This window comes from Myotis nattereri (genome assembly GCF_964212035.1).
Source record: "Myotis nattereri genome assembly, chromosome: 13".
NCBI classification, from domain to species: Eukaryota; Metazoa; Chordata; class Mammalia; order Chiroptera; family Vespertilionidae; genus Myotis; species Myotis nattereri.
Genome location: NC_138088.1, coordinates 12,345,793 through 12,469,972, shown reverse-complemented (window position 1 = coordinate 12,469,972; position 124,180 = coordinate 12,345,793). Strand labels below are relative to the sequence as shown.

The 124,180-nt window shown below is 54.3% G+C and overlaps 2 protein-coding genes across 2 annotated transcripts; one reads left to right on the top strand and one right to left on the bottom strand.

The window, feature by feature from the left end:
• The first annotated feature begins 25,228 nt into the window (after positions 1-25,228).
• Positions 25,229-32,177, top strand: PPIF (peptidylprolyl isomerase F). Its single transcript, XM_081104589.1, has 6 exons — positions 25,229-25,511; positions 26,963-26,993; positions 27,443-27,531; positions 29,116-29,212; positions 29,929-30,004; positions 31,189-32,177. The coding sequence occupies exons 1-6, from the start codon at positions 25,320-25,322 to the stop codon at positions 31,322-31,324; spliced, it is 621 nt and encodes a 206-aa protein (XP_080960715.1). The 5' UTR covers positions 25,229-25,319; the 3' UTR covers positions 31,325-32,177.
• A 16,945-nt stretch (positions 32,178-49,122) lies between these two features.
• On the bottom strand, positions 49,123-108,890 carry ZCCHC24 (zinc finger CCHC-type containing 24; the record flags this gene model as incomplete). Its single annotated transcript, XM_081105303.1, has 4 exons — positions 49,123-51,760; positions 58,205-58,369; positions 97,165-97,365; positions 108,648-108,890. The coding sequence occupies 4 exons, from the start codon at positions 108,888-108,890 to the stop codon at positions 51,647-51,649; spliced, it is 723 nt and encodes a 240-aa protein (XP_080961429.1). The 3' UTR covers positions 49,123-51,646.
• Between the last annotated feature and the right edge of the window lie 15,290 nt (positions 108,891-124,180).

Here is a 124,180-nt window from a genome sequence, read left to right as displayed (position 1 = left end):
CCCTTGGCAAGTATCTGTTGCCAAGTGGAGGGTTCAGTGTAAGCAGCTGACAGAAGGAAGTACCTCTGTTCACAGCTGAGGCAACAGTGGAAGTGGGACAAGACACAGATGACCTGAGCCTGCACTGCAGCTGCGCTCCCCGTGGCCCTGAAACCCTGTGGTCAGAGGGAATCCTTCCAACAGTAGAGATGTGGGCAGTGGCTCTGGCCACCTACTTGGCATGGAGGGAGAAGTGACCCGAGAAAAGCATATACACATACTCACGAGCAGTGGCAAACGGCTTCGCTGGTTGGTTGGAGGCCTGGAAAGAGTAAGATTAGACTGTCAGGGACAGGAGGACTCGGAAGGAGGCGTGTGGGTAGATTAGCCCTGGAATGCCACACTGGACTTCTGGGAGGTCCTGCCCACCCTCCCGTCCTTCCCTGGAGACTGCCACCTGCCTCTGCTGAAGGGTGGTCATGTTTGGCCCACATGGCCAAACTCCCCTTGCCCTCAGCCAACTAGACCAGGAGGGGCACATGCCCAAAGGCTTAGCTGACCAGTGACCAGTCATATTATATTTCTCGCTCAAGAATTTGGCCTGAGCCCTAGCTGGTTTGGCTCATTGGATAGAGTGTTGGCCTGCAGACTGAAGGGTCCCAGGTTCTATTCCAGTCAAGGGCACATGCCCAGGTAGTGGGCTCGATCCCCAGTAGGGGGTGTGCAGGAGGCAGCCAATCAATGATTCTCATCATTGATGGTTTCTCTCTCTCTTCCCTCTTCCTTCCTCTCTGAAATCAATATATATATATATATATATATATATATCACACACACACACACACACACATCTATATATATATATAAAGCCAGCGACTATAATGCCATCACAACCTAATGCCATCACAACCGGAACGACCAGAAACCAGAACACCACAGCCCCTTGCCCAGGCCGGCCCTGCCCTGAGTGGGGACCCCCACCCCAATTGGTGGCATGGTGGGCCTGAAAACCACCTGCGGTCCCTCACCCAGGCTGGCCCTGCCCCCAGCCGGGACCTCCACCCCAATTGGGGGCGTGGCCGGCCTGCAAACCACCTGCAGCTCCTCACCCAAGTCTGCCCTGCCTGCCAGTGGGGACCCCCCACCCAGATCCAGGGCCCCCATCAGGGCAGGCCAGCCAGTCCCCACCCATGCACCAGGCCTCTATTCCTATATAATAAAAGGGTAATATGCAAATTGACCCTAAAGGCAAAACGACCAGAACAACTGCTGGACCAATCACTATGGGGCACACCGACCACCTCTTGGTCCCTTTCCCCATCCAGCAGGCTCCGATTGCCTGATGGCAAATGGGGAACCAGGGGTGGGTGGCGGGGATGCGGGCAGAGCCAGGCCAATGCCCCTGCCCTGCCAGTTGCCCCACACGCAGAAGGTAACCCATGGTGGGGGGGGGGGGCAGTGAGTGGGCAGAAACAGCCGACCTCTCAGTCCCTTCCCCCGGCTGTCAGGCACCGATCACCCGATGGTGAAAGGGGAACTGGGGGTGGGGGGCACTGGGGGCGGGGCCAGCTGTGGGCAGCCAGGGAAGATGGCCCTGATTGCAGGCCAGGCCTAGGGACCATACCCACGCACAAAATTTGTGCACTGGGCCTCTAGTGTTTATATAAAGAATTTGGCCGGAGGTGCAAAGACTGGACCAGAAGCCTAGCTGCCTTTCTGAACTCTTCCTGAGCTATTGTTAGCCTCCACATTTGCCTGGGACCCAGCCCCTCCCCTCCAGACTACATGTCTATTTGTTCTTTCTTATAAGTTTTCTGATATCAAAAGTCAAGTCTTCTTAATGAGGTATTACCTCACACCTGTCAGAATGGCTGCCATCAACAAATCAACAAATGACCAGTGCTGGCGAGGATGTGGAGAAAAGGGAACCCTTGTACACTCCTGCTGGGAATGCAGGCTGGTGCAGCCATTATAGAAAACAGTATGGCGTTTCCTCAAAACTGTTAAATATGGAACTGCCATTTGACCCAGTGATCCACCTTCTAGGAATATATCCTAAGGAACCTGAAACACCAATCAGAAAGAATGTATGCACCCCTATGGTCATAGCAGCACAATTTACAATAGCTAAGATCTGGAAACAGCCCAAGTGCCCATCAGTGGATGAGTGGATTAAAAGGCTGAGTACATTTATACCATGGAAAGCTATGCAGCAGTAAAGAAGAAGACTCTCTTACCCTTTGAGACAGCATGGAGGGACCTGGAGAGCATCATGCTAGCGAAGTAAGTCAGTCAGGGAAAGACAAGTATCACATGATCTCCCTCATATATGGAATCTAATTAACAAAATTAGATGGATGGAGTAGATCCACAGACATGGAAGCATAGAACAGAGAGCAGAATCTTGGAGGATGGGCGGGGGAGGGTAGGTGGGTGGGAGGTAATCAACCAAGAACCTTGTATGCATATATTCATAACCCATGAACCCAGTCAGTGGGGTGGTGAGGGCTTGGGGTGGGGGTGGGGGGCAGGTGGGGGCAGTTGGGGACATATATCATACTTTCAACCATAAAGGTTTTTTTAAAAAGTCAAGTCTTCTGACTCATCACTGACCTTAAGGTGACATCTTGCTTTGAACTAGAAAAATGCCTGTTACAATGGAAATACATGCCAAATAAAGATAAGGCCCCTGCTTCAGGGGGCTCGAGAGCCTCCGAGGTCCCACCAGTGGCCCTCTCTCTCCATTGCTACTGCTCACTGTCCAGGGCCCAGTGTCCTTCCCGAGGCAGGAGAGGCCACCCCAGCCAGAGCGCTGCTCATGAGCTAACACGGACCCGCAGTTCCTGCCTTGGCAGCTCCCCAGACTCCGTCTTTGGGTCGCTTTTGTCATCTGGCACTGGAGGTGGCTCCTGGCTCCTGGGGTAGATACTTGATGTCCTGCCTGCCCTGTGCCTCTCCCTTCTCATGGGCACAGTACCACCTTCTTTTTGGGAATTACTCTGCTCCTCTTTCTGCCCCTCTCTGATATGTGAGCTGGGCTATGCTGCTGCAATAGATGAACTCTGGACTATCAGTGTCTTAATACAATGCACCTGTCAAGCTCAGAGTGGGTGTTCCCAGTTGGACACCGTCTGTGTGATCACTTACGAACCCCGCTTCTTCTCATCTTGGAGCTCTGCCCTCCTCTAGGTCCTAGCGTTCTCTGTATTAGGTTGGTAGATGGGGAAAGACAAAGGGAGTATGTTCATGGGTCAGGCCCACGTTCTATTGACTGAAGCCCGATCACATGGCTACACCTAAGTGCAAAGCTAACAGGGAAGCGCCCTGACAGGTGTGGCTCCGTTGGTTGAGCGTTGTCCCATGCACTAAAAGGTCACGTGTTCCATTCACGGTCAGGGCACATGCCGGGGTTGCAGGCTCCATCCCGGTAAGGGGGTGTGTAGGAGGCCATTGAAACATCGATGTTTCATTCTCTCTCCTCCTCCTTTCCTCTTTCTCTAAAAAATCAATAAAAGCGTTTTTTAAAAAATAAAGTTAACAGGGAAGGGGTTCAGAGAGGAGGGAAATGTAGTCTAGAAGAGAGATCCCTAGGGAAGGGTTCTGATCAGTCCAGGTGGGTCTGAGCCTGCTTCCTGGACGAGTCACTGTGGACTGGAAGGGAAGGCTGAATCAGTCCTCATGGATCTGATCAATACTGAGCCAGTTAACTTTTCTGCGTGACAAAGAGCTGTTTATTAATAACGGCTTAAAATGACTATTTTGTTTTTGCCCGCAGTCTGTGGGTTGAGTGAGCAGTTCTGCTGATCTGAGTCAGGCTTATCCGATCTCAGTTGGCTCGCCATGTGTCTGCAGTCAGTGAGCAGGTTGGTTTAGGATGGCCTTGCTCATGTGTTTGGTAGTTGGCCCGTAGTCAACTGGGGTGATGGAGATGGAGAAATCTTTTCCTCTGGCCATGAAGCTGTGGGGATGTGAGCTTGGAGGTAGTTGGTTGCTATGTCTCAGACCACATGGAGAAGGAGACCATGAATCTCTCTTCTAGACTACATTTCCCTCCTCTCTGAACCCCTTCCCTGTTAACTTTATTTTTTAAAAAACTCTTTTATTGATTGTTTTAGAGAGAGAGGAAAGGAGGAGGAGGAGAGAGAGAATGAAACATTGATGTTTCAGTGGCCTCCTACACACCCCCTTTCTGGGATGGAGCCTGCAACCCCGGCATGTGCCCTGACCGTGAATGGAACACGTGACCTTTTAGTGCATGGGACAACGCTCAACCAATGGAGCCACACCTGTCAGGGCGCTTCCCTGTTAGCTTTGCACTTAGGTGTAGCCACGTGGTCGGGCTTCAGTCAATAGAACTGGGCCTGACCCATGAACATACTCCCTTTGTCCTTCCCCATCTACCAACCTAATACAGAGAACGCTAGGACCTAGAGGAGGGCAGAGCTCCAAGATGAGAAGAAGCGGGGTTCGTAAGTGATCACACAGACGGTGTCCAACTGGGAACACCCACTCTGAGCTTGACAGGTGCATTGTATTAAGACACTGATAGTCCAGAGTTCATCTATTGCAGCAGCATAGCCCAGCTCACATATCAGAGAGGGGCAGAAAGAGGAGCAGAGTAATTCCCAAAAAGAAGGTGGTACTGTGCCCATGAGAAGGGAGAGGCACAGGGCAGGCAGGACATCAGGGCCATAGGTGTCCCATTGCCCGTCAGACTAGCCTGGGTTTCTTCAAATGGTGGTGGCAGGTTCTGAGAGATTAAAAAAAAATGCACAAGGTTTTGTAAAGCTCAGAATTGATACAATATCATGTTTACCTCATTCCATTTGTCAAAACAAGTCACAAGGCCAGCCCAGATTCCAGACCTGCAAAAATAGACCTCACCTCTTGAATTGGAGACGTTTGACGCCGCATTGCACAGAGATACGGAGGGAGGGAATTGCAGGGTAGACAGCTGCAGTCTACCACAGCCAGTTTCTGCCACATGGGTCCATGGAAGCTGACACAATCCTACTTCTCAGTCAACAGTGACTAGTTAGGGGCCAGCCCAGAGCCCATCTGGACCAATCAGAATCTTTCCCTAGGGTTTTTCATTCTGGTGCTAGGATGGAAACTCTTCCTCTGGCCATGAAGCCGTGGGGATGTGAGCTTGGAGGTAGTTGGTTGCCATGTCTCAGACCACATGGAGAAGGAGGCCGACAGTGAGAGACCATGAGACTGCCATGCAAAGAGTATCACAGAAGAGTGACTGAGAGAAAGAGGCAAGTAGCACAGACACCCTCGTCCTAGTATTTCCCAGTCACATCATGGCTCCCTCAGTTATGTGAGCCAGTGATTCTTCTCGCTAAACAAATTTGAGTGGGTCTCTGCCAGGCGCTGTTCTAGCCACTGGAGAAACAATCTGACAGATGCTGCTCCTTCATTTTTGGTTGGCTTAAGCCCACAAGCGCTGCACTGATGGGGGCAGGACACATTCATGAAAGAGCCCTGAGAGAGATATAACTTGGGTGGGGCTAGTGTCAGCTATCCCCTCTCCCACTTGTGCCATCCTCCACCCAAGAAGAAGGGTGAATTTCCTGGAGTCCACCGAAGAGGGAACTTGGGGCTTTGTAGACTCCAGGGTCCAAATGGGTAGAGTCTCTGGGCCTGGAACCACAGCAACCATCCCAGGGCTGAGGATCATGAGGTCCAGCACCCTGGGCTTTTTTTTTTTTAGTTTCTAAACCCAGAGTGCATGCTCAGAAAATGTCATGCTGGCTGCACAAGGTGACATGACCAGTGTGTATGTCAGCCAGGGCGCTTTGGGTGCCAGCAACAGAAACCAGCTCTGACTACTGGAAAGAAAAAAGCATTTGTTGATAGGATGTGAGTGAGTTGAGAGGTTGAGAGGAAAGAGTAGAAAATGAGCTTATAGCATATAGGAGCACTGCTCCAGCCTGGCTTGGGAGCAGAAACAGACATTTTATCAGGCACAGCTGTAGGGGAAAAAAAGAGAATGAATTCTTTTTCCTGCCCTGATATCACAGTCTTCTATTGAGCACCTGATTGGCCAAGCTGACGTCACAGACAAAACTGTCCTCCACCTCACCCCACACCCACACAGACCTCTGAGGAAGAGTCGGGGGGAAGGTACCTTAGGGCCCCTTTGGTTTACATCAGGGGCCTGCAAATGACAAGTCCAGGACCAAATCCAACCAGGTTCCTATTTTTAAGGCCTGTAACCTGAGAATAGTCTTCAGATTTTTAAGTGATAACATTTTAAATTATGTAAGTCCCTACATCATAGCCTCAATTTTGCCCCTTGGCCCACAAAACCTAAAAGTATTTATTTATTTTAATATATTTTCATTGATTTCAGAGAGGAAGGGAGAGGGAGACAGAGATAAAAACATCAGTGATGAGGGAGAATCATAGATCAGCTGCCTTTTGCATGCCCCACACTGAGGGGTTGAGCCTGCAACCTGGGCATGTGCCTTGACTGGGAATTGACCCGTGACCTCCAGATTCATAGGTCAATGCTCAACCACTGTGCCATGCCAGCCAGACCTAAAAGTATTTATTACCTGGCCCTTTCAGAAAAAGTTTGCAGACCCCTGGCTCAGGCATCTGGATACATTGATCAACAAAGACAGATGTAGAGGGAGAAAGACTTCTTCCGAAGGAAGTCTCCAAAGTGTTGTTAGGAAGAGGGAGAATTGTGGGAGGCCAGACATGACAAAGATCTACATGTATGTGTGTGTGTCTGTCTGTCTTTCTGTCTGTCTGTCTTCAAATGGAGATGTCCCCCCACCAGCTCTGTGGACTAGGAAGAAACCCAGGAATTAAAGGGACATGATTTGGACAGGCTGCCCTTCATTGCCATTGTTAACAGGGCAGAATGGGAGCTCTCTAAACATCAAGTAATCAAGGTTATTGTCAGGAAAAAGGTCAAGTTTATGTTAGATGCACAACAAGGATGTTCCTTACAGATCTGGGAGCCTTCAGCCACCATGTGTGAAGTCTATCAATCTGAAGCCTCCACATGGGAAGGCCACGTGGAAAGACCGCATAGAGAGTGAGAGCGGCCCTGGAGCCCCAGCTGCTCCAGCCCCATCTGCCTGAGTCTTTCAGCCGAAGTACTAACCCTAAACCTGGGAGGAAAGAAGCCTTCGAGATGACCCCACCCAGCTGCCATCTGGCTAAGCCAGGAGACTGCATAGCTGGGTCCAGTCAACCCCAGATCTGTGAGCAGAATCAGCGATTGTTATTGATTGAAACTGCTGTTTTGGGCAGGTGTGTCATGCACCACAGGTCACCAAGCCACCCGAGGGAAGGAATCATCTTGCCATGCAGGATGTGCCGTGTCTGTCGCCATCTGAGAAGAACACAAGCTCAGGGATGGAGGTATAGGGTAGTCCTCGCCATCTTCCCCACACCTCACCCCCAGGACCAATACAGATTGGACCTCTGGGCTCTATAATGGGCGGGGAGTCAGAAGGGCCCGGGGTTCACTGTGGCTTTGGGGTAAGACAGGATGTCCCGGGAGAAGGAGAAAGAGCATGAGAGGATGACGGAAGGATTGTGGAAAGATGGAGAAAGTGGTGGGAGGTGTCTGCTGGCAGCTTTTCAGAGGCCTGGGGAGGGTCCCCCCAGGCAGGCAATCCCATCAGTCCCCAGGGGCCTGATGCCAGGCAACCAAAGAGAAACAGGCTGGAGAGGTCGAGAACGCAGGTCACAGGGAGATCTCAGATACCTCACACCACCTCCCAAAGGCCCAGCCCCGCCCCTGCTGCTGCCAGAACAGACCAGAAGGAACACGTACAACCAGGAGCCAAGTGTCTGTGGGGCCCTGGAGATGTAACTGCAAATGGAGCTTTGAGCAACTGTCACCACCTGAGCATTAATCATACCTTCAAGTTGATCCAGGAAGCTGCTTGCAGGTGCCTCTGCAGCTTCCCTGGCAAACTGCACACCCTGGGAGAGGAAGCCCCGGGGGGGAATGCACGCTCAGGTTTGTGCTCACCTGAGCCAGGCCGAGGGTGAGGAAGGAGGCTCAGGAGACACTGCTGCTCCCTGACACCCCTGCCAGGTGCTGCCCCAGCCTGGGTGACCCACAGCGCCAGCCCCTGGGCCATGGTCCCTCCCAGTTCTGGAATCACTTCCTCGTGTGGGGACACCAATTCTGAGCCTTCAGAGCTGGCCAGGCCATAAGGAACCTGGCCAGGGCAGAGAGAGAGAGAAGCCAGCTGAGTGACCTCATACCTCTCAGGGCCTCAGTTTCCCCATCTGGGCAGTGGGCAGCCTTCCGTCTCATCTCCTCTTCACAGCTCCTCACCTGCTGAAGGGAAGGTGAGCAGGCAGACGAGCCCAGGGCTGTGGAGGGTTCTACAGGCTGTGGAGGGATGTGGAGGTAGAGTAGGCATCATCCTTGGTCCCATGCCCAGGAGGGCTAGTCCTAGGTCTGCACCCCATGGAGCCCCGACCTCATGGGGGAGGCACACCCACCATAAATTTGTAGAAGTTTAAAGGGGTTAGTATTGAAGCAGAGCATAGAGAGCCTGGCAGGGCCAGGCAGGGACAGGGGCTTCACTCTCATTATGTGCTCAGTTAGATTTGTTCACACAGCCACAGAGGTGCCACAGGGGCCATGCTGTGTGTGGGGTTTGTTTTTGTTGTTTTTGATGCTGTATCTTCAGTTACTGGAATAGAGCCTTGTGTAATAAATGCTTAATAATGACTTGAACGAAGGAGGAAGGAAGGAGGAAGGGAAGGAGGGAGGGAGGAAGGAAGGGAGGGAGGGAGGGGAGATGGGAGGGAGGGAGGAAAGAAAGAAGGGAGGGAGACAGGGTAACAGAAGGCTGTCAAGTAAACCAGACCACAAAGAATGAGTCAGAATGTGGTAGAACAACAATTGGGAAGAGACACAGTACGCGCGCACACTCAGAGGCACGGCAGGAGACAGCACATCTGGAAAGGGCAGAATTTCCGCTGTGCCAGCAGAAGAGGGAGATGACGTGGATGAATCTGGGTCTGGGAATCTGGGTCTTTACGCTGAGGACTTCGAGGAGCTATGGGGCGTCACTGGTTAATTAAACATGCGGGGTGGGGGAGGGGCGGGGGCGTGTTAAACAGCTTTATGGAGATGCAACTCACAGGCCATGCAGTTCACCCACTTAGTGTATTCACAGAGTTGTGAGTCACCACAGTCAGTTTTAGAGCATGTGATTCCCTCAAAAAGAAATCCAGTGACCATTAACTATCACTTAACCTGCCCAGCCCGTCAGCCCTGGGTAGGCACTGATATACCTTCTGTCCCTATAAACTTGTCTGTGCTGGACATTTTATAGAAATGGAGTTATACAATACATGGTCATTTGTTACTGTCCTCTTTTACTTAGCACACTGTGTTTAAGGTTCATCTCTGTTGTACCATGTCTTGATACTTATTTTTTCTGTTGTTGATGAATAATATCCCCTTGTATGGTTTTACTGCATTTTGTTTATCCATTCATCAGTTGATGGGCATGAGTTATTTAGATGTGTGTGTTCTTAATCCTCACCTGAGGATATGTTTTTATTGATTTCTAGAAAGAGACAGAGAGAGAGAGAGAGATCTGTCAGTTGCCTCCCGTATGCGCCCTGACCAGGCATCAAACCCAAAACCTAGGTATGTGCCCTGACCAGGAATCAAACCCACAACCTTTTGGTGTAAGGGATGACACTCTAACCAACTGAGCCACCCAACCAGGACTAGATGTGTTTTTTAAAAAGATCCTTTCATGGCTAAAATAAACAAAACTGACAATATCAAATGTTGGCATGGATGTGGAGCAACCGGAACTCTCATACATTCCTGGTGGGAGTTTGTAATGGTACAACCACTTTGGGAAAGTTTGGCAATTTCTTAAAAATCTAACATATATCTATTACATATGCTAGCAAGACAAATAAAATTTGTGTAAAATATATTCACACAAACACTGGTAGTATGTTTTGTAATAGTAAAAACTGGAAACAGCCTACCTGTCCATCAGGAGGAGAATAAACAAATTGAGTTAAGTTTATAACATGGAATCTTAATCGATAAATCACAAAATATGGATGAGAGTGAATAACATGTTGGTGGAAGAAACCAGACATAATGTATTATTGCTGTGAAATCCCGTTTAGTGTAATTAAGACCCTACAGAACTCATGTAGGGATAGAAGACAGAACAGAGATGATTTTTGTGCAGAGTGGGTGAGTGGAAGGGGCTACAAGGGAACTTTTCTGGGTCATGGGAATATTCTGGACCTTGACAGGGATGTACATTTGTCAAAACTCTTCAAACTCTACTCTTAAGATCTGTGCATTTTATTGAGTATAAATTATAATTGGAAGTCGGAGGGGGAACGGCGCCTGGAAGCACTGAGGAAGTTGGACTGAGGGGCCTCCTGCAATCTAGGCGAGGGGCTGTGGCCTGAACCAAGGGCAGGGGCCACAGAATGGGGAGGGAGCTTGGGTGAGGGATGCTCAGGAGGTGGCAGGTCAGGATGGAGAGGGCACTCCTCATTGGCAGGAATGGGGCAGTGGGGAGAAGGAGGAGGCAAGTGTGATGCATGGGCTCCTTTCTCAGCACCTGTCATGGGTCAGCTCTCAGCCTGCTTCCGCTCCATCCTATGAGCTTCCTGCCAAGGCTGTTCCACTTCCGGTTGTGGGAGTGCCCTGTCCTGACTGAGGGCTTCGCCAGCTGTCACCTGTGTCAGCTTCTTGTGATGTCCCCGATTCCTGGAAGAAGGAGCACAGATGACCAGCTCTGTGAGGTAAGCAGGCCATAGCCCTCAGGCTTTCCGGATGTGCTTGCTGCACTGTGAGGAGGAGGGTGTGGCAAGCCACCTCAGCTCACGGGGGTTTGGGCGTCCAGAGAACCAGCAGAACCTCCCATGAGAAGCACCTGGGAAGTGTAGCCCAACCTCCCATGTCACAGAGGAAGGACAGGAGGGTAGCGAAGGCCCTTTTCCTTTCACCTCCTCCCATGCACCTCTGATTTTAGCTGGGTGGGCAGCTGCCGATACAGCGGCCAAGACAGAGCCTTTTCTCTGGATACCAGTGGGCAGGGAGCTCATGAGGAGTGTGCCTGCCCCTCCAAGAAGAGCTCAGTAGGGCCAGGAGGCACTGATAAGCCAGCTCCCTCTGTGTGCCTCCGCAGGTGAGGTATGCAGTGGCCTGGGGCCGAGCTGGCAGGAAAGCCACAGTTGTATGTCGCCTGTTGGCATCCACCCCACTCTGGACTTCTCTCAGGAGCGTTCTCTCCTCTGACCCAGCCCCTCACCTCAGCACGGACTCAGCCTCTTCTCAAACAATTCCTCTTAGATGTTTTGTCCCAAGAACTGTGCCTCTTCGAGAGTGCTGGGGAGAAAAAATACTCCTCTAGCCTTCAAGGTTCTTCTGGCTGGTGGAGTGGTCTACTTGCCATGGGACAGGTTAATCGCATGTATCTCCTGTGTTCACGGGAAAGACCCAGGAAAACTAAGCAATCGCCAAAATGGCTGAGCCATCCTGGTAAATGCCACCTTCAGCCAAAGCAAGAGATGTGTGCCGGGGCGGCGAGCAGTTACAGGAAGTTACAAGGCTAGGATGTTAGGCAGACTTCAGTCCATGCCCTCTCCATGGCTAGAAGGCAGGCCCGGGTGCAGTGAGGGAAACCCCTTACAGGCAGAGATGTCCCTTACAAAGTAAACGTCCTTTACAAAGGGTAACGTCTGCTTGTTTTCAGCGCTTCTCCCGTATATGCTGTTTCTTAAAATTAATGAGCCTAAAACAACCCATGTCCCAAAGGGGCGTACTTTGGGGTGACAAACTCTGCCCCTTGTCAAGAGCCATGGCAGTGCTTCCCTTGGGCTCCTCCCTTCACCCCACTTCCATGCTGGGGTAAAGGAATTCTTCCAGAATAAACTAAACTTGGGTGTAGTTTTTAAATGCTTTCTTGAGGTATACCATCTATACTAATAAAAGCATGATATGCTAATTAGACCAGCCGTCTTTCCGGATGACCTTCCGGACGAAGCTGGGGCTGCAGCTGTGGGATCCAGGCAGCCGCTGCGGCTGCGATGGAGGGATCGAGGCAGCCGCCACGGCTGCGAAGGCCTACTCTTGCACGAATGTCATGCATCGGGCCTCTGGTAAACATATAAGGACCATACACATCTTCAAGGCAGAGGCTAATGAATTTTACCCATGTCCACTACTCAGATCAGGATACAGAGTATTTCTAGAACTCCGGAAGGCTCCTTGTGTCCCCTTCTTACCAACCCCACCCCCAGATATAATCACTAGTCTGACTTCTCTCATCAGATTAGTTTTATCTCCTCTTGCACTTCCTATAGATGGAACCATGCAGCACACGCCCTGACTTTGTTTGATATAATGCCTGTGAGATTCACCCAAGTTGTGTCAGCAGTTTGTTCTTTCTTCATGGCTGAGTGGAATTCCATTGTGTGGATGTACCACAGTGTCTGTGTCTATTTCACTATTAATGGGCACTGGGTTGCCTTCAGTTTGGGGTTCTATGGACAGCCATATAACTTATTGATGCAGACAGACATGTTCATTTCTCTGGGTCACAAGTAAGCATATTTTTATCTCTACTGGGTAACTGATAAACAGTTTTGAAAGTACTTGTACCAATTTACACTCCTACTCACAACATATGAAAGCTACAGCTACTCCGCGTCCTCACCAGCCATGCTATTGGCTGTATAACGGTATCTCACTGGGGCTTTACTTGGCTTTTCCCGGGTGACTAACGATGCTGGGTTAGTCATATGCCATGGGTCTTTGGATACCTGCCCCCTTTTTGTGAAATGCCTGTTCAAGTCTTTTGACCACGGATTACCGAGCTGTTTGCCTTTCTGTGTTACTTAGAGGCGTTCTTTACATGTACTGGGTATGAACTTTTGTCAGATGTGTGTACTGTGATATCTTCTCCTCGTTTGTAGCTTCTTCTTTATTTCATTTTCATAATGGTGTCTTTTGATGAACAGAAACTACTATGTTTGTGAAGTCTAAGTTATCCATTTTTTCTGTTATGTTTAGTGCCTTGTGCATGCTTTGTAAGAAATGTTTGAGAAGCAAGGTTTTGTGTGGGTAAGCGACATGCCGACTTCCACTCTGGCCGTTTTCCAGGGCAGAGTTCCGCCAGTTATTTACCTGCCAGTCCTGTCTGCAAGGCCAGCTGTTCATCAGACTGCTCACCCACCTATCCATCCACCCACCCACTCACCCCATTCATCCTCTGCCACCACAATCATTCATCCATCTACCCATGGCTCTACCAGTACCTATTGCCCTCACCATGAGCTGAGTGAGGACAGGTAGTAAGAAACTGAGATGGTGGCAAAATTCCTGAAGCAAACATGACCCCCAAGGAGCTTAGGACTGGCGGGAAAATACAACATACACAAAATCCTCAACAGATTTCTATCTATCCTCACGCTGTCCTAAAACCTGCAGCTTTCATTCATTACTCTCTGAAACTTCCATTCATCTGTCCTGGTGCTGTGACCCTCCCAGGTCATCTCATTGCCACAAGTCTGAGTTGCAAATAGCAAAGGTGATTCTCACCTCCCTCATTTTAGGTACTTGGCCTTTATTGATGAAGCCTGAGATGGTGAGCAGCCCTGGCCCAACATTGGCTTAAATTCTGCTTGTAACCAGCCTGTACTCAGAGAAGTATTTTCCAGTGGAGGGGGAGGGGGAGGGAGGAAGGGTGCCCCCAGGGCTCATTGCCATCAGTAACGTCTGAAGGTTAGGCCTGTGGGACCAGCAGATGGCCCAATCTTGAAACAGAGAGGTAGGCAGTGGGCCTGAGCAGGAGTTTCAACAGTCCGGTAACTAGAGCTGGGGGTGGGGGTGGAGACACAAGCTGCCGCGCAGAAGGGTGGTCTCCTTCCAGGCTAAAGGGGGGGATGCTAGCTCTCTGTTGCTGGTTTGGGGTCAAGCTGGGATCTAAGACTTGAGGTGAGGCCTGGGGCTAGCAGAAGGGAAGGTACTGAGCCTGCACCCCTTCGGAGGGCCCTCATCTAGCCTCCAGCCACTGACTTGACGAACATACCTCAGATCCCAGGCTGAGCCTCTGCCTGTCCCTCCCCTGACCTCTTCCCCGGGACACTGGCTCAGAACCAACACAAGCCAACGGAGAGCCCATTGGCTGGGCTCACCTCCTCTCTGTGATCTGACCGCCGAGCCCCTGGCGGGCCTGGCTGCCACCTGCCTGCACAGCGCCTGCCCTCCCGAGGACACTGGCCCTTTGTTGGAAGACGGCTTGTGGGGACAGCCCCGAGGAGGGGCTCCCCTGAGCAGGCCAGGCTGGCGCCAGGCGGGACCAGAGGCCTCTGCAAACAAGGCCTCCTACTCAGAGGCCTCCAGGGTGGGGGCGGGCCGGGCACTGAGCAGCAGTCCCACCGCAGCGCCCGCTCCCCACCTCCCTGCCCGAGTTTCGCCCCTCACACGGTGACCCTGCCCGCTCTGGACCAGGGCACCACATCTCCTCCTGCCGGGGTGGCTGGACCTGCCTCTCTGATCCCTCCACAGGCAGAGACAGCCCCAGAGCCGCCCCTCTGCTGGTTCTTCTCCCAGAGCTTAGGGGTGACAGAGACCCCTGACCCGAAGCCAGCCCCTTAGGGCCCCGTGGCTGTGCCGACTGAGAGGCGGTTCTGGGCTGAGAACATTCCCACCCCTTCCGTGGCAGACACAGTGTAAGTGCTCTGCCTGCAGCATCTCGTGAGAGCCCAGCATAGCCTTCGGAGCGGGGAGGACAAGTGCAACGTAAAGTGGCCCCCAAGGCCGCCCAGGTAGTCAGCAGGCCCAGGTGTGAGCCCAACTGTTGACTCAGAGCCCGTGTCCCCGTGTGGCCGGTGCAGCGGTGGAGGGTGACAGGTGGGAGGTAGAGGCCTTGATGGTCAACTCAGGAATCTGCTCCTCATCCCGAAGGAGGCGGGAATTGCCAGTGGGTGTCACAGGGGAGGGGTGTGCATTTTACAATCGTCCAGATGCAGTTTGGGCAGAGGGACCAGAGAGGAGCAGGCTTAATAATCCAGGTGGCAGCATGGGGGCACCTCATGCTCTCCGTTCAGGAAAGAATCTGTGTTTGGGGGGGAGTGAGCCTGGAGGCCACCTCCTCTGACAGCCCCTGTGACTGCGTGCAGTGGGGATGGGAAGGCCTGGCCATATCAGCCCAGAGGGGCTGCTGGTTGGGCGCTCCCGCTGAGGGGGCCCAGGCCGGGGCAGATCTGCGTGGAAGTCTGGACTGTCCCTGCCCTGCTTCCCTCCTGTCTCTCACAGGTACACCTTCCCCAGGAAACCCTGGTCTCAGCCTCTGCTTCCTGAGCACCCTGGGACCACAGCAGCGGTGGAAGGGAGGGCAGGGGTGGGCAGGACGGAACTGCATCGCAGTGCTTCTGCTTACCGAGGCACAACCAGGGACCCCATCAGCCTGTGGGAGCCCCGGTTTCCTCATCCGAACATGGAGTTAATTATCTCGGGAGCTAACAATCTCTCTCTTGTTATAGGGATTCAATGGCTGAATGAAGGTGAAGCCCTCAGCACTGTGCTTAGGTTAAGTAATGCGCACAGCTATTAGGATTTAGCATTTGATCTGCTTGGAGTGAGTAATTTGCTTTACTGTAAGCTCTGAAAGCAGGGACCAGGCTAATCTCACTCTCCAGCAAATCTAGCGCGAAGCCTGACACAGAGTGGGTGGTCCACAGAGGTGTGTTAGCGAATGGGTGAATAGGAGCCAGTTAGATGAGACAGGTCAAGGATGGGAAAAATCAAAGGTGACAGCCAGTTTGCAGCTGGGGTGCCTGGGCGGACGATGGTGCTGGTATTTGACATCTGGGAGGAGGAGGAGGGGAGGGGCGAGAGGGGTGATGGTCCTCACTGGACCATGGTCTGAAAATCCTGTAGACCCACCAGGGAGGTGCCCATGAGGGCTCCTGTCAGCCCCTCAGGGTCGACCACATCCCCCGACAGGCATTCGGGTGACCTCTAGCTGCATAACTAACCACCCAAACTAGTGGTGTGCAACAATAGCAATCATCTATCAGAATCATCGCTGTGATTCTCAGGGCCGTCTCAGCTAGACGGTTCTTACTCGAGGTTCTGAGGTGGTTGCATGTGGGGCCGGAGTGAGCCCTCTCAGAGGCTTCCTCACGCACCGGCCTGGCAGTCTGGACCTCACAGGGCTGTTAGCTGAAGCGCTTCCCTGTGGCCTCTCCATGTGACCTGGGCTCCCTCACAACATGGCAGCTGGGCATCGCCAGCAAGAGTCAGGGGAACCTGACTGATGTGTCACCTCCTGCACCAAAAGGTGGCCGGTTTGATTCCTGGTCAAGGCACATGCCTGGGTTGGGAGCTTGATCCCCAGTGGGGAGCATGCAGAAAGCAGCCGATAGATGTTTCTCCCTCTCCCTTCCCTTTCCTCTCTCTAAAATTAATGAAAACATATTTTTAAAAAAGAGTCAGTGGAAGCCATGTTGCCTTTGTGGCCTAGCTGGGGAAGACACGTCTTCCTTCTGCCACATGCACTTGGTTAGAAGTGAGTCGCTGAGGCCAGCCCAGATTCAAAAGGAGAGGAGCGAGACTCCGTCTCTTGATGTTTGGAATGGCCATGTTTTAAAAACCACCACAGCCCAAATCACTGGCAGCTCAACCCATAGACTCCAGGATGAGTCTTGTTTCTAAGGAGGGCATTTTGGAAGCTCAAGTGACACTTGGCCTGGCCAAAGAGCTTAGCATCTGTGTCAGGTAGCTGAGTCGCAATAGTGGCTGCTTAATAAAGAAGAGTGAATGCAAGACTAAAGGAGAGAAGGAGGGAGAGTGACCCAGGGCTTACACGGCCGGAGACCCAGCCTGCTGACCTTGCACTCAGCTCTCACATCCAGACCATGCCAGGCGTGAGAGCTGAGTTGGGACTGGGACCAGCTTGGACCAGTAAGAAACCTGTCATCAGAGAAGGACAACTCTGGATTCATTTGGGCACCTGTAAAGTCCCCCAGCCTTATGTGTCCTAACTCCATGACCTAACTGTGCTGGGCCATTGTGGCTGCTCGGCTGGAGACCGGCCTCACTTTCCCTGGAATTTGGCCCTGGCCCCAGGCTTGGGATCCTGAACACCCATCACCTGCCACTGGAGATTCCAACAAGTCTTCTACCAGACCCTACCACAGGTCGGTCAGGACCTCCACCCCTGCAGGCCTTCTCAGAGGCCAGCGGATGGTTTAGACCAGGGGTGGGCAAACTTTTTGACTCGAGGGCCACAATGGGTTCTTAAACTGGACCGGAGGGCCGGAACAAAAGCATGGATGGAGTGTTTGTGTGAACTAATATAAATTCAAAGTAAACATCATTACATAAAAGGGTACGGTCTTTTTTTTTTTTTTAGTTTTATTCATTTCAAATGGGCTGGATCCGGCCCGCAGGCCGTAGTTTGCCCACGGCTGGTTTAGACTCTCACATATCTGCCCATCCAGGGATGTTCAGCCTCGCTGGATTTCCTCCATCGCAGCTCCATCCGAAGGCTGGTCCCTGACAACCCCTCATGTGCCTGGGAGAGTTGGGAGTTCTAAGTTTAAGAAGTTGAAAAGTTGAGAAATTGAGAGGAAGAGTTCGGAAGTCCTGCGAATGGGTGAGAGCACAGACAGAGAAGAGACAGGGCAAAAGCTAGAGCCCTTGGAAATCCACACCAAAGGGTAGAGGACTGAGAAGACAGTGAGAAGGGGTGGTTGGAGAGCTCCGTAATAAGCTGGGCAGCCCAGCATACAAGGGAGCAGCTCCGGAGAGGCCGTCTGGAAGTGGGCCAGTGGCTGCAAGGATGGCGTGAGGAGCATGTCAAGGAGAAAAGTGAGGGTGGGGAGGGTGAAAGCCAGAGGGCAGTGAGCTCAGGGATGATGAGTGGAGGTGAGGATGTGGAGGAGGTGTGTGCTAATAACGCAATTGCCATCTTAGAACCCTGCAGCCTGGAAACCTTGAACTTTCAAAGGCAAAGCCCCCAGAAAGTTTCACCAGTTGGTAAGATCATAGCCCAGAACTCTCTGTTGATCCCTCTAAGTCTGATGCCCTGGGTTCTCCAGGCAGAGAGGTGCGAGGGCTCCAAGCCCTGGGAGGCCCCTTCATGTGCCCCTCATCACTCAGTGGGGCCCTGGATGCTCTGAGAGCTTCCAGACTAGAATAGAAGTCTTTGATTTGTGCGGGTGAGCGCCCACATGTGCCATGCACAACAGGGGCAGAGAAGCAAAGGAAACATGGAACCTATTCCTGAGGCAATCACCCAATAACAGTCCTGGAAACAGGATGTTATAACTACTCTGCATTGAGTGTGTAGTGTGCCAAGCAAAGTGCCTTCAGATGACATCTCATAACAGCTCCTGAGGTTAGAAGCAGAGTCTACACGCATGCCACATCTGGGTCTACGTGTATAAAACGAGTCTATGAACTGGGTCCCCAACTGGAATCCACATGTGACTTGCCCACTTCTGGGGCTGTCTGGTGAACTGGCAGCCCTGGCCTACCGAAGGGCTCCTTGCAGGAGACTGGGGGACCACTTGGCTGCAGACTGGGACCAGCTTGGCCCAGTAAGAAACCTGTCATCAGAGAGAAGGACATCTCTGGATTCATTCTGGCACCTGTAAAGTCCCCTAGTCCTGCCTCTACCCGGCTCATGGCTGAGTTTTGGGAGGCAGCAAGTACAAAGGGAATGAGAGGAAACAGCTATTTCACTAAAACCTTTGTAAGACATTGAGGCCCAAGTTACCCTGCCGTAGGGCTGTTATGGGTTGAATTGTATCCCCTCAGAATTCGTCCGTTGGCATCAACCCCCAGTCCCTCAGGAGGTGGCTTTATTTTGAAATATGGTCATTGACATTGTAATTCATTGAAATGAGGTCATTGGGGTGGACCTTAGTCCAATATGACCAGTGTCCTTATAAAGGGGGAATTTGGACACAGAGATAGACAGGCGCAGAGGGAAGACAGCGCAGAGACTCAGAGAGAAGCCAGCCAGGTATCAGCGCCCCGATCTGCTCCTTCCCTCACGGCCTCAGGTGGAAGCGACCCTACGACACCCGGGCTCTTCTGGCCTCGGAGCTGTGGGACACATTTCTGTTGTCAAAGCCCCTCAGTGTGTGGCACTTATGGCAGCTCCAGCCAATGCATGCAGGACCCCAAACGAGTGAGAAGGAGGGCTTTCTGCCTGTCGATGGGCCACCTGTCAGAGCAGGACAGCCCTCCGCAGGAGTAGACGGGCTTGGGGGTCATTGAGACCTCCCGGGGGGCTGGGGCAGGAGAGCGCTTATTTTAATTGGAATAAAAGACAAACAATGATAGGCAATATCGACGGGAAGGTAGGCACTGTTGATCAGAAAGGGGTTTGTCCTAATGGACAAGGGAGAGGTGTCAATGCTGGGAAGTAGAGGTTAAGAGGGTGAAGCCAGTAGGATATTACATAGGTCTACAGCACAAACATCAGCAAAGGGAAAAGACTGCAGAACAGCAGGCCGTTTGCCTCCGGGCAACGCAGGTGGAGAGCCCAGGCTCAGGCGAGGCCTGAAGCAGCACTGAGTCCTGGCAAAGGCTCAGCCCCACTCCTGGGCACCTGGCAGTGGGAGCCTCTCCTCAGGGTAAGGATGCCAGTCGGTTCTGGTAAACAGAGGAGGGGAGGGGGCATCTCAAGGGCTCCCTGGGGCTGTGCTTGACCTCTTGGGTCCTGCCCACCAGACCCCTTTCCTGTTGACTCGGGGCAGGAACTGTGCAGATAAATTCAGTATTTATGTATTGCTGACTGCCCTGGTGGTGCCATCCCTGCAGGGCTGGGAGCCAATGGCAGGTTCTCTAGGGCAAGGAAGCCCAGCCAGGGGGACCGTGCAGACTTAGTCAGCAGACCTGGGTTCAAATCCAGCTGAGCCACCTGGTGTCGTGGAGCCCTGGGCAAGTCACAGGTTCCCCTGAGCTCCAGAGCTGTTGTCCGTCACATGGGGTCCCCAGCCTCTGCCTCAGAGTTGTCACAGGACTAGCGGGGATTGCAGATCTAAGTCACCACGCATGTGTCAGGCGAGCGGGAAACACGGCTGCATGGAGGGGGTGTGTCTGGCCCAATCCGCCTCAGGAGGCCCAGCTCAGAGCCCATCAGCTCCTGCAGAAACACACAGCCAAGGGGAACTGGGAAGAATTCAGTTTCCACTCCGCACGGGAGTGACCCTGGGCAAGTCGCTTACCCTCTCTGGGCCTCCCTTCCCTCATCTGTAAGGCAGGGTCCTCCTGAGGGCGCGGGCCATGTACACAAAGTGCTTAGTGCAGGGCTGGCACGGAGTCATAACCTGAGATGCTGTCCCCCCCAGAGGCCACCGAGCTGCCACGGCCACCCCAGCTCAGGCTCCCGGGCTGAGCACTTCCTCCCGCTCCTCTCTCTCGGGCTCCCTGCATTCACCTTCGGAGGAACCAGACAGGCGTCCCTGTGTCTCAGGGCCGGTTTTCCCTGACTGCCCTGGAGGCCTTTGCCACAAGCGCAGGTGACACAGCCAGTTGGGGGGCAGGCAGGGGAGGCTGCATGTGCAGCAGTGTGCAGGGGTGGCCTTTGAAGGGCCTGGCTGAGGGCAGGGTGTGCATGTCTTACGTATCTAGTGCTTCGGAGCAAGTGACCCCAACACTGAGGGGCTTTAAATGACAAAAATTTATCACCTCACAGCTCGCAGGGCCCAGGTGTCAGATGTGGCTTAGCTGGTGCCTCTGGCTCAAGGTCTCTCTGCCCTGGCCGGTGTTGCTCGGTGGTTAGAGTGTCGGCCCATACACCAAAGGGTTAGGGGTTTGATTCCTGATCAAGGGCATGTACTTGGGTTGCAGGTTCAATCCCTAGCCAAGGTCAGGGCATAGGCAGGAGGCAACCAATCGATGTGTCTCTCTCACATAGATGTTTCTCTCTCTCTCTCTCTCTCTCTCTCTCTCTCTCTCTCTCTCTCTCCCTCTCTCTTCTACCCTCCCTCCCTTCTATTCTCTAAAAATAGAAAAAACATGCTTGGGTGAGGATTAACAACAACAACAAAAGAAGTTGCAGTCAAGCTGTGGCCTGGGCGGCAATCACCCAAGGCTCCTGTGGACCTGCAGGCCCCACTTCCAAGCTCGTGCACATGCCCTGGGCAGGCTGCAGAAGAGCCACATCCAAACCGCTCACAGGGCGGTGGCTGGACTTGGTGCCTCACCATGGGGCCTCCATCGGTTGCCTGGAGTCACTGTATGGCAGCCAGTGAGGAAAGAGAGAGAGAGAGAGAGAGAGAGAGAGAGAGAGAGAGAGAGAGAGAGACCCAAGGCAGGGCCAGTCTCTGTAGCCTGCTCTTGGCAGTGGCACCATCACTTTTTCAGCAGTCTGTTCGTGAGGAGGGATTAGGACAGGGTGGAGGACCTACGTCATCAGTCCAGCCTATACCCGAGGCGAGGGACTGCACCAGGCCATGCCCATCAGGGCAGCATCGGGGGCATCTTGGAGACCGCCTGTCTCACAGCGGGGAGTAGGAAAATGGTGCCATCATAACTTTGTTTATAGAGTGGAAAGAGCCCAAACCCAGTGTCCCCAGCTCTAATGCTGATGTCGTGTGTAGCCAGGACTGCTGGTCACCTACCTGGTTAGAGCCCCAGCCTCCTCCTCTGTCAGAGGAGATAACAGGAGGGGGTGAGTCCTGCCCTGCTTTGCCCTGCTGCTGCCTCACCCAGGGGCCCACTCTGGGAGTTTCCCCAGACCTTCCCCTTTGGGGACTCTGGTCATTGTGCCCACCACCACCCCAGGCCTTGGGGGAAATCCCTCCTGCCTGCCTCTCTCTGCCTCCCCCTGTGCTCTATTCAGAGCATGCTCTGGCCCAGCCCCATGTGGTTCCTGGAAGCCAGCAGAGAGAGGCAGATGCATTCACATTGACTTTGTGAAGGCTGGGGTGCCATGGGGGACTCCCCAGAGAGTGCAGCGATCCAATGGCCTGTTAGCATCCTCTGGCTGGATTTCTGCATTCTCACCAAGAACCCTTCTTCTGGGATCCTTGTCAACTGCCCATGACAGATATTCTCCTGGACCCCCACACTCCCCAAATGGAACCAAGAAAGATGAAGTCCAAGGCTCCTTCCACCTAAGGCACACAGTCCCAGTGACTGACACTGGCAATGACATTAATGAAAACCCCATCTTGTGCCCACCCCCAACCCCTCGTGGAAGGATCTCCAGGACACCGGAACGTCACAGCCCATGACAACCACAACATCTGCTCCTGCCGAGCACACGGGCACCTGGGAGAGGCTTGCTCAGCGACACGGATCATCACGCGGCACTGTAACTGCCCTTCCCTGCCTTTGTCCTTCTGTATCCCCAGGGCGAAGCTCAGCCTGGCGCACAGTAGGTGCTCTGAAAACATGTCTGCTGAGTGAATCTTGCAAGAGTGGAGAGGAATGTGACCGTAGTCCCAGTACTTCTGGTCAAGTGACCGTGGGCAAGGCCCCGTCCCTCAGAGCTCTGGTTCTCTCCTGTGCACAGTGCAGATCAGAGCTTGCAAACTACTGGCCCAGAGGCCCCACCCAAGTTGTAGATATGTTGTTTCTGGTTCATTCCGTGTTTAAGTTCATGTGAAATTAGTTCCCAACGTTTAAACATTGGCTCTGTGAGGCCTAAAGACTGGTGTTACAGGACCCATGGGTGACAAAAGCCCTGGATTGACACCCTGGCTAAGAAGTCACTTGGGCTGAGTAATGGAGAAACTGCTGTTTCCGAGGATGACACAGAGGCTATGAATAGCCTCAGAGCCAGGTGAGTGCTGATACCTGCCTGTCCACTTGTGCCACAGTCCCAAGGGCTGGGCACTTTTCAGTTGATGGCTCAGCCCACGGACTGTGCCTCTTCCTGATGCCACTGAAGACAATCAGGAAGAGATGGCCACACCGCTGAGCCTGTGGGGGAGGGAAGCTTTCCTCTTTGGAAGAAGGTAATGATGATGCTTGGTTTTCTAAAGATGGTGGAAGGAGTAACATGAGTGAAGGAAGCTGGTACTTGGTCCAGGTCCTGGGGACCGGGGTGGGGGGTGGGGGCAATTGCACCATCAGTGGATCACCCGTTCGAGCTATCCAACAACTTCAGACTGTGCTGGGTTGCATATCTGGCGCTTCGGCCAGGCGGGGTGCACTGTGCTCTCTGTTCCTAAAACATAGATAGGAAGGTAGTCACTGTACTGATGCTGTACTGTGTCGGGAACAAATTGTGTAAACAAGCCTTTGTAACTAACTTTGCGGTTTTTGCAAATAAAAACGCTGTAACTCCTGTAGTCAGCACTGCAGTTCAGCCTCTGCTTCGGCAGGGTGCTGTAACTGTAGTCGCTGGCCAGCTTAATAAAGGCTCCTAAATCTTGATCTGAGTCCCTGGTGGTCGTCTCCACGGGTCGCCCCATTACAAGACCTCAGCCTGGCCTCCAGGGCCCCTGTGTTTCCCCCCACCTCACCTCTTTCAAAGCCTTTCAGCTCATGGTCAATGTCACAGCTTTTGCTTGAAAGTGCCCTGATCTCCCCCAGCTCTGGGCTGGTTTTGGCTCATTCCCCCTCCTCTCCACATCTTTGTGTCTCTGCCCCTCAAATGTGATCCCCCAAGCAGATACCTCCCCAGTTCCTGTCTTCCACAGTCCCTTGGCTAACTCCTCAGTCCCGTGTCTTCCACAATCCCCTGGCTAACTCCTCAGTTTCTGTCTTGCTGTGTTGCCTATTCAAGGCTTGTCTCCCTTGCCTTTCTCACCCTGTCCCAATAACCAGCTCCTCAATGACAAGTGAGAAGGCCTTCACATGCCTGACCTTGGAGTCAGACAGATTCCAAGTGAATGAGGGCAGCTCTTCCCGAGGAGGGCTGCTCATGCTTCAGTGGGTGAGGATAAACTGAGGCCCTCCAGGAGCAGGCTTGAGGGACAAGCGGTACCACTAGGGCTGGGTGACCTGAGGGCCTGAAACTGATGAGTGGGGTGATTCCTCTCTTTCTCTTTCAAATTGACAGTGTGCACTGATACGGGGTAACCTGGGAGATGGGCCGGGGCACCCAGGTGGGGCAGGGAGTCAGTGGGCTCCCCCTTCAGGTCACAATTGTGAGAAAGGGGGAGGCATTTCCCAGGAAAGAGTGAGGCCCCGTCCTGAGCTGACCTGGAGAGCCGCTGGGGCTCTGAGTGACCGAGTCCTCCTAGACTAGGAATACCGACAAGGGGATTGTGAGCCTCCATGAAAGGCCCAAACTAGCATTCTCATGAGGCTAGGACACTCCGCTCTGACCTTCTGACGTAGCTCGGGTCGGCATTTTGCGGCCCACCCCTTCCCAGGAGTTGGTTCAGTCTGGCAGGAAAGCCCAGAGCTGGTCTCAGCTCAAGTCCACCTGGCTCCAAGTCTAGCTGCCACCTTCTTCTCTGGCCCCTCAGACCTCTGAGCCCCTGCAACAGAGACCCATTGCTGTCTGAGCCCCAAACCCTAAGCAAACACTGTTTAGACTCTGCCCATCACTGGTGGCTTAGTACTTAACAGGTAACAGACTCCTCTTTCTCTTTCTCTCTCTTCTCTCTTCTCTCTCTCTCTCTCTCTCTCTCTCTCTCTCTCTCGTCATTTTATCCTCCGAACAGATCGGGAAAAGGCAGAGTAAGGATTATCCTCACACCCTTATTCTTACTCTTCAGAGAGGAACCTGAGGCCCAGAGAGGTCTGGGAGGACTGGCACAGGCTGGTGGCGGGGACTCCAGGGTTCTCCCACCCCTGGACACTGCTTTCCTCTCCCTGGGCCTCAGTTGCCCATCTGGAGGGCACAGATGCTCTCCTAGGACCCCTGCCTGTTAACCCCTTGCTGTGGGCCTCTCATGCCTCGCGGGCCTCTGTGGAGGGGAGGGCGGGAAAGGGTAGCCCTATATACAAATGTAGGCATTCGTTACAGTCAAATAAAAACATATAGATGCTCATATTTTGGAGCTAACCACGTTTTAACATTTGTTCCCTTTTTGAAGTTAATCTATTGGGACCCTCACAAAATGGAACTGGTCCCCTTTTTGCGAGGTCGTACCTGTCCTCAGGTCTCTGGCCCTGGTGAAGTTCAAAGGACATCAGGCTCTGCCGCCTCACCAGTCGGCTGCGTTACCCACCGAGGCCGGCAGGGGTCGCCCGCGGACAGGCCCGGAGGGGGCGTGGCGGGGGCGGGGCCACGAGCCTGCCGGGCCAATAAAGGCGGCGCGCGGCGGCGTGGACTTCACTCGTCCGGGTGCGCGTGACCTTCGCGGCCGTTTCCTCCGCTTGCACCGGAGATCTCCCGTCCCGACCCGACCCGACCCCACCGACCCGCGTCGCTATGCTGGCGCTGCGCTGCGGCTCCCGCCTGCTCGGCCTGCGCCCTGTCGCGCGCTCCTCGCCGCTGCGCCTCCCCGCGGCCCGCACCTGTAGCGGCGGCGGCGCCCGCGACCCCTCCGCTGCCGCCGGGAACCCGCTCGTGTACCTGGACGTGGGCGCCGACGGGCAGCCGCTCGGCCGAGTGGTGCTGGAGGTGAGCCGCGGCCGGACCGCGCCGCACTGCGGTGGGGCGTCCTCGGGAGGGCCCTGGGCCCTGGGCCCCAGGCCGGCGCTGTGCCCGGCGCTCTGGGTGCCCTTGCCTCCCACTCCCGGGCTCCGGCCTCCGTTTCCCCATCTCTAGGAAGGGGCGTCGGACGGGTCTCCACCCTCCCCTCGGAACTTCGGAGAAGTGGAGGCGGGGGAAGGGTATGTGTGGGCGGGAGAGCTCAAGGTCAGGTCGTGGATGGTCAGGGCCCGGCCCACTAGCCCGCCCGGGTGAGGGGAGGGGTTCCCAGGCCGCTCGGTGTCGGAACCGAGACCAGAACCGCGAGGTGGGTACCAGGGGGTCCGGATCCTGATGGCGCGGTGGGCCGGCCTGGGCGCGCACGTGGCGGCCTTTGCTCCCGGCGAGCGGGGTCCGGCCCCGCCCCCACCCCCACCCGGCCCGCCTTCGGGCTCCCTGGCCATCGGGCACCCCTGTGATCGGGCTTCTTGGACATGGGGCTCCCCGTCTTCGGGCTCCCCCGCCAGGCTCTGGGGAAGAAGGGAGGTGGTTAGGACACCGCCCCCCCGCGGAGTGCGGGGCTGGGCAGGCGGCGGGCTCCCGCCACCAGGCAGACCCCCGGATGCCCAGTGGGCTGTGTGCCCGGAGCCCAGTTCCAACCCCAGCCACCCTTCCAGTCAGTTCCTGCTCCTGACTCTGTGGGCCGTTTTTTTTAAAAAACGAAAGCAAGAAGCAAAGAGTCCTGAAGGTAACGGCGGGAAGGTAGCAGAAGCGCGCTGTGACCTTCAAGCGTGGCCCAATTTTGAGCAAAGGGGGCTCAGTTAGGCCTCAGCTTGTCTGCTGGAACATGGAGATCGGCATTCCTGCTGTGACCTTCAAGCGTGGCCCAATTTTGAGCAAAGGGGGCTCAGTTAGGCCTCAGCTTGTCTGCTGGAACATGGAGATCGGCATTCCTGCTCCATGTATTTTCATGGTTTGGCGCCAGGGTGGTGTTGGAAGCTGGGAGACAGGGACCAGCGTGGCCGGGGCTCCGGCCTCTCCTATCCCCACCCCTCTTGCCTCTCTGAGCCTCGGTTTCCCATCTGCGCATTGGGAAGTGGACTGGCTCCCCCCACCCCACCCCCACCCCCGGCCCTGAGGCTGGTGCTTTGGGCCCAGCTGTATGGTCTCTCTTCCCGGGGAAGCAAGCCAGGGCGGCCCTGTGATCTCTCCTGACACCTTAGGAAACCGAGGCGGCCTCCTCCCAGCCTTGGATTCAGGAAGCAGCTGGCAAAAATGATAGTTGCTTAGGCTGCCTCCTACACAGCGGGAGTAACAGGAATGGAATGGCCCAGGGTGATTTCTCGGTCTCCCGGCCTCTGTGGAGGTTGGGTGGTGAGGAGGTTCCTTCCTTCATCGGCCTCCGGCCTAACCATCTTCTCATCCCTACTCTCTCCCTGCAGCTGAAGGCAGATGTTGTCCCAAAGACAGCAGGTAAGAGAGGGGAAGGCCAGGTGGGTGGGCTGGCAGGAGGGGTCTGGGCAAGCAGACCCAGGATCAGATGGGAGTTCCATGTGGGGCTCAGTGTTGGCCCTGCCCACCTGTCTGGTAGCAGCCTCAGTATCAATAGAGGCCACATGTAAATTTCCCCGGGACAGCTTCCTCCCTCGTGGTGTCCAGTGTGACCGGCTGGTGGCTCACAGCCTTGAACTCCCTACCCCGCTGGCCTGGTGCTGGAACAGCGAGGATTGTTTGCTCTGCCACTGAGGTCAGAGAAGGAGATGACATGTCCCAGGTCACAGCCAGAGCAGACTTGGGGCGGGCTAGGGTCTTCCAGGCCCTGCTCGCCTGGGGGGCTCGAGGGGATGCTGGGTGGAAGGAAGTACCACCCTTGGGGCTGAGTTGAGGCCTGGCCTGCTGACCTGCTCTCCCTTGCACCCTAGAGAACTTCCGGGCCCTGTGTACCGGGGAGAAGGGCTTTGGCTACAAAGGCTCCACGTTTCACAGAGTGATTCCGTCCTTCATGTGCCAGGTACTGTGGCCTCGCTGCTCAGGGGCCTCTGTAAGGGGACAGTGGGGGCCACTTCACAGTGGTGTTCTGAGGGGTGATGGGTGAGCATGTGCCTGGTGCTTGGAAAGTTCCCAATGGAGGGCAACTGTAATTACTCTCCTGGCCTCTCACCCTGGGAGGCTGGAACCTGTCTGCGCTGCCACAGCCCTTCCTGCCCCAGAAGTTAAGCAATGGGGCAAGTGGCAGGGTGGCCCTGCCCAGCTGCGTTGGGAAAGTTGAGCCTGTGGAGGGAGCGCTGGCATTGGGTATGGACGTGCGTGGAGGTGGATCTTAAGGCTTAGAGGACTAGTGTACAAAGTCTGAGGGTGCCCCTGTGTGTCACGGAGCCCGTGGCGTGGGAGAAGAGGAAGAGGAGGAGGAGGAGGGAGAGCACGAACAGGAACGTGCAGGTCTGGGCTTGGAGCTTCCATTTCCAGAGAAGAGCATCTCTCGGTTGGGTGAATGTGTTGTTTAGTCATGTGTCCTGCCCGTTTGTCAGAGGTATTAGCCCATTTGTCAGAGGCGTTAGAATTGCTGAGTCAGGTTTGAGGGTAGCTGTCGACAGCAAGAACTTCTAGGGGTCAGGACCTGTGCTTCCTTGGGGATTGTCCTCTGTTGGGTCAGACCCTTCTAGGGCAGGGGGCTGGGCCCTGAGCCAGCAAACCCAGAGGTAGGGTAATCCTATGGTAGCGAGTGGCAGTGGGTTGGAGCTGGGCTTGCTGATGTGGTAAATGCCACAGGAGGGGCAGAGAGGCTGTGGCGTGGGACAGGCTTGGCCAGGCCCTGTAGCTTTCTGCGTCAGAGGCTCCCAGGAGCTGCGGTGGGTGTCCCGAGCCGGACTAGCGTCTTCCTCTGAACAGCGGCAGACAAGGCGGGGACTTGCAAAGCTGGAGGCTCTCGGAGGCCTGAGGAGGCCCCACCGCAGGGCCCAGGCCAAGGTTTAGAATCATCCCTCCTTGGGGACACCTTATTGGCATTTGTGGGTGCTGCAGGTGGGCTGCCCAGGTTACCCCTGTGACCTGAGAAGATCCCTTTTCGGGAAAATGGCAGCAAGTCCTGAGGAGGGGACCCATCCCTGCAAAGGCAGAGGGGAGCCAGGGGAAGACTGGGGCAGGGAGGGGCTCAGCATGGGGACCGACTCTGTGCCAGCTGCTGCTCCCCACATTCCAGACCTGGGATCAGGCCCCTGGACACCTCCCTGTTTATCCTCTAAGAGTTGTGGGTAGCAAAGTCTGGGTCAGTAAGAATCCTGTCCTCGGTTGTTAAATCCTTGGAGGGTCATTTAAAAACTTTCTCAGACAAAAAGTGAGTCCTTCGGAGACCAGGATAGTTATTGTCAAAAAATATTGAAGCTTATTTTACTTTGCTTATTTTCCTTATTATTTTATTAGCCCCTATATAATTGGATGTGTTTTGACCCCTTTGCCTAAAGGCTTCAGCGGGGTGGGCCTGGTGGGGGGGTGGTTTCTGGCGGGGGGTGGTGGCTGGTGAGCGAGGGGCTCCCCCGCGCTGCAGCAGTGTCTCCCTGCCGTCTGGCAGCCACTCAGAAGGTGCTCTGTGCTACAGGCTGGCGACTTCACCAACCACAACGGCACAGGGGGGAAGTCCATCTACGGCAGCCGCTTTCCCGATGAGAACTTCACACTGAAGCACGTGGGGCCAGGTGAGTGGGGGCCGTGTTCCCTGGTCCGAGTGCCCACGCTTTGACCCCGCCTCTGGCTGCCGGGCAGGCCTGGAGGCTGCAGTGTGAGCCCTGACAGCTCTGTCCCATCATGCGCCTTCTTCCTTCAGTGCTCAGTTTGTTGGGCTTGCCTAGAGCAGTGATGGCGAACCTATGACACGCGTGTCAGAGGTGACACGCGAACTCATTTTTTGGTTGATTTTTCTTTGTTAAATGGCATTTAAATATATAAAATAAATATCAAAAATATAAATCTTTGTTTTACTATGGTTGCAAATATAAAAAAAATTTCTATATGTGACACGGCACCAGAGTTAAGTTAGGGTTTTTCAAAATGCTGACATGCCGAGCTCAAAAGGTTCGCCATCACTGGCCTAGAGCTTTTTCCTTCTGAGCTCTCCATTTAAAAACCAACTAGCCTTTGGGAACCTGGTAAGGGGGAGAGCCTTCTAGCCAAACCTCGGCATTGTGTCGGCTTTAAGGCCCACGGTGCAGGGTGAGAAGCCCAGAGTCGGTGGGTCCTGCCCTGGCTCTAGCTGGAGCTTCCCAGCCCTCTCCTTCCTCTGGAGGGCGGCCCGGAGCTGCTCGTCCTCGGGGCCTGGGCCTCTTCTGACTCAAGTGTCCTTGGTGTCGTTTGAGCCATCCGCTCTTTTGAGCGACACCCCAGGTGAGGTGGCTCACCCCTGCCTGTTTCTCAGGTGTCCTGTCCATGGCAAACGCAGGCCCCAACACCAACGGCTCCCAGTTCTTCATTTGCACCATCAAGACAGACTGGTGAGTTCCCGCTCCCGACTCCAAGCGTGGGGGGCAGCCTTGCAGCTGGAGGAGGGGTTGTGCACTTTGGGAGGAAGGTAGTTTGGGGCTGGACTGTCAGCTCTGGGCCAGCAGCCCTCCTGGGGCTGTGCCTCTGTATGAGAGAAAGAGGAAGTTCCTGAGAGGATTGAGGGAGAATATGGGTAGTTCTTGCAACTCTTGCTGTCAGCTGGGATTTTCTCAGTGTGTTTTGCACACACATACAGAGTACATTTGGGAAGTGCTGCGGAACATATCAGACCTCGTGGCCGTCCTAGAAGCCGTGTCCTGTTTGCCTGGTGCGAGCTGTTGTTTCCCAGGCTTATCTGGACCGTGGCGTGCACTTGGGAACCGCTGTAGTAGGCTTGTGGGTGTCAACCCGTTTTCATCAGGCATGAGCAGAGGCCTGCAGGCAGCCCAGCCCCTTTCCCACATGCCCATGGGTTTTAGGGACGTCTTCCCAGCAAGGGATGTGTTTCTCTGCCAGAGACCCTTGTGTCCCAGCCCTGGGGCACCTGGGGTGGAGGGGACCACAGCAGGCCAGGGGTAAGACTTACTAAAGCCCATTCCTCAGGACTCTGGGGAGACCTGGGTGAGGGTAGATACTAGTTGTCTCCAGCCTCCAAGCCAGAAGGGCCGGTTGTCGGGCTGGGCAGGCAGTTGCTCGCTCCGCCTGCTCTTCACTCGGAACCCTCCCAGGGCCCTGCAGTTCTGCCCGTGGCTGACTGGCCGGGGCCCTGCTGGTGCTGGACGAAGCTGCATTTAGATTCTCGGAACTCTGTCAGGTTGAGGACTGCTCAGGACTCATTCTCACACACTTGCTATCTGGGCTCTCACCTCATGACTTAAAACAGTTCCATTTACACAGACCTTCTATTCCTTTCGAGTGGTTCACTATCCTGGGCAGAGCAAGGATAACGCCCTTTTCCTGGGCGAGGTTACCAGGCCCGGGCACACAGCGGAGCCCTGGGGGAGGCATCCTTCGCTGTACTCGAGCTCAGCAAGGCTTGATGGATAGCGGGAGCGCTGGGGGGCGGCTCCCACTTCTCGGTGTGCGTCCTTTCAGAAGGGCTGTTCTGGTAGCTAGTGCCATGGGCAGCGACCGTGATGTTGGCTGACATTGCACTCCTCTTGCTTCTGTCCACCTGGCTCACCTGTCCTCACAGGTTGGATGGCAAACATGTTGTGTTTGGCCACGTCAAAGAGGGCATGGATGTTGTGAAGAAAATAGAATCCTATGGCTCCAGGAGCGGGAAGACGTCCAAGAAGATTGTCATCACAGACTGCGGCCAGTTGAGCTAACCCCTGTGGCCAGGGTGCTACGCCCGCAGCAGCTGCACCTGGGAGCCGACTCACCAGGTGGCTGCCTCGGGCTCCCGGTGGAGGTGCCCCGCAGAGTTGCCTGTGCTTGCTCCATCGCCAGGTGCTTGAGGGAGGCATCTCGGACGTCAGAGCTCCCCGGGCCCCCCAGGCTGCTTCCTCAGTGCCCGCCCTTCTTCAGGACCCTGTCTGGGCCCCCGTTGTGGACATCATGTCACTGCTCCTCGTCAGGCATCGGTTGTGGCTGTCTAGCCCGAGTGCACATGTGCCTTGGACATTGGGGGGTGGTGATGGGTTCTGATTTCTGCCTTTTCCTTGATCAAGGGGGAAAGTCAGATGCTGCAAAAAAAGGCTGTGAATGTCTGTAATGATATCTTCCTAGTAGGAATAATTTAGTTAACAAGACGACCTGGAGATGAAGCTGTGACTGACGACTCCATGCTGTGCGGTGGCCCCGGCCACAGACCTCCCGTGCGTGGCCTCTGGACGCAGCCAGGGCTTCCTGAAGGATCTCACGGCCCAGGCCTGGCCCCGCCCCTGGGAGTCCGGCGTCTTGCTGCTGTTTCTGAGGAGAGTCTGTGGGGCAGAAGCAGATGAACCTGGGAACCAGGCCATTGCGAGCTGAGCCGAGTCGATGTGAATCCCTGGGTGGAAATTGGAAACGGCCCATGAGTACCGTGGGCTCCGGGAGAAAGTGAATGTGTGTTTCCTGGCGGGCTTTGGTTTTTCTGTATTTAATAATTTAATCAGTAATTTGAATCTACTGATGATGTGTAGACTTCAGAGACATGTATTTGTGTTCTCCTTAAATGTGAAAATAAACCCTATTTTCTATAAAGACTGGTGTGTGTGACCGCCTTTACTGAGTTATCCTGTGTCTGCTGCTGTGCTGAGGGCGTTTCCATGGACTGTCAGTCACCCCAGCCACCATGAGGGTGTACTGCCCTCCTGTTTTACAGGTGAGGGAATGGGCTCAGACATCAGCACCTACAGCCTTTCCAGGAGCACTGCTTCCACCCAGCATGCCAGCTGCCCTTGGTGACAAACTCAGTTTTGCTCAGCTCACAGGGGAACAGTAGCGCTCACCTCACCGGGTGAGGGTCTGATGGATGCATGCAGAGCATGGCACAGTGCCTGGCACATCTTAGCAAGCACTTGGAGAGGCAAGGATGGTACTTCCGTGTGTCAGGATTTTAGAGGAGAAGGGTCCATCATCTAAGGTTAGGCATGAACTTCACTATCCGAGATGTGCCGTTTATATTGGGAATAGTTTCTAGGTGTTTCTGAATCCACAGAGAAGGCAGACTAGGGCAGGGGTGGGCAAACTTTTTGACTCGAGGGCCACAATGGGTTCTTAAACTGGACCGGAGGGCCGGAACAAAAGCATGGATGGAGTGTTTGTGTGAACTAATATAAATTCAAAGTAAACATCATTACATTAAAGGGTACGGTCTTTTTTTCAATAGTTTTATTCATTTCAAACGTGCCGGATCCGGCACGCGGGCCGTAGTTTGCCCACGGCTGGACTAGGGTGTAAGAGGAAGACTAAGAGCGTCCCTCATCAGCCAGCTATGGCACAGGCCACACCATGGAATAATCACATTGTATTCACAGTCGGAATGGAATTGTTTCACACTGGGGTTCCCGGGTCAGATTATGTGTGGCCACGTGTCCTTATAATCATCTTGAGGTCAGGGCTGGATTGAGTCACTGGGAGGAGGGAGCTGTGAGTCGGGTTTCGTGGCGTCACAGGTTGACATGGTCACTGGAGTTGTGGCTGGATTGGGTCATGTGGTGTCATGGAGAGTTTCCATGAAGTCAGAGCTCAGCTGCATGGGTTGGGAGCTCAGCCTACCCAGCAGTTTTTAAACAATGAGAGCCTTAAGGGTCTCAAAGTAGAACAGCGGGGAGAGAAGAGGAAGGGCTCCTGAACCCCATTTTCAACCAGGTTCCTCCAAATTTTTTCTTATTGGGGCTCTGCAAGGAATTTCATTTGAATAATGGAAATTTGAGCTGAATAATAGTAATTGGCAATTGCTCACCCAGTCCTACATTTTACAGATGGGTAAACTGAGGACACGAGTCATGATTGCCCAAGGGGAGCCTGGGAATCCCCAGGCAGAGCAGGGGCTGGGAGGCCAGGTTCGGTCAGGGGCTTTTCAGAATGCACAGGCCTCTGTCCTCAGGTCACACACATCCGAGGTCACAGCTTCAGTCCCTGCAGTTTCCCTTGACCCCCAGGGACTAGGGAGGCAGAGGTGCTGTTGACAAGTCTGAGGAGTGCCCGCCCCTTGAGGTGGGACCTGCTGGCCCGTGGCGATTTCTGAGGTGGTCTCGGTGTGTGGTGTGTCCATCCAGAGGCTCTGAGGTATGGGGACAGGGCCAGTGTGCAGGGATTTCCTCAAACAGTTTCCTGAAAATGGGGCCATTTACAGTAGCTCCCTTCCCAGCACCCTGCACAGGAGCCAGAGCCTGGTCTTATATGAGCAGAAGCCTAAGTGATAACACAGGCAAGACACTGACTTATTGCTGGCGTGAGTCCCTTAGGCATGAAGGGGCAGTGAGTCATGCACGTGCTATCAGAAATGAATCACGTGGTGCCGTGTAAACACGTGTGTAAATATCTGGAATCACATTTTTCTCACTTCACAATGACTTCATTGAGGCATCGTTTGCATACAGTAAACTTTTTAAGTGTATAGTCAATGACTTTTGAGGAATTCATACACGAAGGAACCATCACTCAAATTAAAGGACATTTCCATTCTCCAGAAAGTAACCTTCCTGGCCCTCCAAGGCAGCTACTGAACTAGAGATTGATTTTGCCTGTCTTAGGACTTTTTTATCACTGGAATCATACAAACTTTACTTTTCGTGTCTAACTTCCTCGTGTAGCAGGGGTGAGAACACGGAGAATTTCAGAGCCCCTGGGCTCTGTGGGATGCTGGGCTGGGATGAGCAATGTCCACCGATGTTTCTCGGGCTGGTAAGCCCTAAGCAAAGCTCCCAGAATCGCAGGGGCTGGTGGAGAATGCAGATTCCCCGGCCGCCCCGACACCTGCTGAATACAGGTTTCTAGGGTGGCATCTAGGAATCTGAATTTTAAAATAATAATTCTGCTAAAGCAGGAATATGTGCGTGTAGGCCAGAGAGGCAAGATTGAAAGGGAGGTCATGGCTTGCCGCTCAAGTCCTTGTTTACTTCTGGGCACATACTTGCTGGATGCTCTGCGGGTCTGAGTGAGACCCTCCACTTATAAAGATGCCTCACCTGAGGAGTCACCACACTCGGGTGGAGGCAGCTGTGCTCTCCATAGACCAAGGGCAGCTGCCGCTGCCTCCCCGTGGCCGCCGGTGAGGGAGGAGAGTCCCACGGTGGCGCCTCAGCTGCTCCTTTGCCATCACGGAGGAGGGACTGGCTTGGGTGGGCCCATGATGGAGGGAACTTCTCAGTGAGTGAGAAACGGGCACCAGAAGTCAGATCCATGTTCCAAGTCCACTGGAACGGGGTAGGTAGAGAAAGTCTGGGTTCCACGCTGCACCCCAGATCCGCCTCAGCTTTTAGAATCACGATGCTAGTGTTATTATTTACTGTTACATTGTAATGGTTAACCTGGCTGGCCACGGGGTGCCCAGACACCTAGGCGGGTATTATTCTGGTTGTGTGTGAGGGTGTTTCTGGGGGAGATTAAAATCTGCAGAAAGCAGGCTGCCCTCCCTAATGTGGCGGGACTTCACCCAGGCAGTTGGCCGTGAGGAGGAAAAAGGGAACTCCTCCTGCTGAGCTGGGACAGGAGCAGCTTTCTCGTCTTTGGACTCGCACTGAAGCATCAGGTCTTCCTGGGTCCTGGGCCTGCTGACTTTTGGACCTGAAGTTACTCCACGGGCCCTCCTGGTTCTCAGTCCTCTGGACGTGGACGGAACTTAACCACTGGTCCTGGCTCTCAACTTACCGACTGCAGGTCCTGGGACTTCTCCCCATAATTGCATGAGCCAATTTCTTACAGTAATTCATTCATTCATTCTCTCTCTCTCTCTCTCTCTCTCTCTCTCTCTCTCTCTCTCTCCCCTATTGGTTCTATTTCTCTGAAGAACCTTGGCTGATACACATATACTCATCTCGCCTACTCATAAACCAAAATGCACTTGTAAAAATTCAGATGTTACATAAATAAGTAATATAGACAATTAAATGACCTACAGTCCTACCATATTAGTAATTGGTATGGGTATCTGCATTTGCTTAGGAGGTAGAAAGCTGCAAAAACCATCATTCCTACCCCAACAAGAAGAGAAGGCTGAATAAGTTACAAAGTCATAACTTTTTGAGTTCATCAGAAAGGCAACCAGGTGACCTGAGTTCCAAGGAGGAACAAAGCCCTGGAGGGAGAGACAGGACACGAGGAAGATGTGGCCACGGGACAAGCGGGTAAGATGAAGTCAGGTGGAATTTTAATGAATTGCTATGGGCTGGTTTGTCTGTCTGAAATAGCTGGGGCTCCCCACGGGTTCACTCGCTGGCCAGGTCTCCCGCGGCCCACGCAATGCTCAGGAGAAAGGCTGGGCATGGGAGGGCCCAGGAGGGCCTGCCTTGGAGCGCAGGCTGTGGCGGTTTCAGCTCTTGGAGCAAAACATGAGCCTTGCTCACTCCCCAGGTTCTCCTCTCCTATGAAGCAAAATCCCTAATCCCCTGGAGAGCACAGTAGTCCCCTCACCCCTGAAAGAAGCAGAAGCTCACCAGGGCTGGGCACACGGTGGAATAAAGATCATAACCCTTGGGGAGGGGCGCGGGAACATCCAGGGCCCAAGAGCCTATACTGATACCAACCAGAGATCAGCTGCCACTGGGCAAAGGGCAAACGCCCACTGAGGACATGTCTCAGGCTGAGGCTGGACCAGGGCCGCACCCCAGCCTGTCCTACTGCTCGGGGGGAAGGAAAGGCACAGAGTGATGCCTTCTGTGCTGCAGAAAGCTGCAAGTGGAGGCCAAACACTGAGAAAAGCCCTTCAGCACCCCAGTCCCACCCCAAGCGCCAGCAGCAGTTGCCCACACTATAGGCATTTGCACCTGTGGGACTCCGAAGGTAAGGACACCAGCACCAAAACTCAAGCCCAGCTCAACTCCTGACAATCAACTCAATGCCCCACAGGAAAGACCTGAAGCAAGTAACAGCACACCCACTTTCCAGTGTGCATACTATATCGCTGTCTCTTCTATTGCACAGCAATGTTTAATATTCAATGAAAAAGACAAAGTCACAAAAGAGAAAGGGAAGAAATAGTCAATAAGTAAGGCAATCAACATAATCAGACTCAGATATAACCCTGCCAGCTAGGGACATTAAAATAACTATGATTAATATGTTAAAGGATCTAGTGGGGAAGGTGGGCAACATGTATGAACAGATGGAGATTCATTTTAGCCAAGAAAAATGATAAGAAAGAGTCAAATGGAGATGCTACAAAAAAGGGTACCAAAAATAAAGAATTCCTGGATGAACTCAACAGTAAAACTCAGCACTGCTGAGGGCTATGTCAGTGATTGGCCAACAGATTATAGATGTAACACCAAAGAGCAGTCAAGAAAAGAAAAATTAGATAAATTGGAATTCACCAACATCAAAATTTAAAATGTCTGTGCTTCAGAGGACACCATAAAGAAAGTGGAAAACACCACACACGATGGGAGAAGATAATTGCTGTGGTGGGATGTAAGGTAGCCCAGCCTGGCAGTTCCTCAAATGATTAGACATAAAGTTAACACGACCCAGCAATTCCACTCCTGGGTATATACCCAAGAGAAATGAAAGCATGTCCACATGGAAACTTGTACACAAATGTTTATTGTAGCGTTCTTGATAATGGCCACAAAATGGAAACAACCCAAATGTTCATGGTGAAAAGGTGAACCCACAAAATGTGGCATAGCCATCCAGTGGAATATTATCCTATATAATAAAAGGCTAATATGCAAATTGACCAAACAGCAGAACAACTGGTCGCTATGACGTGTACTGACCACCCGGGGGCAGATGCTCAATGCAGAAGCTGCCCCCTAGTGGTCAGTGCACTCCCACAGGGGGAGCGCCACTCAGTCAGAAGCCCTGAGCTGGGCTCATGGCTGGCAAGCGTAGCAGCGGTGGTGGTGGTGGTGGGAGCCTCTCCCGCCTCTGCAGCAGCGCCTCCCCTAGGGCTGACGGGGAGATAAGTGGGTGACAGCTAAAGTGTATGTATGATGTGAGTTTTCTTCAATGGGATGATAAAAATGTTCTAAAAATCAACTGTTCTGATGGTTGTAGATACCTGTGAATATACTGAAATCCATTGAATCTTAACACTTTAAATGGGTGAGTTGTATGACATGTGAACTATATTTTAATAAATCTGCTTAAAAATCTGTATTAGTAGTCTCACTTTTTTTTTTGGTACATGTAAGCTCTTTCCTTGGAGTCCCCTGCTGTTTCTGTGGGAAATGCTGAGATTTGACCTCGTTTTGGAAGTTGTGGTGGTGGGTCTTGGGCATCACCTTTGAAAGCATCTGTCCCAGGTGAAGTCAGCAGAGTGTCTTTAAGCAAAAAGCCTATTCTCAGACGCAGAAGGGAAGCTGCTCTGGCAGGGGAGGGACAGAGTGCCTTGAGGGTTCAAGTTGCTTCCTTGGGATCCAACGAGATGTCCCCATCACAGATTTCAGGATCCCACTCTTTCCCATCAATGCCCTTGCACAAGACGAATTTATTGTGACTGTGACGTCAGGTGATACTGTAATTAATCCACCTACACAATTAAATTTCTGTCTGATTTTAAGCGATATAGTGAGAGAATCTTTTAGAGTTGTAATGGGAGCTTTGTGGTCACACCACAATTTAAAGGACATGAGTTTGTCATTTTCTTTTGGTAAATAATCAAGCATGCTCAGAATGATTCATTCCACGCCACAGTCCTTACGGTCATCACTACTGACATTAACAGCCAAGTGCTGCAGCCACCTGGCCTCCCACGGCCAATGCTTCTCTCATCACTTAATCACAGGTGATAGCATGATAAATTGTGGTGTCACTGCATGCCTTACGTGACCAGAATTCCATTTCTCGTTATCAGGTAATTCAGCCTTGCCTTCAAGTCCAAGAGCACAGCCAAACAAACCTCTAAATCCCATCTTTGTGGGGTCATCTCCAGTGTCAATTCTTTATTGAATGGGTCCAAACAGGATCCTGGAACAACACAGTAATTTCATCAGGAGAAGCTCAATATAAAAAAATTATTAACCATAGCATGTGTTTACCTTCTGAGGGAAAAAAGAGAATGCTGAAGAGTAAAGTGTCTCTCCAGTGCCCTCTACTGGTAAAGCTTAATATAATTTCAGGTGGCAATTACATTGTCACAAACGGGGCAGTGGAGGATGATTTACAACTAGAGAAATGGACTCATAAGGTACATTAAGCATTGCTTTCTTATCCAACCTGATGATCTCTGCCATTCAATTAAATATTTAGACCATTTATACTTAACTTGATTGTCAATATAGTTAGACTTAAATTGGCCACCTAGCCATTATTTTCTCTTTGTCCCATCTGCTTTTTGTTCCATTTTTTTTACTTCCTTTTGGAATGTGCTTTTCCCCCTAAATGATTCTATTTTATCTTTATTATTGACTTAGTAAATTTAATTCTTCATTTTATATTACTAGTGGTTTCTCTGGGGTTTACAATATGTGGTTTAACTTATTACAGATTACCTGCAAATGATACTATACCACTTTACATCTAGTATAAGAATTGGTGGGTCAAATGGCAATTCAATATATAATGTTCTGAGGAAACTTCAAACTGTTTTTCAAAGTAGCTACAAATATCTACATTCCCACCAGCAATGCTTGAGGGTTTCAGTTTCTCCGCAACTTCACTAACACTTGTCATCATCTGTCTTTTTCATCCTAGTCACTCTAGCAGATACGAATGGTGTCTCGTTGCAGTTTTGATTTGCATCCCCCAGTGACTAACGCTCTTGAGCACATTCTCCCGTGCTTATGAGCCATTTGCGTATCTTCTTAGAAGAAAAGTCTATTCAGATCCTTTGCCTGTTTTAAATTGGGTTGTCTTTATTGTTGAGTTGTAAGAGCTCTTTCTATGTTCTAGATACAATGCCTTATCAAAGATGATTTGCAAGTATTTTTTCCATTGTGTGAATTAACTTTTTACTTTCTTAATGGCATCCTTGAAGCATAAAACTTGTACATATGAATGAAGTCCAATTTATCTATTGCTTTCAAAACGACCATAGGCTTGAATATTCCTCCTCTCTGTTTCAAAAAATAAAATAGAACCAGTTTCTCTGTGGAGAGCTTTGGAGCTCTTGTTTTGTGGATTGTTCCCCTTCCAGTGCAAAATCTCCGAGCCGCTCCTCTGGAAGCCGGGCAGGTGGCAGCCCCTGACGCTCGGGGCTCGCTTCTCCTGGTGTGGACCCTGTGCCCCGGAGTGAGCTGGACCAGGGAAGATTAGGGCCCCCATATTCCCTGGGGTACAGCCTCCATCGTGCGGGTGAGGGCTGGGTGAGGAAGGAGCCCTCGTCCTCTCAGCCACACTCCTGCAGAATGTAGCTTCTTTGACGTGAAGGTGGAGGAGACTGGACATTCTTCTGGCCTACCACTCCTCCTCAGAGCGGAGGTGAGGGAAAGCCTCATCTTCTTGGCAGCCCCATCCGCTAAGAAGCTTCCACCAGGCTGAGCTGGAAGTGGGGGAGAGGGAGTTGCTATGTGCCAAGGCCACAGGCTCTTGTTGCTCTTAGGTTTAGTGAATTTTCCTGAATAACTGTTTTTTTCATTTGTTCTACACTCTTATGAAATTTTCTAGAGACTTTAAACGGTTTGGCTTTTTAAAATAGTTTTTACCAACTCTGCTTACTTCACAGGGGAGTAGATACATGGAGCTCTTCACACTGCCTCCCACAGGGGGAACTTCACCTTTTATTTGCATCTTTGTATTTAAAGTTGGTGTCTTGTAGACAGTATATGATTGGATCTTGTTTTTTTTTTTTTTTTTTATTCTAGTAGTCTTTGCCTTTTAATTGGTATGTTTAGACCACTTATACTTAATGTAATTATTGATATGGTTGTGTTTGTATTTACCATCTTGATATTTCTTTTCTATTCATCCCATAGTTATTTATTTCCTTTTTCCTCTTCTTTTGGCTCCTTTTGGACTGAGATTTTAATTATTCCATTTACCTTCTCTGTTGGATTATTAGCTATCACTCTTTTTGTTGCTTTAGGTTTATAGTTTACATCTTAAACTTAACACAGACTACCTTCAAGTGACACAGCACCACTTTACATACAGTGTAAGGACTTCACCACAATAGACTTTCATTTCTCCCTTACATGGCCTTTGCTCTGCTGTTGTCATACTATTGACATGCTATAAACATATATTGTGATTTTAAACAGTCACTTATCTTTTGAATACATTTAAATAATAATGTTAAAAAGTCTCTTGTTTTTACCCACATTGTAACCATTTTCCAATGTCTTCATTCGTTTGTGAAGATGCAGATATCTATCTGGTATAATTTTTTTCTGGCCAAAAGACTTCCTTTATATTTCTCATAATACATGTCTTCTGATGATGAATTATCTTGTCTTTGAATATCTGAAAAGTCTTTACTTTGCCTTCATATTTGAAAAATATTTTTGCTGAGTTAGAATTCTAGACTGACAGTTTCTCCTTCCAGTTATGTTGCTCCACTGTCTTCTGGCTTGGATTTCTTTGTTTCCTGGTGAGCAATGTGCTACCATTTTAATATTTGTTCTTTTTATGTAATGTCTCCTTTTCCCCAATCTCCTTATCACTGATTTTAAGCAACTTGATTATAGTGTGATATGAAGTGGTTTTCTTTCTTTACTTCTTGTATTTGGGTTGGTTGAATTTACAGGTTTATCGTTTTCAGGAACTTTTATCAATTATTTCTTTGAATATCTTCCTCTTGTATTTTACTCTTCCCTGCCCTTTGGAGGCTCCTCTTACTGGTATTTATACTAATCAGACGAGTTGTCTCACAGCTCATTGATGCCCTGTTCTTTTAGGGGCTCTTTTCAGTCTTTTTATATTTGCATGTTTCATTTTGAATAGTTTCTAAAATGATGTTCAATTTCATTAATCTTTTCTTCTTTTCATTTGCTGTTAATGCCACCCAGTGTATTTTTTATATCAGAAATTTTTTTTACCACTAAAGGTCTGATATCGGCCTTTAAAAAGATAATTTCCATGTTTCTTTTTGCCCTACTCATGCTTCCCTCATTCTCTTGAACATATGGAATTCAGTTATAATAACTGGTTTTATATCCTTGTCTACCTGTCATCTGTGTTGTGTCTGTTTTAAATAATTTTTCCTCCTCGTTATGGCTTATACACTTCTGCTTCTCTAGATACCTAGCTTATTGGATGTCAGACATTTCAACTTAAGTACTGAATATGTTTGTATTCCTCTAAATACTCATAAGCTTTATCTGGAATGCAGTAAGTTCTTTGGAAACAGTTCAGTTCTTTTGAGCCTGGTTAGAAGAGATCGGAGCTCGTTAGTCAAGGACTGAGTTTGCCCACCACCAAGGTCAGATCATTCTAAGTATTCTCCCTGTTTATTATTGGGTTTTGCAGTCTGGCTGATGGGAACTCAAACTATTCCTGGCCCCTGTGAGCTCTGGGGACTTAGTTCTGCTTGTTCCTTTTTGAGGTCTTTCAGCAGCTGAAGGTAATTTCCTCACACACGCGCTCATCAGTCTCTAGCTGGAGTTGAGAGAGTCACGTGCACAAGCCTGGAGCCCTCTCTCTGCAGCTTCCTCCTCTCCAGGGCATTCTCTATTCTTGCTTCAGCTCTCTTCTTCCCAGTGCTCTGGTCTGAAAGTTCTACCCATCCCTTGCCATCCCAAATCCCCAACCCTGTCTCGGCAATGCCTGGCTCCGGCTCCCCTTCCCTGCACGGCGACCTGGAAACTTGGGCCAGGCAGTGCGCTGGGCACCTGTAGGGCTCACCTCATTTGCTTTCCTTTCTGGAGAACTCCTGCTCTGCACTGTCTGGCCCACTGTCTGAAAACCATTTCTTCATATATTTTGTCTTTTTATTTAGTTGTTTAGAGCAGCAGGGTAAATCCTGCTTTTACCCTATCTTGGCCAGAAGAAGTCATCTGCTGTATTGTCTGGAGTGCTTACAAGGAGAATACATCCTCTAATGCTTGAGTAACATACAATGTCAGCACAGGGCTGGGGGAGCCAGATATGGGCGCCCACATTCCCCTCCTGGAGAAAGCAGCCAGCCAGCGGCCCCGGGTGCACCAGAAGAGGACTGTGGGTCAGACCTCAGTCTCCTCTCCGAGCCAGCCTCACTCCTGAGGGGCAGCAGGCCTCAGGTCTGAGCAGGCAGCATCCTAGACTGTTTCTCTGTCAAAGTGCTCAGTGGCCTTAGGCCTCAAATAGGTTTTGGGCTCACAGGCCCCCTCACTGCACCAGCCCCCAAAACTGTATGGGTGACCGCAGAGCAGCCTGTAGGCCCTGCCAACCCAATGGGAACCAGCTCAGAGGGATTGCCAGGGTGAAGGTTCTACGTGGAGCCCAATGCCCTAGTGTGCGGATGGGGAAACAGGCCTGGGGTGAGGGATCAGGATGTGATCAGAGACAGTGGCCTGAGACCTATCAAGTCAGACCTTGGCTTTCCTGACTCCAGGTCCTCCTACTGCACCAAACAAAAAGGTAATTAGAAAGAGGACTGACTTTCGAAAACGACATGCCTCAAGAGGGCATCGATAAGTACGTCCCTCAGCAGAGGCACGCGATCAGCTGTTGGACACAGAGGCAGACCTCTGTGCTAACAGGCACAGGTGGCGAAGAGAGCAGGCTACAGAGCAGCAGGCCCAGTGTGATCCTGTTAACGTGTGTGTGTGCGTGTGCATTACACACACACATTTATACAAACAAAAGACCATGGGAGGACCTTGCCAGACGCTGGACATCGTGATCCCGGGGGCAGTTGGGCTACTAGGAGTTTTCAAATCCTGCTTCCTGTTTCCCTGCGCTGTTGCCACTTCACATTGTGCGTGCATCTTTTTACAGTTGAGTAGAAGATCCAGATATTACAACATGACACTCTTACCCAAGATAGGTATATGAGGCCTGGGTAGCCCTGCGCTGGAAGATCAGCACTCGCCTGGGATTTTGGGAGAGAAAAATAATTCTCTTTTGTCCACCTTACAGGCCTGCAGCCTACAGGAAAGTTGCAGTTCTCAGCTTCAGCCACCAGGGGGAAGCAGGGGATCAGGCGATCCCGCAGGAGGAAAGCCGGGAATGTCTGAGCTGGCCAGGATGTGGGGGGAGCGGGGCCACACTGTTTGAAGCCGGCTCCCCTGTGGGGCAGGGCTGGGGTCAGGTTCCAGGGAGAGGAGGCCCAGTTACATGCCAGGGCAGGGTCCTTTGCCTCAGCACAGAGGGAAACGGAGACAGAAGCCAGAAATGAACTAACAGAGTGTGGGTGCCTGAGGAAGGAAGGGGAATGGCCCACAGGCCAGGGGCTGTCAGAGAAGGACACAGGCTCCTGGGGGAGCAGGGAGCCCTCACTCCTGCCACCTGGTTCCTGGGGGTGACAGGCAGGAGGCAGAGCAGAGGGGAAATTGAGGGCCATTTTCAGGGCAGCACAGGCCCAGGTAACAGTCACCGTCTCTGTGGCGGGTGCAGTGGCCAACACGGTCTTGAGCACGCCACACGGAACAAAGGTGCAAGCACTTTGCCTCACCCCGTCAGTCCTGACGCTGACCCTCTGCAGGTGGCAGGCAGCATCATGCCCGTTTCCCAAGGCAGGGAGTCGGGGCCGAGAGGGGAGGCGACTGGCTTAGGGGGACGGTCCGATGGGGAGGCAAGTGCCACAGTCCCGGACACACGAGGCAGGACTTGGACCCCAAATGGCCCCACGGGCTGCAGGGCCGCCCCAACCTCAAGGGGTGACCAGAGGTGGAAGTGTGGGATGTTGAGAAGGTGTAGGGAGGGTGCTGCTCGGCTCTCAGCATGGGGTGTGTGGGGTGGGGAGAAAGCCCCTCTGCTTCCTGGACTAAGAGGGAGGAGGTGGGAGGGCGGCTGACCTGAGTCCAGGTGCTGGAGGCTGTGGCCAGTCGAGGAGGACAAGAATGAGCGAGCGTCCAGGAGAGAAGGTGCAGGTGCCAGGCCTGGTCGCCCCGGAGGCAGTGGAGGCAGGAGCAACTGGGGTTGGGGGCTGTGTTGGGGGCTGTGTTGATTCTGGCTTCCACACAGGCCTGCAGAGCCACCACGGGGCTTGGACTAGTTGGTGTTGGGCTCTGAGCGACAGCAGAGGCTGGCCGGCCAGGCCGGGCAGGTGTGAGGGCCCAGGGCAGAGTGGAGGGCTGGGGGCAGGCACGGTAGGTGTGTGTGAGTGTGGGGCAGGGGCGGGGCCAGCATCATAGGCGGGGCCTCTATCATCTCTGATAAACGGGGGGGTTTGGAGGGGCCTTTGTCCCAGGACAGGCTGCTCCTGGCTCTGGCCAGAGCCCTGGGGAACAGCCAGAGAGAGGCCTGACTCCAGAGGCGGCGAGCCTCCCCCAGCTGGTGGCCCCTTGGCCTCAGCTCCTCCAGTCCCTTCTCCCCCTCTCCGGCCGGGGAGCTGGGTCAGGGCATCTGGGCGGAGGGGCTGGTGCCACGCGCTGGGCTGGCCCCAGAAGCGCCATAACGTTTGCCCAAGGCCTGCACAGGCTCCTGGGAACCACTGGGCGTCTCGTCAGGATCAGGAACAGCTCGGAGCTGGGAGATGGGGTGCAACAGGGGACCCCAGCTGTCAGTCTTCCGTATCAGGCCTCTCCCTGGCCTCAGTCTCTCCACCTGTCACGTTGGCATATTGTTCCCTGCCCTGGCTCCTGCCAGGACTGTTAGGAGGGCACAGGAGAGACTTGGGCCTGGGATGGGACCAAGCACAGAGCCGGAGGGCCACCCGGGCCCAGCCTGGGGCGTGAGGAACTGCAGGGTGGGTGGGAAGGGAAGCAGCCACACGGAACATCTGGGTGCAGGCGCTGCCTGTGGTCACTGTAGCCGCAGGAGCGTCCCGATGGCCCGATGTCAGAGAGGGACACAGGCTCATCACATGTCAGGAAGGGGTGGTGGCGGGAGCCTGGCCTGGGGCACGGGAGGGGCCCTGCTCCTGCTGCTCTGGCGCTGAGGAGCGGGGGTGGGTGAGCGCTGCGCCCTCTCCCGCAGGCCTGGGCCTGGCATGGTCGCCCTCCTCTGTGTCGGGAGCAGGCGCCAGGGGCTCCTTATACCAAGGCCTTTATGGGTTGGAGCGGCCTGTCCCTCCAGAGCACCTCAGCCCCGGGCTTCATTCCTCACCTCCCCTCGGCACCCCTGGGAGCAGGAGCTGCCTGGGCCCCGCCCAGGTCCGCCTCAGACTGCACTGAGTGGGAACTGGGGTTCAGATCCGGGCTCGGTCCCTGCCTGCGGGGTGCCCTCCTCGCCCTTTCTCACTGGGGCCTCGACTTCATTCCGACAGAAATATGGGGTGGGTGTCAGTTTCGAAGGAAGGCGGGTGTGGGCCCATCGCTGGGCCGTCCTCCCTGGGTCCCCTGACACCCCTTTCGGGGGCGGACTCTGCTCTCTCCCAGCCCTCAGCGCTGGCAGCCTCTGGACATGGACATTAAGTCCGACCGGAAACCCTTCCTGTCCAGGGGAATGGCTGGTTTCCACGGCTCTGGGAGGTGTCGAAATGCAGGCTGTGTTTGCCTTGGGTTTGGTTTTTTTTCCACGGAAAACAAAACAAGCACAGGGGCCCCTGCACACTGGCACGCAAGGGCAGGTGAGCGAGCGTGAACCTGGGGCCTCAGCCCAGCACACAGTGGGCACTCGGCAAACCTGGCACACAGTGGGTGCTCAGTGGGCCCAGGGGTCCCGGGTGGGAGGCCCACTCCCCCTCTAACTTCCTGTGTGATCTCTGGCAAGGCTTCTTCTGCCTGAGCCACAAGCAGTGGGAGCAGGAGATCCACTGCCTCTGGCTCCCGGGTGCCAAGCGTGCACCGCGCCTCGTGCTCCCTGGGCCATCTTGTCTGCACCCTCACCCCGCGGAAGCTGGGGCTCGGAGGCGAGGACCTGCCACCTCACACAGCCGGGGCAGGTCTTGGGGACAGGGTGCACTGAGACAGACCCTGCTCTGTCCTCAGCCTGTCCCTGGAGGGCAGCCCCTTCCTGGCCCCTGGCAGTGTCTGCGGAGCAGCAGGGCAGGTGATTATCCTCTCCGCCTCCCACTGTGTGTGGGCTGAGTCCCCTCACCGCTCACGGCCTGGCCAGCTGACGCCACCTGCCTCCAGACCTGGCCCAGCGCCTTGCACACGCCTGAGGGGAGGCCGCAGAGGCGTGTCCTCCCTTTGTGCCCATAAGCAGGAAAGGGCTGGTGGCTTCCAGACTCGCTGTGCACCCCAAGGGAGACAAGGGGTCCTGCTCCGGAGTGTGTGTGGGGGGGTCTCTGTTCCTGCCCCTGCCGCCTCCCCCATCCCAAGGCCTCCCATCTTGTTTCTCTGCGCCATCTCAGAGGCTGAACTCAGGAACTGGACCGCAGACATGGTGTGATCTGTACACTACGTAAATATTTAGCAAACTAGTTGCCAAAATTAAAATGGACAATTTCACACAAGAACCTGCATTTCCAGCCTCACTCCCCCCACCACACACTCTGGGCAGTACACTTGCGGCACCACTGGCTGGAGCCCAAGGTGCGATGCCCCCCAGTGAGGCTGCCCTGCCCACCTGCCTCCACACGATGTCGATGTCACCGTCACCCCCACGGGACCACGAGGAACCACAGCAAAGCCCGGTGCTCCTCAGCCGTGCCCGTCGGACTGACCGGGGCTTTAAGAACCCGAGGACATGTCCAGGCTGGTATCACAGGGTCTCCGGTGAGAACAAGGCCCTGTAGGTGCTTCTGTGAGCAGCAAGGCTGGGGATGCGCAGTGTCTGGTCCTGGGCAGGAGACTCCGGATGCAGGTCGCTTTGCGTGGCTCCTGAGCCGCTGAGCGTGGCTTCCTGTCTGTGGCCCCAGCAAAGCCCACCAAGTGACAGCCCAGCCCCTCTGGGACTTGCTCAAAAGGACCCTCGTTCCTTTGCCTGACTCCCCAGGAGGCCAGGGACACAGCGCTTTGCGGACTGGGATGCCCAGCGTCAGAGGCCCCAACCCCAGCTTTGGCGCGAGGGCCAGTGTGAGCAGGGGCGCAGGGCCCAGGGCACCCGCCAGCTCTGCTCCCGGGAAGATTCGCTCCTATATATGGTCACCGGGAGTCCCATCGCCCAGCTAACGTGTGACCTAATGTGCCGACAATCTCGCCCGACAGGGGAGGGCTCTCACCCAGAGAGAGTGTCCCCATGGGGCAGAGGGGCTGGGAGGAGGCACAGCAGTGGGTGGAGGCAGGGCACGGAGGGTGGACCCAGGCCCGCAAGTCCCTCCCTCCCCCTCGGCCCAGAATCTGCGAAAGCGCCCAGCTCCCCACTGACGTCTGTGTAAACAAGGAAAGCCAGGAGCCGCTCCGGCCTTTAAAGTCCTTTAATGCCGCAGGAAAAGTCTATGTTTCTATGGGCGAGCCGCATACAGTCTCCAGGAATAAGGCACACAACGGAATGCCATCCCGAGGGCGACCCTCGGAGAGTCAGGAGCCTTGCCGTGCTCTCCGAGCTGGGCCCACGGGCCATTTGTCTCTTTAGCTGGACACACACGCATTAATGGATACAGACACGGACAGGTCACCCCACGGGAGTGAGGAGGTGAGCGGCGAGGCCGCTGCCACCAGCCCCGGGGCACCTCCCGCACGGCAGGGTTAGTTGTTGGGCTGGGCTACAATGTAGTGATGTGGGTTAAATACTCACGTAGAATAGGCTCAAGTCTATGAGACGCTGGAGGGCAAGTGAGGGCTCTGGTTGACAAATCCAAGTTCTACGAGCCTGGGGCTCCGAGGCATGGCTCAGACGGCCACCCAGAGGGGTGTGAAGACTGCCTCCCTTCCTCTCGCCCGCCCTCCGGGGCCCTGCTGGCCGGGCCTTCCCCAGGCCAAGGCCACAGGGGGCTAGTTAGTCACATGCCCCTTCCTCCCCTAGCCCACCTCCTTGCCCCCTACTAAACTAGTCACCATAATAACGAGAGAGTAATAAGAAGGTGCAAGGGAGCGGATTACAATGCTGTTTGTTACCCTCAGCCGAGGAGGCTCAAAGGGGTCACCACCCCCCTTTCACTACATACCTAAGAACAGCTTCCCTTAAAAAGGCAATACTTTCCAGATACACATATGTATAAATACAGGACAGACACATATCACTGAGTCCAAGCACTGGGGTAATATGCTGGCTACTTAATACTGATATTTTCATCCAAGGAAAACAACACAGATAGCAACAATATGGCTTAAAGAATTGCAAAGGTGTTTTTTTTCCTCGTCAGAATTATGTACCAACTTCATAAAATATTCTATGGAGACAATATTTCCTTCTTAATGTAGTTCAGCTGCATACTTTTTACAGACCAAAGTATAGTAAAAAAAAAAAAAAAAAAAAAAAAATCAAACGAAAAAAACCCCAGGAGAGAAAAGTTCTCACCATAAATATTTTCTCGCACCTCAACAAGAAGGTTTGCAAAATACTTCCAGACATTTTGTTTTATTCTATTGCCCTCCCGAAAGCTCTGAAGTTTTGAAAATGCCTCTTTTTGTTTGTTTTTGTTTTATGTCAAAAATCAAACAATTATTTTTTTCTTTTCTTTTCTTTTTTTAAAAAGGCCTTCAAATATATACAGACAAAAATCACCGTGAGGATTTTTCAGGAGAAGGTAACAAATTCAGTGTTGTGAGGATAATTGGTAACTATGCAGAAATTTTAACATCTATGATTTTTTTCAAAATACACAAATAGTATTTTTTCTTTTAAAAAAGGAATTCTGTGTCAAGTATAACTCAAAATAAATACAAATTCACAAGTAGAACTACTGAATACTTCAAATGGGGTAAACACTGTTCTCTCCCAGCTACGTCACTAGACCTACTAACTGCAAGCGATTGTCCCTTTTGAACGTCCTAAACCACACACTTGCTCGTCCCCTGGGCTCCCAGGCCTCTGAGTACTTCATTCCCACAGCAGCCAGCCTGGGATCAGAGGCTTTTGCTGACCAAGTTCTGCCAGAACCATGGGGGGGGGGGCGCGTGCAGAGGGCCCAGCCCCCCGTGGCCAGCTGGGCACAGATGGCAGGGGCAATGGCTGCCAGCTGGACAAGCCCAGGGGGAAGGTCACTTTGGGGTGATAGCCCATCTCCTGTGGCCTGGGGAAGGCCCTGGCCTCCGGCAGCCTGGAGTCCCGGCTCTTTTAGGGTACGGGCTCCCCCACCTCTGCAGCAGACTTGGTGGGTCCCACTGTGGGGCCAGGTCCCTGGGAGAGTTGGGGCCGAGTGCTGGCAGCGGACAAGCACACTGCCCACCGCTGGGAGCATTACCTGTGGCTGCGCACGAGGATGACTGGCAGTGACAGCCTCTCCTCGGGCACAGTGCCTCCTGCCAGGGCGACTCCGCTCACCCGGGCCCGGTGGGGACAGCCGGAAACAGCTGGGCAGGGACTCCACCGTGGCATTCCCAGTGGGTGGGAGGGTGGCCACAGCCAGCGGCCAGGCATGGCTGCTGTGGGTAGGAGGGAGGCAGCTTTGGGGCTCAGGTTGGAGCAAATACCCCCCTTTCATGTACTCAGAGGCCACGACCCCCTGAAATCTACTCTGCAGCCCCCCTGGCTTCAAACACACTCACTCCATCTTCTCCACTTGCTCCCTGGACTCCTGGTTCACTTGACTGTAACTCCTCAGCTGTACAGACATTCTCATTTGAAACAAAGGCACTGGACCCCGGCTGGGTGTCCCTGAGCCTGGGCCGCGGTAAACACTGGATTTCAGGCCCATTTCGTGGGCTGACGTTTTCCCACAGAGGCATCATGTTGGGGCAAAATCAAGTGAGTCGGTCCTGCCAACCAGCTTTCTCCCTGTCCCTGGGAGAAAGGAAGGACGCAGGACAATAGCAACAGGCTCCTCCCTGAAGAGGGTGGTCCTCCCGCTGCCGGACAGTGTCTCCCTGCTCCCCCGGGGGGCCGGGTTCTGCAGCGTGGCCTGGGGCTGCCCCGTGCGAGGTGGAGGGGGACCCTTCTCCTTCACTTTTGCAGGGGTGGGGACCACAGGCAGGGGTGGGGACCACAGGCAGGGATGGGACTGGCACCCTTGGCTTGACTGCAGTGATGGACTGATGGGGGGGGGGGTGAGTGCGGGACCTGGTGACACTCTCCAAATTCAGTCCTGTGCCCAGAAGGCGCCCCCCACCCCCGCTTACTAGGGTCACTCACTGACCTCATGGGGAAACGGACGCCCGGAGACTCGAAGTCCTCCCCAGGTTCCACACTTTGTCAGCGGCAGGGCCAGCACTTGAACAGAGGTCTCCAGCCTGCCAGGCCCGTGCCCTTCCGGCCACAGTGGCTGCCGCATGGCCCTACCACCTCCATCGGGGATGGGCGGGGGTGGGAGGTGAAGAAGGAAGGGAATGGGCTGGCCAATCCAAGCACATGGGGAACGTGTGTGGTGGGGGAGGTGATGCCTGGTGTGCCCCAGGCCACACCTGGGGACTCTGTCCGACATTCACTGCCGCCCCGTCCCTGACCTCTGGGTCTTTGGGGAGGGGGGTGCAGAACCCGGGTGTAATACCAGTGACGTCAGAGGCAGTCAGGTTTGGGGCTCAAAGTGGGCGAGGGGCAGAGAGGCTCACTCCCAGCAGCCGTTAGACCAGGCCTCAGCTGGCCATGACTGCTGACCTGAACGGGACAGAAACGGGGCTCTGTGAGGGTGCTGTGCGCACGGGGCAGCCTGGAAGGCCCTGGGGAGGAGAAGGCGCGGCTGGTCTTGGGGAGACAACCCCCACAGGCTTTGGGATTCACAGTAAATTTAGTGCACTTGTGGCCAATGCAAGGCTGCTCACCAAAGAGGACAGAGGAGGAGAGCCTGCAGGGGACCCCGAGGGCTTTGTGGGTCCTGTGCATCCACCCCTGCTCGCCCCCAGTCCCCCCACAGACTCAGCCCACCTGGAGAGCCCCAGAGACCCCGCCTTCTGAGGGCAGCTATGTCAGTAACACTGTTTGTCAACACACATGAGACAAGAACCTAAGACCCCCTGCCCAGCCCCGCATGCCTGTGAGGACACCCCCCCACACACGGGGACACGCAGCAACACGGACGAACACGGCGGTCTTCTCTGGCTGGCGGAGGCGGCGGGCGGTCATTGCACTCGGCGGCAGTAGTAGCCCAGCACCTTGCACTTCTCGCACAGGTGCTGGGGGTGCTCCTTGCTCTGGTCGGACACGTCCAGGCCGTCCGGCTTCTCCAGGGGCCTCTGCAGAGAGGAAGCGGGAAGAGGGCTCAAGGCGGGGAGACCCAGGGGCAGCAAGAGACAGAGAGTGAAGCCGGAGAGAGAGAGGGCGAGAGAGGGCGAGACAGGAGGAGCGAGACATACACAGAGCGAGCCCAGAGGGAGTGTGCTGTGGCCACAGAGGTTGCTTCCCTAGGCACCAGGGCCCTTCCTGCCTCTTGCTGCCCCCAGAGGCACAGGCTGGGGCCTTGGGCTGGGCCAGGGCTGGGGGAGAGGGTCCTATACCCAGAGCCCGGGTCTGGACACCCTTTGCATTCCCCAGTACCCTCTGTACCCTCTGAGCAGCCACCGCCAGAAGCTCACAAAAACCTGGGATAGAGGCAAGACAGGTGCACAGACATTATGCAGATAAGGGAACCGAGGCCCCGAGCCAGGGAGACCCCAGCCCACACCTCCGGCCTCCCTGCACCCAGCGCTTCCTCCCCGGATGCTGTCATTCCCGTGCCTCCATGTGTGGCCTCGGGACTCAAGCAGAGTTTAACCTGGACACGGCCGCAACTCTTCAGGTCTGAGGGAATGAGCCCTCAGCTCTGTGAGGGGTCGGCAGCCGGTGCTCTGGATCCCCCACTTCCCAGGGCCAGGCACGCCAGCTGCCATGTCTGTTGAGGGTCTACATGAGCGGAATCTCCTGGTTTCCTAACAGGGAAACTGAGGGCCAGAGCAGGGAGCTGACCTGTCAGGCCTATAATGCTGCTCACTCACTGTGCGACCTCAGGGAGCCTCACTTTCCATGTCTGTAAAGTGGGCCATCGTCACACCTCATTTGCAGGGCACCGGGAGGATTCGGAGGTCTTGGTGTTTGTAAACCGAGCAGCGTAGGCACCTTTCTGTTACCAGGGGCACGTCCCTGCTCCCTCTCCCCGCCCTCCTCCCAGGCCTCACAGCCAGACAAGCCTGGTCTCCTTGGAAGGTTTATGGTTGCTACTAGGTGCGTTCCCGAGCAGTTCCTTGGCACAGCCCTGACCCAGAGCCCTGCCTGCAGAAGGGTCCCCTGCAGGGATCTGGGGGGAAGCTGGCCAGGGCGGGGAGTCTTAGGGCCATTGACCATGACCCAGGATGGTCCTGGGAGGACAGTGAAGGTGAGCGCTGCCCCTGGCTAGACCGCAAGCCACTCAAAGGTAAAATATTGCCTTTTCTGCCCAATGATGCAGCGCCTGGCCCCGAGGTGGCACTCAGAGCAGTCGGGGATGGAGAGGCAGAGGGCTCTGGGAGATGCGCGTAGGGACCGTGGGTGGGCAGGATTAGGATCCAGGGGCAGGAAGCCCATCCCTGTGCTTCCAGACCTGAAGCCACACAGGACGGACTGGACCGCCAGGGGCTTACAGACGACCGGCTTTCCTGGCCAGGGAAGAGTTTGTCCCCAGGGCACCTGGGCTGGAGCACAAGCTCTGCTGCCTGCGAGCCGAGCGACCTTGAGCAGGCCACCTGACCTCCCTCCGACCCTCCATTCCCCATCTGTAAAAGGGGATGTTACAACAGGTTTCTCATGAGATGCTGCTCCAACTCAGTGAAGACCAGGAATAGAAAGAGATGGCGCATAGACGCTATTCGTGCTGCTGCCGCCGATGATGATGGTGATTAATGGAAGGGGGACAGCTGGTAGAGTCAATACAAGTTGAAGCCAGGATTCCAAGCTGAAAGGCCCAGGCAGGTCCCATCCCCTGTGCAGCCCCCTCCCCCGCCCCCCCCCCCCCCCACACACACATCTCCACAAACACCTACTCCATCTCCATGGCCTGCAAGCCCCGAGGGCTGGGAGTTCCCTGCAGCCCGCTGAGCTCACTGCCTGAGCTGTAAGAAGGGCTTCCCGATCTTGCACTGACACCCAGGTCCCTGTACCCCCATCCTAGTGATCCCGGACACACAGGGGTCACACAGAAGTCTCCCATCTCCTGAGCAAACCCAGCCTGGTTCCACTCCCTGCCCCCCTCTTCATGCTGGCCAGGGCCCCTTCCCTGAATGGGTCTTCCAGGTGGGGCCAGAGAGGCAGAGGAAGCAGGCCGACACCCCCTTGCTCCCATGGTCTACACTTTGCAAAGTGCTGCCACATAAATCATGGCACCTGACCTCACCCTTCCTGTGAGGGGCAGATCACCACCTGCCTCACAGGTGAGGACACTGAGGACCAGGACATCACGAGTCTCACCCAGGGGCCCACAGCTTCACCTCTTCACCAAGGGCTGGTGGCCAAGATCTTTCTCCTCTAGAACCTCAACTTGCCCTTCTGTAACTGGGGGTGGGGAGGGGGGGGGAGGTTAGTAACATCGGCTGTATGTGTGATGGAGACAGCACTAAATGAGATCACTTTATAACCATCAAGAGCTCTGCAAGACTTGTTGCTGTGTGACCTTTAGCAAGTCACTTAACCTCTCTGTGCCTCAATTTTCTCCTCTGTAAAACTGGGCTAATAAGAGGGCCCACTTGATAGGGTTGTTGGGAAGAATAAAAAGCTAATATATGCAAAATTGTTAAGACAGTGCCTGGTACATGAAAAGCAAAGTGCTGGCCAGTACTAATATCATATGTTATTCCCATTAGTGCTATATAGGGCTGGGGGCAGGCTGGGAGCAGGGGAGCAGCTGAGTCCCGAACCACCCCTGCAACACCCTCTCCGCCCCCCTTGCTGTGATCCTATCAGTGCCCTGCCCGCCTCTGCTGTCCCCCTCCCATGGGTCCTGGCTCAGCCCCGTGTGGGTGAAGGAGCAGGGAAGCTGTCAAGACGGCTCCCCTCCACCCTCCACCCTCCTCAGAGGGAAACAAGCAGCAGCTGGGACTAATCGCTCAGGGCCAACCCCACCCCTGCAGTGAGGCAAAGCCCCAAGTGTTTTCCTCTGTGGGGGGCAGGGCGGGAAGGGGGCTCAGCTGGAGCCTGACAGAAAGCAGATGTGGCAGGGGAGGGAGGAGCGGGGAGGAGGAGGGCTCTCAGGAGATGGCTGCCCCAGAGGTCAGAGCTCAGGGGGCAGGAGGAATAAAGCAGCCCCTCTCCACCACCCCACGGCTGGGACCCTCCCTTTTCAGCTCTTCAAAAGCTCCTGACACCACCCCGCACCCTCTGCCGGGTCTGCAGCCTCCCTAAGGGAGGAGACCCCCGTGGCAGGAGACGGGGGGCCTGGTGGTGACGGGAGCCAGGTCCTGGGCCCCTTGGTGCTCCGGTTCCGGTCCTGCCTGGGCCCCAGTCTCCCTGCGCACAGCGAGGGCTCCACAGACAAGGCTGATGACTGGGGAGGGCCTGGGGACGGGAAGCAGGCCACATGCTCTTGGAAGAGCCTTGCAGGTGGGGCCAGGACTCTGATCCTGGGCACGGAGAGGGGGAAGGGGTCAGGGAGGCTGTGCTCACTGAGCTTGGCAGGAGAGAAACGAGGAAGCGGATGAGGCACTGCCGGCCTGAGGAAGGTGGTGCCAGCCAGGATGGGCCTGGCATGGAGGGAGGGCTGCTGGGCAGTGGAGGGGCAGGGCCTAGGAGGCTGGAGCCACTGCAAGAAGTGGGTCCCACCTGCCTGGGGGCATCGGTCATGCCTCTGCTTAGGTCACAGAGGGTGTGAAAGTCACAAAAACGAGCCTCCCAGACCCCCAGCACAGACCCCGGCCCCTGCCCACCTGCGCCCCTGCAGGAACTGGCGCATTCTGGCTCCCTGGCCCGCCAGCAACGTGACCTGTCCTCCCGGTTCTCCTCATCCCCACCCGGCTACTCATCTGCCCCCTGCAGCCCCGAACTTTCTCCCTCTTTTCTACTAACCTTGGGTGAGTCACGTGCACCCCTTGCCTCATGTTGCTCCTCTGTAGTTTGGGGAAATAAGAGAGCTGACCTCAGGGGGTGGCTGAGGACGAACGTATAAAGCACTTGGAGGAGTGCCCGCCACCGCTCGCTGCGGTCACACTCTTCCCAGTGCTGCCTCCCGTCACTGAAACCCACCTCCTCCCTCCTCCCTCCTTACCGGGACCATGGCGCTCTGGTCCAGCACGTGGGCCCAGCTCACGGGAGGCCGAGCTGGGGCACAAACTGGGCCTGTGTGCTTCAGGGCAGGGCTCCCGACGGCTCCATAGACAAGGGCAAGTTCAGCTCTGGGCCCCACTTCCACCTGGGGACCCCATGTGGCTTCGCGGGACTGTGCCTTCCCTGCTTGTCAAATCGGGATGAACGAACCCGGGGAGGGCGTGCGGGGGCTTGGCACACAGTACCGGGGTGACCACACCCGCGATTCTGATGCCAATGGCTAACCCTGTCTGACCTGTTCGCTTGGAGAGGAAGCTCCTGGGATGCCTAGCACCCTCGACCTTCACCTTCTTTCAGCGCCTGCACAGACCTGGCGAGAGCCCACGAGTCTGCCCCCCACCACCACCTCCCCCCACCCCAAACAGCACGCCATGCCCAGGGCTGGGAGCGTGGAGCCCAGCCAGGCGAGCCTCTGACCATCAGAATGGTGCGTGTGTTTGTGGCCTGGGCCCAGGCCTTGTCAGGAGTCACCAGGAGAGCTCAGGACCGGACGGTCTCCTCCAGACTGCCCACCCCACCCCAGCCCCTGACATGCTCCCAAACCCTGTGTGCCCTGTGCCCTGTGCCCGCCCTCCCCCTCGGTCACCGGGGCCTCTCCCGCAGCGCCCTTAGGATGTGGGCCTGCCCCTCGGCCACGGCCAGTTTCCAGTCTGTCCGCCTGCGTGTGACTGTGGGTGATGGGACCATGAAAACCTTTGGGGGTGGGGGATGGTGAGCCTGCAAACAGGAAATGGAGGCCAGCACGAGGGTCAGACAATCACAGAGCATTTGGACCACGAGCACCCTCTCCTCCTTCTTCTAGTAGGACAGGGGCCAAGTTCTCCGCTGGCCTCCAACGGCCAGCAGCCCCCCCTCCAGACTCTGCTCCCCCCAGCTCCTCCCACGCGCTGTGCCAGCCCTGTCCCCTACTTGCACATGCTGTCCCCTCACCAGCAGTGCCTGTCCCCTCCGCCACCCCCACCCAGCCCCCTGAGTCCATGACCCTCCACTCCCCATCCCAGCTCACCACCGCCTCAGGGGGGCCTCCCCAAGTGCCCCCAGTGCCCGCCTCCGCACCCCTCTGCCTCCCTGTCCCTCAGGCCCCTCCGCCTCCTGCTGCCGCCACTTCCCTTGGTGACGCGGCTGACACAGGGAGACTCGCCAGCCCGGCTCCTCAGTGCCCCACTGCCTCACAGTGACCTCCCCTGCCACCCCCTGGGCGGCCCCCGCAGCAACTCCTCCCTGTCCAGCTCCCTGGCTCCCTGGCCGCCCCCAGTCCGGGCCCCTCTTCTCCATCAGGGCCCCTTGTGCCTTCCTGCCTCCGTCTGACACCCAGGATCATGCATCCCCCCATTTGTCTAAATATGCTCAACTCATCAACCTTCTCCCCCCCCGACACACTCTCCCCCACTCCACCCCTGCAAACCCCTCGTTCACCCGCCCCCCAGCCAGGCTGCTCACCTGGCTGACAACCACTCACCCACTCAGGTGCCCAAACCCGAAGTGCGATTGTTCTGGGTCCCCGCCCCGCCCGCGCCTTCCATATCCAATCCGGTGACACTTGTGTAGAGTCCAGACGGAGCCACCCCCTCATCCAGACCTCGGCCAGCTCACATGGGACTTCCCAATGGTTTCCCATGTTCAATCTCTCAGCGCCCTCCCCACCCCGAAACTACACAACCAGAGTAACCGTCTCAAAGGGGAGCAGAGCCTTGCTGCTCAGGAGTCCCCTCTCGTGACCCCCAAGGCTCTGGTGGCCGCCATTCCGTGCCCCAGCCCTTCCTCTCACTCCGCTCTCCTGCTCCCCCACTGAGCTCTGGGCCTGGAGCACCCCAAGTCCTGTGGCCTCAGGGCATTTGCGCCTGCTACACCCCCTTTCTAGGATGGCTGCTCCCTGCTTGCTAAAGCTCTGGCTTCCTTTGCTCCCTCAGGTCCCGGAGTAAACGGCCCCTCCTCCTGGCAGCTGCAGTGAGTGGGTCCTCCCTGGACCAGCTGCCCTTCCCCCCAGAGCAGGCCTCTGGGTGCCTTGGCCACTAGCCCTGAGCATAGCGCCGGCGCCCTGCAGCTGCCCCGCATACATGACTGGGCTGGAGGAATAAACGTACAACGTGCATGTTTCCTGTGCATCCTGCTGCCCTCCCACCCCTGTCTCACAGCAGCATCCAGGTTCCTAACGTCCCAAATGCACCCGGGCTGCGGTCTCAGGGCCTCGCGCATTGCCCCTTATCCTCCTCCCCTCCCCCCTTCCCCGGGCAGCGGCGCTCTCTCACCCCATCTCAGATGAGACAGGAAAGAAAGCCAACTTGGAGAGATCTGGTCTCATCCTTGCCCTAAGAAGGCCTAATGAGAGACAAAGTCACCCTCCCTCAGCCCTTCAGAGCCCCGAGCCCCCTGCTTCCCGCCCCGCCCCCCCCCCACCCGCCCCGCCCGCTCACCTGCTTGTGCGGGTACACGTTGATGTGGCACTTGATGCACTCCTGCCCCATGTTGGCCCAGGAGTTCCCGCTCATCCACTTTCTCTTGCACTTGGGACACTTGTACTCACCGAAGCAGCGCTTCTTGCCCTGGTATGGGGTCAGACCCTCGCCTTTGGGGCGTGCCTGGAGGACAGGAAGCAAACACAGGGGGATGGGGTCCACCAGGCCAAAATGCTGCCCCCTGGGGTCCCCCTCTTCAGCTCTTATTCACTGTGTCCCCATGTGCAAGCACTCTGCCCCCCATCCAGAGAACACCAGGGTCACCCCAGAGCACACACGGGAATCCAAGGCTGGGGGCAGAGGACAGAGGACAGAGGAGGTGGTGGGCGGGGGGCACATCTTTTTCAGTTAAGGGAGCGAAGCCCTTGGTGGTGCTAGGAGTCACTTCTTTAGCTCAGCTGTCACAGAGACACGGGTGAACCTGCACACAGGTGCTCGTTGGCCCACAGTGTGTGGTTTAATGGTTGCTGACGAGGCAACACGGGCACCGCAGCTTCGTACACATGCAGTGCCTCACCCCTGCTCCCCGCCACCCTCTCCCCGACCTGGAGGCACACCACCCCAAAGACACACTCCGCATTTACAAACATCTGCAACATATGTGCACACACGCTTTCTTCCCCTCGCTCGCTTAGAGACGTTATACTGGCTCTGCCTCTTTCTTTTTTTTACTGAATAATGTATCTTGGACATATTGTTGTAAGATATACACAGGATGTCCCCAAAAAGGTATGCACACTTAACAGCTGATAGCTCAATTGATTTTTCTTTCTTTTCAGATTTAACCCATTGGAACTAATAATTATTCAAAGTGTGTATACCTTTTTGGGGACACCCTATATCTAATCAAGTACCCTTTCCCCACATGAGGACAAACAGAGCTACTGTTTTCTAACGGTTGCCCAGTATTCGCACACTTGCAGTTCCAGTACAGTCACAGAACATCTGGGCGGTTTCCACTCTTCCGCTATGACAAACAATGCTCCAGTGAATAATGTGCATGTGTGTGCGTGTGCGTGTGCGTGTGTGTACAAAGAGAGAGAACATTTGCGGAATAAATTCCTAGAAATAGAAGTGGACGTGCACTTTTAAGTTTTAAAGGTAACGACAAATTATCACTGCCTTCCCTGCGTGTCCCGACTTCACCTCCTCGCCAACAGTCTTCATCGTTGCTGACATGAGAGGCAACCTTCTCAGAGCAGCTTTGACCCGTATGTCTCCTATGAGGAGCAAGAGAGACGTTCCCCATGCATTTAAGAACCATCTGCAAACTTTTAGTTCGAATCCTCTGTAAATCTTTTTCCCTGCTTCGGTTTGGTATTTTCCTTGGTGATCCGTAACTGCACTTTATATATTAAGGAAACTAGCTTTTTCCTACATGGCATTTTTAAAAATAGCTTTATTGAGACATGATTCTACATTTTACCTATTTAAGGTGTACAAGTCAATGTTTTGTGGTATAGTCACAGTTACACAACCATCACTACAATCTAATTTTAGAACATTTTTTCACCCCCAAAGGAAACCCTGCACCCATTAACAGTCACACCCCATCCTACCCCCACCTCCTCACCACTCAGGCCTAGGCAACCCCTCCTCTACTCTCTGACTCTAAAGAGTTCCCTATTCTAAATATTTCATGTAAGTGGGATCATGCAATAATGGTTCTTTGGGGGCTGACTTCTTTTACTTAGTGTAATGATCTTAAGGCCCATCCATACTGTGGCATGTGTCAGTACTTCATTCATTTTGTTACTGAAAAGCAGTCCATTGTATGGGCATGCCATGTTTTATGTGCACTCACTCATCAGATGATAGACACTGAGTTGCTTCCTGTCCTCGGCTGTTGTGAGCAATGTTGCTGTGAACACTCATGTACAAGCTGCTTAGTGCTTTATAAAGTCGAATTCGTTGCCCCAATATTTAAAAATGAGAGACTGCACACAGAAATATGACCACACTGGTCCAGAATGCTTATGGCGTCTAGCAGCTGAAGTTGCGAAGGGGCCACCCCATCAGCCCGACGCCACCTGCACTGTGGCACCTCCGTGGTACGTGCCGGCTCGGAGTCTGAGACGGGCTTCCACACAGGCCCTGCACTGTGACCACACACCTGTCCCCTGTCCCTCCTGGACCGGCCTGAGCAGCACCCCTAGGAGCTCCTTAGAAATGCAAAACCGCAGGCCCCACCTCAGGTCTACAGGCTCAGAATCTGCATTTCAACACGAGGCCCAGGGGGTTCCCATGCCATAGAGTTTAAGAAGCACTGAGCTATGAGACGATCTGTTTCCATAGTAACGCTTGCCTGGGTAACTGCCTGTTTATGTGGTTTGCACCAGGTTAAGAGCACAGACTCCAGATCCAGCTCCTGCTCCTGAGCAGGTTCCTTCACAAGGACACGGACAGGAGCTACCCCCGCAGTGCGCTCTCAGGACTGCATGAGCTAACACACGTAAAGCACTGAGAACTGCAGGCCACTCGACCTCTGAGCGCCTCGGCGTCCTCGTGTGGAAAGCCAGGCGACGATGGGCCTGCCCGGGGCTGTTGGAAGAATGGCTGCTTTCGTGCACATGAACGTCTTGCTCGGTGGCTGGGCACTGCAAGTCCCTTCGGCGATGTAGTGTGATTCTCTCCTGGGCCTACCCAGGGAGAGGGAGCAGGCTCCGTCCAGGAGAAGGGAGGCTAGGGCTGAGACCAACGGGTGTGAAACGTAAGAGGAAAGTTCCCAGGGTGGGGGGAGGCCCGGGGAGAGGTGGGCTTGCTACCCCTGGGCTGTGGGGAAGCGAAAAAGGAGCAGCATTAGGTGCCTTCCCCTCTGGAATTCTCAGGCAGGGACCCAGACTGAGGAGGCTGCCGAGGGGAAGGCGAAGAGAACAGACATTTACGAAGCACTGTGTGTGCTGGCTTTGCGCTCAGGGGTCTGTATCCTGCAGGCCCCCATTCACCTCTCCTCATTACCCTGTGGGACAGGGATATCACCACCCCATTTACCAGATGGCAAAACTGAGGCCCGGGGAAGGAACAGGACTTGCCAAAGAGTTTCCAGTGTGAGAAGCAGGAGGTGAGGCCCGGTCTTGGCTCACCTTTCCCAAGCGTGTCCCCATTATAAAGCTGGGGCCTGTGCTCAGGAGGAGAAATCCGCCAGGCCCGGGCCCCCAGCTCAGCCGGCCAGCGGCTCTGCCCTCCTGCAGGTCAGAGGAGAGACGCGGCCTGGCGAGCAGGGGTGATGCCTCCTGGAAGGGCTCAGTCCCAATGTGGTTTATGCCTACAGATGAGGGTAGGGCCAAAGGGAGCAGGACTTTTTGACAGAACAAAGGCTTCTCTACCCCCCCCCCCCCCCCAACACGATCCCTCGGCCTCTTCTCATAAACTTCGCATGAAACAGCCGGTTATGCTGACGGCTCTGCAGGGGCCGCCACCGCCTGAGCCGGGAAGGGTGCCAGGTCCAACCAGGCTCTCCTGACCCGGGCCCCTGCCACGTCCCCTCCGGGGAATCAGATCTGCCAGGAGCCTGGGCAAAGCTCTCTGGGGCTCAGAAACCACCGCGTCAGGCACAGACAGGCCCTCTGGAGACCAGAGAATCAAGGGTCTTGCTCAAGGACACACAGAAGACCGGGGACTGAGCTGGGACGAGGAACTGGGTCCCCCTGACCTCCGAAGCTGGGGTGGAATTGCCGTGGGGGCAGCGTGGGAAGTGGGTGGTGGCGGCCGGCGTGGGAGTAGGAGGAGGCCCTGTGCCAGGAGCAGTGAAAGCGGGGCTGGGTGGGGGTGGGAGAGCCGTCCCGGCGGCCAGCGTCGTGGGAAGAGACGAAGATGATGCTGACACTATTTGGGCGCTTCTTCGGTTTTCTTCCCACCAACTCATGAGATTTCTGGCCGTTGGCCATAAGATGGTGCACTCCCTGTCCCTGGGGATAGGTAAGCAGAAGCTGGGTGAACAGCTAGCTACCAGGAAAGTTGCCAAGGGGACTTATGACCTGGTCAGGCAGTTGGGCCGAGTAACTCTGAGGGCATCTCCAGCTCTGCAGTCCTTCCGCCTCTTGTGAAGTGCCCCCGGGCAGGTGTGAGAGGGGCACGCGCAGACGCTGCTGGGCTGAGGGCTGAACAGGTATGTTTCCTACTGTATTTCCATCGTGCAACTTAGCAGTAAGCCTTCAAACGTGAAAAAAAAAAAGAAAAAGTGCATTCCTTCCCCTCAGCAAATCCAGGCCTGAGCGACCATCCTAACCGTGACCAGAGCTCTGGACCGGAGCCCTGTCCTGGGATGTTCATCATTGTTTATGACAGTGAACAACTGGAACAAGCCAAGCATCCAACACGATGTCACACCCATTGGATGAGTGACAACAGAGCCACTAAAATATTTATGAGGATTTTTTAAGGGTTTGGGGAAATGCTTATAAAGAAGGCAGGATAAATGATCACATATCGACTGCTTTCAGGGCGAAACTGTAAAAGGAAAACGAGGCAAGAGAAGAGCTGGCGGGAAACCAGCCTCCAGGAGTCAGCGCGCTCTACTCTGTCTCCAACGCGTAGGTGCACCTTCGTAGGTATGTCTACCTTTGACAAAGATATTTCACCAGCGGACTCCCTGGCCTGCAGGCTCTGCCTGCCCACAAGGGGGCGTCCTGCACTTTCCCAACAGAGATGGTGGCTCTTTCCCGCTTTGCCCCTGCAGGTGTGGACACTGGGGCCTGGATTCAGGGCACTGGTGACCTCTGGCTGCTGGTTCTGTTGGACTCTGCTCGGGTCCAAAGAGCTGCCTTCCTGCCATTCATGGAGTGGACTTCCTATTCCTGGATTTGAGGACAGCCAGAGAAGTATCCACACCTGTCACAGGACACAAGAGCTCAGCTGGTCACTCTGCCCATTAGTGTCCCTGCCCCGCTTTCCAAAGTCCCACCAGGAGTGAGCCAGCCTTTAGGGCGAAGCAAATTAGAGGGAGTCCCTTTTGCGGGGCAATGACTCAGCCGTGGCAGCGTGAGGCCGAGCATCCCAGGGACCTGGGCTCAGGAGGTGGCAGCACCGCGGGGTTGCTGAAGACTTGCGGCTACGCCCTGCACAGCACGACCCCAGGCTGGTTCCACCCCAGGACACACAGGGTCTGCTCTCAGGGTACCGTCCCGGCTGTGGGCCCAGCGCAGGGCCCGTCCCAGCCCTGCCGCACCCCCTCCACCTGCTCAGGAGAGCAGGCTGTGCCTGGCCAAGCTCTGGGACAGACGAATAGCCACACAAGTTAGGTGTCTAGTCAGGGCCAGACCTTCTTTGAGTCACTTTATGAGCCCAATAGGATTAGTCCCAGGTTTGGGATGAGAACCCCGAGGCGTGAAGAGCTTAAGGAACTTGCCCAAGGCTACACCATCAGCAAGTGGCAGAGTCTGGATCTGAACCCTGGCCGTCTGGCTCAAGCCCACTCTCTCAAGTGCCCTGCAACATGCCAGGAGGGCCCCGCCCAGCCAGGATGGTGAGGAACAGGGAAGGGCTGACACTGTAGCAGATCCTGGCACACTGGGTGGCCTGGGAGGCAGCCTTCCCCTCTCTGGGCCTCAGTTTCCCCACCTCCAGCATGAAGGTGGCCCTGACCGCTGGTCAAGGTCACTTTCCTCCTGCGGTCCAGAGGTCAAATGGTGCTCAGCAGCCCCACGGCCGCTCCCGCTCTGCCATGGGGCTCTAGGCCGGCCCCACAGTGCGTCCAGCTGAGAGGCACTGGCTGGAGCCAGAGGAGCGGGGAGGAAATCAGGAACAGATGGGCTCCCGCTGGCTCGCTGTCCGCCCGTCTGCCGGCTCTCCTGCAGCTGGGCCACTGAGGTGGTCCTGGCCGAGAGGAGAGGCAGGAAGAGCCGGGTCTCAGGACTGCGCGACGCCCTTCCCGCAGCTGAGGACACCAGGCTGAGAGGCAGGGGGTCTGGCCCACAGGCCCAGGACTCTGCGCATCCTGTTGGCCCTTCCTGGACAGGCCCAAGGGTTCTGGGGACCCTTTCTGGAGGCTAGGGCGCCGCCATGGGGAGGACTGTGCTCTTCTCTCTTTTGAGGGGTAATCGATCCTTTTAAGCCCCGCCTCTCGGCCCACAGGCGCCGCTCTGCCCTCCGGTGTGAATCCTGGAGCCTGGGCCAGTGGGAGGAAGCGGGCTGTGGCCACAGGCCCCGATTTGGGCCAGGCTGCCTCAGACCCGGCTGAGAGCCTCCTTTCCTTCCTTTGCCAAGTGAGGGGCTGCTCTGGAGGAGCTGGGACACTGCCCTCTAGTGAGCAGTTACTCTGTGCCCTCCGCTTCCCGACCCCCTCCACCCGACAGGAGAAGGCACTGAGTCCCCGAGAAGCCACGCATCGCAGGCAGGGCCCCCAGCCGCGCAGCCAAGACCGGAGGCCTCGCCGCTGACTCCAAAGCGACACTTTGCACCGCGCGCACGGCCTCTCACGAAAGGCTGTGAGAAAATTAGAGAGCAAGCCTGTTCCAGGAACACGACCCACCTCTGACCTCCGACCCGGGCCACCCCCTCCATCAGTTCTTCCTTCAGCTAACGTTCAGTGAGCACCCGCTCTGCACAAGGCTTGTGGACCCTTCCAGGAACATGGACGGAAGCCAGACAGATGAGGAATCCTCTCAGACTCCGGCCCTTCCAAAGGGGCCGGCCCGCTGACCAACGGTGGCCCTGCCAGGTGCCAACACCGCCGGCCACACGTCCAGACCCAAGTCACTTGCACCCCCAGGAACACCTTTGGACCCACAGCCTTAGGCTGCCCTTCACCCAGCCCCCCTGCGTGCAGGCCTGCGGCCGCGAGGGGCCCATAAAGTGATCGCTCATCGATGCAACAGCCCCACGCGATGAGCACCCTTCACCCTGATGGCCGGTGAGGAACGGGCTCGGGATGGGGCAGGGACTGGTCTGAAGTCACCATCAGTAAGCAGCAGGGCCAGGTTCTGAGCTCAGGTCTGTTCTGTGCCAAAAGCCCACGCTTTTCCTGCCCACGTGCTCTGTGAGTGACGCTGTTTTAGGGACACTCAGGAGACTCCTACACTCCAGTGTCCGCAGACGTGGCCTCGGGAGGCGGCGGGAGGCTGGGTCCAGCAGCTGCAGCCTCCGCGGAGGCCCCAGAGGAAGCGGGATCAGAGGACAGGTGGGCTGGGCCGCGAGGCCTGCCGGCTGCCGGGAGGGGGGAGGACGCTGCGAGCCCCCTCCCCGCCCCCCCACCCGGCTTTCTCGAGCCTCAAGGGCCCCCTTGTCTGAGCACAGGCATCCTCGCCGCCTGCCCCAGACCCCCTCCCCTCTTCGGGTTCCTGCCGCAGCCCAGCATGGGCCCAGAAGGCCCAGCCTCCTCGGCACTCCTCCCACTGGGTTCCCAGGCCAAAGCCACCGCAGAAATGCCATCCTGACTCCACAACACTGGGGTTTGTCAGAGCGCAGGGAACAATGGGAGCTTTCACAGTGCCAGGAAAAGGGCTCAGGAAACCCTGGGGAGGGGGCACGGAGCGGGCGTGGAGGGAGGGAAGGGCCAGCGAGAGAGGAGAAACCAAGGGGAGACAGGCAGGGAAGAGAGGCAGCGGCCAGCAGGAGCCAGGGGCAGGGGGTGGGTGGCGTGAGAGCCGAGGGCATGAGCAGGACAGGGCAGAGTGGGAAGACGGGGCCACTGCTGTGAAGGGCGAGGTGAGAGAAGGCGGGAATGAACGGAAGGGACAGAGGAAACGGCACAGGGTGAGACAGCGGCCCTTCCAGGACCCAGAGGGGTCCGAGGCCCCAGCACCCCCACATGCCTCGGGGTGCATGGCCCCGAGGAAGCCCGGCCCAGAAGTGAGAAAAGAAAGCCCTCTCTCCAAACCCTGCCCCGGGCCAGGCGAGTTGAAGTTCTCTCGGGCAAAACATTGTGGAGAGCTCAGACTTTTTAATCACATGATCCGCCACTCCCTGAGTTATCTGTTTCCTGCTTCTGGCTTTCCTCCACTAGCAAACCGCACAGAGCAGAGCTGGGGCGGGAGGGGAAGAGGGGCCGTCCACAGGGGTGGAAAACATCCGAATCCTGGTGACTGCCGAAGCCTGGGCCTCCCTCCCCTCGTGCGACTGCAGAGCCCCTGCGGCCAGGGGTGGGGTGAGCCCTGCAACCACCAGCGGTGGGCAGAAAGCTGGGTGCTGCTCGAACTCAACACCACTGTTGTCCCGAGTGGTTTCCAGGTCCCTGTCTGCGGGCCGTTCGCTCAGTTAGCCCTCTCCGCTGCCTGTGGCCCCTGCCCTGCTACAGCCACGACCCCGTTCGGCCAGGCGGAGCCCCCCGGGGACTTCAGTGGCCATTTCGGGCTTGAGGGCCCTTGCCATCCACAGGGCGGAGGCAAACACTCGAGGCTTTGGGGCCCCTTCCCCTCTGGCCCAGCTGATCTTCTACGGTTGCTGCTACTCCCTCCTACAAAACTCATACGCAAACAACAACAGTCAGTTCCTGCAAAAGATGCGTCCCACCCCCATCCCTTTCCCTCACATTTGCTGCTCCCTGCACCGCACACACTTCTCCGCCTGGCGCATGCCCGTGTAGCAGTCAAGGCCCAGCTCAAAGGGCACCCCTCCGGCCCCCCACAGCTCAGACAGGCTTGGCTCTCCTCCGGCTGCTCACCCCACCTTCCGAGTCCCAGCCTCGTGTGCTGGCGAGAACTCTCCTGCCGCCTCCCCAGAGGAGGTCTTGGCTCCCCGAGCTCCCAGGGGACCCTGTGGTCTGCACCACTCACTTTGCTTCGGTCATGTCCTGCCCTGACCCGGCCTCCGCATGCCAGGGATTTCATCCCAAACAGAAAGACTTCCACGAACTGCCGTTTCTGCCGTCTGGTTTCCCACTGGCCTCTGAGCGTGCTGCGGCCACACGAGGCCCGCCGTGTCTCCAGCTCCCTCGGAGCACCCTAGGGCCTCAGCACACGGGGAGCTGGAGGGGACACAGGTGTGGCAGTGTCCAGGATGGGTGAAGAGTGTGGGCCAGGGCCAGGGTCACCCACGCAGGAGGTGGTGGTGCTGGTCCTCAGCCTGGCTCCAGCCACGGCCAGGACGCCCTCCGGGGCTGTGCTGACCACTCTGGTGGGCCACCTCGGGCAGGGTTTTCACAGACCGGCTGGTCCCTGGCTCTGCACCTGAGGCCGCCCCTGGCGAGGCCTGGGCAGAGGTGACCTGGCTAGATGAGGCCCGACCAGCCCAGTCCAACGAGGGGGCGGGACCGGGGACAGGAAGGTGATGGGTTAAGAGGAAGAAAGGCTACAACCTGGAGTGCGGCTTTGGGTGTGAGGGCCACAGCCCCGGGAAAAGGGGACAGGGAACGCGGCTCAAAATAGCGATGGGGGCAGGGTGTGGAGTGGCTGAGTGCCAGGAGAGAAATCTGAGCTGCCCTGGCCAGGGAAACGCTGAAGTCAGCGGTTTGGGGCCACTCTGGCAGGAGCCGTGGGGGCTGGGAGGCTGCAGGCCTGACTCCAGCTCGGGCTCCGTGCTCCCATCAGTCCCTCCTTTCCCGGGTCCCACTCTCCTCCTCTGGCCACTGAGGGAGAGGGAGAAGCAAGCTGTCTGTCTGGGAGAACTTTCAGCAGGTGCGCGTTGGAGACCACGACAGCCACAGCAGCGCCGTGCACCTGCCTTGTAGGTGGCTTCCTTGTGACCCCATTTCCAGAGGAGGGAACAGAGGCCCAGAGAGGTTAAGTCACCTGTCCAAGGTCACAAAGCAAGTAAGTGGCAGGGTTTGAACCCCGGGCTTCATGGCTGTTGTCTGATACCTTCATTGCGGAGTGAGGTCCAGAAGGCTGTGGACTGCTTTCAGGGTCACCTGAGGCAGCTGTCGTGGGGCAGGGGTTAAGAGATTCCCGGGGGCCAGCCAGGCATCTGCCAGCTTCCACCGTCGCTGGTATTGGAAATCAGCCGGAGGAGAGCGTGTGTGTGTGTGTGTGTGTGTGTGTGTGTGTGTGAGCATGCAGGTGTATTTGAGCATGTGTATGCCTCTCGTGGTCACGGCAGGGCGCCGTGGTCTTCCCCTTGGGTCCCTCAGTGTAAGAGCTGCTCTGATGTCACTTTCCAGGGGATCCCGGGGGGGAAGCAACCCTGACATTTCCCACGCCCACAGCCCAGGCTGCCGCTGGCCTTGCTTCTTCACCCTGGAAGTGTCTGCAGAACTGTCCCTCCCCCGGGCCCCAAGGGCAAGGTGCCTGCATGGCTCTGCAGGAGGCAGGGTGGGGGCGCCGTGCTGGGTGCCCCAGATGCTCCGTTCCTCTCCCTGGGCTCCGGGCCCCTCAGCTGTGAAGCCCACACAGCTGCTGCCACGTGCAGCATCACGTCCACCCGGCAATTCCATTCCCACCATAACTCCTACCGAGGGGCACGCCGGGCACAGAGAGGGAGGAGCACGCCGGGCACAGAGAGGGAGGGGCACACCGGGCACAGAGAGGGAGGGGCACGCCGGGCACAGAGAGGCAGGGCACGCCGGGCACAGAGAGGGAGGGGCACGCCGGGCACAGAGAGGGAGGGGCACGCCGGGCACAGAGAGGGAGGGGCACGCCGGGCACAGAGAGGGAGGGGCACGCCGGGCACAGAGAGGGAGGGGCACGCCGGGCACAGAGAGGGAGGGGCACGCCGGGCATAGAGAGGCAGGGGCACGCCGGGCACAGAGAGGCAGGGGCACGCCGGGCACAGAGAGGGAGGGGCACGCCGGGCACAGAGAGGGAGGGGCACGCCGGGCACAGAGAGGCAGGGGCACACCGGGCACAGAAGAGGGAGGGGCACGCCGGGCACAGAGAGGGAGGAGCACGCCGGGCACAGAGAGGGAGGGGCACGCCGGGCACAGAGAGGGAGGGGCACGCCGGGCACAGAGAGGGAGGGGCACGCCGGGCACAGGGAGGGAGGGGCACACCGGGCACAGAGAGGGAGGGGCACGCCGGGCACAGAGAGGCAGGGGCACACCGGGCACAGAAGAGGGAGGGGCACGCCGGGCACAGAGAGGGAGGGGCACGCCGGGCACAGAGAGGCAGGGGCACACCGGGCACAGAGAGGCAGGGGCACACCGGGCACAGAAGAGGGAGGGGCACGCCGGGCACAGAGAGGGAGGGGCACGCCGGGCACAGAGAGGCAGGGCACGCCGGGCACAGAGAGGGAGGGGCACGCCGGGCACAGAGAGGGAGGGGCACGCCGGGCACAGAGAGGGAGGGGCACGCCGGGCACAGAGAGGGAGGGGCACGCCGGGCACAGAGAGGGAGGGGCACGCCGGGCACAGAGAGGCAGGGGCACACCGGGCACAGAAGAGGGAGGGGCACGCCGGGCACAGAGAGGGAGGAGCACGCCGGGCACAGAGAGGGAGGGGCACGCCGGGCACAGAGAGGGAGGGGCACGCCGGGCACAGAGAGGGAGGGGCACGCCGGGCACAGGGAGGGAGGGGCACACCGGGCACAGAGAGGGAGGGGCACGCCGGGCACAGAGAGGCAGGGGCACACCGGGCACAGAAGAGGGAGGGGCACGCCGGGCACAGAGAGGGAGGAGCACGCCGGGCACAGAGAGGGAGGGGCACGCCGGGCACAGAGAGGGAGGGGCACGCCGGGCACAGAGAGGGAGGGGCACGCCGGGCACAGGGAGGGAGGGGCACACCGGGCACAGGGAGGGAGGGGCACGCCGGGCACAGAGAGGGAGGGGCACGCCGGGCACAGGGAGGGAGGGGCACACCGGGCACAGAGAGGGAGGGGCACGCCGGGCACAGAGAGGGAGGGGCACGCCGGGCACAGAGAGGCAGGGCACGCCGGGCACAGAGAGGGAGGGGCACGCCGGGCACAGAGAGGCCAGGAGGTCTGCCTGAGGTTGCACAGCCAGAAACTAGCAGATGTGGGATCCAGACCCAGGCCTGGCCGACTCCCACAGCACCACATGCCGTCCACATGGTCCGCAGCTGTGCCCTTTTGAGGTGCCCTCGCCATTGTCTGTGGGCAGCCTCATGTGACCATAACCTTGCTGGTGCCCTGGGAATGGAGAAAGTGTGTGTGACCAGTACAGGGGAGGGCATAGCTGGTGGTGCTCACTCTCACACCCACCTCCGCACGTGCTAACGTGCTAGTCCACCACCTGGCAGACCTCTCTCCCCAGGTGGAAGCCGTACCTTCCAGAAAGTTCTCCTTGACTGCTCCTGTCTGCGGGGGCCCCTCTGGTCTCTGCCCCCCGGGGGGCTCCCTCTCTGTGCCACCGGCCCTCAGCAGCCCCAGGACCCATGGCGCCGCAGCTGAGGGAAGGCGGTGTGCGTGCACCCATTACCGGTGCACACAGCCCTCAGCCAGGGTTCGAGGCGGCTCCTTTAACATGCGGCGCTGCGGCCTGAGCCCGGCCGACGGGGACCTCCGCGGGGCGCGTGTCCCGAGAGCTCTGGTATGGGGGCTGGGCTGGCCGGCCTGGGTGCTAACCGTCTCGTGTACTCGGCACAGTGACCCTACCACACACAGTGCTAAGAACACCAGTCCATTTTCCTTACCAGAAAAGTAAGGCTCCTTTCCAAGCCACACAGATGCCAAGTCTGCATTCCATGTTTCTGACTCCAGATGCCCAGGCTCCTCGTTCCAGAGCCCAGGCTGGTTCTCGCCCTTGAGCAGGCATCCGAGGCACAGGGGCTCCCTGTCACGCAGCCTGCTGGGCCCTGGCCCAGACTCTCTAACCCCCAGGTCTGGGTGGGCCTGAGAATCTGCATCCTATCAAGTTCCTGCGTGAGGCTGACTCTGCTGGTCCCACTCCGGGAAACACTGCTCTAGATGATTCTGCGAAAGCAGGAGTGCCGACCAGGGACCATCTTCCCCACGCTGCCCACAGGCTCACTCTACCCCGGGAAGCAGAGGCACAGAGGAGCAGGGGCCTGTCCACGCCATAGCTTAGGGTCCGGCCAGGAATGGAGCCTGGGCGCCTCACTGCAGAGTGGCTGATGCGGGACAGGGAGGCGGCTGCGCTCGCTCGGGTGGGGCGGCGGTGGAGGTGGTGGCAGGGTGCTGGGGGCGGGCCAGCCCGGCTCTCCTGGACCAGCCCCAAACCTGTGACTCCTCGGCATCTGGAAACTATCACGGGGAACAATGAAGGGAGTGGGGAGCCTGGCTGCTCGGGCTCGAGCCTTGTCTGTGTGGGACAGCAAAGGACCCGAGGCCTGCAGGCACCCCCTGCCCCCACCGTCACCGCCACTGTTTGCCTTGGCCTGGACACACAGGTCCCCAGGGCCAGCTGTCAGGAAAAGCCAGCCCCTGCGCTGCAGTGGGGGCTGCTGGCCAGGCTGGATGCCCAGGAGCCTGGCCAGCAGTCAGGAGGTCCCAGCCGGCTCAGCTTCCTGCTCAGCCTGCAGGACTCCGAGCTGATTATTGTGCCTCCCTGGGCCTTGGTTTCCCCAAAGGAAGCTCAGGTACCACCCGCCTGGCTGGCTGCTCACCACGTGCCAGCGTGGATCTGGCCACCTTGGTGCCGGGGCCTATGATGCCACTGTCCCCTGTGGAGCAGGAGAGGGGCTGAGGAATAGTCACCGTGTGCACTTGCCCTGCCCGCCACCCGGTCCTCCGCTCGTGCCCTCAGCACCCATGAATCGAGTGCCCACTATCCACAGGCCCTGGAGCAGGTGGAGCAGGGTCATTAACAAGAACTTACAGTTGGGAGGAAAAAAACAAACAAGTATTTCATTCAAATAGAGTTGTGATGAGGCTATGGCGGAACAGACACAATGGGAATCCGTTCTTCAGAGAGAGGGCAGCCACACTGCAGGTTCTGCCCCAGCCTCTGACGTTGCACAGCTTAAACTGCTTCGAGGTGTGCGTCTTTAACTGCCCCCTGCCCCAGCCCCAACACTGCGGCCTGGGACGAGTCCTCTCCCTGCCTGGATCTCAGATTCCCCAGGTGTCAACTCGGGTGGGGGTGGGGGGAGTCAAACCAGGAAAGGCAAATACTTCTTCCTGGGTGTCCCTGCCAACTACTTGCTACCAGAACACTGTGTAGAGAAGGATTCTGCAGCTGTATCCTAGCTCAATAGGCCAGAATGGTGTGATTTTGGTGATGTCCACTTCCCCATGCCCATGAGCGGGAGCAACATGACCTGTGTTAGCATTCCTGCCGAGGTGATTCCTGAAGAGCCACCTGGTGCACATGCTCCCCAAGTAGACAGCACGCAGGCTGGAGACACGGAGTTCGAGCCTGGAGTGAACCCTGACCTGTCGTGAGGAAGGGGCCATGGTTTCTCCCGTCTTGTCACAGATGCTAGTCTTGCCCTGCCTGTGTCACGTGGCTGCTGTGTGCCAACACGTGATCTGGCTGCAGAAGCACTTTAGACCATGTAGGACTCCTCTCTGATCCCCGGGCCCAGATGGGTCTGGCACAGAGCACGGAGCCCCTGGGGAGGAGGTGAAGGACAAAGTGACCGTTTTAGACGTGACTATCACCTAAAATGAGTGGCCAGAGGAGAAAGTCGGGAAGAGCTGGGGTGGCCTGGGGAGGGGGCAGGCAGCAGCCTGGTGACTTCCTGGGCAAGCATGCCAGCCCATGTCCCTGGTCCTCAGTGTGGCTATTGTCCCTGCTGGCCCAGAGAGCGGGCTCAATGGGGCCTCTGTCCCTCCTCGGGCAAGCCAGTCCAGCTCGGTGGCGTCCCACCCAGGCAGCTGGGAAGCGAGGGCCGACACTTCCTGTCCCCACTGCGAGTGTTTGAGTGTTCGGAGAGGCAGGGGGAGGGCAGGGGGGCTCTTAAGACAAGCACCCATCTGTGTCCCCAGAGGAGGGCTGCCCAGCTGGGGGATGCGGCGGGAGAGGGGCAGCAGAGCTGAGGCCGGGCTCACCCCTGGGCTCAGCCCCTCTCCTCTAACCCGTCTCCTCTGAGCTGGTGCTGTCAGGAGGCTAGCTGGCCCTCTGGCTCTTCCTCCCAGGCCAAGCACGCCCTTGCCTCCCCGAGGGCCTTTGCTCTTGCTGTTCCCTGTGCCAGGAATGCGTTTCCCCGGATCTCCACATCATCTGTTCCCTGCTTCAAGCCTCTATTCACATTGCACCTCCTCGAAGAGGCCTGCCCGGCAACCCTGTCTGAGCATGACCTAACACCACAGCATCTGTTCTTACGTCTGTGCTCTCTGTCACCCCACAGCAGGTGACCTGAATTCTCCCCTTCTCTTTCATGGTCCTAGAACAGTACCTGGCACATTGCAGGTGCTCAATAAATACATGCTGAGTGAGCAGACAAAGGGACACACATTGATCTACATGCCCCCCCCACCCCCATCCTTCAGCCCGAGGTTCACACAGCAGGTGGCTGATTACCAGGGCTCTAGGGGAGGGGACACCAGCATCACAGCCCGTGCAGGGCAGGACAGAGCTCGGACCGCCTGGATCCAAGTCCAGTGCTAGCCGACAGTCTGAAGCAGAGGCAGAGAGGAAGGAAGGGTGGCCCACTTCCAGACAACTCTTCCCATCCCTTCTGGAGCCACTTGCTCAGCCAGGGACCTGGCCATGCTGCCAGAGGGCTGCCAGGACACAGGAGAGGGCTGGTCAACCTGACACCTATCATCAGGGGCACATCTTCCTCCCAGGGGTGACACCAGGGCAGTACTCGGTACAGGGGCCCTAGGCAGGCCCCTAGAAGCCCCCCACCCCCAGTCCCTGGAACCCATCTGTGGGTGCCCCTTACTGGTCCCTGACCATCTCTCGCATCCTTGCCTTGCTCCCAGCAGCCCCGAGGCCAGAACAGCAGGAGTGGAAGGAACCACCCGGGCGACCTGGGCTTGTGGAAGCCCCGGAGCAAAGCTTCCTCACTCTGCCCACAAAGGGGCATTGAGCCTGCGCACTGAGCTGGGCCTGGGCGGGCACATGGCCGCAGACAGGCACCGGCTGGCAAGGCCCACAGGAACGACGCGCACAGCTGGTGTTCACGGGCACACACTTTGAGATGACCTGCCAGCTCTATTTTAAGTCAAACGACAGGGAAAGAAGAGGTCGAGGAGGCAGCAGCGGCTCCCTACGCCTGTCCCGGGACCTAAAGGAGGTGGGTTGGCTGAGCTTCCTGTCCCCCTCGGGGCTCCCTGGGCTTGGCGGCAGTGTGCAGTGGCACAGGCCTCTCTGAGTGCGGGCACCACCATATCGGGGAGGGGTGTGCATATGGCTGGGCAGAACCCCCCACAACACACCCACCTCCACAGCCTCAGTAGGTTGGGGGTAGGTGAGGGCTGGTCAGCCACAGGCAGCTCTGGATTTATGGAAATGATTCAAGATAAATGCATGAGCCCCGCTGAGGGTCATCCTGTACACCAAAGGCTGCAGGCTGAGCTCCTGGACAGGGCACACATCTAGGTTCCGGGTTCAATCCCTGGTTGGGGCGTGTTCGATAGGCAACCGATCGATGTTCACATTGATGTTTCTCTCTCTTTCACCTGTCACCACCCTCTCCGCACACCCCCTCCCCCCCCCACAGTGAGGATTAAAAAATAATCACTGTGTGAAAAATTAGGAGACTCATGCTGAAGGAAGGAAAAATGCAATCATACTTGTCTCTTCTGGAGAATGTCTTTCTAGTCCCTTGCTGCATGAGGAGGTAGGTGCCTGCTGTCCATTTCGTGACCTGCATCTTCTCCGCCAGCCGAGAGCAAAGGGAAAGAGAGCTGTGGCTACGCACCTCTGGGACCTGGGTTCGAATCCTGACTCTGCCATTACTGGCAGCAAGAGTGTGGGGTGGTTCCCCACCCCAAGTGGGGATAACATTATCTACTGGGCGGGGAACTGAGGAGATGTAATGAGCTTATGAATGCAAAGTGCTCCGCACATGGCTGTCACTAATATAAACACACCTCAACCCTCACTGTCACTGGATGGATACTTAACCCGAAATCTCAGATGTCCAAGGCCTTTACACTTTCTTCCCTATCTTGCTAACCCTCTGAAAACGCAAGTCTGAAATCCAAAATGTCACCCTCAGCAAATATAAATAAGTCCACTCTGTCTCCTTGTCAGAGCTGGGCTGAGTGCGAGGCGCTGGGGCGGAGGAGGCCGCCTCTGCCCCGCCCAGCTGGTCAGGTTTGCTGTAGAGGAGCTCACTTAACCCTCACAGTCACGGTCACGACCCGCCGGTCCCAGCATGGGAAGGCCCAGCGAGGAGAGGGACTTTCTCAAGGTCTCACAGTGAGTACGTGGGGGGCTCACCCCACGCCTGTCTGCCCCAGCCCCCCTCTGCCTCCTGGCCTCCGAGCCTGATGTGCAGGGGTGCAGGAAATGGCCAGGGGAGGTTGCACGGGGCAGGGAGAGCCAGGCCTGGGGAGATCCACCGGCTCCGGTCATCCTGAGCCACAGGGCTGGTCCCTGTCACCTCCGAGAGACCCAAGAATCAACGAGGTCTTGCAGAAGGTCAGCGAGGCCTGGGAAGGACGGACGGAGTCACCCTGAGGTAGCTGGACCCTTAGCTGGGAGTCCTGGGTTCGAGCACAGGCTCTCTCAGGCAAGTCACTGCCTCCCCTGGGCCCCACTCTTCCCATCTGGAATCGGGGTGTGTGTGTTTAGGGAGCTGCTTTGGGTGCAACAGACTCATGTCTGAGCCAAAACTGACACTGGGGGAACCGACGGCTCTGCTGTGAGACGGGCCAATGAACGGAAAGAATAAGAGATGCTGCTCCGCGAAGCCGCGGCCCTCCTGCGGCCCGGCAAACAGGGCCCACACTTGCTCCACCTTCCGCTCCACCTCCCACTCCTCTGTCCACAGCGACAGAGCCAGAGCCTGAGCAGAGAGCGCCCTGCGGGGTCTCCGCTCTCCCCTTCCCCGCTCTGTCCCCCAAGAGGCCGTCCAGGCCAAGCAGGGGAGGGGCACACGTCCAGGCTCACACAATCGCCACCTTGTCTCGGGGAGGCAAAGGCCAGGCTGCAGGCCGTGGCGACCAGCTGGCCGGATGGAGCGGCAGGTCACAGAGCAGCCGCATTTGGAATGTTTTAAAACATTAGACCATAGTAGCTTAGAGTCTTAGAATCTCTAAAATCCATAATAACAACAGACGCGGAGACGCTTCTTCTCAAAGAACTGCAGCAGCTGTTTCAGGAGGTTCCGAGGCACACGGCTTCGACACGGAACCGCAGACTTGAAAAATGCAGAACCACCAACATCAGAATTGCCCAGTGTGGGGAGCCCAGTTTTTCAGAATAATACAACTTTGTCATCACACGGTCGAAGACACCTGGGAGTGAACATCAGATAGTGTCACAATTGGGACCCCCTGGAACATGGATTTGGGAATCTCACGGAACCGGCAGTCTAGCATTCCTGGGGCCTCAGAAGGACCTGCAGTCCCGATACCCGCACCCCGCCCCACTCCCCACCCCCGCCAGCCACACACACACCTGCCTGAGCACCACAGCACTTCAGACCTGGGCAAAGGTATGTCCGAATCACCAGCAGAGCTAAGCAAATGCCCGTAGCCAGGCCCACATTAGATCTACTGAATCAGAATTCCTAGCACCAAGCTCAAAAAAGCTCCCTAGGTCCGTGGTCGGCAAACTGCTGCTCGCGAGCCACATGTGGCTCTTTGGCCCCTTGAGTGTGGCTCTTCCTAAGCCTTAGGAGTATCCTAATTAAGTTAATAACAATGTACTTACCTATATAGTTTAAGTTTAAAAAATTTGGCTCTCAAAAGAAACTCCAATCGTTGTACTGTTGATATTTGGCTCTGTTGACTAATGAGTTTGCCAACCACTGCCCTAGGTGATTCTAATGTGAAGCCCCAGGTAAGAATCACTGATCTGGTAACCTCTCTTCCCTATTAAAAATGGGGAAACAGAGAATGCATGTAACCAGCCCAAGGACACACAGCCCCTAGACCAGCGGGTCTCAACCTGTGGGTCGCGACCCCTTTGCGGGTCGAACGACCCTTTCACAGGGGTCGCCTAAGACCATCAGAAAACACATATATAATTACATATTGTTTTTGTGATTAATCACTATGCTTTAATTATGTTCAATTTATAACAATGAAAATACATCCTGCATAACAGGAGCAAAATTACAGTTATGAAGTAGCAACAAAAATAATTTCATGTTTGGGGGTCACCACAACATGAGGGACTGTATTAAAGGGTCGCGGCAATAAGAAGGTTGAGAACCACTGCTCTAGACCAAGGTCAGACCCCTCAGACCTCTCTCTGTACCCGTTTCCTCTGCCTGGCCCCCTCTGGCCCCAGGGGTCCTGTCCCCAACTCGTGGCACCTGCCTCCGAGCCCCCCCACCCCACCCCCGCTCCAGGGCTGCTCCTGTGTCTTGGGCACCAAGTGGGCCAGGACGGTGAGAGTCCTGGAGGCCGCTCGGCTCCCAAAACCAGCCCCTCCCTCCTCCCACCCACACGCTCAAAGCGCTTCAGGTTGTTCCAAAGCCGGGGCTGCAGGGCCTCGAGGGAGGCCTGGGCCATAAGCCGGCTGTCACTAGCTTCTGTGTGGCCTTAGACAAGTCACTCAGCCTCTCTGGGTCCAAACTGCTCAAGGCAGAGGCTGGACAGAGAGCCCCTGGGGAATCCCTTCAGCTCTGTCTCCCGACCTCACACCACATGGCCACACACTCAAGGCCACGGGGGCCTCGGCATCCTCTGGCTTGTTTCTGACCAATCAGGAGGTTCCTTCTTACATCCAACTTGAAACCACCCGGCTACAGTTTCCGCCCTTTGCCTCCTGCTAAAGATGGAGACTATCTGGGCACACATGCCCTTTCCTTGCTCTGAGGAAATCCCGCCTTCTGCCCCTGGCTGAGCGGCCCTCTCCCTGCCCTGGTGCAGGTCTGGCTGGCCTGCTGACTCCCCACAAATGGGGGTGGGCCCTCAGGGGCTGCTGGAGTGAGAGGCTGTCAGAGCCAAGCCTGACCCCAGTTTTAATCGATGTGCTCACAGCTCCTGAGCAGCTAGGAGGGCAGGGGTCCTGCTGGCCGGTGCGTTTCCTCAGGCCAAGAACCCGTGGGCTGTGGAGAGAGGAATGGAGAAGCCTTGGGATGGAGAAGCAGAGCCCAGACAGTCCTTAGACCAGTGCTTCCCAGATTTTACCGTGGCCACGTGTCCTGGGCGCTTGTGAAAGTGCTGATTCTGGCTCAGCAGCTCTGGGGCGGGGCCCTCAGTTCTGCATTCTGATAAGCGCCTGCTGAAGCAGCTGCTGGCCCTCGGACCACACTGTGCGAGGCAAGCCTAGATGTTCACAAATAACCATCTATTCTTCCCCAGGAGCCCTACTCTTGTTCAGCTTGGCTTGCAGGTCATTTCCAGCTCTGTCAGGTCATGAGATCCACATGGCCGTGCCGAGGGGCAGACAGGCTGCATGCTGCTGGGCCCATTGCACAGAAGGGGAAACAGGTGTAGCAAAGGCAAACGGCTTGTTCAGGGTCACCCACCTGGCTATGCTCCCTCCTCCAGACTCCTCCTCTGTGACGGGTTACAGGGGTGGGCAAACTTTTTGGCTCGAGGGCCACAATGGGTTCTTAAACTGGACCGGAGGGCCGGAACAAAAGCATGGATGGAGTGTTTGTGTGAACTAATATAAATTCAAGGTAAACATCATTACATAAAAGGGTACGGTCTTTTTTTTTCTCTAGTTTTATTCATTTCAAACGGGCCGGATCCGGCTCGCGGGCCATAGTTTGCCCACGGCTGGGTTAGAATCATAGGCCTGCAATGCCTTACCTCAGCCAGCGATTCCCTGTCCTGCTGCCCCACTCTGCAGGCCTGGAGGTAGCAGCCAGCTCCTCTGCCCGGAGGCCTCCCAGGGGTCTCCAGGGAACCTTCCCTGAACTGTGCTGGCTGCTGCTCTGGCTCCCAGTGAGCTGAGTGGGTGAACGGAGAGTTAGGAATCGGCTGGGTTCACTGGGCCTAAATCCCAGCTGTGCCCTTGGCTCCTATGTGACCCTGGGGGAATTCCTGGATGTCTCTGAGAATGTCTCTGGCCCCCAGCACATGGAGGGTACTCAGCCCACGTCAGCTCCCTGCCCTCCTTTCCTTCCCCATATCTCAATTGAGTCTTGTTCATTTTCCCTTCCTTATTTACATATTTATGACAGCATGGCCTCTGAAGCAAGACTGCCTGGAATGATATCTGAGCTGTGTGACCCTCGGCAAGTCACTTACCCTCTCTGCCTCAGCTTCCTCCTCTGTGCAATGGGGATAATAAGAGGAGTAGCTGAGTCAATATGTGTACAGTGCTCAGAGCAGCGCCTGGGACACGGCCAACGCTCCCTAAGCAAGAGCTACTACATCGTTAGTACCTTCTCCATACGACGGCCGGGCTCTGCGGCAGGTGCCCTGGCAGACACTGGGGCTACAGTATCGAAGCAGCAGCCCTGGCTCACGTTCGCTGGGCACTCAACATGTGCCAGGCACTGTGCTGGTGGCTGTGTGGACTCCCTGGCCCCACCCCACCCCGCCCCCAGATCATAGTCAAAAGAGAAAACCAAGTACTAAGCTGGGCCCTGGGTGGGGTCAGACAGGCTTGGCCTGATATTAACCAGCTGTGAGACAATAGGCAAGTTACTTACCCTCTCTGTGCTACTTCGTTACAAAATAAAAGTAACAAGAAAGGAAGGGAGGAGAGAGCGACAGAGAGAGAACAGGCTAGACTGAGAATCCAATGAAACCGTGAGGTGCGTGTGAGGGAGGTCTCACTTCTCCAGCCTCCCCACCCCACCTCACCCCACCCCACCTCACCCCACCCTACCCTACAGGAGCCCTTCGCTGTACCTGCAGCCTGATTTCTCCGCAGCCTCAACCTTGGGATGGGGGCAGGGGCTGAGGAAAAGGAAGCCTGGCTCTTTAAGGTCGGTGGTGCCAAGTCCTCCAACCCAGAGGCTGGGCCACCTCCAGCCCCAGACCAAGCCACAGGCTGCAGAAGGGACTCAGCGCAGGCTCCACCCCCATCCGGGGAGGGGGCACCAGATGCTGTCAGTGATTTGCCATCATAGGTGTGCCTATGACCCCCTGGCAGGCAGGGCAGGGCCTTGGCAGCCCCCTGGCTCACACCCACCCCAGAGGCCCCTAAACCCTCACTTGCTCCCCTCCAGTCATGTCAGCAAACACCGAGCACCTGCTGAATGCAGGGCCTGAGCTTGGCAGCTCACCGGGCAGAGGGGCACACAGTGCAACTGTGCTGTTTTCAAAGCACGTTTGCTTGTCCCACTACCTCTGGGTCTCACAGGGGCCCTGACGGAGGGGCCTCATCGGTGACCCCACTTCACACACCAGGGGGGGTGGGCCTCAAGGGCAGGGTCGACTTGGCCCAGGCTGAGCAGCTACTGAGGAGCAGGCCTTGGACAAGAGCTCGGGTCCTCTGACCCCGGAGCCCATGTGCCCCCTGCCTGCCAAGCGGACACAGACCCTGCCTGGGATGGGCCCTCGGGAAGCAGGAGACACGGCTGTGCCAGGGTCAGCCCCAGGCGAGGCCGGGCTCAGCAAGACAGTGGGGGAGCACGAGGACACCCCACGGGAGGGGAGTGTTCGGGACGGGCGTGGAGATGTGCCTGAATACTGGCGAGGGCACAGCGCGGCAAAGTCCTGGGCGTGTGGAGGCTCAGCAGAGCTCAATTGGCAAACAGCTGGACCCCTTCCTGGCGTCCAGGCTGGGGCCACACTGCAGGACCACGGCCGGGCAGAGTGGAGCTCACACAACGAGGGGGCAGCCCCTGTCCTCCAGGGACCAGATGGGGAGGCAGGAGAGGTGAGAGGCCTGAGAACCAGGCCCTGGGTGGAGGTGCTGGCCATGCACAGCGGGGTTCAGAGAGGAGAGCCCGTGGGCCTGGCGTCGCTGGGGACGGTGTCCCGAAGATGAGGGTGGGGGTTCAAGCTGGGCTCTGAAGGAGGAGGTAAGGAGGGAGAAGGTTAGGGAAGGGCATGCAGGCTGCACAACAGCATGAGCTCTGGCACAGAGGCCGGGGAGCCCCAGGTGTGCGTGTACATGTGCGTGTGCGTGTGTGCAGGCAGGTGCGGTGCGCACCTGTGTGGGGTGAGCTGCCTGGCCGGGAGGGGCAGGGCAATGAGGCTCAATGCCCTGGCATCCAGGCTGATGCTTACCTCCCTCACACCAACCCCGCAAAGCCAAGCTCCTGATCCTCACTTTACAAACGAGGGCAGATGGGCTGGCGGCCCAGCAACCTGCCAGGTATACCAGCAAGAGAGCTGCCACTGAGTGCTGTTGGCCACCAAGCTCTGAGTCCGCTGCTTTGCCCACACATTTCCCAGGAACACCCACACGGTGGTAAGCCCCTTTCACAGATGCCGAGGTGAAACTGTGAGCGCACAGTGGGGACACAGTGGGACAGGGCACAGTGAGGTCTGAGGCCACCTCAGGAGACTCGGCTGCCTGCACGCTGAGGTTGAGGGGAGCAGAAAACGACCCAGTCAGAATCTTCCATTGCCCTGAACTACTCAAGAGGAAAGCAAGCCGTGTGAGAGGCTCGGGTCAAGAGTGTGGCCTACAGCAGGCCATGGCAGGGGTTAATGAGTGGGTGAGTGAGTGAGTGAGTGAGTGAAGGGGGTCCTTCTGGTGTTCAGAGGAAGGAGAGCAATCCTTTTGAGCTTGAGGACAGGTGAAATCAGAGAAGGCTGCCAGGAGAAGGTGACACCAGGCAGCTATTCAGCCCAAGGATGCAACTGCTCCCCTCCAGGTCTCCATCCACTAAGCCTTGCAGGTGATTCAAGGACCAGGATGGTTCCTAGTTCCCAGGCTCTGCCAACATCCCTGTCCCTTGGGGCTCAGGGGCAGAGGAATGAGAAGGTGAGGCCAATCAATATGGCAATATCCTGGGGGCTCCGATAAGTATGGGAACACGGGCTCTCCGAGTCACCATCTGTGGTCCATTTAAAAGGAGAGCTGACTGGCCAGCATGGCTCAGTGGTTTAGCGTTGACCCATGAACCATGAGGTTACGCTTTGATTCCCGGTCAGGGCACATGCCCAGGTTTCGGGGCTCAATCCCCAGTAGGGGGTGTGCAGGCGGCAGCTGATCTATGATTCCCTCTCATCATTGATGTTTCCATTTCTCTTTCCCTCCCCTTTCCTCTCCCTGAAAATCAATAAAAACATTTTTTTTTTAAAGAAAAAAAAAAAAAAGGAGAACTGGCAGCTGAGGATGTGAAAGTGGCCCTGTGGGACTCTTCCCTGCTGGTCTGGAGCAGCAGGAAGGACGGACAAGTGACTGCCTGGGAGACCCACGCCCTGTGCCCCGCCTCGCCATCCCCCCTGCAGCTGCTCTCACTCGTCTGTGCCAGGGAGAGCACTTGGCAGGGTCATCCCCCTGCCTGGCCGGAGCGGAGCTGACAGGCCACAGGTGGCACTGGGCACCTTCCAGCCATGCCCCACCACCCCTCCTCCTGGAGCACCCACCCTGTGCCAAGCAGAGCCTCCAGGACCCAGTCCCTCCCTCCTCGCCCTTCAAGCCAACCTGGGTGAACCAAAGTCGCCAGAGCCTGCCCTGCCCCCACCCCAAGGCTCCTGAGAAAGCAGGGCCTTGTTGCATGGTCTCCCTGCAGCCCATGCCCAAGGCAGCCCCCTCTGTGGGATGAGGGTGCGATGGAGGACCAGGGCCCCCTCTGATTCCCCTCCACAGCCCTGAAGCACCTCTGGACCGTCGCGAACCATCTGAGGCGTAATGATAATGACAGTCATTCACACAGTCACAACAGGACACTCGGTACCTAGCGGGTGCCCGGCTCTCTGCAAAGCACTTTATGTGAAATAACTCTGCCCTGTCTGGTGCGGCTCAGTTGGTTGGAGCATCACCCTGTACACTAAAAATGGCTGTGGGTTCGAGTCCCAGTCAGGACATAACCAGGTTGCAGGTTCCATCCCCCATCAGAGCACAAGCAGGAGACAACGGATTGCTGTTTCCCACATCGATGTCTCTCCCCCCCCCCCCTTCCTCTCTCTCTAATAGCAGTAAGCAGGTCCTCAGATGATCATTTTAAAAGATGATGAGGTATCTTTTAAAGGTATCATGATCTTCATCTTACGGAGGAGAAAACTGAGACCTAAAGACATTGACTTTTCCCAAAGGCCCCCGCTAGTTCGAGGCAGAGTGGGGGGCTGGCTCCAGGCGGTGCGCACGACCCCACATCGCAAGGAGAGGGCCGCGGAAAGGCCAACGCCAGCAGTCAGCGCACCAGCCCCAGCAACACCCAGCCAGGCAGGCATTCCCTGGGCACTCGCGACATTCCAGGTTCTGTGCCAAGCGCTGGCGCGTCAGCCGCAGCCGGGGACCCTTGGCCAGCGAGCCAGCCCCAGGCTCCCGAGGGGCTGCTGCAAAGATGCCTGCGATGCACACAGGCCCGGACCCAGCTCTTCCTCAATGGCAGCGACCATGACGCTGTGTCCTCTCTCCCTCCCTCCTTCTCCCCGGTATTCCTTCCTTCCTTCCTTCCTTCCCCACCTCCTTCCTGTCCTCGCTCTATTGATCTTTCATAACATGCAGTCCTGGCCCTGTGCTGTAGGAAACCTGTTTCCCCAGCGGCACATGGATGGGTCTGAACCAATCAGCGCCCTGGCCCCCGGTTCTGCAGGGGAAATCCCAACACCCTCATCCCCCTCGGCCTGTCACCTCCCCAGGACGATGAGGCCCAGGCCTGCAGTGAGGTCAGCACCTGGATGCGAAATTGGAAACCCAGGCAGGGGTCAGACACGGGCTGATGGCCTAGGCCAGTGATGGCGAGCCTATGACACGCGTGTCAGAGGTGACACGCGAACTCATTTTTTTGGTTGATTTTTCTTTGTTAAATGGCATTTAAATATGTAAAATAAATATCAAAAATATAAGTCTTTGCTTTACTATGGTTGCAAAGATCAAAAAATTTCTCTATGTGACACGGCACCAGAGTTAAGTTAGGGTTTTTCAAAATGCTGACACGCCGAGCTCAAAAGGTTCGCCATCACTGGCCTAGGCCCTCCCAGCCTCCTGGGGACACCCACAGGGACCAGGCTACCCTGACCTGGGTCCAGAGCGCTACAGAGACGGGTCAGGCAACAGAGTCTGGACCAGTCTCTGCCTCCCCCTTGCCTCCCGTCCCTCCCCCCAGCAAGACCCTGAAACGATTTACATCCCTCCTCTAAGGTTTCAGCTGTTCTAGGATTCGGTTCTTTCCCCGTTCTATTTTTCTTCTTCTTTTGCGATCTCCAAGAAACCCGAGCCGCCAGATGGGTGGGGGTGACGATTGTTTTCTGTCTGACATCTGGATCCCATTAGCAGCGCTGGGCATGCTGACTCAGGACCGCAGCTCCCTGAGCCCAGCCCTCCCCAGGCCCCTCACAGCGCCCATCCTCAGCTGATGTGGGAGCACAGGTGACAACACCCTCAGCCACCCCTCAAAGCAGTAACCGGCCCCCTAAGGATGCCTTGCGAGTGATGGAGGCTGAGGTTAGAGAATTTCTGTTTTCAGCTCAGTGGACAGTTGCCAGGCCGGGTGTGGCTGGGCCTGACCACCATGAAGGGTGGACAGAGGGATTAGAGAATGGATGCCAGGACCTGGAGGTACTGCCCCCATCTGCACCCCAGTCTCCATTCCTACAGACGTGCCATTGGGCAGGAAGCCCTGCACTGACCCTAAATTGCACATACATTTTGGAGGTGAGGAAAGGTGGCCCAGAGAGGTTAAATGGCTTGGTCGAGGTTGCACAGCAGGTAAATACCAGAGCTGGAACCTGAACTCTGGTCATTGGGTTATAAAATTGAAGCCATTTCCTTTGACCTCAACAAGCTGTCCCCTCCCTAAGATCAGGGTGCTTATGTGGGCATATGGACCCTGACCCTGTCTGACCTTCAGATGGCAGGTGAGAGCTGGAGTTTCCACACCCTATCCCCAGAGAGGCCCACGGTGGCCCCCCATCTAAAGCAGCCATGGAGATTCTTCAAGGCCACAGTGTGACTCCTGTGGGCCAGTTCCTCCGTAAAAAAGTTGTTAAAAATGATATTTCATTACTGCATTGGTATAAAGACAAGCATTATCCAGGCTGGATCCATGATTAGTTTATTTATTCTTTTCTTCCGGCTTTAAAATAAGGAAACGCTAAAGCATTTCTGTGGGCCCGTAACATAGCCTGCCTGCTGTTTGTCCGCCAGAGCCTGGTGCCCTGCAGAGTGAGGCTCCTACCTGCTCTCTCCTCATCTTCTTAACCTCTGCTTGTGGTCTAACTTCACCGACCAGAGGGTGAGCTCCATGAGCGGGACCTGTCCTGGGCCGTTCCTTGTGGCGCCCTCACATGTTGGCCCATAACAGGTGTTCAGTAAATACTTCTGAATTAACAGAGCAGCGGTTCTCAACCTGTGGGTCGCGACCCCTTTGGGGGTCAAACGACCCTTTCACAGGGGTCGCCTAAGACCATCAGAAAACACATATATAATGACATATTGTTTTTGTGATTAATCACTATGCTTTAATTATGTTCAATTTATAACAATGAAAACACATCCTGCATATCAGGATATTTACATTACAATTCATAACAGTAGCAACATTACAGTGATGAAGTAGCAACGAAAATAATTTTATGGTTGGGGGTCACCACAACATGAGGAACTGTATGAAAGGGTCGTGGCATTAGGAAGGTTGAGAACCACTGGAATAGAGGAAGGAGAGCCTATCTTTTCAGGCGGGTATATGTGAATCCCAGTTAGTAGCACCCCACTTGCCCAGGTGGTCGCCTCAGAAAGCTGGCAGCCCTCCTGACCCCTTAGCCCTCTGCCCCTCCCCCTCATGGTCACCTGCCCCACAGATACTACAATCTCATCGTGTCCAGAATTTGTCCCTCACCTCCAATTTTTGCTCAGTCCTGCCCTGTATCTGGCTTTATCCTCTATCGATGTTCCTGGACTGGTTTTGTCTGGAGAATTGCCTCCTCCAACCCAGCCTCTAACCTGCCACCAGTGTGATCTTCTTCCCTCCCTCCCTCCCTCCCTCCCTCCCTTCCTCCCTTCCTTCCTTCCTCCCTCCCTCCCTCCCTCCCTTCCTCCCTTCCTCGCTTCCTTCCTTCCTTTGAGATATTTCAACCTACCAGTCTGGGATGTCACTTCAAACCCTTGGGTGGCTTTTCCCTTCCCTCCAGATAAAGTCCAAGTGTGTGAGCCTGGCACACAGGCCTTCACCACAGCAGTGGCCACACCTCCTGCTCCTCCCCTCAGGCATCCAGAGGGCCAGCTGTCACCAAGGCCTGCAATTCTCCTGTTATACACATCATGGCTTGGAAGGCGTCCCCCCGCCCCCCCCCCCCCCGCCCACCCCCGCCCCAAGCCCAGATTCCTCCCCTCGGAGGTCTCCCCGAAGCTCAGGCAGAACTAGTTTCTCACTGCAAACCTCAAATGTAGCCCTGATCACCCTGAAAGGCCAACAGTGTCTCTGTCTGTCCCACTGAGGACAGGGGTAGGGCCTTACCTAGCCTAGGCCTGGCACACAGTAGGTGCTCAGGCAGGGCTGGGGAATGTAGTGAGTCCTGGGCCTGGCTCTGTCCTAAATAGACTGTCCTGGGCACAGATGTGGAACTGTGCCAAGTCCTCACCACAAACCCACATACGTATGTAGGCAAGTGCAGCGGGCTGAGCACTTACTGTTGCTTGTGTCTTCATGGTCTTGCCACATGGGTGTCAGAGGCCAGCATGAGATGCCCAGGCAGACAGGCCCAACAGATAGCAACCAGGGCTCTCCTACAGCCACCTGGGATCTCTGTAGCCTCTACAGCGGGCAGCCCCAAACCAGCCCTGGCCTCCTTGACTGCCCTGGGGCAGTAGACACCCTGGAGCTGGGCCAGTGGTGGAATCGACTGAACACATCGATATGGCCAGACCAGGCCTAGTATGACTTCTGTCCATGTTGTCCTTGTCCCTCTTTATTTCCGGTAATCCATCTTTTTTTTAAACCCTGACTTTCTGAGAATGATAACGAAGAGCCAAGTTTGGATGCAAAGGTAGATAGTAGAACCTATTTTGAAAAGCACGGGCTCTGGAAGTGGGAAGACCCCAAGTTCCAATTCCACATTAGCTGTGTGACTTTAGGCAAGTCACTTAACCTCTCTGGGCCTCAGTTTTATCATCTGGTAATCAATAGATAGAGTTTTTAAATAATTAAATGAGCTAATGCATATTACTCATTAAACTTAATGCTTAGAAACTATTATTATTATTGTTAATGTTATTATTACCCTTGAACTAGAGGCCTGGCACACTGTCTGTGGACAGCAGTAGAGGCAGGCTTTTCAAGAACTGAATGGTAGACATTCTTGGCTCCCTAGACTTCTTGAGCCAGTCCTGACATTGGCTGGAGACGGACCCTGGCCCACGCAAGTCTCACCCCACCACAGGGGCTGCCCTTCAGTGAATTGGAAACTGGTCTCTAGCACCTTCCATCTCTGCTTTGGATTCTCCCAGTCTTCCTACAGACCCAATCCCCCGAGAATACCCCCAGGATCTATGAGAAACCCCATTGGTCTGATGAGCTGAGCTCCGGATACTTCTATCCTACCCTTAAGGTTGGAAAAGAACAGGTTTCCAGCCCCTGGTTCCTGGTTGTGCCACCGGGGCACTGGCAGTGAGCGTTTTAGCAGCACTTTCACTGCTGCCTTCCTCGGAGCCCTGCACGAACAGCTTCAGGAGCTAGGCAGGGCTGGTTCGGGCTTCTGCACATCCCACTCCCAATTAGTCCATTTAAAAGTGTAAAGGCATTTAGATCATTTAAAAATCATTCCACAGGAGAGGAGAAAAGAGCAGGAAAAATATTCAAAGAAATAATGTCTGAAAACTTTCCAATCTGATGAAAAACTTTAATCAACAAACACATCTAAGCAGCTCCAGAGGCACCAAGTAGGAGAAATGTGAGGAGAGCCACAAATGAACACACCAGAGTAAAACTGCTGAAAGCTAAAACAAGGAGGATATCTTGAAAGCATCAAGAGAAAAATAACACACCATTTACAATGGAATGCCAATAATATTAACAACTGACTTCTCATAAGAAACAATGGAGGTCAAAGGGCAGTAAGATAACACAGTCAATGTACTCAAAGGAAAATAAAACAAGTCAGCCAAGAATTCTATACCCAGCAAAGCTATCTTTAAAATGAAAGTGAGATAAAGACATTCCCAAATAAACAAAAACAGAGATCTCATTGCTAGCATAGCAATCTTTCAAGAAATGCTAAAGGAAATTCTTCAGACTGAAGGCAGTAATGTAAATACACATGGAAAAAAAACAAAGAGCACTGATTAGGGGATTGTGTAATGTAAAAGACAGTGTAAATAAGTATTTCCTTTTGCTTCTTCTTTAGTGGTTCTCAACCTTCCTAATGCCACGACCCTTTAATACAATTCCTCATGTTGTGGTGACCCCCAACCATAAAATTATTTTCGTTGCTACTTCATAACTGTAATTTTGCTACTGTTATGAATCGTAATGTAAATATCTGATATGCTATATGTGTTTCCCAATGGTCATGACCCACAGGTTGAGAACCGCTGTAGCTGATGTAAAAAGCAATTGTAGCCTGGCCAACATGGCTCAGGGGTTGAGCATGGACTTATGAACCAGGAGGTCAACAGTTCAATTCCTGGTCAAGGCACATACCCAGTTGCAGGCTCAATTCCCAGTGTAGGGCATGCAGGAGGCAACCGATCAGTGATTATCTCTCATCATTGATATGTCTATCTCTCTCTCCCTCCCCTTCCTCTCTGAAATCAATAAAAATATATTAAAAAGAAAAAACACAATTGTATAAAACAATATAGCTCTGGCCAGTATGGTTCAGAGGATAGAGTCAGCCAGTGCACTGGGTTCAATTCCTGGTCAAGTGCACATACCTGGGTTGCAGATTTGATCTCTACCCCAGTCAGTCAAAGCACATGGGGAGGCAACCAATCAATGTGTTTCTCTCACACTGATGTTTCTCTCTCACCCCTCATCCCTTCTCTCCTTTCTACTCTCTCTAAAAATCAATGGAAAAAATATCCTTGGCTGAAGATTAACAAAAAAATAAAACAATATGTATATAATTATACTATTTGTCCTATAATTATAGAAATGTAATATATTTGCCAACAATAGCACAAAGGACGCAGGTAAGCACAAACCTGTCTTGGGCTAAGAAATAAACTCAAAATGGATAGAAGACTTAAATGTAAGATGGGAAACCATGAAAATTTTAGAAGAATCCAAAAGCAGCAAAATATCAGACATATCTTGTAGCAATATCTTTACCAATACATCTCCTAGGACAATGGAAACTAAGGAGAAAATAAACAAATGGGACTATATCAAAATAAAAAGCTTCTGCACAGCAAAAGAAACCATCAACAAAACAACAAGAGAGCCCACTGCATGGGAGAACATATTTGCTAATGTTATCCCCGATATGGGTTTAATCTCCAAAATTTAGAGGGAACTCATACAACTTAACAAAAGGAAGATAAACAATCCAATTAAAAAATGGGCAAAGGATCTACATAAACACTTTTCAAAAGAGGACATACAGAAAGCCAAGAGACCTATGAAAACATGCTCAAAGTTACTAATCATCCGAGAGATGCAAATCAAAACAACAATGAGGTACCATCTCACACCTGTCAGAATGGCTATCATCAACAAATCAACAAACGACAAGTGCTGGCGAGGATGCAGAGAAAAAGGAACACTCATGCACTGCTGGTGGGAATGCAGACTGGTGCAGCCACCGTGGAAACAGTATGGAGTTTCCTCAAGAAATTAAAAATGGAACTCCCATTTGACCCAGTGATCCCACTTCTAGGAATATATCTCAAGAAATCAGAAACACCCATCAGAAAAATTATACGCACCCCTATGTTCATAGCAGCACAATTTACAATAGCTAAGATTGGAAACAGCCTAAGTGCCCATCAGCAGATGAGTGGATTAAAAAACTGTGGTACATCTATACAATGGAATACTACACTGCCGTAAAAAACAAAGAACTCTTACCATTTGCAACAGCATGGATGGACCTGGAGAGCATTATGCTAAGCGAAATAAGCCAGTTGGAGAAAGATAAATATCACATGATCTCACTCATTTGTGGAATATAATGAACAACATAAACTGATGAACAAAAATAGATCCAGAGACATAGAAGCATCAAACAGACTGGCCAACCTCAGAGGGAAGGCAGGTGAGGGTGGGGAGAGGTGTAAAAGATCAACCAAAGGACTTGTATGCGTGCATATGAGCATAATCAATGAACACAGACAGTAGGGGGGTGAGGGCATGTGCTGGGGGGTGGGTGTGGCCGGGGAGAGGTCAATGGGGAGAAAAGAAGACTTATGTAATACTTTCAACAATAAAGAATTTAAATGTAAAAGAAGAAAATGACTCCAGGTGGTAACTTGAATCTACAACAACAAATGAAGAGAACCAGAAATAGGAAATGAGAAGGCTAATCTGACAAAAGCTCTAGCATATATATATATATGTGTGTGTGTGTGTGTGTGTGTGTGTGTGTGTGTGTGTATGTGTGTGTGTATTTGCTCTCTCATATATATATTTGCTTTCCTTTCTTCTTTCAGCCTTTAAAACACATAAAATTATATAAAGTAATAGTTATAACAAGTATTGTTGAATTTATAACATATATAGATGTAATATGTACAACTATAATATCACCACCAAGAAGGAAAAGAGACTAGAGCTATATAAGAGTGGCAGTCCTATATCTCCTTGGCGTTAAATCGGTATACATCTGAAGCAGACTCTGGTAAGTTAAGATATATAAGATAAGCCCTGGAGCAACCACTAAGGAAATAGCTTTAAAAATAGTAAAAAATTTTCATTAAAGAAATTAAAATGTTACATTAAAAATATCATTTAATGGCCGAAACCGGTTTGGCTCAGTGGATAGAGCGTCGGCCTGCGGACTGAAAGGTCCCAGGTTCGATTCCGGTCAAGGGCATGTACCTGGGTTGCGGGCACATCCCCAGTGGGAGATGTGCAGGAGGCAGCTGATCGATGTTTCTCTCTCATCGATGTTTCTAGCTCTCTGTCTCTCTCCCTTCCTCTCTGTAAAAAATCAATAAAATATATTTAAAAAAATATATCATTGAATGCAAAAGGAAGGAGTAAAGGAAGAATAGAAGACAAGATAAAACATGAGTAGTTTGGAAAACAGAAAGTAACATGGAGCCAAATCCAACTATATCAATAATAGCGTATCTCAAAAGAGCATTAACAATAGCATTATCAACAATGTGAATGGATTAAAAAAGCCAAACAAAAGGCAGAGACTGTCAGATTGGATAAAAAGTAAACCAAGATCTAACTGTAGGTTATCTATAGGAGACACACTCTAGGGTCAAAGATTTGAACAGATTGAAAGTTATAAAAATAAAAGAAAAGATCAATCATGTAAACGGCAACCATAAAAATAGCTGGCTACACTAATATCAAACAAAATAGGTTTTAAAACAGGAAATGTTATTAGAGATAAAGAGGGCATTTTTAATGATAAAAAGGATGAATTAGGGAAATGCAATTATAAACATAGATGTACCTAATAACAGAGCAACAAAATACATGCAGCAAAAACTAGCAGAATTGAGGAAAAAATAGGCAATTAAACAATAATAGAGATTTCAGTACCCCTACTTACTATAATGACAGAGAAGTAGGCAGAATTTCAAGGATTCAGGAGACGTGAACAACACTATAAACCAAACAGACCTAGCAGACATCCGTAGAGGATCCCACCCAACAACGCAGGCTACATTCTTCTCAAGTGCACACGAACCGTTCTCTAAGGTGGCCACACGCTAGGCTACGGAATAATCCACAATCAAGTCAGAAGCATCGGAATAACATAAAGTATGTTCTGTGACCACATTAGAATAAAATTAGAAATCATTTTGAAAAGATAACTGGGAAACTCATAAATATGTGGATTTTAAACAACACACTTCTAAATCACCAGTGCATCAAAAAAGGAAAAGCAATATCAGAAAATACCCTGGGATAGGTTAAAATGAAGACAGGACATTCCAAAACCTATGGGACACAGCTCAGAGGAAAATGTGTAGTTGTAAACCTCAATGTCGTTGGTAGGATTATGTGACTTTAAGTGAAACACGAATAACGAAACCGATTTCATCATGGGCTAATTGATATGAACAGGAGTGAACTTTCGACAGCATCTCATCGATGTTACAATGAAGGCACACCGAATGATGATGGGCTGTACATATGAGAAGGAAGGAAGAATGTAAAGTCAGTAATCCAACCTTCCACTTCAAGAAACTAGAAAAAGAAGAGAAAATAAACTCAAAGCAAGCTGAAGGAAGGAAATACGATTAGAGTGAAGACTTAAAAGCAAGGACTCAGCCCTAACCGGTTTGGCTCAGTGGATAGAGCATCGGCCTGTGGACTCAAGGGTCCCAGGTTCGATTCCGGTCAAGGGCATGTACCTTGGTTGCAGGCACATCCCCAGTGGGGAGTTTGCAGGAGGCAGCTGATCTATGGTTCTCTCTCATCGATGTTTCTAACTCTCTATCCCTCTCCCTTCCTCTCTGTAAAAAAAAAAAAAAAATCAATAAAATATATATTTTAAAAAAAAGCAAAAACTCAGAAGAATATTTGTACACCCATGTTCATTACAACATTATTCACAATAGCCAAAAGGTGGAAGCATGCCAGTTGTTCATTGAAGAATAAATGGATAAACAGAATGTGGTAATCACACACACAGGAATATTATCGCCCTGGCCGGATGGCTCAGTCGGTTGGAGCGTAGTCCCATGCACCAAAGGTTGTGGTTCAATCCCTGATCAGGCTGTGTACGGGAGGCAACCCATTGATGTTTCTCTCTCACACATAAATGTCTGTCTGTCTCTCTCTCTCTCTCTCTTTCTCTCTCCTCTCTCCTTTCCCTCTCCCTCTCCCTTTCTCTCTAAAATCAATAAAAACTTATCCTCGGGTAAGGATATAAAAATAAAGGAAGGAAGGAAATCTTGTCACATACTATATCTTGAATGAACCTTCTGGACATTATAAGTGAAGTAAGTCAGTTACAAAAGAACAAATACCGTACGATTCCACTTATAAGAGGTTCCTAGAGTATTCAAGTTCACAGAGACAGAAAGTAAAATGGTGCAGGGGCTAGGGGAGAGAAAGAGAGGGAGTTATTGTTTAATGGGGACAGTTTTGCAAGATGAAAAGAGGTCTGTAGTTGGGTGGTGTTGATGGTGGTACAACAATGTGAGTGTACTTAATGCCACTGAACTATACACTTAAAAATGGTTAAAATGGTAAATTTTATTTATATGTATTTTGCCATAATTTTTAAAAGAATAAACTGGAAAGCAATGAAATAGAAAATAGAAAAATAATAAAGGAAAGTAACTAAACCCAATGTTGGTTCTTTGAAAAGTTCAATGAAATTGACAAAACTTTACCTAGCTTGACCAAGGGAAAAAAAGAGAAAAGACTCAAATTACCAGAATCAGAGATGAAAGAGGGGGGCATTAATACCAAGCTTACAGAGATAAGAAGAATTATAATAGAATAGTATGAACAACTGTACGTGTAGTTTGTGTCCTAGAAAGGCATACACATACTACAGAAACTGACTCCAGAAGAAATAGAAAATCTGAGTAGACCTGTAACAAGAGAAGAGATTGAACTAGTAATTTAAAAAACCTACTCACAAAAGAAAGCCCAAGCTCTGATGCTTTCATAGATGAATGTCACCAAACAATTAAGAAAAAAATAATATTAATTCTTACAAAATCTTCCAGAAAAGAGAATGGAACACTTCCCAAATCAGGAACTGATGAATGAAACTTGAAAACAATATGCTAAGTGAAAGAATCTAGGCACAAAAACCACATAGTATATGATTCTATTCATATGCAATGTCAAGAACTGGCAAATCTATACAGCCAGAAAGTAGATTAATGGTTTCCTAGGGGCTGGGGAACAGAGGGTGGCAGCTAAAGAGTGTGAGGTATCTTTTTGAGGTGACGAAAGTGTTCTATAACTGAATCGTACACTTTAAATGGGTAAATTATATGGTAAGTAAATTATATCTCATTAGTTATTACCAAAATAAGCATTCCACTTTTAAATATTACATATTCTGAGATATTTATAATATTTTGCTTGAGCAAAGATTTCCAGGCTTTATAAAAGCCTTCTTCACACATCCCTCCATTCAGGAAGGTTTGCCCTCTGTACCTGCTATGTGTGATCTCTTGGGGGTCAGACAGCGAGGGGTACAGAGCTGAATCCAGCCCAGCACTGCCCCTGAGCTTGTGGTCAGGTGAGGAGTGGGGAGCACCCAACCACCTTCCAGCCTGCCAGACCACCTAGTACCTTGCCAGGGGGGCGCAGAGACCCACAGCAGAAAAATAGTGCTAGCCAACGCTTACTAAGTGCCCACTGTGTGCCAGGCACTGTGCCAAGCACTTTCCACGCATTGTTTCACTGGACCCTCGCCATCCTATAAGTTAGTGTCCTCATTAGCTTCACTTTATGATGATGAAATTGACATTTTGAGTCTTTGCCCTCTACCTCTTGTGAAGGGTGGAGGGAGGTCGTTGGGCCTATAGGAGTCCCAGATAGAAGCAGGTTTGTGATGGGGCCAGAAGAGAGAAACTGAGGCTCCACAGGCCATGGGTGTCTCACCTGGTGGCCTGGGTGCTCAGGGGGCAAGGAGCACAGAGGTCCCAGGACTGGGTGCCCATATTCCCCGCCCTCTCCTCAGCACCTCACCTCCCTGGGGCTCCGTTTCTTCAGCTGTAAAATGGGGCTATTACTCCTAATTCTGCCAGAGTGTTAAGAGCCCTGCACAAGGTAAGTGAACACACTGTGCAATCCACATAAAGGAAGAACCAGGTTAGCCCTGCGCTGGCAAGAGAGGCGCTGAGGGCAGGGACCCCCTGCCCACATTGAGAAGAGCTCTGGCCCTGTCTGGAGAGGGCAGTGCGATCACACACACACACACACACACACACACGCACACGCACACGCAAACGCATGCACACGCCCTTGTCCCAGCCCCCCACCTCTGGCTCATCACCCATTGCCTTGGGATAACGGTCCTGTTGTGGGAGGATCTGCCGCTCTTCTCCCATCAACCTGCCAGCCCCACTCAAGCCCTCCTTCTCCTGGAAGCCTTCCCAGGCTGTGCCCAGTGTGAGCACACCTCCTTGGCCCCAGCGTCTGACTCTCATCACCTGGGGGGAGGGGATAAATTCCTGGATCCGCTAGATCCGTGGTCGGCAAACTGCGGCTCGCGAGCCGAGTGTGGCTCTTCCTAAGCCTTAGGAGTACCCTAATTAAGTTCATAACAATGTACCTACCTATATAGTTTAAGTTTAAAAAATTTGGCTCTCAAAAGAAATTTCAATCGTTGTACTGTTGATATTTGGCTCTGCTGACTAATGAGTTTGCCGACCACTGGCCTAGATCAATGGTCCTGTGTTGTCCTTGACTGGCACAAAGCATGAGGTAGCGTGAGGCTAACACGAGCACTTGGCACGCTGGGTAGCTGTGAGCACTGAACGCAATAACGCTGGAGGACCACTCGTCACAGCGCCTGTGTCCTGCTCTGCCCCCTCCCAGGCTGCAGGCAAGGAGGGGTGGAGGGAAGTTTTTGAGGTGTTGCTGTGCATGACTGAGAGCAGAGAGCCCCTCTGCAGGGGGCTCAGCTGGGGAGGGTACTAGGGGTGCTGTCCATGGGTGGGGCACGGACACAACTCTGAAGACCAACAGGGTCCTCAGTTGCTCGTTTGGCCCTGGTCCTACTCAGAGAGCCCCTGGAGGGTGGGGCCTCACCTTCTGCTGAGATCTCAGGCCAGAGCCCTGCTGACTCTATACTGAGGGGAAGACAGGCCCACGGGATGTGGATCTGGAGAACAGCCACAGTGGGTCGGCCACAGTGGGTCGGCTGCCCCCAACCAGGGAGGGCCTCTCTTGCCTGGGGTAGAGGGAGGCCAAGGTCCCTGACGTGAATCACAGGGAGGGGGTCTCACTACAATGCAGCTCTGGGAGGCCTGCGTGTCTGTGCTTTTACACGCTCCCAGGCCACACTGATTGGCCATGCCTGGCTGTGCTCGAAGCAGCGGGGACAGAAAGCATGGCACGGCCACTGTGAGGGGAGTGGTGAGCAAGAAGCACATCGCAGCCTCCCGGCCTTCGGGGACCAGCCCCACCCAGCCATGCCCTCGGCTTCCAACATCTGGAGGGTGAGACAGCATGGGTTTTCTGAGTTTACAGGATTCCATTTCCATTACATACACAAAATAAGTAGTACCACATCATAAAAACACTGGAAAATATGAAAAAATAATAGGGGAAAATCGCTGATAATCTCGCACCGCATTTAAAGCAACCGTTGAACTCTCTCCCCAGGATTCCGGCTCACCTCGTGGGTGGGAGCTGCTCCAGCGCCCCAGCCAGTCTCGGCAAAGCATTCGGTGAGAGACCCCCAATCTCCTACTCCCCTTTCCTCCCCCCACAGTGCCTTCACCAGCCCCATGGTGGGGCAGCCCCTCCTTGCTGCAGGCAGCAGGCTGAGGAGGAAGCCTGGTGCAGAGCAGGCAGAGGTGGGTCTGGGGGAGGGGCGCACATCTGGATTCCTGGCCCAGAGCCCGCATTCCTTCCCTATGAGTGCGAGGAGATGGGGTCTCAGGGGAGAGCTGTGAGGAGGCTGCTGGCCCCTGTCCCACCTCACGCCTCACAGTAACAGGACCCGCCCTGGCAGGAAGACGGGTGGGGACTGAAGGTCCAAAACCTCATTTTGGGGTCCCCCACCCAGCCTGCTGCCTAACTGTACAGGTCTGCACTGGGCCTCTGCCCTGCTCACACCAGCCAGGCTTCCTCAGGAATACCAGAGGGGACAAGAAGGTAAAGACCAGAGAGGGCCCAGGGCCCCCTGCTCCGGGCAGGGGGCACAGCGGGGCTGCCTGTCCACAGAAGCTGCCCACAGGGCAGCAGGGGTCCAGAGCCGCACCGGGCCAGGCTGCCTTACCTGGGGGCAGTCCTTGATGTAGTGTCCTTTGTTGAAACACAGGTGGCACAGGTAGTTGGGCGGGGGCCTCTTGCTGGGCTTCCGGGTCTCAGAGGTCAGGGTCAGGTCGGAGAAGTGCTCGGTGAGGGAGCTGAGGCCGTCGGCGATGTTGTTGAGGGAGCCGTAGGGCGAGGTGCTCTTGTACACGCTGCTGCTCAGGGCCTGTGGGGACAGAGGCTGTGAGGGCCCAGAAGGCCTGATGCACTCAGCCACAGCCATGACTTCAGGGATATTTCCTGTTGGGCGCGCGCACGCGCACACACACACACACACACACACACACGCGCGCACGCATGCACGCGCGAATTCACAATGACCCCGATGCCCACGGGCTCTGGCCTCCTGGAGCTTGGGTTCAAATCCAAATCTAGTCGTGGGTCCATGGGCAAGCCAGTTAGCCCCTCTGGGCCACAGTGCCCCACCTGGAAAACGGGAAGAATGATATCTGTCCCCTAGGGTTTCTGTAAGATAACGGAAGTCACAAACGTATAGCACGGGTCTCCCGCCCGGCACTCGGAACCGCTCGGTTGGTAGAGGGCGGTGATGCCGATGACAGTGCCAGTTATTATTCCCATTAGTCCTTCTCCACGCACTGCCAGGAGATACGCCGGTCAGCAAGACCCACCTGCTGGGTTAGGGGCCCTGCCGCTCACTGGTGGAGGGACTGGGGACACGTCCCTTATGTCAGAGCTGACTCAGTTTCCTCCACTTGTGAGGAAGCAGAACGCCAGGGCAGCATGGCTTCCACTGAGCAGAGAGCAGCCTGAGAGCCAGCGCTTTGCCGGGTCTCCGGCAGCACGAAGCCTGTGCAGACTGTGTCCGGGGAGCCCTGGGAGGAAGTGGCCACCTCTCCCACCTCTCTCACCTCTCCCACCTCTCCCACCTCCAGCTGACAGGAACCAGATGTCTCGCCTGGCTTCAAAGCAGACGAGGCGCAGGCCCCCTCCTGCTGTATACACCCTCTATTTATAGGAGTCCCCAGCTCCGCGGCCAGGCACACTGGAATTTGGGGAAGGTGGGGCCTGCGGTGAGGCCATGGCTCCCTTTCCTGGGTCAAAGCCAAGGCTGGGAAGAGGCGGCTTCCTCAGGAGAGTCAGTGACAGGCCTGCGCATGGGCGTGGGCACCCTGACCCCAGCTCAGGTGCCCGAGAACTCCGGGCGTGAACAGTGGTTTTGGGGGGCCGTGGGTCTAATGGAGAGACATGGCCTTGTTCTCAGGAGTCCCCAGGCTGATGGGCGAGGAGAGGCCCTGAGAGGAAGTTGCCTCCAGCTCCCTTACAAAGATGGGGCAGACAGCAGCCCAGGGTGGCGACGGTCCTTTCTGTGTCCCCTCAGTGTGAGAAGGGGAAGGAGGTGAGCTGAGAGCCTGCCCCAAGGGAGCAGGCACCCCCACAACCAGGACAGACCCCACCGCTCACACATGTCCGCCTCCGTCTCCGTAATTGTTCTGTCTCTGGGGTCTGGACTCCCCTTCTAGAGGACACAGCCCTCACCATCTGGGTGCTACACTCTTCCGGGGCCCCCGCACTCCCTGCCGTGTGACTGCGGCCTGCCCTCCCCTCTCAGCCTCTGTTCCCTCGGGCAGGTGTGCCCTGGAGTCTAGGCCTGGAAGGGAGACACAGACTATGTCCAGGGCAACCCAGGCCCAACACAGTCACCTCCAGCCACTGGGCACAGAACTCGAAGGCTCCCAATGGCCATCTCTGCTCTGCCACTGCCCAGTGCTACCATGCCACCCTGGACCAGTGGAAGATACCACACAAACCCGCAGGTCTGAGGGCAACTCTCCAGCCCTCAGATGGCCCAAGATCGGGTGGTCCACCCTGAGAAACGGAAGGACCCCATCCCTGGATGGGTGGGAGCCAGGACTGAACAGCCTTGGGGGCGTGGGAGGGCTCCAGTGGGAAGGAGATGAGATGATAACTGAGCATCTACTTTGTACCAAGCCCTGCAAACGTGACACATGTTACGACAGCTGAGGCTCACAACCCGGTGAGTCATTGTCTCCCTTTGGACAGATTAGATGAGAATGTTCCAACTTGCATTGAATGGCCTGGGAAACTTAAATACAGTTTTCTGGGCCCTGCTTCAAACCTAGCAACACAGCCACCTGGGGACCTGGACTCTGCTGTTGTTCTTGTGTTAAACGATACATCCATCACGCCTATCATTTTGGCAATTCTTTTTTAAAAATATATTTTTATTTATTTCAGAGAGAGAAAGGGAGAGGGAGAGAGAGGTAGATGGGAGAGAATCATTGATTGGCTGCCTCCTACACGCCCCCTACTGGGGATTGAGCCTGCAACCCAGGCATGTGCCCTGACAGGGAATCGAACCGCGACCTCCTGGTTCACAGGTCAATGCTCAGCCACTGAGCTACGCTGCCTGGGCTTGAATCTGCCTTTTTAAAGCTCCCCCAGGTAGTTCAGTACAACCGGCCCCGCATCACCTGGGGGAGCACCTGAACTTTCCAACTGTCGTGTCTCTCCTGAGATGGACTCTAGGCCTCTCCTCACCCACTGGCAGCTCGGCCCAGCCTCCCAGAGAAAAGTTCATCCAAACAGAAACTCGAAGCTCCAAATGCGTGAGTCACCCTCACGGCTGGGAAATGCAATTTCACAAATAACAACCCTCTTTCCCCCCTTTGCTTTTCCTTTTCTTTTCTGGATGAGATTTAAGCAAGTCCACAGGCATCAGGACTGTTTTGGCAGCAAGGCGTGGAGAGGAAGGGGAAGCGTGGTGGGTGCCAGAGAGTGCATGAAGTCCCCCCTGCAAACCTTTCCCTTGTCTTGTGGGCACGCGCCCCTGCCCATGGCCCTGCTGGTATCCCTGGGCAGCCTGAGGCCTCTGAGCAGCCTGCCCTCTCGCTGGCAGCTCGACACCTACGAGGGTCACACTTTGCCCGTCACAAAAGCAGCTCCTGGTCAGAGGGCGAGCCAGAGTCCTCTCCTCACTGCTCCTCCCGCCCCAGCTCCGGGCTCCAGCCTGTCCCTCACGGTGCTCCAGCCCAAGTCAAGATGGTACCACCTTGGGGCTGGAAGGAGAGCTGAGCTGACACAGCCTCACCCTCACAGATGGAGAAACTGAGACCCAGACCCGGACACACGGCCAGCCCAAGGGCCAGGAGGCCTGCCTGTCAATGTCGCAAGGCTGGGTGGGGCAGCAAGCTGTTTCCTCTCCGAAGTCCCAGGAGGAGCTCGGGCCGTGGAGGTGAAAGGTGAGTCGGCCTGGCGGCCTGTGGCGACTGGATGGAGAGGAGGCCAGGACACCGCTTCCTCCCTTCTGGGTGCGGAGCCGGGCTGGCCTCCCGGGTTTCCCCTGTGCAAGACGTGAAACGGAGCGGCGGAGGTGGGCAGGCCTGACCGTCCCTGCAGCCTCACTCCCGACACCAGGAGCTGACAGATACCCCCGGGGCCCCGCATGCAGACAGCACTCAGCCTGGCCAGGTCCCGCCATCTAAGGCCGGGGCAAGGCTGGGCCGCCCTCCCTGCATCCGCCAGGTCCTCACTCGGCAACAGCCGGGCTGCTCCTCTGCGTCCCACGGAGCAACTGCTTTCCCACCTCCGGTTCTGCTTGCTGTCTGCCCCCGGAGACCCCTCTGTGCCCAAACCTCCTCCAGGGCCCGGCTCCTGACCAGGTTCTAACCCAGTGGTGGGGCCTGGAAGCCACCCCTTCCTCTCACTCAGGCCTCGGGACAGTGTGAAAAGCCCAGATTCAGGTGCTCCCGAGGCGCCACTAGTCCCAGAGGCCCCAGCCTCCTCCGGGGGCTCCTGGGCCCCCCTGCCATAGCCCTGCCCCTCAATGCTACAGGTGGGGGTAGGAGCACCCATGACCCCCCTGCCCTTGCTGGAGGAGCTCTGAGTCTCTCTGATCTCTTTGCAAGGTGATGCCTCCTCATGTCTCCACAAGGCCGGACATCTCTGAAGGCAAAGATCCTGCAGCCCTTGTCCCCCAGAGCGCAGACGGTTGGGCTGCTCCTTACACGGGACAGTCCTGGGTGCCGACCACCACAGGCAGGGGAGGGCCTGGGAGTCCCACTTGACAGGAGAGGGAATGGATGCCTTAACACCTTGAAGGGTTTAGATTGCGGCTCTGAGTTCCTGTGGACTAAGTCGCAGGGTGGTCTCAGCCCAGATTCAGCTGCTCTGGGCACTGGTTGGGAGCAGCCCCTCGTGCAGTGATGGCGAACCTTTTGAGCTCGGCGTGCCAGCATTTTGAAAAACCCTAACTTAACTCTGGCGCCGTGTCACATATAGAAATTTTTTGATCTTTGCAACCATAGTAAAACAAAGACTTATATTTTTGATATTTATTTTATATATTTAAATGCCATTTAACAAAGAAAAATCAACCAAAAAAATGAGTTCGCATGTCACCTCTGACACACGTGTCATAGGTTCGCCATCACTGCCCTAGTGCGATGGGCGGAAGCCTCTGGGCCGTCAAGGCCCTAATCGCCAGCCTGGGAGGGGGGAGCCATTGTCCTTCCTCCCTGGGTCAGCGGCCCAAGCAGCCAGCAGGACGAGAGGGGTCCTCACACCACCCTGGGGGTCAGTCAGGCTCCTGCCCATTGCTGGAACTTCTCCGAGGTCGGGCTTGGCTGCGGGGGAACGTTAGGTGGGAAGACATCCTACTTGTGTCACATACTAGACTAGAAGCTCTCCCGTTCTCAGTCCTCAGCATTTATTTTACTGAACTGGAAACGGAGGCTCAGCAACTTGCCCAAGCACATGGGCGGCTGGGAGGAGATTCACACACATGCAGGTCTGGTGGCCTGTCCTACGTCAGCCACCACTCGGCCTCCAAGGCTTGGCTTGCCCGCCGGGAAGGGGAGCCAGAGGGAAGTGCCAGGTGTGAACCGCTCTTCTTGGCACAGAGGCCTCCTGACATCATATTGCTGAGCCCCTGGGCACTGGCAAGATGAGGCACCAGCTTTTTTGGGCTACGTGAGGGATCTGGGCCCTGGGGTTGGGGTTCTGCTGAGGGATTTGGGGTACAGAGGCAGAGATTTCCAGGGCAAGGGGGGGTGGGGGGGGACCTCTGATGCTAATCTCCAGCTGACTCAGCCTGCCAAGCTGTGCTCCCTCTCTCCTCCCATCCCCCTCTCCTCCCCACACCAGGACAGCAAGAGGGCAAAGTAGGTGGGAGACAGGCCAGGTGGGCAGAAACTTCTGAGACCAGCCGAGAGGGAGAAGAGCCCAGTGCAGGGCAGAAAGGTAGGACTGCTGGCGGACACGGAGCAGCACCTGCAGGGAAGGGCATGGAGGGGCCAGGCAATGACAAGGGCAGCATCCCAGGGGGCCTGGCCCAAGCAAATAATGAGCCCTGCCCGCAGGCCTGAGACGGATCCGGGGGGGTGGGGGGGGACCTCTGATGCTAATCTCCAGCTTTGTGGGGGTTCTTTCATCAGTTGAACAACTGCTTTCTTACCCCAAAGTCTCCCTTGTATGCTCAACACAGACGCGAGCGCGCGCCCATGCTTCTCTCTTTGAGACAAGAAACCATTCATCTCACAAATGACCCCACCCCTTCTCCAAGGGATCTGCACATCTACCCCTCGTGTCTATCTGGGGCTCCAGGCCCAGAGTCAAGTGCACGCATGCAGGCACGCACCCTGTACACACAAGCAGAGGCGGATGTGGGCTGGGCTTGGGGAGAGGTTGTCAAGGCAAGGAGTCAGCCAATGGGAAAATGAAGCCCCATCTGATGGGAGGCTTCCCTGGCTGAGGTCAGACCCCAGCCCTGCTCCTCTTTGTTTCCATGGTTCAAGCTGACCTGTAGGTCAGGAGCTGGCAGCCTCACCCAGGCAACCCTTCACCCAGGACCCCCAAGGGCACCATTGCCTCCTGAGGTCCATTCACCCAGGACGTGCAAAACATAGTTCCGCAATCACAGCCAGCGCTCAGTGAGACATGCTAATTTTAAAAAAGCAATCCATGTTCTTTTTGGTAGGAGAGGAGCAGGGAGAGAGAAATGGGAAAAGGACCAGGAGGTGGAGGAGCAGTGGCAGCAGGACAAGGCACAGAGGCCACAGGGAGACCCCCTCCCCGCCCAGTCCTTCCTACTCCGGCCCAAGTCACCAATCATGTGACAGGTGCTCACATTTCACAGCCATATGCCCTCTGCCCAGCTAGCTCATCAGCATTGGGGACCAGGCTGCCTCTCACTGCTAGAATGCATTGGCTGAATGAAAGCAGAAAGTGTGAATCTGAACCTGAGAACTAGAAGGGACCCTAAGATTTACTCAATCTGGGCTACCACTGAGGTTTGCAGCTCCAGTAGCAGGGGTTCTTGATTAGGGCTCCACTGTTGACATAAGGTGCCATGATCCTTTTGAAATCATGCACAGCCATGTGTGTCTGCGTGTGCATGTATGCTGGGCTCTGTGCACTGTGGTAAGGAGAGAGACTCTAGCCATCTTCAGACTCTCAAAGAGGTCGATAACCAAGAAAGTTGAGAACCATCAGCATATCCAGGCATCTACTGGGACTGCTCTAGGGACAAGATTTCACCATCTCCCAAGTCACCTCTTTCCAATTAATCAAGATCCATAAACAATTCTTCTGTGAGGTAAAACAAGAGGCTAAGGGACTGAGGAGAGCTTTCACATAGTCACATGTCTGGAGGGAGAATAGAGGAGAAGGTTCGATTCAAGTCATCTTCCCACATACCCACCCAGTAAACGTTAACTGAGCACCGAGTATGGCCTGGGCATTGACTAAGCATCGGATGCTAGGACTTGTAAGGATTCCTGCTCTCAGAGTGCTGACAACAGTGCTATTGAGACAGACACATCCAGTGTGCATTTCATGGCAAGACCAACTGTTAAGACATGCTTTACGGAAAGCACATATGATTCTTCTGTCATGGACAGAGAAGCTGGAGGAGATGTGCTCCCCGTGACAGCCAGGTAAAGCCTCTCAAAGGAAGGGCTTGCGCCATAAAGAAGTAATTTGGAGTCTGTCGGTTGTACAAGGGCAGGGAATAGCATTTTAGGTGGAAGCAAGAGCCAGTGCAGAAGCTTTGAGCAGTGGGACTGCCTGGTGTTTTCAGAAACCTCGAGCAGACCAGAATGGCCAGAGGACAGAATAAAAGATTATACACCACACACACACACACACACACACACACACACACACACACACACACCAGCATCCTGAGACCTGGGCTGGAGCCCTGGGTCTGCCACCAATTTCCTGTTGCATTCTCCTTTTGAAGAGCCTTAGTTTCCCCATCTGGACAATGGGGATGCTGCTGCTGATTAGTAATTACTAATGCTGCTTGCTTTCCTCACTCCCACCTGACCCAAAAGGTCCCTGAGGTGAGGTCTTCTCTCTGAGGCTTTGCCCACTCCGTTAACTTAATTTGATGGGAGGGTCAGGCCACCTCAGCCAACAGGGCCTCCAATGACGGTCCTCCTTGCTTGAGTTGGAGCTCAGATTCCCAGGGGGAGGCCAAAGGGAGCCAGGCATCCTCTCAAGCTCCTGGGTCTGCACCCCCACCCCACCCACACAGACTGCAAGGGCTGCTGGGAACAAATTCAGCTCCTGAAACCCCACTCTTAGGCCCAGTGAGGCAAACTCTCATCCTCACACAGGTATTTGGCTTTGTTCTACACATCCACACTGGTCAGGTGACCTCGTGGCTCATCTATACCTTGGAGGGCACAGGTAACAGGTCAAAGCCTTCAGAAGACTGTCAAGACCTGGGGCCCTTTTAAAACAGGAGCCCACAGTCGCTCCTCCTGGGGTTCTTAGAGCCCTGTCTGTGCAGTAGTGCTGTTAAGCCTGTGACACCCTTGCTGCTGTTCTCAAATCTCCCATGGGTGGGCCAGAGCGGTAAAGAGGAGGGTCCTCAGGGCTGCAGAAGTGCTGGGCCCTGGTTCACAGCTCCAGGAGGAGCCTCCCGTGGGTAGGAACAAGGGAGAGGTCTGCCCGATGGGGCGTCTCCTGGGCTTGGAGATGTTCTGACGAACACTGGTAGGTGTTCTGTGCCAAAAATGTGCTCCAATCAAATAGGCATGGAGAATGTGGGGTTGAAGAAAGGCTAACAGGTGTTGTGCTACAGGACTTCTCAGAGCCTTGATTTACTGTGCGAGAGGGCGCTGTGTGTCTCCAAAGGAGGGGCAGTATGCTCTGCTTTCCAAATGCATTGGAGCCCAAAGTCTTTCCGTGACCCCCACAAAGCATCACTTGACCTGAAGGCCACATCTTCAAGCCACACCTGTCCCTGGAGGAAGAGGAAAAGAAAATGGCTGCCCTCATCGAACCTGGACTGGCACAGCCATATCTGCGGGTACAGGAACTACCCAGGAGGGTCCCTGGGCATCCCTCTGAGGAGCACAGAGCTACTGCTCAGCAGGTGGTAAACACTTCCCTGGAAGGAGTCCCACAGGACGCACACTGTTGTGAACTTTAATCCCAAACAAAACTTGGCAGGGAAGCCCCCATGCCCAGCCCTGACTCCCTCTGAGAGCTGCCTTCCTTGGGTACCTGGAGAGAGAGATGTGCTACGCCAAGGCACTCAGGAGTCTCTCTCCAGTGACATATAATTGTCACAGGGGTTCATAAGACCAAGTTACTAGACCCGGTGACCTTAAAAAAAAAAAGCTGCACGAAGGGCCTGTGCCTGCTTTGGCCTGGCACCCTCACCACGAGCTGAGACGCTGAGGAGCAACCCCAGGCATCCAAGTCACCTGCCGATGCTCCTGCACTTGCCCATGAACTCTGCCATCTCTCTCCCTCGCTCTGCTTCCAGGGCCAGTGCTCCACTCAGAGCCCTTGGCTTATCTTCAGCTTCCAGAGCTGAGGTTCCAGGGGCACAATGGGCTTCTGTGCCCCCATGTCCCCACCCCACCCCCAAATCCCAGCTGCATTCATGGTGTTTTGCTATTGTGGTGGGAGCAGCCTGGGGGTGGTGCAGGGGGTGGGCTCTTGGCACAGAGACTGGTGCAGACAGGCCGTGGTCAGCGGTCAGCATGCAAGTCACATTCGCAGGCACTGCCACCGGGCCTGCCAGCCTCGCACAGAATGGCGACGCTCCTGGGCCCCTGGGTCCCTTCGGAGAGTCCCCTCCGGGCCACACACGACCTGCTTCCTCTCCGGCCAGCCCCTTGGTAGCATGCAGGTGGGCAGGATTTTCTCCTGCCTTCTCAGCCAGTTGCTATTTTGGAGCCACATTAGGTCCCCGGCCCAGTCCTAGGTTCAGGAAAGGCCCATCCGCAGCAGCACAGCTGGGGCTCCACGAGGAGTCAGGAGGCAAGTGGCTGGGAGGTGAGCGTGGGTGAGCCCAAAGCCAGGAGGGCCTTCGGAGAGTCAGCAGGCACAGCCTTCAGCCTCTCCGAGGAAGCCACCGGGCTCGGAGCACAGGGGGGCCTCTGCTGCCTCCCCTAATGCAGCCTGTCTGTGGGCACATCCTCCCCTGTTTGTACAGCTCTCAGACCCCATGCACCCCTCCCTGAGAACAGCAGAGATGGCATGTAACAGATGGGTGAGCTGAGGCTCCCCCAAAGTCAGGTCATGAGAGACTTTTTGGGCCCCAGGGAAGGAATGTGCCTCCTCATAGGGAAACTGAGGTAAGCAGCAGTGCAGGGACAGGAAGCCAGGGCTCACTGAGAGCCAGTCAGGATCCTGGGCGACAGAAATTTCCGAGAGGAGGCACACCAAACTCCTCCCATAGGGGACTCCTGATGGCCCCAAACCCCTTGTTCTCAGTGGGGAGCAAGGCCACACCATAGGGTGGGAGCAGTGGAAAGCTAGCAGGGGCTGATTAGGGAGCCCACCTGTCCTGCACGTCAGTCACCCTCCTCCCTTAGGGCTTCCACAGGACCCCCATGAAATCACACAACCATTCACCCTGCATCTTCCTATCATCTAACCTGGGCCCCGTGAGCCTGTGAGTGAATCCCCAGAGGCCCACACGGAGCTCAACGAATGTTTGGTAAGAGAAGACCCACACGCTGAAAAAAGACCCCACACACTGTCCCTCCAAATCACTGATCCCTGCGGCCAGTTCCCTGAAGAGGCAGCAAAGCCTCTTACAAGAAAGAAAGATTCCCAGCCAAGAATAATTCCTCGTGTGGAGAGTGCTTTACAGTTTACAAAGAGCTTTGGCATACAAATTCTTTCTCCTGGCACCAAAGGCTGCCACTCCACGCTCCTCTCCTTCAGCTGTGCCCAGCCAGCCCAGCGCAGGTCCCCTCTCGGCTCCCGGGCACCAGCCCACCTCTAGCCCTGAGGCCAGCATGCTATATGTCCAGTCTCCCCTAGCCAATAAAGGCAGAGGTGAACATGTGATGGGGCCAGAAAGGGTGACCCTCTGTCTCACCCTTCATTCCCAGTACACTGGTCTACACAGGCCTTCTGCCCCAAACGTTCAGGCCTCTGTCTCTCCTAAAACTAACTGGTGTGTTCAAGTCTTGAAGGAAAATTACCCTCATGTGTGCCCTCTCCCTCACCCCTTCCCCCTGAACTTTTACAGGAGGAGCTGCCAGAGGGGAGTGAGTGAAGGCCACAGAAGGGTGTCTGCAGTTCACAAATGAAGCAGGAGCGAGTGGGAGTGGGGGAGGAGGAGGAGTCCGGCGGGAGAGAGAGGGGAGTGGGATATGGGAAGGCTCTGAAGACCCTCAAAAGGGCTGGGAGTTCCTGGCAGTCTGTGTGTTTATGTAGCTGGGAAGATGCCCTGCCCCTCCGACTCCGTGTAACTGAGTCCACCCAGGAGCAGACTTTGCAAGCAGCCGGCCCAGGTTTCTGGGGAAGGCACTGGCAGCTGGAACCTCTCCCGCTACCAGCCCCCCTCCCAAGAGCTCAAGAGGATTTCCCTTTCATTTCCTTCCAGGCTGGGAGGGCGGGGGACAGCGCAGTCGGTGGGGTCAAGCCCTCAAAAACCACTTCCTATGTGGCTGGGGGAGGGCGAGCAGCTGGAGGACGAATCTGGGGGTCCCAGCGTGCGAACAGCAGGTAAAGGCCTCTGGGCGAGTCACTGCTCTCCAGGGTGCCCCTTGGGTCGGAAACCGCCGAGGTCGATGGAGAACAGATTTGAGGTCCCCTTGTCCGTCCCAGCTAGCGGTGGCCAAGAAGGGGATGGGGTTGGGTGTGGGAAGGGCACTTGGAAGGGGCTCCCCGCCCGGCTGTCTGGAGAGAATCCGGAGCCCCCCGCCCCGTCGCCTCCCTGCCCGCCCCCACCCCTTCAAGCAGGGCGCGGGGGGCTGGGAGAGGAGACGGGAGGGCCCCGCCCGCGCCCGAGCTGCTCCCGGCTGGGCTCAGCCGGGAGGTGACGCGCTCCCGGCGCCCCGGGGACTTCGGGCAGCGAGTTTGGCAGAGCTGAGCAAAGCCAAGCCAAGGAGGGCCGGGCAGAACGGAGCCGGGCCCCGCCAGGAAGCGCGGGGCAGATAGGAAAAGGCCCCGCGCTGTCGACGGAGAGCGGGGGCGCGCAGGGGCACCCACCTCTCCGCGCTGCAGCTGGAAGAAGCTGTTGAGATAGCTGGAGTGCAGGGGCGAGCCCAGCTGCTCCGGGCGGCCCTTGCCGAAAGCCAGCTCTGGAGGCGCAGCGCCGGCGGGCGGCTCGGGCCGGAAGGCATCGAAGGCGCTCGCCTGGTGCGTGTCCTGCAGCGACAGGTAGACCCAGTTGAGCAGCTGGGCCGGCTGGTACACCGAGGCGCTGGTGTCGATGGCCGACAGCAGGCTCATTTTGCGGCGGCGGTGCCGGCCCCTCCCCGGCAGCCCGCTCGCGCCCTCCACCTCCAGCGGAGGGGCGGGCACCGGGGAGCCTGAGCCCACTGCCCGCCGCCCGAGCCCCGACGGCGATCGCCCCGCGCCCTGCGCCCCGCGCGCTGCCCGCAGCCGCCGCCGCCGCCGCCGCCGCCTCCCCAGACTGCGGCCGCCGCGCGCGGGCGGAGGAAGGAGGCAGCGAAAGTTGGGCAGGAAACTTTTGGGCCCGCCCCCTCGGCGCCGCCCGCCGGCCCCGCCCCGCGCGGCGAGCCGCTATCTGCCTCCACGCTGACCCTTTCGGCGACCGCTCCCGGGGTGGGGCTCACGGAGGCCACGCCCCCACTGGCTCCGTCCTCTCCCGCCATTGGCTGTCTCCTTGAATATAAAGTAGCCGGACGGGGCGAGTAGGGAAATAAGGCGAAGCTGATCTAAATGTGCAGCCGGTGCTGGCCCGCCCCTGGGCGGCCCCTCCCAGGCCCCCCGCCCCCGCGCCCCCCGCCCCCGCGCCCCCCGCAGTCCTCCCGAGCCCGCGGGAGCTCAGCACCGCCCCGTCCAGCTCCAGTTCCTCTCGTGCTGCCCTCGGCTCTCCTCTGTTTCGCGTTCTTGCCAAATCCTCGCCAATTATTTCATTTTCACTCGTTTTTTCTATTTTCCCACTTTTCTCACACTGTCTTCTCCCTTAGACGAATATCTCCTGTGCCCCTTGTCCCTGCCTGTCTTCTCCCTGGCTGTGTCTCTCTCTGTGTTTCTCCTTCGTCTTTTCCATTTCCGTCTAGTCTGATGTGTCTGTCTCTCCCCCCCTCCCAGATCCAGACACACACACACTCCTCCCTCCTTCCTCCCTATCACCGTAGGACCCTCCCCCGCCCCGTTAATTCCTTCCATCTGCAGAATCGCTTTGCCGGGCCGGCTCTGCCAAGGGGGGCCCGGGTTCCTGCCCCAGGAAGGACTCCCCGCCCCTTCCCTCGCCTTCTCCCACCCCCTCTTTCTCTCCTGTTTCTCCTCTGGACCAACCTTGCTTCTCCCTCTACCCCCCACCCCCCCACCCCCACTTCGAGGTGCCCTGCGAGTTGCCAGAACACCAAATGGGTCCGAGGGAGCTCAGAAGACGACTGCCACCACCACCCCAGACAACCCAGCTAGTCCAAGTTGCCCCCCCCCTCCGCCCCCCAGCTCCGACTGACTCACCTGAAAGCCCTGCGGCCCGCTTGCTCCGGGTAACCAGCTGCACCAGCGCTGCACCAGCGCCAGATTCTGGCTTAGAAGCTCCTGGAGAGGACCTGAGTCACCTCTCCCACCTGAAACCCGGTGCCATTCTGCCAGCGTCCAAGTGCCAGCTCTGCCATCTTCCAGCTAAGTAACCTAGGCCTGGCACCTAACCTCCAAGAGTGAACCTGTAACATGGGGACAGTCACCGTCCTGCCTCTAGACTTTCGTGAGTTTACCAGTTTGAGCTTGGTAATCAGAAGGTATGCCATAAAGGTCAGCTCCCTGCCGCCCCTTCACGGGGATTTCTCCCACAACCTGCATCCATCCACCCCGGTGGGTGCTTGGGCCCAAAAGAACTTCAGTGATGGCCAATGCAGCTCGTTCCCACCATGTCACTAACCAAGAACCCCTTTGGTTTTTTTCTGTCTTATTTGATCTTATTTTTAAGATTTTGTGTATCAAGGGATTTGCAATTACTGATAGAAACCATGATACTCATAAGTAATTTTATTTATCAGAGAAACACCTAAACAGTACCCTTTATTTTTAAAAGCAGTATTAAACCTATTTGTTTAAAGAAAAGGTACACATTTATTAGGAATGTGTGTGATAACCATTTTACTCCTGACAATATTGGGGCTCATCTCTGGAACTCTGCTGCTATATTTGAGGTTTGGTGGTAGAATTTGGAACCACCGATCTAGGCTTTCCCTGGATTTTATAGAGAAAACCACCGTTCAGAGAGGGGACATCTTCCAATTGAACGAGCAAGTAGTTGGGGAGCCCAGAGGAGCCCCTGGGGCACCCACCTCCAGCTAGAGCAGCAGTTCTCAACCTGTGGGTCGCGACCCCTTTGGGGGTTGAATGACCCTTTCACAGGGGTCGCCTAAGACCGTTGGAAAACACATATATAATTACATATTGTTTTTGTGATTAATCACTATGCTTTAATTATGCTCAATTTGTAACGATGAAAATACATCCTGCATATCAGATATTTACATTACGATTCATAACAGTAGCAAAATTACAATTATGAAGTAGCAACAAAATAATTTTATGGTTGGGGGTCACCACAACATGAGGAACTGTATGAAAGGGTCGCGGCATTAGGAAGGTTGAGAACCACTGAGCTAGAGATTTCTGTTTCTGCCTCCCACTCTCTGGGCCAGGATAGTCTTGTTAGTTTGAAGGTAGTCCTATTCAAATTCAAATTGCTTTAGGGGTCAGGCAGATACCACCAGGTATCAGGCAGTAAATAGGTGGTGATGGAGCTTGTGAACTAAAGAGCTAGCCACACAAAACCCTCTGTCATAGTGCTCAGCCTGGGTCTGGCACCTGCTTAGAGAGACACGTGTCCTGGGTTCCCTGTCCTTCAGAGTGACTTGATGCTGTGAGGTTGCTTGTCATGCCTGGTGACCAGACTGGTGCCCTCTGTCCCTTTCGCACACACCCCACAACCCCCACCTCCACACAAGGCCGGGTGCATACATAGTAAATAATCCAAAACTGTTTGCTGGGTCGGTGGTTAAAGAGCCCATGGAGAGACGGTCAGATTGTGCTCGCCTTTGAAGACTGAATGGCTCCTTTGGTTTTGTACTTTTCTCCCTCCCCTTGCCCACGGCACACCTGCTTAGCACGTGGGCTCTGTACTCAGTGGGCGATCAATAAATCTGAGCAACTGACAGGCAGTTCGCCCGGATAGCAGCTGATTGACCTGAGGTCAGCTCCTCAGCTGGCCTCTCAGGATCCCCTGAGACAGCACCTCCTGTAGGGTGGGGGCAGGGTGATGGGTGAGGGTGGCCCAATGGGCATCAGAGGTCTGGGGACTAGGCCCAGAAGAGTGGGCTATAGCCACGCCTTCACTGGCAGAGGTGGAGGCACCATGGCCAGAGAAGGAAAGGGACTTGTTGAGGCTCACCCAGGACGCCTGGTGGCCAAGCCACCTGCTGTCACCCACTCCACACCCTAACTCCCGTCTGGTCCTGGTCTGGCTGTCTCCTGTGTGGCAGCACTGTCCTCAGAACTGCAGGTGGGAGGGAACTCCCAGGTGAGGCTTGAGTCCCTGCCCCTTTCCTAATGACTCTGCCCAGCCCTTGGGCTCCAGAATGGGACAGTGCAGAGAAGACGGGACTTGGAGAAAAGAAATCTGGCTGAGTGGCCTTAGACAAGTGCCTGCCCTCTCTGGAAACCTCAGCTCTCTCAGTGACTGATGGGGTCAGCAGAGGATGTGAACAGGAAGGCAGTTTGCTAGCTGTGAGTAAGCAATCACATGGCAGTAAATAATCACATGGCAGCATTAATAATTTCAATAAGAGTAACATTCCATTTATCTAGAGCAGGGGTCCTCAAACTATGGCCCGTGGGCCACATGCAAATACAAATGTTGTATTTGTTCCCGTTTTGTTTTTTTACTTCAAAATAAGATATGTGCAGTGTGCACAGGAATTTGTTCATGGTTTTTTTTAGACTATAGTCCGGCCCTCCAACTGTCTGAGGGACAGTGAACTGGCCCCCTGTTTAAAAAGTTTGAGGACCCCTGATCTAGAGTGGTGGTTGGGAGGAGGAGGGTGCAGGTAAGGAAGTGTCTGCCCCTGAAGTGGCCCAGGTAACAGGTCTGATAGGTGTTGGGTGGAGTTTCAAACCAAGAGCTTTGAATTTAGAGAAGCAGGAAGAACTTTAGAAAGAAGAGCAAGCGGGTCTTCATGGGGGAATCAGCTTTCCGTTTGGGCTTGAAAGGCAGGCAGAGATGAGCAGAAGAGGGGGCTTCTCTAAAACACGTCTCACAGTGATTCATAACACAAAGCAGCCCCTAACCCTCTTGAACTTGCCCGCACTCCGTGCCGCAGGAATAAACCGCGAAGAGCACCCTGGGAGGCAGAGGGTCCCTCTCCTCTGGCCAGAGCTGGGCGCTGGGCTCCTTCGGGCTGTGTTGACACAGAAGGTGTCATCTTACAGCAGTGATAGCAAAATGGCAAATCCTCTCCCTGCGGGAGCCACTGCCCACGTCCGACCCAGGACACAAATCACCGGGTGCAGAGCCCCTTCCCAGGCGACTTCAGATTCCTTCCCAGCCCAGCCATCTCTGTTGCTGCTAAGGGTGGAATGACCCAGTGGATGAAAACGATTTACCCTCCTTGACTTATATCCGCCCTTCCAGGTCCCTTTCTAACCTATACGGTGACTTTGTGCAGATTAGAGAAGAGGTTGTCTTCCACTGCAGGGGGCTCAAATCTTGTACAGAAGGCACCTTTGCGGCCCCACTGTTGCCTGGGCATATGATTTCAGCCTGATTGCAGCACCACTAACCCCAGATATCTTTGCGGTGCTATGATGGTAAAACCTTAGGGACAACCTGATCGCTCCAGCCCCACCCCCAGACTCTTGACCATAAGAGAACCACAAAAGGTGAAACCTAAACTCCATACAGCGCTGAGTTGTGGAAAGTGCCTGGGCTCTTGGAGACGTCCCCTTCCTAGCTGTGTGACATTGGCACGTGGAGTATCCTCTACTGGACAGTTTGCTCATGTGTAAAATGTTCCCACGGTTGCTTGCATCCCAGGACACAGGAAGGCATGGACACTCCGAAGGCCCTGGCATCTGGAAGGCCCTTGCAGAGTGCTTGCTTGTTTTCAAGGCTGGACACTGTGAGGTGGGCATGAGGGGTGTCAGCTTGGATGTCAGAAGCCCAGGGTCCTTCGCCCAGCTCTTTCGGCATGGCCCAGGGCAAGCTGGCAGGAGCCCCTGGAACTCAGATTCCTAGAAGTCACAGAAATAGGCCTAGCAGCCTTCCCCCCCACCCCTTGTGCTCCCCAAGGAACAGCCCTCAGAAAAGTGATGGGGCGGCGATGGGCCCTTTCTCACGTAGGAGCTGTGGGCAGAAATGACTTTCCTCCTCTCCTTCTAATTTCATGCCCACTTTTCTTTAAAAATAAAAATAAAACCAAAAAAAGCAACAACAAACCATATACTAGACTTTATCAACAGCTTCAGTCTGTGGAGAAATCCCAGGCCTTCGGGGCTGGAGAGGTGTAAACACGCAGGACCAGTGGTTGAGTGTGAACATGTCCTGTGGGGGACGAGGGGGAGCGGCTTTGGAATATGAATGTTTTTAGGCTTAATGGGCATCTGTCTGGAAGATGGGGTTAAGACACTCACCCTAAAGTTGAGTGTGCAGAGCTCGCTACGTTGGGAAAAGTCTTACCCAAATCAAATAATGGCAGGGAAGTGGCTAACGGACATTTTGGGAGGAGTGGAAACTGCCCCTTGGTCACCCCTTGGTCTTCCTTGCCTACTTAGAATCTTTCCCTGGCTGCCCATTGGATAAAGTCCAAACACCTACTGGGCATGACATTCAGCCCTTTGTCCCCTGACTTCTGACTACCTTTCTACCAATCTACCCTCCAACCCCAATACCACATGGGCACCCACCCCTACCCTCTAATGAAACGAAACAACTGGCCTTTCCCCGCTCAAGCAAGACCTTCCTTGCCTCCATGCCTTTGCACATGCTGTTCCCTGCCAGGAGGAGTCTCCTTTTTCCGTTTTCCTGACAGTCTTCTCTCACCCTTCACGACCCCCCTGAAAAAAATTATTTTCTCAAAGAAGCCTTTTGTCAACACTGACATCTACTCTCACACATCCCCATTAGATATTCTCTTTTATTCTCAACCATAGGGTGTTCATAAGGACTACTAGAGGCCCGGTGCACAAATTTGTTCACAGATGGGGTCCCTTGGCCTGGCCAGTGATCAAGGCTTATTGGGGGGCCAGCCGGCCAGGGGAAGGGGCCACAGGAGGTTGGCTGTGGGAGTGCACTGACCACCAGGGGGCAGCTCCTATGTTGAGCATCTGCCTCCCAGTGGTCAGTGCACATCTGAGTGGTCGACCGGTCATTCTGGTCATTCCAGTCGTTCGGTCTTAACAGTCGCTTAAGCTTTTATTTATATAGATGATGTTTGTAAAATGGTCAGTCCTCCCTTCTCACACCCCCAACCCCCAGCACCACCACTGGACTGTGAGCTTCTGTGCCTGGTCCAGTGCTGGATTAGAGCAGGCCCTCTGTTTACCTAATGAATAAATAAATGAATTAAACTCAGGCAGGAGACTGTCAAATCTGGTCTCGGGGACTCCATGGATTGTAGAACTGCAGGGGCCTTGGTAGCGAGAGCTGCTATTCACTCCATTGCGCAGCCTCCCTTGCAGTTGGGCTGGGACTATGGGATTCATTCTCCATCAGAGGAAGATGTGTAGAAACAGTGTGTCTCCAATGAGGCAGCAAGAATGGGTGTGGGTTCTCCACATTTTAAATCTCCCATTCTGGTGGGGGAGGGCTGTATGTGAAAGGCTCCAAGACAGCAGAGGCCAGACCTCTAAGTCAGCATTGCAGGAGAGCTGGCAGAAGGACCTCTCAGACGGCAGGGTGAGCTAGAAACAGACCTTCTCGAGGTCAGCCACTGAGATTGGGCTTATCTGTCACAGCCGCAGGGCCTGCTCTAACTCAGCTAATAGAAGCGCTCAAAGACAATCTGGTCCCAAAACCTTGTTTTACCTGCATGAAAACTGATGCTCCGAAGAGGACAGTGACATGGCTTCTGGTTCTGTGATTTTGAGTTGTCCCTCTGAAAACTGCTTTGTGGCAGCAGCCAAGTCTTCTGATTTCCAATGCCGACCTTCCCCTCTCCCTCAGCCCGGGCTCAGAGAAGGCCATTAGCCATAAACCCTGGTTGGCAATATTTTTATTTATTTGTTTGTTTGTTTATTAATATAATAAGTCTCTCTGAATAAACCAGCCAACATAAAAATAGACCTTGACAAGAGCACATTTACCTCTGAGGTCTGTCCCCAGCCAAGTCCCCAGACTCCCCCAGCCAGAGAGACTCACCTGGTGGAATCATTCTCTTGCTTTCCTATTTGTATAGCTTTGTCATATTTATTTGTTTGTTTGTTTGTTTGTTTGTTTAAAAGTATATATCTTTGATTTGTTGTTTAACTTTCTTAAAAGAGTATCATGGTGTTGGATATCTTTGTGACTCGCTTATTTCACTTCAGATAGCACTGCTAAATTTTAATCCCACGAAGTCACGCCATTCTCATTCATTCATGCAGATAGCTGCGCTCTCTTCCGTGTGAGACTGTGGCACAGTTTCCTCAGCCCCTCTCCTCTTGACGGTTCCGCACCAGTGCCACGGGGACTCTTCCTGACATGCACCCGCTGCACTGCCGGGTAGTCATTGTGCACCTTTACAACATACACCTAACGGATTTCTACCAGGAGAGTCCTGTGGGCCCACACCCTCCCCACCATTTGATTTCAGGCCTTTTGGGGGGGGCCAAATGTGTGTGCCGTTACTTCTGTTGACAATATGGCAGGCTCCCTGACCTCCCTGGACCTCAGTTTCCAAATCTGCGACAGGGAGATGATATGCTCAGCACCCACACAGCTCCTGACGTGAAGATGGCGTGGAGAACAGGTGGCACCCACGAGAGACACCTGAAGCCATGCAACCAGAAGGCTGGCCTTGCTTCTGCTGTGGTCCTCACGGTGAGGGGCCGGCAGCTACTGCCTCCGATGTCTCCGGGACCTGGCACATGAGGCCAATTCAGAGCCGGGGAGCTGAGACTCGGCTGTGTGGTCAGCATGCTGGGAGGCGGGAAGCAGAGGCAGGCCACGTGAGGGCTCGGGGCTGGGGAAGGCCTCCAGGCCCACCCGGTTGGCCAACTCATCACAGACCCCCACTCAGGGGGTTTCCTGTCGGCCCCTGAAGTGATGTTCAGTCAGGGGTATTGTTTTCCCGGCCTCTGCCATTGATAAGACAGAGAAAAACAGCTCCCACGATGACATTGAGGCCGCCAGCCCTTCCTGCCGCTTGTCTTCCTGGTTGGAGCCCTTGTCTCCTGTGCCCTTTCCTTTCTCTCCTTCCGGAGACTGTGATTCAGGCCAAGATGTCTGTGGGGCCAAGGACTCAGAGGGCTCCTAGATCCTCCAAACCTTGGACCTTCAGCCTGTCTGACCCACAGACTCCTAGGCAGTGGTGTGGGTGTGCTGGATTTCTAAGAGCCAATTGCTAACTGTTCGGGGATTTTGTCAGCCACTTGTTAAACACAGTCCTTGTTAAAAATCAAATTATATAAGATTACAATGAAATAAATTATATTAAAAACAAAGGTAATAAATACTCAAAATTCATCGCACCCTAATGATTTGATTATGTTTTGCTCTTACCTACGCTGGTGAGGTGGTCCACACATTGCATTCATCGTGGAAGGCTCTGTGGTGTGCTGCCGGCATCCCTCCCCAGTCTGTTTGTCACCTAAGTACAAACTTGGAACTGGTGGGAGTATCCGTAGCACAACAATCAGCGGAGGCTACAAATCAAGAACTGTTTTTTGAGAGCCGGTTGCTAAACATTAACCAGGACACCACTGCCCCCAGGCACTGTCCCTAGGATCCTCCTCCGAGGACCTGTGGTCCAGAGGGGGCTCGAGGTTTGACCAAGGCCACACGGTGAGCCACGGGCAGTCCCGGGATGAGAGCCCAGGTCTTCCGAGGATTCCACCACAACACACTCCCCCCTGTCCCACGTGTCCGCATCGCATACCCTAGATCAGTGATGGCGAACCTTTTGAGCTCGGCGTGCCAGCATTTTGAAAAACCCTAACTTAACTCTGGTGCCGTGTCACATATAGAAATTTTTTGATATTTGCAACCATAGTAAAACAAAGACTTATATTTTTGATATTTATTTTATATATTTAAATGCCATTTAACAAAGAAAAATCAACCAAAAAAATGAATTTGCGTGTCACCTCCGACACGCGTGTCATAGGTTTGTCATCACTGCCCTAGATGCACAGAACACTGTCACAATTTGTTTCCTATCTTTAAAAGAAATTCTTTTACGATGGCTGTCTATTATCATTGTCGTAAATGTAGACCGCCTGGAATCCCGCCAGCCAGTGATAACCAGTGTTTGCCCTGTTACATGCATCATTCTCGTCTTTTCTCTGTGCAGATATACAAACATATTTTTACCACAGAAGCAGATAAAAAATTGCATGCACTGCTTATGGCCTGAATCCTGCTTTTGTTTTTCAACTCTGCGATATAATGTGGCCATTTTCCGATTCGCGATTCATCCCTCTCCAGAGATGGGGTACTTCTTCCCTTGGCAGAGCTATATTTTGCCGTCAAGCTGTCCCGGTTCAACTCTCAGCTCTAGCACATATATGCTGTGTGACTAAGGACAAGTAAAATAACCTCTCTGTTCTCTTCTGTAAAATGAAGACAATGAATGATAGCACCTGTTTTATAGCATTACCTTGAGAATGGAATGAATATGTGTCATACTCTTAACACTGCCTGACACGGAGTAAGCCCTGAGTAGATATTAACTAAGGTTTTTGTTTTTCTTTAACAACGCACTGTGGGGTTGCTTTCTACCTATTGTGTACTTTCTCTGCAGCTGAATTTAAGTCTAGAACAGAAACAATTAAGAGGAATGAAATTGACATGGCCCAGCCCCTACTAGCATGGCTCAGGGGTTGAGCACTGACCTTTGAACCAAGAGGTCACAGTTTGATTCCCAGTCAGGGCATGCGTACCATTGCAAGCTTGATCCCGAGGTGTGGGGCATGCAGAAGGCAGCCAATCAATGATTCTCTCTCATCATTGATGTTTCTGTCTCTCTCTCTCCCTCTCTGAAATAAATTAAAAAATATTTTTTAAAAGAAGAAGAAATTGGCATGGCCCAAACAGAAGTCTTGGTTATCTGCAATCTACTCCTTCCCTGGGTAACCCATGTCACTAGTCATCACTACTGTTCCCTGGAAACCCAAGCCTAAAACCAAGTCATTATTAATTCCTCCTTCTCTCTCCCTTTGCATCTAATTCATTAACAAGTCCCATCCATGCTGCTTCCAATATATATAGCCCGTGTCTATCCACCTGCTTCAGTCCTTCAGTCCTCACCTCCCACATGCCAGTCCAGTCCTCTCTCCTCTTGTGCTTGGATTTGTGCAACTCCCTCCTTGCTGCCCTTCCTGCTGCTTCTCCTGCCTCCCTCCACTCTCCCACAACATATTTTACACCCAGGGGCCAGAGATATTCTGAAAGCAGCGCAACATGTAAGTCACAATCAATGAGTGGGCTGTGAAATCAACTTAATGGGTCTTGACCGGATTTTTATTTATTGAAATAGAAGAATCAAGACTATCAGAATACATTGTGAAAAATATCTATTGTTTTGTGAAACTTTTATTTTATTTATAAAAAACATACACTTATATACATCCGTGTACCTGGTCATGATACAACATTTCTTTCTTTTCCCTTTCTTTTGTCGTGTGTGTGTGTGTGTGTGTGTGTGTGTGTGTGTGAGAGAGAGAGAGAGAGAGAGAGAGAGAGAGTGAGAACACAACCTAAGATCTACCCTCTTAGCATATTTTTAAGTACACAATACAATATTGCTAACGATAGGCACTTTGAGGTACAGTAGGTCTTCAATCATCTTGTATACCTGAAAATTTTTACCCTTCAACTAATAGCTCCCTATCTCCCCCTCCTCCCAGCTCAGGCGATCATTGTTCCATCTCTGAGTTAGTGGTATCAAGTAGTATTTGTCCTTCTGAGACTGGCTTATTTCACTTAGCACAGTGTCTTCAACATGTACTTCCTTAAGCCACCTTTTGAAACATCTACCAGATGCTATTACAATGCTGCTCAAAACCCCTCAATAGCTTCCATGCTCAGATAAAGCCCGGAGTCCTTACCTGTGCATGGTCCTGCCCCTCCCTCTCACCTCACCCACTTTCTTTCTAGTCACTGGCCTTCTTTCCATTCTCCTAACACCCTCAGCAGGGTTGCCCCTGAGGACCTTTGTACTGGCCAGCTCCACGGCCTGGCCTCTCGGCCCAAATATTTGCGTGCACAGATCATTCAGGCTTCGGCTCAAATGTCCCTCCCTGCCTGCTTATTTGTTCATTTATTTATTGTCTGTCTTCCCCCACTCCACCAGGCACACCCAAGGGTGTAGGTCTCATGAAGGCAGAGACCTTGCCCAGCATCTGCAAGCTGCCTGGCACACAGTAGGGCATCAGTTCATGCTGGTGAATGAATGAACTGACCCCAGCATCTGGGGCAACACTCATCATCTCCTGACAATTGGAAGGTAGCTTGAAGGTCTCTGAGCTCCTCTGAAGAACCCTCGCTATTCAGCTCACCCCTGTGCTTTATGGCAGAGGAATATGAGGCCCAAAGAGATAAGAGATGCCATAAGGTCACTGCCTGACAGCACTGTCCCTTGCTGTCCCTGGCTTCCCAGTCTGTAGCCAAAGGCTTTACACTGAGGCCCCCTCAGGCTCTCCTGAACCTTCATCAGAGGGTTTGACACCTTAGTCTTTTTAGTTTTGCTATTTTATTTTTGCTGCACTTTATTTCATTTCATTCGTTTATAAAACAGTCCACAGCTTCTGTGTTCCGGGGAAGGCTAATCATTTACTAGCGGATCCTGAGCTTTGGTCATTTTTCTCCTCCCCGCCTCTCCCTCTCTCTCCAAGCTGGCTCTCTCAGGCTCGGTCTCCTCTCCCCACCCCCTCCCTGCCCCCTTAGTGGCACCATGCTTCCCAGGGCTTGGTGCAGGGCTTGCCGGGGCTCCTGCTTGAGCTGATACCCTTTCCTAAGAATCCAACTACAGAACCTCCACAAAACCTCCTTGAACCTGAGCGCCCTCACCAGCGTTCCGGGCATAGGGATCTGTGCTGTGCCCACTTCCCAGAGCTAAAGGATCCAATTATAGTAACAGCTCTGAGCACCTTCTGTGGACTCCAGGGCTCTACCTGATGTGAGCCAGTGTCAGAAAGCCGTTCGCATTCACCCGCCTGGCCTTCGTGTCCACAGGCTGACTCTGCCCATTTAGAGTCCTTTTCCCTCACTAACCGCCTCTTTTGGCTGACACTCTTCTCAGCCATACTCAGATCTGGCCCTGCTCTCCCAGCCTCCTGGTCCACTAACAAGGCTCCCTGATTCACACCACCACTCTGGCCTTCTTGATTGCCAGATTTAGCAAAACAAACAAAAACAAGGTTGCCCAGGTAAATTTGAGTTTCAGGTAAACAATATGGTTTTAGTATTAGTATGTCTCGGTGAAATATTTAGCAGTATACTTATACTAAAAATGATTCGTGGCACAGACATGCTCCCAGGACCAAGCTGGAATTACAACTAAAATACAAAAAACAAAAAGCAAAAAAAAACCCATCCTGAATAATCAACTGAAGACTAGCTAGGGATCTGATAATCAAGGACAGAAAGTGGAGACCACATAGAGACTGGTGGGAAGTGCAAAGACACGAGAGGGCTGGCCGGGCTCCCATAGACAGCAGCTGGAATTCTGGAGAGAGATCTCAGCAGTGGGGGGTTGCCACTGAGAGCTCTGGGGTTTAATCCCCAAGCTGGGCCCCCCAATAGAGACCACCAGAACTGAGAAAGGTATCCACATAACATCTGACTGTGAAAAGCAGTAGGGTTGCTATCTGCCAGGGAGAAATGGCTGGAAACGCAGGCACCCTCTTAAAGGGCCAACACACAAGATCCCTGTGTAGCCACTCACCTTGTGCTCCAGCAAAGGGAGGTCAGAGTGGACTGGAGCAGTGTGAGCAGAAGTCAGTATTGGGGGCTTTGGGGTTAGAGCTCAGAAGGCAGACACCCAGGTTTCCTGTTCTGAGTCATTCCCTCATGCTGTGGAGAACATCTTTCTCAGGCAGACAATTGCTATCCAGGTGGTTTTGCCTGGGGGTGGAGTGGGGGGAGGCGGGAAGACAGTTGACCACCATATTGGAAAACTATCCCAACCGTGTGGAGTTTCTGAGGCCCATGAAGAGATTGAGAATTCACTTCTAGGCAGAAGCAATTGTCCCACTCTGTTGGAAATCTCTTGTCACACCTGTGGATGATTGCTTGAGGGCTACTCAAGCCAGAATCCTATCAGTCTGTAAGTAGAGGAGGGTTTCTGGAGGCTTTGAGTCTGCCTGATATAATTAGTCAGAAACAGCATTTGACACTGTCTTGCACTAGAAATTGAGAGGTGTAGTAGATCTACCCCAAATGAGGAGACAAAGAAACAACCCTCAAATGAAAAAACAAGAGAATTCTCCAGAAGAAGTGATAAATTAAATGGAAATAAGATATAGATATAGAGTTCAGAATAATGATGGTAAAGATGCTCAACTATATGAGAAAAGGTATACTAACTATGAAAACGGAAATTAAGAATGACATAGCACAAATAAAGAACACATTAGAAAGAATACACAGCAGATTAGGGGAAGCTGAGGATCAGATCAGTGAATTAGAAGACAGGGTAGAAAAAATCACTCAATCAGAGAACCAAAAAGAAAAAAAAACAATTAAAAAATGGGAGGACAGCTCAAGGGAGCTGTGGGACAACATGAAACCTAATATTCGCATAGTAGGTGTGCCAGGAGAGGCAGAAAGGAGAAAAGATAGAGAATGTTTGAAGAAATAATGGCAGAATAACCTGGTGAAGGAAAAAGTCACACAAGTTCAGGAGGCACAGAGAGTCCCAAGCAAAAAGAACCCAAACAGGACCATGCCCAGACACATCATAATTAAAATGCCAAAAGTTAAAGACAAAGAGAGAATCTTAAAAGCAGCAAGAGAAAAGCAAACTGTTACCTACAAAGGAGCTCCCATAAGGCTATCAGCTGATTTCTCATCAGAAACTCTATACCAGAAGGGAATGGCATGAAATACTCAAAGTAATGGAAAGCAAGGATTTGAAACCAAGATTACTATATCCAGCAAGGCTATCATTCAAAATAGATGGGAAATAAAGAGCTTCCCAGACTAAAAAGGCTAAAGGAGTTCATCACCATCAGGCCAGATGCTAAAGGGACTGCTGTAATGAGAAGAAGAAATAGAGAAACCTAGGCATACAGAATTAAAATGGCAATAAATAAATACCTATAAATAATAACCTTAAATGTAAGTGGATTAAATGCTCTAATCCAACGGTTTTCAACCTGTGGGTCGTGACCCCTTTGGCGGTTGAACGGCCCTTTCACAGGGGTTGCCTAAGACCATCCTGCATATCAGATATTTACATTACTATTCATAACAGTAGCAACATTACAGTTATGAAGTATCAAAGAAAATAATTTTATGGTTGGGTCACAACATGAGGAACTGTATTTAAAGGGCCAGAAGGTTGAGAACCACTGCTAATCAAAGACACTGGATAGCTGAATGGATACAAAAACATCTCCCAACTATATGCTATCTATAAGAGACCCACCTCAGAACAAAAGACCCATACAGGGTGAGAGTGAAGGGATGGAAAAAATTTTCCATGAAAATGGAAAAGAAAAAAAAAAAAAGGTGGGTTAGCAATACTCATATTTGACAAAATAGACTTCAAAATGAAGGCCATCACAAGAGACAAGAAAGGTCACTACATAATACTAAAGGGATCGATCCAACAAGAGGATGTAACCCTGGGAATCATATATGCATCCAATTAGAAGCACCTAAATATATTTTAAAAACTTCTAGAGGACTTGAAGGAAGAGATCGACAACACAGTCATAGTAGGGGACTTTAACACCCCACTGACTTCACTGGATAGTTCTTCCAGACAAAAAAAAAAAATAACAAAAAACAGTGACTCTAAAGGATACACTGGATCAGATGGACTTAATTGACATTTATAGAACATTTCACCCCCAAACTGCAGAATATACATTCTTCTCAAATGCACATGGGTCATTTACAAAGATAGACCACACGTTAGGACACAAAACAATTCACCACAAGTTCAAGAAGATTGAAATCATATCAAGCATCTTCTCAGAACATAGTGGAATGAAATTAGAAATCAACTATAGTGAAAACACCCAAAAAACATTCAAACACATGGAGGCTAAATAGCATGTTATTAAACAATGAATGGATTACCAATGAGAACAAGAAATAAATAAAAAAAAAACTTCCTGGAAACAAATGAAAATAAACATACAACAGCCCAAAAACTCTGGGACACCGC

Bases quoted from the DNA above. Each gene is read 5' to 3' on its own strand.
- PPIF (XM_081104589.1), top strand. From the start codon at position 25,320: ATGCTGGCGCTGCGCTGCGGCTCCCGCCTGCTCGGCCTGCGCCCTGTC. The intron at 25,512-26,962 runs GTGAGCCGCGGC...CTCTCCCTGCAG, and splicing joins TCGGCCGAGTGGTGCTGGAG to CTGAAGGCAGATGTTGTCCC. The intron at 29,213-29,928 runs GTGAGTGGGGGC...CCTGTTTCTCAG, and splicing joins ACTGAAGCACGTGGGGCCAG to GTGTCCTGTCCATGGCAAAC.